The 144,179-nt window shown below is 40.3% G+C and overlaps 1 protein-coding gene across 1 annotated transcript; it reads right to left on the bottom strand.

Annotated features, from left to right (window-relative positions):
* Window positions 1-27,080: 27,080 nt before the first annotated feature.
* LOC122798741 (zinc finger protein 271-like) lies at window positions 27,081-140,178 on the bottom strand. The gene is made up of 4 exons (XM_044067842.1): window positions 140,002-140,178; window positions 81,650-81,776; window positions 56,134-56,256; window positions 27,081-29,866 (listed from the first exon to the last, which is right to left on the bottom strand). Exons 1-4 carry the CDS (start codon window positions 140,092-140,094, stop codon window positions 27,489-27,491), a joined length of 2,721 nt encoding a protein of 906 aa, XP_043923777.1. The 5' UTR covers window positions 140,095-140,178; the 3' UTR covers window positions 27,081-27,488.
* Window positions 140,179-144,179: the final 4,001 nt, after the last annotated feature.

Raw genomic sequence — 144,179 nt, 5'->3', positions numbered from 1 at the left:
CTAACCCTGTGGGTTCTGTCCTTTAGCCAGTTTGCAACCCATCTTGTGACATATGGGTTTACATTTAAGCTGGTAAGTTTCTCTATGATACCCGAGTGGGGTATTGTGTCGAAAGCTTTTGCAAGGTCAAGGTAGGCTGTATGGACTGCCTTTCCCTCATCAATGGCCTTGGTAACTGTTTCGAAGAAGTCGACCAAGTTCAAAAGGCAAGATCTGCCCTTGACAAAGCCAAACTGGGTTGGGTCCAAGGTCTGCAAGTCCCCTATGTCCTTGTTTATGAGTTCCATTATGATCCTTACCATAGCTTTGCAGACCAGGCTTGTTAAGCTTATGGGGCGGTAATTACCAGGGTCCGTAGAGGCACCACCTTTGTGGAGTGGGACCACAGTTGCCGTACGCCACTCCTTGGGCACATGTCCTGTGGTAAGGCTAAGATTAAACAGCTGCCTTATGTGCGGGTTTAGTTCTTCATTGAGTTCATGTAGCACACAGCCGGGGACACCATCCGGTCCCATTGATGCTGTGTTTTTAGCTTTAGAGAGAGCAGCTTTCACCTGCGCATTTGAGATGTCTGGGAGGCTACACTCTGTTGGGATAGTTATCTCTCCTTTTGAGGGGGAGAGGGGGGTGAAGTTTGCGCTGAACCTGTCTGCCAGTATGTTGGCAATGTCTGTGGGTTCAGTGATTTTTGTATCATTTTGGACTAATTCTGAGCATATCTGGGAGTTTCCACCCAGGTTTCTGACATAGCTGAAGAAGGCCTTATGATTGTCTTTTGAATCTATGGCAATTTTTTTCTCAAAGTTGGCCTTGGATGATTTTATGAGGGATTGTAGTTTCTTGCTAGTACTGATCAAAGATGCCTTCCCTTTTTGGAATTTTGCTCTATCATGTAATAGCTTTCTCCTCTTATTGTAAAGTTTGTTTATGGCTGGGGTCCACCAGACTGGACGTTTGCCCTTGGTGGAAAGAGTCTTGGTTTTATTTGGGATTGCCTGATCCATGCAGTCCTGAAGGTGTTCATAGAAGGCATTTGTAAGGGCTTCCGCATTGGGTTGTGGTTTCCATTAGCTCGGGGGCCTTGAAGGATACCACACCTGTCTTGAGTAGTGTGAAGTTTGCTTTAGAGAAGTTCTTCACTGTGGTCTTTTTTGTTTGGGGTGGGGGCGGGATGTGGATTTCTAGTGAGATTAGTTTATGATCTGATCTCACCAAAGAGGGATATACTTCCGGTGTGGAGCATTTTGTCCCCATGTTTGTGATGATGAGATCTAGTATATTTTCTCCTCTTGTGGGGACGGTGACTAGTTGTTCCATGGCATTTGAATTTATGAACTCCAGGAACCTTTGGGCTAGAAAGTTGGGGCTTGAGTAATGTTTCCAGTCTATATTCGGGTAGTTCAAATTACCCAATATGATGGTGTTTGTTGATACATTTATACCCTCCAGTGCCTTCAGGAAGGCTGTGTGGGTTTCCTGAGTTTGAGAGGGTGGCCTGTAGCATGCTACAAATTGTAGAGCAGTTTTGCCTATGGTTAATTGCACCTGGATGGTTTCCGATGCTTCGTGCATAGCCACCAACCTGGAGGTGTGGGTATCCTTGATGAATATGGATACACCCCCTCCTTTTGTGGTATGGTCTGGGTTTTGGGGCCGGAACGCATGATATGAGGTAAAACCTGATAGTGCCGGGGTGCTCTCAGGAGCCTTGAACCAGGTTTCAGTCACAGCACAGAAAAGAAAGTTCAAATGTATAAACAATTACAATGGCAGCGATTGAGTTTTTGTGCTTATTTGGAACTAGGCATAGTTCCGCGTGGTTTGCGCATACTAAAAATGCCTTCATATGGCAATACTTACATGGATTTGCTTGGACAGTGGCAAAAACTCAACTTAGAGTTAAGTGCCAGCTATATGAAACTAATGAACAATTTCTTCGAGCCTATTGAAAAAAATCTAATTGATGAAATTAATGGGCTCGAGAGCGATATCCTTGCTATGCCTTGTTTTGCGCAATGTAATGAACACTATAAAGCCTTCCTAGACAGCCTTCAGTCTTTGGATGTAAAATTAGAATTAAAGAAAAAATCCAAATTACAACGTGATTTAAATGATTATAGGAATGGTCATATTTTTTCCTGGCCGAGGAATGAAATTAAACGTGGACAATATATAACTTTGAATAAAACTGATAATAAAGTGCAAAACTTGCTCTCTGTCGGACTGGATCAATTGGATACTTTTGAACAATTACATGAATCTGCATCAGCCAATCAAGAGAACCATATTCAAATTCCTATACATGCAGCAACCAATCAACAGATCGCTTCTAAGGAAGGGGCGGAAATCGGTGAGGCTCCTATACGAGATGCAGGAAATGCTTCATCTACTGCAACGAGCTCATATAAATCCAACGATAAAACTGTATTGTATATTACAGAAAAAAGTAAACCAGCTGAAATCTCTTCTTTTTTGCCGTTTCAATTAAAGCAACCAGAGAAAGTTGCTGTTCAACAGACCACACAAAGGGGCCGTTTACAGCAAAGAGATTTGTCACAGCAGAAAACCATAAAAACGACACTGGCAACAAAAAGGAAAAACAGCAGTCCTGCTACGTACAGCAAAGCAGTCTGTCGATAAATGGAACAATAAAAATAATTAAAGGTACTGTAAACATATCTAAGCTCAGTTTAAGCAATGAGCAATTAGAACTGTTAAATAAATGTATGAGATTTATACATTATGCTCAAGATAGCATTGTGAAATCTGTTATTGATGTAAGAACTTTTGCAAGGAATGTGAATTTAAAATTGATGTCTAGACATACAGCTGCCATACCCAAACTGCACACATGCAACTTACAGAACTGAGTAATTGGACACTCCCACAGACACTATCTGTCACTACTCCACATGTGAGCCAATATCTTCCAGCCCCCTTTTTTCTATGATAACTGCTTTTCAAATAAAGCCCTTTCACACAAAATAGTGTCTCTCTCTCTCTCTTTCACACACACAGACACACTTTCCCAGGAAGTTTGGAAGAATGTTGCTATTCCCCACAGCTTGCTACCACTCTAGTAAAGTCACACAATTTCAGTTATCTTAAATCAAGCCAAATATTAAATATATTAATAGGGCTTAAGCAGTCTCATAGATGTATGTCATACACTCTTATGGCAACAGGTGTAAAGGTAGGGCTGCCATTCACATGGTCCTGGGTTCTAATACAGGACATTCCAGACATTTTGGCATTGGGTTTGGTATAATGGTTAAGGCCTTTACTTCTTAAGCAGAAAGTACAGGGTTTTGTTTTTTGAACCCTGTACACATATCAAGGGTATCAGAACTTGTCAGAGATTTGGGATGAATGGCTAAGCTTAAAAAGGCCCTTGTGGTCATTATAGCAATAACCCATGCCTGGGTGTGGGTAATGCTGGATTTTCCCACAGTTGGCGTGGTTTGGTCACGAGGGCGAACATAGCAAGACAGTGTTTTAAAAAAGACTTATACTAATGGAAAAAGTCCGTGCGACCGGACCTTTTTCCATTAGTATAAGTCGATTTACAAAGTGCACGCTGACCAATCAGCGTGCACGTTTTGGAATATTAATGGGGGTCATGGTATAATGGACTAGTAAACACCTATGAACATATATATATATATATATATATATATATATATATATATATATACAGCTTGCTAACCAATAATAATGATAACCCTCTTCTCTGATAAACAACAGTTTATAAGTATTATTATTAGTATTACTATAAATAAGTAAATACTAGCCACAAGAGTTTATAGATTACTAAATGAACTTTGTCTTTGTCAATGCAGACTAAAATATATGTAGGTTGACAACCACAGGTAAGTTAAATAAAAAGGCAATAAAAATAAACAGGATGAATATAGAAAAGACTAACCTCTAGATATCCAAGTTCCCTGGTTAGCTTACTACAGAAATACTGACCCTAAGTAAATTAATAACTAGTTCTCACAGACAGAATCAACATCTCTTTTTCTTCTTTTTTTTCTTCTTCATACACAATTATATAAAATGCCCTTTCCCCAGCCCCAATGTCCATGACATCATCATCAGCCTGCTGCAGGAAAAAACAATGGTAAAATCAGTTATTTTACTTATCATAGAAACAGTAGCTAATATACACTGCTTTATTTATATGCTGAGCCTTCCAGTGTCTTAATAGGTCATTACAGCTATTATATCTCACTGGTCTTAGGTCTTAGTCTGTTACATAAAGCTGTATGCGCTGGTTCCTCTTGTTTAACATATGTCAAAGATATTCCCTGTTCTTTGAAATTCAGACAGTCAAGGTCCCACATTCCTAGCAAAGAGAACATGCTGCAAATGAATGTGAGACCACAAGAAAAAAGAATAGAAGTAAATTCTAATTGTTTTGTTTAGCCTGGCTTCACAGAGACATTGGTTTCACATGTTTCTAATTGTTTTTTCCATGGATGTGATCTAATTCTTCCTTTATTTATTTATTTTTATTTATTTAACATTTGTTGACTGGGAAAGTCTTTCAGCGGAGGCTTGGGGAGAAACTCTCCAGATGCATGTCTTTGCAAAGTAGGAGGGAACTGGAGGACCTGGAGGAAACACATGCAAATGGAGGAAGGACATGCAGACTTAGCACAGAAGGCACCCTAGCCTAGAATCTAATCACAGATCCTTTTGCTGTGAGGCAACAGCGTTAACCGCTGCACCAATGTACCATCCTTTAATAATTTACAGGCTCTTAGTAATGCCTTATTATTAGTTGAAATGCACAGTAATGTATTCTGTTAATCTATTATAAACTGTGGATGTCTATAATTTCAAATACTGTACTTATTTATTTTTAACAGCCCATATTTTACTCAAATCTATCAAGTCATTTCTTATTTTCTTCATGGGTATTTCTTCCAGTCTGTGCATCCTGCTCTTTTTGCCTTTGCATAACCATATGCTGTTTTTTGGATGATCTTCCTACTAGAGTTCTTGGGATTTTGTTTTGTAAAATATCTTCATTAATAATATAATAAAAATCTAAACCAAGATAATGAAACAAAATGTAATGTTATTGCACACTTTCATCTTACTTCATGCAAAACTTCATCAGGTAGTTTTTAAATGTTGTTTCTTTTTCTTGGTTTAAATGGTTTAGATTTGTATTTTATTTCACATGCATTACTCTGTTTTGTTCTTGGCTTGTTTTTTATTTTTATTCATTATTAATTTCTAGCTTTAGTTCTACTACTCCAGCATTTATGATAAATCATTTTCATTGCTGATACACTTTACCTGTTTTAGAGAAGCATTATTCACATATGGGGTTCCTATTCAAAATGTTTCCTTTCTTAGCTGATTTATCATTTCATTTTCCTCTCTTTCTGAACTACTGGATGCTAAATAGATTAATGTTCCATGCTATTTTACTCAGTTTTATATATTCAACATGTCTGGATGTCTTTGTATGTATCTTCAAGTATTTTCCATTTAGCTGTAGACAGATTTCTTATCTGTATATAAGCTGCCCAATATAAGCCTACAAATTCCTGTAGTCTTTCTTTCACTCTTCTCTCTTAATACTTCATTTTCTGCATCTATTTCTAATTCACTCAGTGTTTCTTTCTCTACATAATCTTTTTTTATTTGCTCAAATTGTGATCTTAGGCTAGAGTTTACATTTTTTTCCATACCAATTGATTTTTCACTTTTATATGTTCTCTTTTTATTCATACAGTGTAACCCCTTTTGGTGAAACTCTCGGTTTATTTTACCATGAGTTACTAATCAATTAGCTAAAAGATCCGGAAAAGTGACCAGTTCAGACGTCCAGACTATTTCAGCTAATTTATTTTTTCTTTCACTTACACACTATTGAGTATACTGATACAAGCTGCACTGTTATGCAGCTGATTTTACTAAAGTGATTTTTTTTCTGGTGGCAGAAGAAAAAAAGCTACAGTAATTTCACATGTAAACTTGTACTGCAGTGGGCCTTTTCTTGTTGTTTTCCTAGTTATAAAAAGGGGCATTTTAGAGTGGCTTAGCTGAGTGCTATGTTTAGCACAGAGCTATCATAATGTGTACTACAGAAACACAGGCATCTAGACCATCATCTGTGCATATATCTCTTCTGTCCCCTGGACCCTCTTAATGCAATAGTGGAATTAACAAATTCTCACATTTGTATCAAGCTGCAGTGGGAACATGCATTAATGTATTGTCCTTGAAGTATCTTGTAGCTTCTCTATTTTCCTGGTAGGTCTTCCAGTCCCTGTTTAGTTGGGTACCTGTTATTTAATCGACTGTCCTAAATGTCGAGTATTGGAAGATCGAACGGGGAAGTTCAAAAAATAGAAATGTTGAAGCTGCGGAAATTCAAATTCTTTCCCAGAAAAAGAATTCGGTTAGCTGTTTCCGCAGCTTCGACATTTTCTGTACTGTGGTGCGAAAGTTATGGATTGGGTTAAGGTAAGTGTTTAAGTGTGATGGACGTTGGGGTTAGGGTGCGGGTAAGGTAAGTGTGAGAAAGTGACAGACATTAGGTTTGGGGCGAGGGTAATGTAAGTGTGTGATAGTGACGGACTTTAGGGTTAACCCGCGGGTAAGGTAAGTGTGCGATAGTGACGGACTTTAGGGTTAGGGTGCAGGTAAGGTAAGTGTGCGATAGCTTTAGGGTTAGGGCGCGGGTAAGGTAAATGTATGATAGTGACGGACTTTAGGGTTAGGATGCAGGTAAGGTAAGTGTGTAGTGAAGGACCTTAGGGTTAGTGCTTGGGTTAAGGTTAGTGCACAGATAGTTGTGTATGTAAGGTGTAGTGTAGGTTTATTAGCTTTTTGGTGTGCTTATGTTGTGTGTGTCTGTTTTTCGGAACAGTGAATTATTTCCCTGGGGAAAAATTTGCTGTTCTGAGGTTTCATTGTTGTCATATTTCGAACTTCCAAATTTGAACATATGGTGTTCGAAATTTTGGAAGTCCGATTATATGACATAGACCCATTTAGTCATTTTCACCATTAGAACTCGAGCAGTATCACATTCTGTAATTCTGTGATGACTTACAATGTATTCATGGACTAATGACTTGTCCTTGCAGCAGGCAGTAGCTGCTCTACACTGTTTATATGGTCACTGTTGCCATCTTAGCCTTGAAACATCTACACATGAACAGTGCAGCAGAAAACATAGCTGGCACAAAAACAATACTTTCCTATTAACAGTTTAGTATATGTTGTTGTCTTTCGGCTTTTCCCAGTTAGGGGTCGCCACAGCGGAACTCCAGTCCGCTAATGATTGGCAGTAGATTTTCACGAACGCCGAGGTGCAAGCTCGATGCTCAACCTTCAGCGAAGGCATGCCCATTTATACATGTCTTTCGAATGCCCACCCAACCGCGGGGAGGACATGCAGACTCCACACAGAAGGCAATCCCCGCACTCCAGCGGAGAATCAAACGGGAGAACCTCTTGCTGTGAGGCAACACTGCTACACCACCGCAGCTGTATTAATATTCCTCCTTAAATCAGTTTAGCTATAGTTAGAAAAAAGTCACAGAAAATACAAGGCAACTGGGCCATGTGGCCGTGTATGCCTTACCAGCACCCAACCTTAGGCCTTATCTCTTTTCTGTAGGATTGAGAGGACAGTCATGCTGAAATAAATTTTTATTTATTTATTTAACATTTGTTTACCTGGAAAGTCTGACTGGGACAAAACCCATTTCCAGCAGAGGCCCAGGGAGAAATGCTCTAGACAGATAGCTTTGGAATGTGGGAGGAAACCGAAGCACTCAGAGAAAACCCATGCAAATACAGGGGGCACATGCAGACTCTGCACAGAAGGCATCCCAGCCGAGAATCAAACTGGAAAACCTCCTGCTGTGAGGTGACAAGTGTAACCTCTGTACCACTGTACCACCCAACACCCAATTATCTTACTCCTTTTTAAAGGAAAATAGTTTAGTTTATGACATTATTTGATCTAGAGTGGAAGCTTGCTCCAGAGAAAGGGTAGTCATTTCATGATGAATTTGTCTTTCTGCCAGGATTTATTTGCTGAAATAAGTTCTGATTTCTGGTCCCAGTATTCTCTGAACAATTTGATTTGTTCAGATATAAGAAGTTATGGAGTGCTGGATATTTAATGGTCCAAAAAAAACAGAAGGCACAGAACATCTCCACGAACATATAAGACACAGAATGCAGGGACAGAGCCTGTAGCCTCTCCTGGTATTTCAGGCCTTTTACTCCTCCAGCTGTCTGACACAGTAAGACCGATGCCAAAGGAGGCATTGTATTCTATGACAGGCCTGGTCAGTGTAGAATACAGAATGGTAATATTTCTCTGAATCTAAAGGAGATACCTTTTGAAATCAGCGGCATCAGAAAGAAGGATTTCCATTGTTACAACATGATGATCAAAGGAGAAGGAATTATCTACCCATGTTCAAAGGTATCTCGCAACTTTTCAGTTTGGACTGGAGTCTTGTCTACACTATAAACTGGGCTGAAGGATTGTTTAGCAAATGTGACAACACTGCACTTATGGCATTTAGTTTTAACCCATATTCCTATGCAGCAGTTATTAATGTGCAAGTTTAAATTGCAGCTTCTGCGTGTTAGAAGGGGATACAAGGATGAGGCCCAGTTTACAATCATATGCAAACTTGATTAACCAGAGATCTCCATTTTTGATTTGGAGATAATAGAATTATATGCTAAATAGCAAATGTCCTAGTCCAGATCCCTGGGGATTCCACTGATTCCCTTCATGCTCTGTGAAGATGCACTTGCTGCCTTCATTCTGGGGGTTCCTGTCCCTCAAACAATTTCAGTTTGGTGCACATTTAGCTTGTTACTCATGTTAATATGTGGTATAAAATCAAACACTTTGGTGAGGTCAAGATATGCTATACTAATAATCTGATCAGTGTCCATGTCTTGTGTTATATTGTCAAAGAAGTTTACTAGAGTCATTAGAAAGGATCTATCTTTAAAGCCAGACTGCTTGGGGTCAAGGGTTATAATATTTTTAATAACATAGATTGTCACATCACTTATAAGCCATTGCATTGCTTTGCAGATGACAATGAGTAGGCTAATGGGTCTGTATTTTTGGGGGCCCATGGGGGGGGCCGCACTTGAGAAGTGGTGTCACAAGTGCTGTGCACCATACCTCAGGACATAGCCAGTAGTCAATCTCAGGCTAAACAGCTGTACGAGTGTGTTTACCACTGAATGTTTAGTGCACTTCAGCAGACAGTCAGGTAAGTTGCCAGGTCCCATGCAAAATGTAGTTTTTGTTTTGGAAAATGCCTTTTGCAAGTGTTCTTTTGTGATGACAAGTGATTTGAGACCCTTTGGAATATGTACGTTTTGTATACTTGTCTCAAGGATGGAATTTGCCCTGAATTTACTCACTAATATATGTGTCATATCTACTAGATCTGAATTGTCATTTTGAATAATTGTAGAGAAATGTTGGGTTTTATTTCATAATTTATTGACATAAGTAAAGAAAGATTTGTAATTACTCTTACCTTCTGACACTAGTCTAACTTCATACTTTCCTGATGGTATTTTTTTTTTCATTTTTCCTTTATTTATATTATTTACTTATATGTGCACCAGGCTCATTTGCTCTTGAAAATTTTATTTAGTTCTGGCAGGAACTGTCAAGTTAGTACATTTATTTATGAGTGTAAAATATATTTGCATACCTACTAGCCATGTCAACATTTTAGGAGTTACAGTTATACCTGAATTTTGATACTTTATCATAGAATTATATAAGGTTAGTGTGATTATGTGAGGTATTTCCAACTATGCCAGGAGAAGTAGGGCAGTGGATGTGTAACATATGCCAGCACAGCTAGTTGGAATTTTGTAAAGAATTATGTCATTGTATATCAAACTGATTGGTATAGATGCTTGTGTTGAAAAATGTATTTGTAAAGCTGCTGGTATTAAAAATGTATGAACATTGTACCTTGCTGGGCAGAAGAGAAATGTATATGCATTACTGTAACTGTTTAAACTTATATATTGTAATAGAAGATACTGGAAGAGAAGAGGTTAATCTCAATCCACATGACTTTGAGAAATAGTCATCTTCTTTTGCTTTCAGCTGCTCCCATTACGGGTCACCACAGTGGATCATCTGTTTCCATTTCTTCCTGTCCTCTTCATCTTGTTCTGCCACACCAGCCACCTGCATGTCCTCTCTCACCACATCCATAAACCTTATCTTAGGCCTTCCTCCTTTCCTCTTACCTAGAAGCTCCATCCTTAGTATCCTTCTCCCAATATATCTAGCATCCCTCCTCAGTACATGTCCAAACCAATGCAATCTTGCCTCTCTGGCTTTGTCTTCAAAACATCTAACCTGAGATCACCCTCTAATATACTAATTTCTAATCCTGTTCATCCTTGTCACACCCAGTGCATATCTTAATATCTTTAACTCTGCCACCTCCAGCTCTGATTCCAGTCTTTTCATCAGTGCCACCATCTCCAACATAACATAGCTGGTCTCACTACCATCTTGTAGATCTTCCCTTCCACTCTTACTGGTAGGCCATAAAAATGTTATCTCACAGTTTTGAGTGAACCCAGAGATGCAATGTCTGTTAAGAAACATAGTTTGCTAGTCTCTATAGGAGGAGTAAATGTTTGTAATTGTTTTATGGCTTCCAGAAGCTGCACTAGATCTGAGCAATGCTCTTGTGTGTGTATTACTGACATGTAGGTGCTAAATGCTGGCAGTTTCTAGTAATGGGGTTTGCATGGGAACCAGAAGTCAGATGACCAGATGTATGCGGTGATCTCATTCTGTACAGAAATAATGTTTTAATATTAGGTGAGACAAAAGTCTCAGAGCAGTCTGTTTCTTGGAACCTGACATAGAAGGAGCCCTCACCTATTTCATCTCATCTTGCTCTAGTAAGTGACCAGGGATAGTAATTATCTAAATGGGTTAGGGAAATCATTAAGTACTATTTTTCTGTAACTGTGTGAATCTATTCATCTGGGTTATTTTAGTATTTCCTGTGATGAAACTCTGGTGATATTTCATATATTCATGTTCTTTTATTATTTATTATTAAATATATTTAACCTTTTCATTGTGGCCAGTCCTTTAGAGTATATTTTAACTTTGAGAGTACTTATATCTATTAGTGACACTGTGGCCACCCCTGAAGCCTGGCTGTTTGGTCAACATTACCATTTGTATTAATATTAATTTCACTCAGTATAGTTAGGTACCCTTGCAAGAGCCTTGGGTAGCTGGCTTTGTAATGTCTGGTGGCAGTAACTACCTTATAGTCTGGGCAGAAGGTAGCATAGCTAGTAAATCCATGCCAGCCTTCCCAGGCATGTATGTAGATCAAATCTCAAACAGTGTGTGTTAGCTACTTGGAGCAGGGACATGAAGCACCGGTTTCACAGAGAGAGTGGTGGAGGACTTGGCCTGAACACTCTGCTGAGGACTTAACTCTGCAGCTGTGCCAATGGGGAGCATTACTGGGGACTTGGGAAGAGACAGATAGAGAAACTCAGACACTGGGTGTGTGGGTTCCTGTGTGCTCTTAAGGGAAATTGTTCTTGATGGAGGGAGAGAGCTGCATCTGGAAATAATGGGTGTATCCATTTGTATTGCAAGTGAATGTCCCTACCAGTGCCAGTGGTGAGGATTCAGGCTCCTTGATTACTGGCTCAGAATGGGATCACTGTTAGTACTTCTAAAATCTTTAAATAGTCTGATATTTATATCTGAGGTTGTTCTAATTTTGACTAGCTGAAAAGTGACTAAAACTAACAATTTGTCCTGTGCTAGTTAGTGTGCCTCTCCCAACATTATCTGCATTTTTTGTTTAATTAGTGGTTCTCTTCAATATCTTCTTATTTTCTTACTTATTAGCCTAGAATGTATTCTGGTAACTATTTGAAATGTTGGGACCCACTGCAGTGAATCCCAAAATGCAGAGACTGAATGTTTAAAAAAAGGACTTTTCTGTACTAAGTCTGAGATTCCATTTCTTGGAATATTCCCTTTTCAAAGAGGTATGAAGCTTTCAGAGTTGGTATGTATAAGTTTGGGGTGGGGAGGTATAGGTGGGACTTGCTTCCCTGGAAAAAGAAGTTTTAAGAAGAATCTCAGTTTTCAGATTCACTTTTCTCTGGGTTTTCAGCCTTAATTTTTTGGCTGATATAAAATGCCCTTTCACCAGTCGCAATGTCTGCTGACTGGCAACATTTCAATAGAGCGCCATGTATTTTGCTTCCCTAAATCATTTCATTCAGCTACATATATTTGTTCTTAATACTAGATTACAGTGTATTTTTTTCCTTAAATTATCTCACTTAGCTTTAGTTACAAGATTGCAATGAGATAACAGCCATCTACAGTTTATTTGATCTAGTTCAAATTACACTCTTCTATAAACCATCTCATATAGCCATATACAGTTTGCTCTGTCCATATGTAACTAAATTCTCCAAATCACTGATAAAAAATGAAATAACAATCTGTTAATTTTCCATTGCTAGCCTATTAGTACTGGTATCCTTAGACAGTGCAATCCTTAGTGTGGTCTCCTTAGCCGTATGCTCGCAGATAACAGTCTCTTTCTTTACATTAAAATTTCTGTCTGGGAGCAATTAAATATTTAATTAATTTGGAGGTTTCCCTCTCATGAAAAAAATGGACTGTGAGCAGGACAGACTTGCACCACAATCTAAACCAACCCTCATTAAAATGTCTTAAAATGAGGGTGAAAGAAAATCCTTACCAAAGCCTCCTGGATCCAGGAAGACTTTGTCATGGTGAATATGCAGCAGCACATCCCCTTCTGGCACGTCTACAGCAACCAGTCACCAAAAAGTGCAACCAATTCAAATCTACAGCAACACCAGTACAACTAATAAAAATATTTTAGCAATCAGGGATTCTATAGTTTGAAATAAAATCTTTCCACTAAATAGATTGGATAAAGACTGGGTGACAGAGGCTTTTCTTTTGAAGCCACGATCTTTAACATCTCAAGAGCTTTAAAGGCCTGTTCACATGACAGCTATGAGTAGCACATGGTGGTGATCACTGTGGGTATGAAAGGTTTTGGCCACAAAACCCTGTATGACATGAAAAGAGATTTTTGATCTCTCCATGCATGTGACAAATGCAGGCAATATACAGGTTCTGAGTGGATTTCCTCTTTCTCTATGAATGATTCTTAGGTTCACAGAAAAAAAAATAATTGGCTTCAACAATTGGTTAAATTGCTGGTATCATTCTAGGAGGATCCAGTATGTGTCAGCATTGGAAGAGATGCTTGACAGTCTAACCTGCTTCACAAAGGATGACCAGCACCTTTCCTTCCAATGCTTCTGAATACTGGACAGTGCCTTTGCTATCTTTATTGGGCTTTTTGGGAAGAGTCCAGATAATGGATATACCAACATAACTAACCTATGAAACCAAATAGTGGATAATGTTAAGGTGATTCTGCTTAATGGCATAAGTGTCAACACACTGCCTGACAGCAAGACCCTCCTGCATTTGGAACATATCCATATTTCATTTATAACTGAGACTTTGTTTAAATGTAAACAGAGCACTATGTCTGTAGCATGGTTTTATGTCTACCATGCATTCAGGCCTGATGACAATTGTGGTGGCATTTCCAATATTCATTAAGGACCATATTGCCACCAAGCAGATTTCCAGGGTCCCACAAACTGAAATCATAGGACTTTAAATCACTCCAAACAGAGATAAGTCATAACTTATAGCATGTTTTTATTTCTCCAAGTCTGTTGGGCTTCTATTACAATGACAGGAATGAACCCTATTCCCAAGTCAGGGGATAATTAGAGTTCACAAAATGAGTATTGTTTCAGTCTTTGATGTTAGCCAAGAGTGCTCTTCTTAGCACCTGCAATATACCCAGAATTGCTCCTTCTATAATTCATATGGAGTTGCACGTATCGTTATCATATTATACTACCGTTCTAAATTCTTTTTTTATTAGACTCATTGCTCCTATTACTGCTGAAACTGCCTGGGTATCTTTCTGCCACAATTGCTCTAATTTCTTCTTGCAAATCGTGAAATTTTTGACTTTGTGTCTCGCTGTACATAAAACAGTATAATCACTTGGTGTTACAATTTCAGTGATCAAAGCTACTTTTGTCTTTTTTCATGGACTACTACATTTGTTTTTTTGCATCTATTTTTTGAATTATTGGTTATCAGTGATCCCATGTAATGTACACTTACTTCATCATTCTCTATGATGCCTTGTGGTGTATATTTCCAATACTTCTCAGCTACTTTTATATTTTCATATTTAATCAATCCCCAGTGCAACAGTCTTGACACGTTATTGTGGTTTTCAGTGTACAGGCCCTCTGCCATGAATGTATCAGACCCAGCAACAAAATATACAACTGTTTCCAGTTCTTTTTTACAGCACCTGCATTTGGCTGTATCTCCAACATGTTCAATGGATTTTATAAACCAATGTGCACGTATCCTGGGCACCATTATTAACCTTTCACCTTTTGGGTTCAGTTTAACTCCCCTTAACAATTTATGCATCAAGTCTTGGTCAGCATGAGGTTGTTCTGGGAAATCTCTCTACTTGTCACTATATTTATGAATTTTCCATGACTTTCCTTCTTATCTGATCCTTTCTTGATATTGTTTATTTTTATTTTTTTTTGTCATATTTGGTTATCTGATTTCCATTCCCTCTTCACACAGAAATGCTTCTGCTAAACTAAGCAAAGATATCTCCTTAGATTTTTTTTCTCTTCATGTTTTAAATCTTTTACTATATTTGGATCTCATGAGTTCAGCAGATATGTGTATGGTGCCATGATTGCAGATCTATACAATACATGTAATCAGTTTTGAGGAGGTCCATATCTCCTTCAGTGTAAAAAATTCATACAATTAGTTTATTTTGATTTTTATATATCATTTAATAAGCACAAAGCATTTCTTTTTTTTCCAGTCCAACCCAACTGATCCAAAAATCTTGGGGCCAGATGATCATCTCAAAACTATAAGTCAGAACAGGAAGAACAAACTGATTTATAGCTTCGACTTTATTCCTAGATGTCAAGGCAGCTTTGAATATTAGTTTTAGTCTACTAAAGTATTCCTAACTGAACTTTTTTCACATTTTTTCATGTTTTACTGCTGACCCTTCATCTATTCCCAAATATTTATACACTTCCTCCTGCTCATCTTGCATTACATCACATTCCTATCCCAGGTTGATGTTTTCTTGGTACTGCATCCTTCTGGTTTTATATGTTGCTTTTACACATTTATCAAGACCAGATTTCATTCTTACATCATCTGAGACAGATTAACTATTTGTATTTGTGCTTTAACCTGTCAACCAATGAACTATACAGTTTTGAAAAATGTTGGAACTCTATAAACCAAATTCTGCACCCTGGTAACTCTTCCTCTCCCAACCTCGGCCCAAACAACTCACCAGAACATACAGCTACTTCATTCAATTCCTATTTCTTTGAATCCATATTTAAGCTGATAAATTCCTTCCTCTCTACTACCAACTCAACGTATGTTTCCAAATCCTCTCCTACTCTCAACTCCTCTACCACTTTCTCTCTTATAAATTGTACCCACTAACTATATAAAATCCTTTCTCTCTAAACTTAAACATTGCCTCCCTATTTCCCACAAATTGCTGCTGAATCCCTTGCCCTCACTGTATCAATCCTAATAAATCACTCCACCTCAGAAACTAAGGTCCCATCTATCTGGAAAGAATTATACACCATACCCATTCGCAAAGGAGGTAACTCTACTGACATTACAAACTTCAGACCCATCATGATCCTCTCACCCCTCTCAAAAATACTGGAAAAATGCATACACAAGCAAATCATGAAATACCTTCTACAAGAAAAACTTGCTTATACCTACACAGCATGGCTCTCTCCCTAAACATAGCACTACAACCGCCCTTATATCCTTCATTAATACTTTTGCTCTAGCCAGAGACAATAATAAGTTGACCTCCTGCCTATTCCTTGACCATTCAAAAGCCTTTAATACAGTCTCTCACCCTCTTCTGCTAAACAATCTGGCTAACTTAAACTTCTCTGCCCTACTACTACCTGGTTTTCCAGCTATTTCACTGACTGTCTACAATCAGTGAGATGCCTCTCACCTCTTTCCCCTCCTCTTCCTGTCAAAATGGGAGTGGCCCAATGATCTATCCTTAGCCCATTACTATTCAATATATTCACTAATCTACTCTACACCTCCTGTCCACAGTCATCCCTTGCACAATATGCAGATGACTCCACCGTCATCACCATCGCGGATACTCCCTGTCCACAGTCATCCCTTGTACAATATGCAGATGACTCCACCGTCATCCCCATCGCTGATACTCCCTGTCCACAGTCATCCCTTGTACAATATGCAGATGACTCCACCGTCATCACCATCACTGATACTCCCTGTCCACAGTCATCCCTTGTACAATACGCAGATGACTCCACCGTCATCACCATCACTGATACTCCCTGTCCACAGTCATCCCTTGTACAATACGCAGATGACTCCACTGTCATCACCATCGCTGATACTCCCTGTCCACAGTCATCCCTCGTACAATATGCAGATGACTCCACCATCATCACCATCGCTGATACTCCCTGTCCACAGTCATCCCTTGTACAATATGCAGATGACTACACCGTCATCACTATCGCTGATACTCCCTGTCCACAGTCATCCCTTGTACAATACGCAGATGACTCCACCATCGCCATCACGGATACTCCCTGTCCACAGTCATCACTTGTACAATATGCAGATGACTCCACCGTCATCACCATTGCTGATACTCCCTGTCCATAGTCATCCCTTGTACAATATGGAGATTACTCCACCGTCATCACCATCGCTGATACTCCCTGTCCACAGTCATCCCTTGTACAATACGCAGATGACTCCACCGTCATCACCATCACTGATACTCCCTGTCCACAGTCATCCCTTGTACAATACGCAGATGACTCCACCATCATCACCATCGCTGATACTCCCTGTCCACAGTCATACCTTGTACAATATGCAGATGACTCCACCATCATCACCATCGCTGATACTCCCTGTCTGCAGTCATCCCTTGTACAATATGCAGATGACTCCACCGTCATCACCATCGCTGATACTCCCTGTCCATAGTCATCCCTTGTACAATATGCAGATGACTCCACCGTCATCACCATCGCTGATACTCCCTGTCCACAGTCATCCCATTTACAATACGCAGATGACTCCACCATCATCACCATCACTGATACTCCCTGTCCACAGTCATCCCTTGTACAATACGCAGATGACTCCACCATCATAACCATCGCTGATACTCCCTGTCCACAGTCATCCCTTGTACAATATGCAGATGACTCCACCATCATCACCATCGCTGATACTCCCTGTCTGCAGTCATCCCTTGTACAATATGCAGATGACTCCACCGTCATCACCATCGCGGATACTCCCTGTCCAAAGTCATCCCTTGTACAATATGCAGATGACTCCACTGTCATCACCATCGCTGATACTCCCTGTCCACAGTCATCCCTTGTACAATATGCAGATGACTCCACCGTCATCACCATCACTGATACTCCCTGTCCACAGTCATCCCTTGTACAATACGCAGATGACTCCACAGTCATCACCATCACTGATACTCCCTGTCCACAGTCATCCCTTGTACAATATGCAGATGACTCCACCGTCATCACCATCACTGATACTCCCTGTCCACATTCATTCCTTGTACAATACGCAGATGACTCCACCGTCATCACCATCACTGATACTCCTTGTCCACAGTCATCCCTTGTGCAATACGCAGATGACTCCACCATCATAACCATCGCTGATACTCCCTGTCCACAGTCATCCCTTGTACAATATGCAGATGACTCCACCATCATCACCATCGCTGATACTCCCTGTCCACAGTCATCCCTTGTGCAATATGCAGATGACTCTACCATCATAACCATCGCTGATACTCCCTGTCCACAGTCATCCCTTGTACAATATGCAGATGACTCCACCGTCATCACCATCGCTGATACTCCCTGTCTGCAGTCATCCCTTGTACAATATGCAGATGACTCCATCGTCATCACCATCACTGATACTCCCTGTCCACAGTCATCCCTTGTACAATACACAGATGACTCTACCATCATAACCATCGCTGATACTCCCTGTCCACAGTCATCCCTTGTACAATATGCAGATGACTCCACCATCATCACCATCGCTGATACTCCCTGTCCACAGTCATCCCTTGTGCAATATGCAGATGACTCTACCATCATAACCATCGCTGATACTCCCTGTCCACAGTCATCCCTTGTGCAATATGCAGATGACTCCACCATCATCACCATCACTGATACTCCCTGTCCACATTCATCCCTTGTACAATACGCAGATGACTCCACCATCATAACCATCGCTGATACTCCCTGTCCACAGTCATCCCTTGTGCAATATGCAGATGACTCTACCATCATCACCATCGCTGATACTCCCTGTCCACAGTCATCCCTTGTGCAATATGCAGATGACTCTACCATCATAACCATCGCTGATACTCCCTGTCCACAGTCATCCCTTGTACAATATGCGGATGACTCCACCATCATCACCATCACTGATACTCCCTGTCCACATTCATCCCTTGTACAATACACAGATGACTCCACCATCATCACCATCGTTGATACTCCCTTTGACTTTATCTCTGCAACCCAAGCATCTTTTAACTCGGTCAAATAACGGCTCTGTGATAACCAGCTAATTCTTAACCCTAAAAGGACAAAACTCTTACTATTTCTCCCAAAGAACTTTACTCATCTTAGATCTACATTTTCTGTACTGTCCCTCAGTAACACTCCCATTAATGCTGAGCCTAGTACAAAACTACTAGCAGTAATGATAGATGACCAACTCAGGTTTGATCGACATGTAAACAATTGCATCAAAAAGATACACCAAAAACTTGGCCTTATCGAAACAAAACAATTTTAACTAGCAAAGCAAAAATAACCCTCTCTCATGCATGCCTCCTACTTAGCCTTCTATATAGCTGCCAAACTCTTACCAATCTTAACTCCACACTACTAACTAAACTAGAGTCTACCTACAACAAGGTTGCCAGATTTGCTGCTCACCAGATTTATAAATCACATCAGTGTCTTTCACTCAGATACCTAAACTGGCTGGAATTACCTCACCAGCTTCTACTCTCCCAACTACAAATAATTCACTCTATACTACACCTGAAATCCTTCTGCCCTAGCCTATCCCACCTCATGTCTCAATATTCCCCCACTAAGTCCCTACATAACTCTGACCTTACCCTACTACAAATATTCAAACCTAAGACTAAAATCAGCTACAATCCTACTATATCATGGAACAAATTACCCCAGAAATCAGGTCTCTCAAACATCCAAATCAATTCAAAACTGCCACTAGAGAGTACCTCCAAACTCACTGGCTCTGCCACTCCACTCATTCTCCCTGATTTAGCCCATTAATACATATGTAATCACCAAATCTTCAAACCTTTTTAGCTCGTAAACCTCTTCAAAGTATCACGCTTCTCCATCTCTTATCTCCATTTCTAATGTCACATAGCTCATGAAATAACTACATATAGTATGAACTCTCTTCATTGTTTATTGAAAATGTATCAAATCATTTCCCTTATGTATGCTTATTATGTTTTCTTTTCCCAAAATTATTTTTCTGATAAAATGCATTTCAATGTATGTATACATTGTAACCTGCTGACACTATTAACACTAAAATTGTAAAGCTATGGAGCTTTTCTCCCTGGGCCTCCACTGAAAAAGGGCTACTTAGCTCAGTCGGACTAACCCGGTCAATAAATGCAAAATAAAACAAATAAATAAATAATAATCGAGTCATCCAAAAAAAAAAAAAAAAAAAAACAGACAAGAAATCTTTAAACAAGGCTGTATTCTGGGAGTCACATTCTAACAATAATTTAATCTGTTATGCAGACAGCGTAATGGGTTAAGGGCAAGACAGAACAGCAGCAGTGACAAAGAGTTACCCTGGAATATCCCCCTTTGAATGTTTATCCCTGGGATAAACATTTGCCCCTTGTCATTGTTCAACTGCATAGTGGTTTGCCACTGTTTTTTCTTGAATGAAATGAAATGGTATTTAATGCATAAGCTGTAACCCTCACTCATACTGCTCATCTGCCTTTTTTCATACGAGGATACCTGAATAAAGGACTGCAACCTAAAAAGAGGCATACTCATTTCATTTTTATTGTACTTTATTTGATCTCTTTGCATTGTGATTGGACTTGGCATTTAGCCCAGCTCAGGTAAGTCATCATTATTCTCCCTGTTCTGTCTCATGGTCACCGTAACGTAACTAATCAATACAGGGTGTGTCTTATGCATATGTAAGCATTCCTTTATCCCTGAATACCAGATGCTATCAAATGCTTTTTTTTTTGTAATCTAGCCATGCCATACTTAGATTCTTCCCTTTTTACAATTCTCTATTACAAGCTTATTTAGCAGCAAATTATCCTTTGTTCAACAACTTTCTCTTTTACCCATTTGTTCTACTGCTATAACTGAGTTTTTGTTCGAACTGACTGTACACTGTCTGCATCAACTTCAGTATACAGTTTACATAGCATCAGGACACACTTTATTCACCTATAGTTTGCAGGATGGCTTGCAAGTTCATTCATAAGGAGGAGTAATGTTTTGCCCATCATTTACCAGGTTGGTTGGTGTCTGTAATGTGCATACAAGTAATTCTTACTCAGGGCTAAAACAATGTGTGAAGATGTTAATGCTTTTAGCTAGAAGTTTTCTTAATGTTGTCAGCTTCTGTGATTGCTACTTCATCCCATTTCATATCCTCTACATTAGAACTCCTTACTGTTTCTTTTCATTTTTCTATCCAATCAGCATCTTTGTTATTTTCCACATGGCCTTCATAAATATTTCTCCAAAATGTGTTTAATTCTTTTTTGTGATGTTTCTATTCTTTTTTGCTTCATTTCTCAGTTCTCTATAAAACTGTTTTGGGTCATCAATGAATTGCTTATTTTTTACATTTCCTATATTTTTTCCTGCCTGTGCTGATATTTTTAGTTTATTGTTGGCAACAGTGTATAATAGATCCTTGTTTGTTTTGATACTGTGTATTGATTTTAACATGTCTAAGAATTTTTGATAATATGCTCCTTCTATTAAATTCTAACAATGATGCTTGTTTTCTTAACTTCTTTATAATTTTCTCTGTTTGATGCTTCCAATGTGTTATTTTACTTCTTCTGTTCATTTCCATTATCACTGTATGTTTATGTGGTAAAACTATCGGTTATTAGTTTCGCTGCATAGTAGTAATGATTGCTGTGTTAATCTGTTTTATCAAACTTCTGGCATTTTGGGTCTTACTGACTTTCTCTAATTTATTTTTCATCTATCTTAATATGTCAATCCATCTCTATTAAATCAAGCAGACCTTCCCGGGTTATTAATATTTTTGTTAGTTTGTTTCAGAAGTAATTTATGTGCTAGTATATGCTTTATAGCCACAAGCTTAAAATTATTCCATGATGTCTTATGTGGTTCTAGCCAATTTGTGGCTATATAGAGTTTCATCAGCAAAAAAATATTCATACAAATAATAGTTTGCGATCTGGAAAGCTCTCTTGGAGGAATGTGTAGAATCATAATGGGAAAAGGTCTTCAATATTATATTAGCATGATACTGATTTTAGGAATATATTAAATATAGGAAGCATTTCATGTAGATATTGTATAAATGGTTTGTAGTAGTTATAGTGTATTATGTGTGTGATGTTTATTGTATTTTTGTAATGTTTTTGGAAAATATATTTCAATAAAAATTTATTATGGAAAAAAAAATCAAGCAGACCTTCCCTTAAATAATGTTCTTTTGGACTGAGAGCACCTTCTTTCCACTCAGTTTCCTGACAGAATTCTACAGAAAGTTCCAGAATATCATCCTGTGACATATTCACTTCAGATGTACCCTGTTTAATCTGCTGCTCTTCCATGTATGAAATCACTAGCCCATCACTTCTCAACATTATCTGCATCAAAGTTACCTCTGTTTCCTGCTGGACTTTCGTACCCGTTGCCTACAGAAGGCTCCGCAGCCTCTTCATGTGGCAAATCTTCACATGCCTCTTGCTCTACCTGTTCCTCCTTGATCTGGGGTCACACTGTTCCTTCATGCTGCATCACTGCCCATGTTGGAGTTTCTACACTAAATACTTCACTCTGCAGATAATCGATAACTTAAGTTTCTATTTGTTTAACATCTCCTTTACTAATCCTGTTTTTGACATTCTCCTTTGTTTTCTTGCTTTTTGTATTATGATTTTTTTCCATATCTGGATGCCTCTGCCATCATTCCTCTTCCAACATATTTGGTGCTGCTTCTGTAAACTGATTAGCTTTGCTTTCTCCTTTGCTTACACGATACTAGATCTATTTTTCCTTTCCATGTCTGTACTTCTTCTTCAGATGCCTCACACTCCACTCACTGCTCCTTAATCTGAGGAATTATTGTTCCATCATGCTGCAACATTACCTGTGGTGGGTTTTCTACACTAAATCCCTCATTTTGCAGACTATCCATAACTTCAGTTTCTATTGGGTTAACTTCTACCTTATGAATCCTCATTTCCACATTTCCTCTTTTTTCTTATTTTTTTTTTTTATATTGTGAAATTTTTCATATCCAGGTGCCTTTGCCCGTATTTCTCTTCAAATGCCTTTGCAGCTGCTTTTCTGTATTCGTTAGTTTGGCTTTCTCCTTGGCATAAAGATTGAATCATACCAGATTGCTAATTCTTTCCAATGTCCATGTTTCTTTTTTATACCTTTCAGAAATCTCTGTTTTTTGTTCTTTATATTCCACACGTCTTATGTCACTTGTTTTTCAAGGCAGCCCAAAAATTCTTTATCTGTGTCATGTTTTTCATGGATCTGTTTTATTAAAGAATACAAATTTTTACTTGAAGCTTTTTACATTTTTTGTTGTGCAAGTATTTTTCATTCCCCTAATTTCTTTCCTAATCTTTCTGAATATCTTCTATCTGGAAATTTGGGCCTTTTTCCATAATCGTAATAATACATCACTTCTTCCATATCCATCTTCTGTCATCTTTATGGCTCTTTTTGGCCTATCAGTTTTTGTGGATTCCTTCCTTCTACCAGAGGGGGGATGCTTTTTTAATTTCTCCAAGTTTTTTGGGTTTCTAATACCATGAAGGGAATGAACCCCATTCCTAAGTCAAAGTATGATTAAAGTTCATGAAATTAGTATTGTTTCAGTCTTTGACGTCAGCCAGAAGTACTCTTCACAGCACAACATATCTAAATACGAATGTAAATTATTTTTTTATAATACCTGTTGCTCCTATTACTATTGGAAGTGTCTGAGTATCTTTCTTCCACATTGCTCTAATTTCTGCCTCCAGATCCTGATATTTTATGACTTTGTATCTCTCTGTACGCAGGACATTGTAGTCACTAGATGCAGCAATTTCAATGATCAATGCTACTTTTGTCTTCTTTTCTTGGACCACTATATCCAGTTTTCTAGCATCTATCTTTTGAACTGTTGGTAATGAATGATCCCATGTGATGTAGACTTCTTCATTTTCTATGATGCTTTGTGGCTCATGTTTCCAGTATTTTTCAGCAACTTCAATACCATAATGTTTGCACAATCCCCAGAACAACAGTATCACCACATTATTATGCCTTTCAGTATACAGTCTTTCTGCCATTAGTATGTCGCAAGCAGCAATGAGGTGTGCAACTGTTTCCAATTTGGTTTTACAAAACCTACCTTTGTCTGTTTCTCCCACATGTTCAATGAATTTTATAAACCAATGTGTACGCAGCCGATTATCTTGGGCCGTCAATATTAACCTTTCATCTCTTGATTTGAATTCACCTCTCCTTAACCATTCATGTGTTCATTCCTGATCAACATGAGGTTCTTCCAGAAGTTTTCTATACTTGCAACTATATTTATGCTTTTTCCACATGTCCGGCCTTCTCATCTGACCCATCACCTTATATTGTTTCTTTTGTTTTTTGGCACATTCAGCTGCTGCCTGATTTTTATCTACTTCTGGTTTGATTTCCATTCCTGCTTGACGGCGATAAGCTTTTGCTAGATTAAGCAGAGAAGTCATCTTAGATTTATTCTCCTTGTGTTTCTAAACGTTCACGATATTTTGGTCTTGTGATGTCAGCAGATATGTGTGGAGTCCCACGATTGCAGATCTATACGTATAATCAATTTCAAGGAGGTCCATCCCTGCTTCGGAACACAGAATATATATCTTGGTATGCACTGATTTTTACAAATCATTTGGTGAGCATGAAGCATCCTTCTTGTTTTCCTATCTAATCTATCCAACACGTTTTGGGGCCAGTCAATCGCTCCAAAACTGTAAGTTAGGACAGGAAGAGCAAATTGGTTTATAGTTTGGATTTTGTTCCTAGATGTTAGTTCTGTTTTCAGGATCAATTTAAATCTTCTGAAGTATTCCTTACTAAGTTTTATTTGCATTTGTTCATATTTTATTGTTGATCCTTCGTCAATTCCCAAATATTTATACACTCCTCCTTGCTCAAGTTCTTTTATATCATATTTTGTCCCAAACTGATGTTTTCCTGATGTTGCAGTTTTCCTGCTTTAAAGGTTGCTTTGCACATTTATCAAGACCAAATAACATTCTTATATCATCAGAAAAAGTTTTGACAATTTGCAGTTGTGCTTTCAGTTCCTCATCTGATGAGCTATACAGTTGTAAATCATCAACAAAGAGAAGGTGAGACGTCTTTACACTTTTGTTGTTTTCTAGGAGCCAGATTACAGCTATGGCCTAAGCTGTTGAGTAAACAGCTTAATGGATTAAGGGCAAGGCAGAATAGTAATGGTGACAGAGGGTCACCCTGGAATCTTCCCCTTTGATTTTTTTATCCCAGGGATAACAATTTATCCTTTATCATGGCTTAATTGGAAAGTGGTCTGCCACTATTTCATGGTCACTGTAAGGCAACTGATCAGTGTGGGATGTATCTTACACATTTTTAAGCACTCTGTTATCCATGAATGAGGGATACTATCAAATGCTTTTTGGTAGTCAATCCATGCCATACTTAGATTCTTCCCTTTTTTACAGTTCTCCAATATGACTTTATTTAACAACAAATGATCCTTTGTTCCATATAACTTTCTTTTATTGCCCTTTTGTTCTACTGCCATAATTGAGTTTTCTTCTAAATGACTATAAACTCTGTTGGCATCAATTCCTGTGTATAGTTTATACATCATCGGAAGGCAAGTTATTGGTCTATAATTTTTAGTGTAGCTTGCAGGTTCACTCTTAAGTAGGAGCATTGTTTTTCCTGTTGTTAGCCAGGTTGGTGTCTGTTCTAGGTGTGCACATAAATAGTTCTTACTCATGGCTAAATTTTCATGCAAAGATGTTAATACTTTTAACCAAAAGTTAGGTACTGCATCTGGGCCTGCGGTTTTCAAATTAGAGGCTTTTCTTAACTTTGTTTCAATCTCTCTAGCTGTTACTTTATCTCATTTCATATCCTGTACCTTTAAACTTCTTATTCTTTCTTTTACTTCTTTTATCCATTTAACATCTTTGTTATGTTCCACAGGATCTCCATAGATACTTATTCAAAATGTATCTATTTCTTCTTTTTCTGGTGGTCTTTCAATTCCTTTTACCTTATTTCCCAGTTCTCTAGAAAACCTTTTTGGGTACTCAATAAATTGCTTATTTTGCACTTTTCTTTATATTTATCTTTGTATCTTTTAAGCTTTTCCACCTGTGCTGAAATTTTTAGTTTATTTGCAATAGTGCATGATAGATCCTTGTCTGTTCTAATATTGAGCATTGCTTTTATCACATCTATCTTTCTTAGTATTTCTGTTGATCTATTCTCTCTTCTATAGTCTTCTAACAGTGACACTTCTTGTCTTAGCTGCTTTATGTTTTCTCTATTTGATACTTCCATGATGGTATTTGATTTGTCCCCTTCTTTTCCCTCACTACCCTTTGTTCTTATGGTAGAACTTTATCAGTTATTAGTTTAGCTGCACAGTAATATATCCTGTTTACTTCTGTTATATTGCATGGATCTCCTTGGTCAGTCCTAATTACTGTGTTCATTTGTTTTATCAGACTTCTGACTTTTTGGGTTTTATAAACCTTCTGCAGTCTATTTCTTTTATTGATCTTGATATATCTGCCCATGTCTATTAAATCAAGCAATTCTTTGCTCAGCTCATTTTCTTCCAAACTGAGGGCCCATCTCTTGTTTTCCGTTTCCTGCAGGCATTTTATAGAAGGTTCTATAGCATCTTCCTGTGACACAGTCTCATCGATTTCACCCTGTACCATCCGTTGCTCTGTCATATGGGAACTCACTGGCCTATCACTCCTCAACATTGACTGCATCAGTTTCCACAGTTTCCTGTTCCTTCCCTTTCTGTCTAGCTTCAAATTAACGTTTATACTGGTTTCCTGTGGAAGGTTCCAAATTATCTTCATATGGCACCTGACCAATTGCTTCCTGTTCCACTAGTTTCCCCTTAACTTGGATATCCATTATTCTATCCTGTTGTGGTGCTTTCTGAATTAGATTTTCTACACTAAATCCTTCACTTAGCAGGTACTCCATAAACTCAGTTTCTATTTCTTTAACTTCTCCATTACTAATTTCCTTTTCTACTTTTCCTCTTTGTCTTATTTTTTTGTATTGTAAAGTTTCCCATGTCCATATTCCTTTATCTGCATTTCTCTTCAAATATCTTTGGTTCTGCTCTTTTTGTATTGGTTAGGTTTGCTTTCTCCTTTGTATAAATATTACACCATATTAAATCTCTTTTTCTTTCCCATGTCCATATTTCTTCTTTAGATGTTTCCTGATCTTCCTGTTTCTCCCTGCTTTGGGGACTCGCTCCATCCTGCTGTGATGTAAGCTGTTGTTTGCTTACACCATACTAGATCTCTTTTTCCTTTCATGTCTGTACTTCTTCTTCAGATGCCTCACACTCCACTCACTGCTCCTTAATCTGAGGAATCATTGTTCCATCATGCTGCGACATTACCTGTGGTGGGTTTTCTACACTAAATCCTTCATGTTGCAGACTATCCATAACTTCAGTTTCTATTGGGTTAACGTCTACCTTATGAATCCTCTTTTCCACCTTCCCTCTTTTTTCTTATTTTTTTGTATTCTGAAAATGTTCATATCCAGGTGCCTTTGCCAGTACTTCTCTTCAAATGTCTTTGGAGCTGCTTAACAGATCCTTAACAGTCAACTCTGTTATCTTTATTGCTCTTTTTTGGCCTGTCAGTTTTTGTGGACTCCTTCCTTCTACCAGAGGGGGGATGCTCAGTGTGAACACTCTGATGTACTGTCAGACTTTGCTTACTTGCAAGGCCCTTGCCACATGTGGCACATTTGTAGGGTTTCTGTCCAGTGTGAACATATTGATGCGTTGACAATTTTCCCTTAGTTGTAAAGGCCTTGCTACATGTGGCACATTTATAAGGTTTCTGCCCAGTGTGAATTTTCTGATGCACTGTCAAGGTGTGCTTGGTTGTAAAACCCTTTTCACATATGGCACATTTATAGGGTGACTGCCCAGTGTGAACATTCTGATGCATTGTCAGAGTCTCCTTACGTGTAAAACCCTTTCCACATATGTCACATTTATGGGGTTTCAGCCCAGTGTGAATATGCTCATGTCTTGCCAATTCTCCCTTGGTGGTAAAACTCTTATTGCAAGTGGAACATTTATAGGGTTTCTGCCCAAAGTGAATGTTCTGATGCATTGTCAGACTATGTTTACTTATAAGGCCTTTGTCACATATACTACATTTAAATGGTTTCTGCCCAACATGGGCAGTCTGATGTTTTGCCAGATATCCCTTACTGGTAAATCCTTTTCCACATGTGGAACATTTATAGGGCTTTTGCCCAGTGTGAACATGCTGATGCATCAACAATTTCCCCTTAGATGTAAAGCTCTTGTCACACGTGGCACATTTATAGGGTTTCTGCCCTGTGTGGATACTCTGATGTATTGTTAAACTCTGCTTACTTGTAAAACCCTTGTTACATGTGTCACATTTATAAGGTTTCTGACCGGTGTGAACATGCTGATGCATTGACAGTTTTCCCTTAGTTGTAAACCCTTTGTCACACATGGCACATTTAAAGGGCTTCTGTCCAGCATGAATACTTTGATGCATTGCCAGATTGTGCTTACTAATAAAGCCCTTGTCACATGTGGGGCATTTATAGGGTTTTTGTCCAGTATGAACGTGCTGGTGAATTGACAGTTTGCCCTTAGCTGTAAAACCCTTGCCACATGTGGCACATTTGTAAGGTCTCTGCCCAGCATGAACATTCTGATGCATTGTCAGATTCTGCTTACTTGTAAAAGACTTGTCACATGTGGCACATTTATAGGGCTTCTGGCCAGTATGAACAATCTGATGCACGGTCATATTTTGCTTACTTGTAAAACCCTTCTTACATATGGTGCATTTATAGGGTTTCTGCCCACTGTGACTATACTGATGCCTTGCCAGTTTTCCTTTAGATGTAAAACCCTTATCACACGTGTCACATTTATAGGGTTTCTGGCCAATGTGAATATTCTGATGCATTGTCAGATTCTGCTTACGTGTAAAACCTTTGCCACATGTGGCACATTTATAGGGCGTCTGCTCAGTGTAACTACTCTGATGGTTCTCAGTGTGAATATTCTGATGAATTATCATATGACTCTTTATTCTAAAACTCTTATCGCACATGTTGCATTTATAGGGTTTCTGCCCAGTGTGGACAATCTGATGCCTTACTAGAGATCCCCTCTGGGTAAAATCTTTGCCACATGTGGTGCATTTAAAAGGTCTCTGCCCAGTGTGGATACTCTCATGACATATCATATTGTATTTACGTTTAAAACTCTTCTCACATATTCTGCATTTATACGGTCTCTGCCCACTGTGGATAGTCTCATGATATATCATGTTGTATTTACATTTAAACCTCTTCTCGCATATACTGCATTTATAGGGTTTCTGTACAGTGTTTATGCTCTTATGTACTGATGAACCATTACGTGTAACATCTTTGTCATATCTGGTGTATTTATGTAGTACTCGCTCAATGTGGATCACATGATGTTTTTCCTTCCTTGACTTCTCTCTATATCCCTTGTCAGATGTAGTACATTTAAAGGGTTTCTGTCTGGTACGAGTATTTTTTTTTTGTACTTCTAAACTTCTTTTCCCTGTAAAATCTTTGTCATTTGGGGCACAGTTAAGTAATTTCTCTCTGTTGCATATTTGTTCTTTTGTTGTCAAGTTATTATTAGGTCTTTTTTCATTGTGAATTAATTTATCAGACTGGTTGCTACTATGAAACACCAAACTGCTGCTGTCAAGCCAGCTGCACAGTCTTTTCCCTCCAAGACCTTTCAGATGCATTTCAATTTTATTGAGAACGTCATCACTGCTTTCCTTATAGTTATCATTTCTGGTTTCAAACTTCATTTTGCCTTTTCTTGTCGTTGACATCTTATCTGGGAGAGCTTTGTCATGTTCAGCATCATGGTGTTTCCCATGAAATGGGTGCAGACTGTGTATCTCAGTGAAATCTGCATTCCTGTTGACTTGAAAGAAAATAAATTACAGTGTCAGAATATAAGAATACACAGATATACACAGAAGATCATACAGACTTTTTTAATTTGTAAATGTAGCAAACATGGACTGTTACAATTTCAGTAATGAATGTGTTTTCAACAAAAAAACAAGCCTGTTCAGCTGTCTCACTGTTGCTTCAAACTACATTTAACAAGGACAACTAGTAGCATTTAACAAGGATAACTAGTAGCATCTGTCTGTGCTTGCAGTGAATCGGTTACTGTTTACTAAATGACTGCCTCTGGCTGAAACACAGTCAGCTGCTTTACTTTGCTCAGTGTTTTACTTTTACCCACAATGTAGTGCAATGATTTCCCTACACAATTACTCAGAAATATAGATAGTTTATTTGTCACTCTGTGCAATACCCTGTGCAATTCCATGAAATGATTCCTCTCAACTTATAGCTGAGGAGCAAAAAAGGTCTTTACATTGAAACTGAATACAAAAAAAAGATCTTTAACTTTACAACCATTGCAAGCAGTTTTTTTTTAAATAAATGTTACTTGTTACACTTAAGTTACCACACGCTGATCACTTCAGTGCTTCAGACATTACCACAGACACAGTGGTGGCATTCATAAATGAATACAGATATTGCATTCCCTCCCATAACTCAGTTTTGTAAAATGCCCCTAATTTTACCTTGTCCCCAGTTTGGAAAGTCATTGTGGATTACAATCAAAAATGCCAGACATTAGACTCTCATACTTCTTATTGTTCAGAAAATGGATGCTGGGACAAAACTTGCTGTTCTGTCTCTTTTTTTACATGAATTAAAGTACTACATAAACATTGTCATTGATTTTTAACCCATTCTTCCCTATTATTTTATGGGTTTGTCCAGAATTTTTGAGCAAATAAGTTGAGGAATGTTTGCCTAACTCATAATCTAATACCTAGACTGCACTACCTATCTTACTGTTAACAGTAGCTTCTTGATTCCCCTCCTCCATATTTTCCCCTTTTACCTCCTCTGGTAAATAGCTGATGATTTCAGTGAGTCAATGATCCTATTCATCAATACTTTATACTTCTTATTGTTCAGAAAATGTGTGTTGATACAAAATCAGCTTCCCTGTTCTTCTATGCTCACAGACTCCCACAACCCCAACCACTTGATGATAAAAAAAGACCAAAAAGAAAAAAACTTTGACTTTGAAGCTACTGAAATAAGCTTCCTATAAATTTAAGCGATATATTGCTCATAATTAAAATGCCATGCACAGACAGCTTCTCCAAATACAGTAGTGGCATTCATTAACGAGTGCTCATGCTGCACTGCATACCGTTGACACCTGCAGATTGCACCCCTCTGACAGCTGCCCCCTTCTGCCCTACCTAGTTACAGTACAGAAATTACCTCTTTATGCATTAGGGTGCTTTATAATAATTCCTGGAACTGCAACCTGACATTAAATAATGATGTCTTTAGTACATTTGCATAATTATACTGAGTTTGTCATCCGGTATATATGCTCATGTCATTGTGTTCCCATCACAAATTAACTGAATTTATATCAGGCTGTTCTAGGAAAGGCTATACTGTAGATGGAGGATGATGTTCTTTTGAAGATTTTATGGTAACTTACAACCTCTCAAAGTGCCAATGGTCTAAATATTCTGTTGCTTCAGTCTGTTTTCAGCTTCAGCTTCCTAGGTGTTAGTCATTCACTGACTCCCAATACATCACAAAGGTACATTCACAGAATTTGAATATTTAAATGCCTGCTCACCATATTAGTAATAAGTGCTCTGACTGCTATTAACATAAGGCTTTTTGATGCAGATAACACTTATGTAGTGCATGGAAAACCACAATTATGCACTGAAATAAAAAGAAAGACAGATGATTATGATCTAGTCTGCAATTATAACCAGCTTATTATGTGTTTGAGACATGGTTGCAAAGAAAGTCACTTCAAGACTGAAACTCTAGAAATGAATCTTGGCATGCACGTCAAGAACACATAATAAAAGGTTATGATTGGTGGCCCAATCATAATTATTTGCAGTGCATGAAGCCTTATGTGCAGCCAATTACAAAAAAAGAACAAAAATAAAATGTTTTAATGTGTAGTTTATTATTAGCTCTGAAATCTGGTAAAGCACTTCATACTGTCAGCCAGACAGTGGGATCTCCCTCAACTTCTTTGTTTAAGAACTCTGGACAAATCCAAAAATAGTGGGGAGGGAGGCAAAAGATCAAACTTGGGGACAATTTTTAAATATTACTCTAATTCACATAAAATTTTAAAATAACAATGGGTTTTGCATCAACAAGCATTTTTTTGAACAAAAGCTTGAAATTCTAATGTCTGGCATTACTGACCAACTTTTATCCATAGTGATTTACCAGAAAACTGAAAAATTTTGAGGGGCATGACAAACTCAGGGGCATTCTACAAAATCAGGGACAGTTGACAGGCATGGAAAGTAAAGAGAAACAAAGTGGGTACCCGTAGAATGAGAGGTATGGCCAGCTCATCTAGTGCAGAGAGCCATTGTTAAATATGGCACCCCTCAACATAATTGAGAAGCAAAAAAAAGATCCACGACAGAAATGCAGGGGTTACCTACGGCCTATTTCTGCATCCTATCCTTGCCTCACCTCAGCTGAGCAGCAATTAAAACAAAGGCATGAGAGCAAGTACCTAGGGCTCCTGAAATGCAGGAGCCAGTCAGGTCCTGTTTCTGCACCCTGCCATCAACCATCCTGCCTCACACTTTAGATAAAAAAAAAAAAGAAAACTTTTTTTAAACTGCAGCAAACTGCTTGCTCTCAGTTGTTACAGCTTACACCAGGAGAAAGTGCTACAGGACTCGGTATTTAGTCAAAAAGGAAACAAATATGTTTTTCTTACAAACTGTAATAAACTGCTAGCTACAGTTTAGACCACACACACAAAGCTAAAGCACTCAGGTTTGATTTTTTTATAAACTGTAATAAACTTGCTTGCTACAGTATAGACCACACACAGAAAGCTAAACCACTCAGGTTTGACCGTAACTGCAACACCATTTTTTAAAAGCTGGGATGCACTACAAAGCAAACAGGACTGGATGTCAAATTGTGCCCCCCCCCACACACTTTGCACCTTGGGCAATTGCTCCACCCTAACTATGCTACTGTGTAGTATTAATGACTTTAAAAGCTGTTAGACTTTTTATTCTACTACATTTTCTGTTTTAAGTTGAACACAACAGCATCAAACAACTTATTATAGCTGATTTACCTTCTCCCACTGTTCTTTGCTAGTTAACATTGCCTGCTGTTTAGTCTTTAACACAAACCATGACTTTAAGCTCCCCTAAGCACTAAGATCAAGCCTCACATTAGGGAAGCACTTAAGTTTATATTTTCCCCAGTTTCAGAGCATAATCATGGCACTCCATGCCCTTCATCAGAAAGGCGCTTAAGCTTTTGTTAGGCAAGTTTGACAATTGTTAAGATCGTTTCTCATGGTAGAACTACCAAGGCCAGAGTTGGTCATGACATAACCATGGCTAAGCACTCCTTTCAAGATGGCCACTTTGTAGCATGTTCAGTTAACAGCGTCTCAAAAAGAAAATGACCTTCTATAAGTTTTAGCCTTACTGTGGTAACTGTAAAGTCATTCTGTACAACAAACTTCAAATTATATAAACATTAAATCTGAATCCATTAGCCTTTCAAATTTAAGCCCGTTTATCAAGGAGTTCACCTAAATCTAGTCATTCTTCAACAGAAATGTCAATTAAACAATCTTCAACAACATATGACTTCTCTGTAGGAGCTCACACTTAAAATTGATCAATTTCAAGGTAAAATGGACTTCATCCAAAATAATTGCTCTAAACAAACTGATCTTCTTAGAGCAATACTTGAGAGACAAGGAAAACAGATTTAAGATATGAAAGTTGCTTTAAATGAAATGGGTGAAAAGTTAAAATAAAATTAACTTCAAACTGCCTTTTTATTGGTACAAAACACATGGATCATACATAAAATTGAGAGTGAAGGAACAATATAAGGATATTTGGTGTTCCTGAAAAGTTAGAAGGATCTGATATGGTGTTTTTCTTGGCTACCTCAAGTTCTGAACTTGAAAAAAGAGCTGTCTTTTATCATTGACAGAGCACACAGATCAACAGGGAAACCTGTTTCTGTTGATGCATCTACTTCAGTTCCATTACTGTGAAGTTTCTCTCATACTTCGATAAAGAATTGGTATAAAAATCTGCTTGGACTAAAGATCCTATAAAAGTAGATCACAGTATATGATTTGATAATGACTTTGCAACTAAAATGTTAGAAAGAAGAAGACAATATTGGTCATAATTAAACAGTTGAAACAAAGCAACAATAAATCTCAGTTGTTATATTCATCTAGAGTTAAACTTTAGCATCTGGTTCTAGACTCTTCAACGCTTTAGAAGAAGCTGCAACTTACATCACAAGTAATAATTTTATCTCTATCACTGAGAAAATGGACTGGTCCTATGAATCGTTTAAGAGATTCTCTGGGGAAAATGACTGGTCTGAAGTTACTCATAAAAAAACCCCTGAAATTTGCAAGAATTATAAAGAAAAGAAGTAAATGTAAATGTTTACTAAGTAAACTAAAGTGAATTTGATGATTTCAGTGTTTTCCTATTCAGTCTTGATAAAAAGATAGATATTGGATACATTTAATTTCTATAAAAATACCTTTTACTAAATTAGAATAGAATACATGTTTTCAAATAATTTATTCTTATAACTATATCTCAGTTGATTATAGTGGCAGAAGTCTTTCATGGTATTATCTTGACTTAAATATATTTAACTGTGATATTTTTAATTATCAGTTTAAATTTCTGTTTTAATTTACTCATTGTTTCTGCTCATTTTCATGTTAATCAGCACATTAATATTCATAAGCTTATTTGTCTTGTTTAACCGATTTAGCATTAATATGCTAATTAATATCTGAATCTGTTGCTCTAACACTTTTTGATAATGTTTTTCTTCTCTTGCACATGCTTTTATACAACTTTAAAATAAGAAATTAAATTGTTCCTGCCTTTAGTGAATGCCAGTTAGTTGTGAACTTTCAATGGGCATTAGAAACTTTTTTAAAGTACTAACTGCACTAATATGAATTATGTTTATTGAAAGGAAATGTGTCATGGCAAATTACTCAACTTTGTGGTTTGACGGACTATCTGCTTTTGTGGTATTCGTTCCTTTATTCATGTGTTTTTTTTTTATTATATGTTAACTCCTTTGGGCTTTTAGTGTGATGACTTTAGACTGAGTGTGTATATAAGAATGATATCATTCTGTATATTACATATGCTTGTCTATTACTTCTGCATGTACTTGACTCGTACACAAAGTGATGAGTTGCTTCCATCTATTACAGTTTTACTTTCTGCTAGTTCATAAGGCTCTAATATAGTTAAAATGAAATCTAATATAGGGAACCATTATTTTTGGTCACTGCTAGCCTGTGGTGATCAGCTGTACCCGAAGGGTGAGTAGGGAAGCAGTTATCCAGTGTGCTGTTTTGAAATGAAGAACTTATCAGTTCGTTTGATGGGTGCTGAAGGTGTATTTAGTTCTTTGAGTGCTGTGGTGTCAAGGGCATCTGTGACTTTCTGAAAGAATTGCATTGTGCACAAAGATGATGTGAAGTATTGATGGTGTATTTTTGGGATGAAGGGCAGTGGATTGGTTATTGCTATCCTTTATTGGGTTGGGATTTATGAACGCTTCTTTTGATTTTGTTTTGTGCTGTTGGTTGGATCTAGTGATTCTGGTGTTTTACTGAACTGTGGGTTGAAGTGAGTTGGCAGTGATGGATATTCTACTACTGATAGCACTGTGTGTACATTGTTTTGGTGGCTGTGAGGGTCTGAGATGTCAAGCAATAGTGCTGTTTTTGATTTACTAGATTATCTTCAGCAGCTAAAATATTAAAAAGATGGAACTTTGGTTTTGCTGCTCTGAATGTTAGAAGCTGGAGATGATGTTTCAGTCTTGTAGGGTTTCTTTGAATATTCACAGACTGACATTATTCTGTAGGTCTGGGTGCATTATGTATGGGAGAATGAGCTGAACTTTGGGTATTAATGTTCACTATATGGTGTAGCAAGTATATTGAAGGGCTGGTACAGTATTTTGGAAATTTGTGTCATAAATGTGGTGTCCTGGATTTGATACTAACCTTTTAAAATGAAAATGAGCAGACCTGAAGTGATTTGTAGTGGCAGTTGAATACATGTCTATGATATTTTTATTACAATGAATGGGATGAATATAGACTTTGGCGAAAGCATGGGAGATTGACTTATAAACAGCTGTCTTTTTTGACTATACTAGTGAGATACTTGTTTTTACTTATTGTTTATCCAATTTAATTTATGACATTTGGGATTCAAGCATGGTAGTCATAAAGATTAGTTTCATAATATATGAAAAATTGTTGCTATTGGAACAAATTGAAATAACTGTGTATTTATATCTCTTCGGCTCATAATCTGGAGAGCTGAAGTCTGTTATTTAGCTTTATTTTTAAAAAGGATATACCTTGTACAATCATTAGTTATACTGGCAATGAATCTCTAAATGCATAATTAAATGGAAAATGTAATAAAATTTAAGCTAAAACTAAACATTAAATATTACATAAGTACTCATGTTAAATTCATATACTTGTTTGAATAACATTAGTTAATAGCAAATATTATTTTGTGCAGGTTATATAAATTGTGATTTTTTTATCACACCGTAATGCATACTGAAATTCAAGTACTGTTATGCCAGTTATACAAATGACTGCAGTGATTAACAGCTAATTTTGATGAAATGACTGCTGGTGTATGGTTGATACTTATCACACATTTATTTCAAATCTATTACATTTTTTGCTAAACTAAATGATTACGACAGGATCATTGTTATTAAGTGATGAACTGCTCATTTGACATGCACAGAAACTACATATTTTATTTGCATACACACTGCATTTGTACATGTTCTCATACTCTCATTCAAACTGAGTAAGACTTGTTGAGTTTTAACTGTTAAAATAAGAAATGTTCTATTTTTATGTATTTATAACAAAAATGGAACAATTTTAAATCCCATTTGAAATTTAGTTTAGATTACAGCCATCAGCATTTAGCAAATGATTTCATCTATTATTTTAACATAGTGACACTACTGATCACACATTATTTACTTAATATAATATCGTATTGTTATATCACTAGATTTTAAGTGATGTAATAACACATATTTAATTCTACCCTATTACAAAATTGGTGACTAAAGGGTAATAGAACTTTGTATTTTATCAACTGCTGCCTTAAGTTCTACAAGTCTGTATGTACTTTTAGCAACTTTAGTAAATACTTCATATGAAATCACTAAGATAAAACCTAATAGAAACAAATTTAGTAGATTTATTAATATAGATTTATTTTGGTACAAACAAATATAATGATACAGAAAGGTCGTCACTTTTTTACATAGAACTTTCTGAATTTGTTAGATCAAAATAGGAGGGTATGACATAAGTGAGATATTGTTAAAATATATCAAATAACTGCAAATAACACTATTTATTAAATAAATAATACATTATAATCTATACCCAATTTCCAAAGGATAATTAAATTAATAATTTGTATACAACAGAGTAATATATTTTAGTCACTTAACACATAATACAAAATAAAAAGTCTTTTTTTATCTTTCAGTTCCTTCTTTGAGACATTATTTTTGTTATAACACTGAATGAGTAGAACTTGTTTTCAATGGCATATTATTTTTTATTTTGATGAGTCTACTATTCAAACCCCTTTCAGGAGCTCACTGATTCGTTCTGTTAAATTCGCAAAAGCAGAAGCGTTTCATAGTCACGTTGTAGTCCATTTATTTTCTTGTTAGACTAGGAATTTTAATTCCAGTGTAGAGATTTTTTTTCTCGTTTCTCATTTGATTATTACCTGTTTAATTTTTTAAAAATAGATATTCTTTTTTAATTCTGTGCTCAAGATTCTTCTTCTTTTGCCATATTTTTACTCAGTCTCTGTTTCCTTAATGGTCATAATGAAATCTCACTGGTTAAAATAGTTAAAGAGGTTTCCTTCTTAATTCATTTAAAAAAGAATTGTGTTTATGTTTCCTATAATGTCAAATTTAAAAATATTATCACTTAATTAAAATAAACAAAAACACATTTGAGTGTCCAACATAACTCTAATTCAACTTTAATCAAAACAAAGCCAGCTACTAACAAGGTTTAGCACTTTCGTCAATGAAATGACATCATCAGAACCCTGTGCAGCCATTCATCATAAAATTTGAAACTCAAAAGTGTGCCAATACCAGTTTGTAGTTCTTTATTTATTAACACTTAATGCTAATGGCCTAAACAACAGTCACAAAAGAGGTGGTCTAATTAAATACTTCAAATTAAACAAAGCTGATATCCTTTTTCTTCAAGAAAGACACATTTATTACATAAGCTAGGTGTGATTAATGTGAGACAGTGCCAGCTGTGCCTGAGAGAATATGGCAGTGCATGTTTAACATATGCCAGCATAACTAGCTGGAGTTATGTAAAGAATTTTATGTCATCTGAATATCAAACTGATTTGTACAGATGTGTGTGTTAAAAATGTATTTGCAAAGTTGCTTGTGTAAAAAAATGTATCAACAGTGGTTCCTTCTGGACAGAAAAGAAATATACATGTACGTCAGACTGCATTGTAACTGACAAAATGCATATATGTTAACAGAGGATGCTGGAAAGGAAGGGGTTAAGCTCAACCCAGCTAACCTTAGGAAAAATAGCTTGTAATTAAAAGACTGGGTTTAGGTCATAAAAATTGTATCTCACGGGTCAGAATACAGCAGAGATGCAATGTCTGGGCTAGGATCCTGCTCTTATTGTCCTTAGTGGTGCACTAACTGCTACCCTGGGGTGCCAGAGAATGGCTTGGTAATCTCTGCAGTAAAAGCAAAGCTGTATGTGTAAATTGTGACACATCCGTGCCAGATCCTAGCTCAAGTTTGTAGTGAGAGGGTAATGTAGGAACCATAGAGTCAGGTGACCAGATGTGATGTCATTTTGTAGCCAACACTGAAATTGTATTTAGATACTAGTGAGAGATGTGACAAAGTCACTCAGCACTCTAAGAGTAATTGGGTACCCTGGTAAGAGCCTTAATATAGTTGGCTGGTGGCAGTGAATCTACCTTAGAGTCTGGGTTGAGGTGGCATCGGTTCTAAGACTACAGAATGTAAACTAAAAGATTTGCTAAACATTAGTAACAGGAACTGAGTTGTGGTAAACCAGACAAGGTAGATGTTCCAACCTTAAACGTAAGGGCATTTCCAAAAGGAAGTCTATGTATACAACAGACAGGATCAAAACCAGAAGGGGTCAGTGAATGCAATATCACAGTAGCTAGGGAATACTACATTTAAAGTACAAAAACATATAAATTGCTTCCTATGGAATGGGAAGGAACCTGTTATGTAGGTTATGTAATACCATCAATGAGATTAACTAAAAAAACTACCTGAAGGTAAAATAAGAAATGTCAGTAGAAAGACAGAATTAGAAAACAGTATTGGTACATTAAATCAATCATAGATCTACAGTCTCGGCATAATGCAGCAGAAGCAAAAGGGTCTTTGTGCTCTGATCAATGAAGAGTGCTGTACTTATATTCCAGACAAGACAGAATCCATAAAGCAACATAAGTAAAATACAACTAGTATCTGAAAAGGCTAGAAAGGGGTCCACTTTTTAATTCTGAAATGCCATAATGTTAAGATGCATAAAATCGAACCCATAATCTCAAGATCATGAAATTTCAAAATAAAAAAGTGAATAGAAAAAAAAATGTTAAAGAAGGCTTTTGCAGGGGGCAAGCCCCCTGCACCCCACACCCCCTGCACCTTAAATATACTTACTCCGAGATTGCGCTACAGTGAAGAGAACGGTAATGTTCCTGTCTAGTGATCCCCATTACCGTTCTCTTCGGTGTACAGCAATCTCGGAGTTAGTATATTTAAGGTGCAGGGGGTGTGGAGGGGTGCAGGGGGGCTTGCCCCCTTGCAAAAACATAGTTTTACATGTTTTTTTTTTTTTTTAGTAATTTTGAGATTACAAGATCTCAAGGTTCTCGGTTCAATTTATAGAACTTTGGGATTTTGTAATTTAGAAATTAAGAAGTGGACCTGGCTAGAAAGACATGGAACAGTGACTGGAACGATTGGTTAAATGGGTTATTTTTGGGATGGTGAAAAACTACTATCACAGTTTTAATTGATATAGTAGCCATTATTTTGTGGATTATAATAATGTACATGTGTGTAAAACTTCGTATTAAAAAGACTGTCCATTAGGTTATCTATTGTAACTAATGTAGGTGGTAAAAAAAGTAGCATAACGAATGGAGACATGATTTTTCCGTAAGATTCAAAGTGTGATTTAATTTTGATTGAAATTGTTTTGGTTTTCAAAATAAAAAGGGGGAATTAATAGAATTATACAAAGTAAAACTTGTTTTCCCTCATAGAAATGGCATGTATGTGATTTGGTAAAACTGCTTTTTGCACAGTAACAGTGTGTATTGGTAAAACTGCTGTCTTTCATAGTGACAGTGTGATATTTTTAGAAATAGCATAAAAAAATACAGTGCCTGCAAATGCAGGAAGAAATAACAAGAATGTGCTTGCATAACATATGTATTTCTAAATGATTAGCTCAACAGAATGTGCTTTGGTAAAACAAAAAATATTATACTTCTGAATGTTTTTGTTGTGGTGGTGCTGCAGTAGCGTTGTCGCCTCACAGTAAGACGTTGTCCTGTTCGATTCTCAGCTAGAGCGTCTTCTGTGTGGAGACATGCATGAATGGGCGTACCTTCACTGAAGGTTGTGCGTCAAGGCTGGCAACTCTCATGTAAAAGTCTACTGCCAATCATTAGCGGACCGGAGTTCCGCTGTGGCGACCCCTAACCGGGAACAGCCGAAAGACTCAACATCCTTCACAATAACAGAGGTTTGGTAATCACAATAACAGTTTGATATTATTAGAATAGCATGTGATGCATCGGCTTAACAGAATGTGCTTGTGTAAAACAAAACTATTATACTTCTGAATGTTTTTGTAATAAATGGCATTAACAATAAAGGCTTGTTGAAATATCCTAAACAGTTAAATGTACACAAATATTCAAGCTAAAGGGAAATGGCTAACAGCAGAAAAAAAGTTACAAACTATCCTATCAATGAAAGAACATTTCAGCATGCTGAGAACTGGTTTTCTCTGGATGAGCATGGCTGACACAGCAGAAAAGTTACAAACTATCCTATCAATGAAAGAACATTTCAGCATGCTGAGAACTGGTTTTCTCTGGATGAGCATGGCTAACACAGCAGAAAAGTTACAAACTATCCTATCAATGAAAAAACATTTCAGCATGCTGAGAACTGTTTTTCTCTGGATGAGCATGGCTAACACAGCAGAAAAGTTACAAACTATCCTATCAATGAAAGAACACTCTGAAAGAACATTTTGGCCTGCTGAAGAAACTGTTTTTCTCTGGATGAGATAAGAATGCAGAAAAAAAGGCTTCAATACAGGAAAATAATGTTTTCATCAAGTACAAAGTTTTGAAACTATAAAAGTGGTTGTAAAGGTGGATATTTTTGTAATCCAGGTCAGCTGAGGAAGTGCAGTGTGTCTGACAGTTATAGCTATGCTACAAAGAAAATGTAAATAATCTCACAGCATTGCTTGGTCGGCTTGTTTCAATAAATCTGTCAGCAATTACAAATATACAGCTGTACAGCTTGCCTATTGCTGTTAATTTCAATTTAACTTTGTTGACAGGAGATCTATGTATGGCATACAAGGCATGGTCAGACTTCACTCTGATGAACCTCCTGCATATCTGCAAAACAAACAGCACCAGAATCACCCATTCTAAAGAATTAAAGTTTGCCTGTGACATAAACAGGACCTGCTGGAGAAACAGGTATGCATCTCAGAGACTACCCGTTTTCAGGAATAGGCTCCCCATCCATGTGAAGTGTAACTTGGACAACTAGATGGAGAACAAGAAATTCATCCCTTGTTTGGCACCTATGTCTCTTAATGGACACAGGCAGCTTGTAAATGGTTCATCTCCTAGGCCATTGCTTGTAAATATTTCATCTCCCATGCCCCTGCTTACACTTATCAAGGGTACCAGAACTTATCAGAGATTTGGGATGCATGGCTAGGATTAAAAAGGTCCTTGTGGTCTTTAGCCTAGTACACATGTATGAACCTATAAGAAATGAGTAGAAGGGAATTAAGATTTTTTTTTGGATGTGGTCGAGATGCCTTTGGAAATTAGATGAGCCAGATAAAAGGCTTTTTGAACTAAATTGGAGACATGATGGTCAAATGATAAGGAATTATTAACAAGAGTACCTACATCTCTTGCGACAATGCCTAATGAGAGTTTGCATCTCCTATATGGTTAGTAAAACAGTTTTGTTTTCCAAAATGCACTACCCTACACATTTCAGAGTACTGTCCTTGCACCAACTGATAACATGGTCTACACTGCAGTGGAGCAATTGTAAAGACTGAATAACAACATCCAGTTTACAGTCCTCTGCAAACACCATTTGCCAAGATTACTTAACCATAGGCCAGGAGTCTGAGAAATATATACACCAAATAGGAGAGGACCCAAAACTTAGCCCTGTGGTACAACACTGGTAACCTTTTTGCTTTCAGAAGTGGCACCTGTGACTCTAACCATATGGGTTCTGTCATACAACCAGTTAGCTATCCAGTGCATGATATAAGGATTTATATTCAGATTTCAATCTGATTACAAGACACAACTTTGGATTATTAACAAAAAAGCATAAAGGTGATGCTCTAGGAATCCAAAAAGTAATTAATTAATTAATTAATTAATTAATTAATTAATTAATTCCTTAATTAATTAAATGTTTTCAGAAAATGAGAAACAAGAACTCAACTCTCATCATTTAATGCCAGGTTACAGCCATTTTAAACTGGTCATTGCATACGAAGACCTTGTTAGTTAAACAGTCTGTTAACTTGCAGCCAGTACCAATACAACATGCAGAATGTTTCATATCCATATTCTTAGGCTGAAATAGAATTAAGAGGGTCTGCTCCTGTCAGATAGACTAAGATATATAAAATTACAGAGGGTTGAAGTGCCAATAATGTCCTTATCCAGACTTTCCAATGCTGTCAATCTTTTACTAAGACTGAGGCTGTTGGAATATTTAAGGTCTTTCTACAATTGATGGACAAATAACTGAAATATTACAAGAACAATAACTTAAGGAAACACTTGAAATTTTAAATTAATGGTAAAAGACAGACAATGAGGTTACACATGACAGTAAGTGAGCCAAAGTATTAGAAGGATGTGAAAGGAGGTACGCAGAGTTGCCTGTAATAACTGTGAGAGTGTGAAGGGAGGTACACAGAGTTGTCTGTAATAACTGTGAGAGTGTGAAGGGAGGTACACAGAGTTGTCTGTAATAACTGTAAAAGTGTGAAGGGAAGTACACAGAGTTGTCTGTAATAACTGTGAGAGTGTGAAGGGAGGTACACAGAGTTGTCTGTAATAACTGTGAGAGTGTGAGTCACTTAGGAAAAGACTGTGTGAAGTTTAATGGCACTGAAGAATGTAGGAGACAGATTAACCAGTTGTGGGATAGAACTGAAGAGAAACAAAGTGTTTGATTTAAAGGATGGTAAAGACAGACAGATACTGCTGAGTAACATGGAACAAACAAAGTATAACATGTGGTTGCCAGTTGGGACACAGAAACTTAGCACATGGGGTAGTGGAAGAGGCTACTGCATCACAGTCTGAAAGGAAAAGGTTACCGTGACTGAGCCAGCTAGTTCTCCCAACTACAATGTTTTCTGAGACAGAAAAAAAAGATTAAAAGTTCTGACCGAAATACAAGACCAATGGTTGAAGGCATTAATAAAGAATGGGCTATTTCTTTCAAAGATCAAACAATTTTCATTGAGAGACAAGGGTTATCTGCAAATTCAAGGAATTATGGAACATAAAATTAATGTGATAAAAGCAACACTATAACTTTGACTCTTAGCACTGGTTCATGTAGGATACTGGGGCCTTTTGTGCAAACTCAATGCTCATGAGGGAACTCGTAAAAGGATACAATTTCCAAACAAGGACGGACTATAAACCAGAGTGATGATTCAGTGAGTAAGAGGGAAGTGAAAAGGAAAATACAAACTATCAAACCAACTGTTTGTTTTCCCCCCAAGTAAAGCACTGAAAGTATAAGGTTGGAGTGAAGCAAATGGGCATGTAAACATTTATGAGTTAATTCATGATTTCAAAACATAGGCATTTTAAGTTAGGAATATGAGACAGCAGTTGGGATAGAGTTAGTGGTCAACAGTCCTGACGCCCCAGGACAGAAAATATATATTTTTCCTAAGGAAGCTAGACATGAGCTGTAGCTGGTTATACAGTTTGAAAAATTATGTGCTTTTACTCAGAACCTGCTCCAAAATACATTCTCTTACCTGAACACTAAAAACTTTGAAAAGGACCTGCAGCCTGACTGCTGATTACTGGCTACTAAATCACTTAACTTCTGTACCATCTCATGCAGTCAGAGTTAGTATCCTTTGGGAGATTACTAAAGAGTTGCTAACAGTGGTTAATTTATTCTCAGTGCTACATCTGATCTCTCAAAGGGATTCTGGTCATCACTGTCCACAGAGATTTGCAGTATAAAAGTCTGCATTTACATTTGAAGAAAAGCAGTATAAATGAACATCAGGTTCATAGGTCGTTACTAAGTTTATGGTCAAAGTAGACCATCGAGAAGCTCAACCAGATCACCCAGCATGTTGGGAGACTAATGATGTCCACCATTAAGTACACTTTCCAGACATCTGTATCAAAATTTTCTGAGCACCTATCCAGTCATCCACACTGGACTTAAAGGTTGCCAGGAAGTATTCAGCTTGATAGATAAGGGTAGCCATCTCCAGCAATGTAGTATATGTTTGGGTAAAGTATGCATCACTCTGTCTGATGGTGTTGTAGTAACACAGATTTAGGTCACTAGAATGGTTGTTTGCTTTATCAATAGTTCTATTTAGGTGAACTAATTTAAAGAGTGTTGAGTCATTCATAACATGGAAGACTAAGCAGAGATCACTCCATAGTGGTCTGTATGACACAAGTAGAGGGACAGGGCCTTTATTCTACCAGAGTAGTCAGAGGGACAGGGCTTTTATTCTACCAGAGTAGTCAGACGGACAGGGCTTTTATTCTACCAGAGTAGTTAAAGGTACCAAGAAAGGAGATATTTTTGGTGTGGAAACACTGAGATCTCTCTAGGTGGTTTAGGTGCTTTGTGAGGTACATGCTGAAGTGTACATTATATTTGCACGCATACATGCATATATATTATGGATATATCTGTATATATATATTTATATATACACACACACACACACACACACACACATGTATGTGTGTGTGTATATATATATATACACACACACACACACACGATTAAGCAAATATTCATCTAATTTACAGGTTCATAGGTAGGTACTAGGCTATCTGTCCAAGGGGATAAGTAAGCCTAGCCAACAAGGTTCCCTGGCTTACGCCACCCAAGAAAGTTATTTTCCTGTGCCACTGTCGAGCAGAGCCACAGAAGTGATCCCTGGGGTGTATTTCCTACTTCCCATCCACTCAAGATTTTTCTTGAAGAGAGCTAATGAGGAACTTTGCTCGACATACATGGGTAGCTTGTTCCAGAGTATAGGAAGTCTCTGGGACAGGAATCTATCCCTCCAGCATGGCCTGTTTATTGTGGTGACAAGGTTTAGGTCCCTAGAGCGTATAGCTTGGAGGGATTGGGATTTCTTTAGGTGTAGCATATCCAACAGCTCTGGGTTTAACATAGCTTTATATGTTAGGCAGAGATCTCCTCGGAGTAGGCAATATGCTACAGAGTAAAGCTGGAGTTTTTTGAGACGGTCTGTGTAGGGCATCTGTTTGAGACCAGTAATCCTCTTTGTGAGGCACTTCTGTGGCCTTTCCAGCTGCTGCAGATGTCTTGTGAGGTACATTCCAAAAGGGGTATTGTACTCTATAATGGGTCTAATGAGTGCTTGTAGAGGGGAGCAATGACCTCTTTTTTCTGGATGAAAACCCTTTTGTGCCACACGTAAAATGTCACATAGAATGACTGTCAATTAAACAAGCATGAAGTATAAAAGAAATTCTACATGTAAGAAAACCACTCACCCACCTTAACTTATTCAATTAAAAAACAAAACTGAAATAGAAATAACCCAAATGGTAGAAAACTACTCATAATAGAAATAACCAGCTCTGCAGTAGTATGCCATGATCGTATAGTGGTTAGTACTCTGCATTATGGCCGCAGCAACCTTGATTCAAATCCGAGTCACGGTAGAATTGTAATTCCTGGCATGGTAAGAAGAGCCTGAATTTTTAGTGGGAGGTTGGCATAATGGTTAAGGTGTATACCTTACAAACACAAGGTACAGGGTTTGATTCTCATATGAGGTAATTGGCTAGGATTAAAATGGCCCACAAAGGCAGTTAGCCTAGTACTAATCTATGAACCTAATAACTCCCCACCATGCAAATAACTATGGAAGTTTCTAAAATAAACAAATACATTTCAATACTACAAAGAATCAAATTCCTTAAGTATAAAACATTGCAACAAAAGTGTACTAAAATCCATGAAGTCTTCTCCTACATGTAAGCATAGTATAAGAGCTGAAATCAGTAATTTATACCAATATCTCAAAAAGTTCCACATACCTGAAATATCCATCAGCATGTAGTATAAATTCCACATAATCTTTTAACTATCTCCTTCCAGATTGATGATGATGCTGCCAATGTCTTTTTGAAATGATCCCCTCAAAGACCTTCCCAATACACATGAAATAAAGTACAGCCATTTCCCCTAACACATGCTTCAATAGGAGCTAGACTAAAGCTTCCTCCTTTCACATAATACATTCTACCTATTCTTAAAAAATATAATACAAAAAGATTCCACTATACTTTACATCCATGTTTTCATGGTGCCAAGCATTCATGGAATATCACATGAGATCCAGGAGAAGTCTGATGTCTATCCCCAAACGTTTACCTGTGGATGATAGTTTACTCCACACAATGGAAATTATAGAACCCAATCTAGTTTTAAGAATGTATCCAAGGTGAAAATGAGACTGGGGGATTAAAACTAAATCCCTAAATATCCCATACTGCACATAAGGAAATTAAGCTAATTGGCATTGTAGAAAATAAACAAAGGCTTTATCCTGAAATAAACAGGGTAAAAATAATAATCTAGATGCCAGTTACCACAGAAAATTAACAGTCTGAGTTATTAGTAATTGATTTCTTTCATAACAACAGATGGCATTTTTCTATTTCATGACACCACGCAAGTCATTTAGATAGATACTGCTCATGGTATGAGTCTGAAGAAGATCCATCAGCTCAGTTAACAAATATAGACAAATAAATTAATTACTTTCATATCCATATATTAAAGATGTAACTTATCAAAAGGTGTTTTGCATATCTTTGTATACTGGTCACAATATAACGCTAGATATTCACTTACCTCACAGTTTACAACATGGACATTTTAATTTAAAACAGAGCCACTCGTGGGATAGGGCAAAAAAGATGGCTTCCCTAGGTGTAAGCTGTCAAAAGCTGCAACTGTCAGTTGCCTGTGGGGTATCAGTGCAGCACAGGTACTGATTTAATGCTTCAAGTGATGTGGATTTAATTTCACTTTTTTTGACTTGTTATCAAACCATACAAGATCAGAAAAGTTCATATTGTGTTGACATTTTCAAATAAGATGCTGACTTGCTAATTTTGATAACAGCTACTAATGCCAGTGTTTTAGGGCCATTCAGAACACTGCTGTAGTCGTTACCTTTTTCAAGATAAGGTAATATTGTATGCTTTTCTAGGTGTCCAATCACTGCTAACTTCATAATAAGCTGTTTTTGGATTGGCTACTTGATTTTTTTCTGTTTGCTCTATATTCCTACGCTTTGTGTGCCTCTGTGCTTTATTTGGCTGAGTGGTGAGGCAAAGAACACTCCACAGACACAAGTCAGTGAAACTGAACTCTGAATACATGCTTCTTTTCTCTATAGTATCCCCACACACATTAGAATCTTAACTTGGGACTGCAAAGCTACTTAACCAGTACCACAGTGCTGCTAAGGGGTAACATGCTGCATCAACAACCCACACACATTAGAATCTTAACTTGGGACTGCAAAGCTACTTAACCAGTACCACAGTGCTGCTAAGGGGTAACATGTTGCATCAACAACCAGTACCACAGTACTGCTAAGGGGTAATGTGCTGCATCAACACCCACTACCACAGTACTGCTAAGGGGTAACATACTGCATCAACAACCAGTACCACACCACATATTAATTAGTTGGCAAATACTAATTGGCTTGTAGTGGTGTGGGTAGAGTGAATTCCTGTAGCTTGTGTATAGTGAGCTCTGAAGGTGTTTTGTACTCTAAATCAGCCACGCAGTGAATACTCAGAGTTTAGATCACAATTGTTTTATTTCTTTTGTTAGTTTAGTCAGGGTGAGCAGGCAGCATGTCAGCAGAGGAGTATGGAAAGCTGACAAGGAGCCAGCTGGCGGAGATGTGCCAGGCTAGGGGACTGATGCCTGGAAACCTGACTAAGGCAGACCTGATTGCAGCCTTGGTTACAGCTGCATCAGAAAACAGCAACCAGGAGGACAATCAGACTGGCAGCGGAGATATAATACCCTCGGAGAATGGACAGCTCAACCTTTCTGCAGAGGACTTAAAAATCCAACTGGAGCTAAAGAGACTTGAGTTGGAGGCCAGGCGTTTGGAACTAGAAGCAGCTGAGACAGTAAGGCGTCTAGAGAGCAAGGACAAGGAGAAACTGCGATGTTTGCAAGCCGAGGAAAAGGAGAGGCAGAGACAGCATGAGAAGGAGATGCTGACTTTTCGCCAGAGTCATGGAGGTAATGGGGAAGGGACTAACTGGACCCCAGAAGCACAAAATGTCAGTAAATTTATTCCGCAGTTAAAAGAGGGGGATAATTCATTCATATGTTTTAGAGGGCATGCAAACAGTATGGTGTTGACCAAAGGCTCTGGGTATGGCTCCTGACCCCCTTACTCCATGGTAAAGCTGTAACTGTTTTGTCAAAAATGTCTGACGTTGCATGTTTTGATTATACTGCTATTAAAAATAACTTGCTAGAATTGTTTAAGCTAACACCTGAAATGTATAGGAAAATGTTTTGTGTGCATAGACACAAGGCAGACGAAAGTGTGTGTGAATATGTTGCTTAACTGAGCACTTATTTCCATAGGTGGGTGAGTGGATGTCAGGTCACCACTTCTGAAGGGCTTGCAGACCTTTTGGTGAGGGAACAAGCCCTTAGCACTTTGCCTGAGGACATGAGGTTCTGGTTAGCTGATAGACAATGTGCTACTTCAGATGAGTTGGGGAAGAAGGGAGACCTACACCTGGCAAGCAGGGCAGCTCTGCACAGGAAAGGGACCCTAGTACTGCTCATGGGTCTATAGGAACCCATGGTGGGCAGCACAGACTGCCCCAAAAGAATCTGCCAATAGCAGAGGAAGCCACTAGTCCAGGTACATGTCCAGGAGCTAAGGTTAAATGTTTTGAATGCAACCAGTGGAGCCATGCGGCATACAGGTGTCCACGGAGGCAAGGTGGGGAACAAAAGGTGAGGGAGCCAGGAAGTGGGAAAGACAAAATGCCAATAGTATGTTGTCTTGAAACAACAGGTGTACTGAACTACCATCCTACAGATGTCCTGATAAGGAAGGATTTGGATGAGGCAGTACCATGTGCTTATGCAGTTACACGCAGTCAGGCTTGGAGACAAGCAGGTAAGTCTGGTAGCCTGGGGGAGACCCAGACAGACTGCATGCTTGCAGCCAGGACTGGTGATGTGGTTACTTCAGGGAGAGAACTATCCTGTAGCAGTGAGACTGAAGGTGAGCTACAGCTGCATAGGGGTACTGATGGTCCCTTTGACAGAGTGACTGCAAAGGTAGAGGTGAGTTGTAGTACCCAGGCTGATAGTGAGGCACCACTATTAGAGGATGCCAGAGCTTGGAAGGGTTACAAGGAGAGAGTTGAGACAGACTCAGCTCTCAGACCCTACATTGCAAGGGCCTGAGGCAGGTAGCTAAGGAGGCACCTGATTCTCAAGGAAAGGAGGAATCTGTACACTGGGACAAAGGGTTACTATACAGAGAATGGACCCCTGAGGGAGGGCTAGAAAGGCTAGAAGGTGAGAGAGTGCAGCAGTTGGTAGTGCCTAGACCCTACCATCTGGCACTTCTAACCATAGCCCATGATATTCTCTTTGCAGGTCATATTGGCATAAAACGTACAAAGAGGCGTATTATGCAGAACTTCTATCGGCCTGGGTGAGAGCTCCTTTGATGTGGTGCTGGGTAGAGAAGGCCAGGTTGACCATTAAGCCGAGCAAATGTCAGGTGGGTATGGCAAAGGTCTCCTACCTAGGTCATATAGTGGGGAGTGGTAAGGGAAGGCCAGAACCTGCCAAAGTGGAAGCTATTCAGGTATGGCCTGCACCTGTTACTAAAAGGCAGGTGAGGGCATTTTTAGGGACAGCAGGGTACTATAGAAAGTTCATTCCCAGTTATAGTACCATAGCTGCTCCCCTCACAGACCTGACAAGGAAGAACAGGCCAAATAAGGTAGTGTGGACCCCAGCATGTGAGCAGGCATTCCAGAAGCTTAAAGAAACTTTATGAGGACCCCCTGTGTTAGCCAGTCCAGATTACAGCAAATAACTTGTTGTGCTGGTGGATGCTTTGAACCATGGGGTGGGGGCTGTACTTAGCCAGATTTATTCAGAGGGAGAAGAGCACCCCATGGTTTATCTCAGTCATAGGCTCCAAACCAGAGAGGAATGCTTTGCAGCTGTAGAAAATGAATGTTTAGCCATAGTGGGCACTGCAGAAACTTCAGCCTTACCTGTATGGAAGGAAATTCACTGTTATGACAGATCACAACCCCCTAACATGGTTAAACAGAGCCAGCCAGCAAAATGCCAAGTTGCTAAGATGGAGCCTGGAGTTTCAAGCATATGATATGTCTGTGCAGCACCACAGTGGGTTTAGCAATGCTAATGTAGATGGGCTCTCAAGACAGGGAATGGGGTAAGGTACACTCAGATAGACCTAACTCCCTCAAGCAACGTTTCTCAAGGGTCACTTGAAAAACTAGCTTGAGTTCTCCAGGAGGGGAGATATGTGAAGATAGGTGAAGGCTGCCAGCCTAGCCAGATAGAATTTTGGAGATAATTATGTCCTCTGTAAATATTAATGTAAACCACAGGCTTGTTGTCTTAAATGGTAAAAATAGTGTTACATGTGGAACTGAAAAAAAAAATCTAACAACAGTGCAATCTACTGACCAAATAAAGCATGTTGTGACCCTTTGATATTAAAACACAGAGTCAGCAAGTCTAGAGTAAGGCATCCTGCCTATTGTTTTAAGGCCAGAGTTAATGGCCATAATTTGCATGCATAAATGTCCTTTATTGCTCTGGTTTCTGCCAAAGGTGAAGAATGTAAATGTAGTTTCTGTTAGCCTGAGAATCCAGGGGAGTGTGAAGAATGATGTAATGTGAAGTCAGAAAAGTGTGAAGAATGATGTATTATGAACCAGGAATGTGATTTTAAAAACTGAGAGATCAGAGAACATTAAGCATTTTTGTCCTGACCATCCAACTGAACAGCACTGTCTTGCTCTATATGCAAGTTTATCTTAGACTTGTGTTTTCTCTTATAAATAGTTAGAAACTAGAAAGATTAGACTAAGTGTTTTTTCCGTGATGTCAGAACTGTACTACTGAATTATTTTAAGTATTTCCTCTGTGATCTCTGAACTCTTGACTAGCACTTTGTAGTAAAAAGTATTGTCTTGTGTTTTTATTATTTATTATTAAATAATTTGAAACCCTTTCAACTGTGGCTGTTTTTGTAGAGATAATTTAAGCTCTATAGAGTACTTACATGCCTTTGGTAAAATTGTATAGAACCAGTCTAATAGCTTTAGCCCTGGGCTATACTACCAATTGGATAATAATATTGCACAGTAATAACTGGACACCCTTTTAAGGGCCTTTGAGTAGCTGATAAATATTAGTGGGTGGTGGCAGCTGGTACTACCATATAGTCTGGGAAAAAGGGGCACAGCTGGAGAACCTGTGCCAGCCTTCCCCAGGAGTGTCTGTGTGGTTGTATAAACTCTTCTCAAAGTAAGTGTGTGTGCGTGTGTGTGTGTGTGTGTGTGTGTGTGTGTGTGTGTGTGTGTGTGTGTGTGTGAGCTACTTGGGCAGAAAGGGTGCTGGAGGTTTTAGCTTGCCCACTAAGCTGAGATCTGGATCCTATAGCTGTGCCAGTGGGGAGTCTTATTGGGGACCTGGAGAGCAAGGGAGCAACCAGCCCTGGACTGACTGTGATTTCTGTGTGCAATTAAGGGAAATTGCACTTTACTGTGTGTATCTGTTATCCTTTCCTCCAATATGAGACACCCCTCACTGGTGTTAGTGGTGAGGATTGAGGCTCCTGGATTGCTGGGCCAGGGCACGGGCATCACAAGTACCACAGTGCTGCTAAGACGTAATGTGCTGGATCAACAACCAGTACCACAGTGCTGCTAAGGGGTGATGTGTTGTATCAACAACCAGTGCAACAGTACTGCTAAGGGGTAACATGCTGCATCAACACCCAGTACCACAGTACTACTAAGGGGTAACATGCTGCATCAACAACCAGTAACACAGTGCCGCTAAGGGGTAACATGTTGCATCAACAACCAGTACCACACTGGTGCTAAGGAGTAATGTGCTGCATCAGCAACCAGTACTACAGTGTTACTAAAGGGTAACATGCTGCATCAACAACCTGTACCACAGTGCTGCTAAGGGGTAACATTGCTGCATTAAAACAACCAGCAACACAGTACTGCCAAGGGGTAAGGTGCTGCAGCATCATCAAGTACCACAGTGCTGTTAAGGGGTAATGTGCTGCATCAACACCCAGTACCACAGTGCTGCTAAGGGGTGACGTGCTGCATCAACAAGTACAACAATACTGCTAAGGGGTAACATGCTGCATCAACAACCAGTACCACAGTGCTGCTAAGGGGTAACATGCTGCATTAACAACCAGCACCACAGTGCTGCTAAGGGCTAATGTCCTGCATTAACAACCAGTACCACAGTGCTGCTAAAAGGGTAATGTGCTGCATCAACAACCAGCACCACAGTGCTGCTAAGGGGTAACGTGCTGCATCAACAACCAGCACCACAGTGCTGCTAAGTAATAACGTGCTGCATCAACAACCTGTACCACAGTGCTGCTAAGGGCTAACGTCCTGCATTAACAACCAGTACCACAGGGCTGCTAAGGGGTAATGTGCTGCATCAACAACCAGTACCACAATGCTGCTAAGGGGTAATGTGCTGCAGCAACAACCAGTACCACAGTACTGCTAAGGGGTAACGTGCTGCATCAACAACCAGCAACACAGTACTGCCAAGGGGTAACGTGCTGCAAAAAAACCCAGTACCACAGTGCTGCTAAGGTGTAATGTGCTGCATCAACACCCAGTACTACAGTGCTGCTACGGGGTGATGTGCTGCATCAACACCCAGTACCACAGTGCTGCTAAGGTGTAATGTGCTGCATCAACACCCAGTACTACAGTGCTGCTAAGGGGTGACGTGCTGCATCAACAACCAGTACAACAGTACTGCTAAGGGGTAACATGCTGTATCAACAACCAGTACCACAGTGCTGCTAACGGGTAAAGTGCTGCATCAACACCCAGTACCACAGTGCTGCTAAGGGGTAATGTGCTGCATCAACACACTACCACAGTGCTACTAAGGGGTAAAGTGCTGCATTAACACCCAGTACCACAGTGCTGCTAAGGGGTAATGTGCTGCATCAACACCCAGTACCACAGTGCTGCTGAGGGGTAATGTGCTGCATCAACAACCAGTACCGCAGTACTGCTAAGCGGTAACATGCTGCATCAACAACCAGTACTTCAGTGGTGCTAACTGGTAATGTACTGCATCAACAACCATTATCACAGTGCTGCTAAGGAGCAATGTGCTGCATCAACAAACAGTACCACAGTACTGCTAAGGGGTAATGTGCTGCATCAACAACCAGTACCACAGTGCTGCTAAGGGGTAATTTGCTACATCAACAACCATTAGCACAGTAATAAGGGGTAATGTACTGCATCAACAACCAGTACCACAGTGCTGTTAAGGGGTAACTTGCTGCATCAACACCCAGTACAACAGTGCTGCTAAGGGGAAACATGCTGCATCAACAACCAGTACCACAGTACTGCTAAAAGGTAACATGCTGCATCAACAACCAGTACCACAGTGCTGCTAAGGGGTAATGTGCTGCATCAATACCCAGTACCACAGTACTGCTAAGGGGTAACTTGCGCATTAACAACCAATACCACAGTGTTGCTAAGGGTAATGTGCTACATCAACACACAGTACTGCTAAGGGGTAACATGCTGCATTAACATCCAGTACCACAGTGCTGCTAAGGGGTAACGTGCTGCATCAACAACCATTACCACAGTGCTGCTAAGGGTTAACGTGCTGCGTCAACAACCAGTACAACAGTGCTGCTAAGGGGTAATGTGCTGCATTAATAACCAGTACCACAGTGCTGCTAAGGGGTAACATGCTACATCAACACCCAGTACCACAGTACTGCTAGCGGTAACATGCTGCGTTAACACCCAGTACCACAGTGCAGCCAAGGGGTAATGTGCTGCATCAACAACCATTCCCACAGTGCTGCTAAGGGTTAACGTGCTGCATCAACAACCAGTACAACAGTGCTACTAAGGGGTAACAGGCTGCATCAACAACCAGTACCACAGTGCTGCTAAGGGGAAACATGCTGCATCAAGCTACAAGTTTCTTCATTTAATTAAGTACCACTTCAGGGTATGAAACTGTACCCTAACATTCTCCAAGCTTGGACCACTGTGGCCATCACATAAAACAGGACAGCAGTATCATATAAGCTCTTCTTGTATACCAAGATTTCTGCTAGGCCCTAAATGCATGAGACTGCTGGAAAGCATGTGCATCAGTGTATGTAACACCAATTAGATCTGGTGCCCCATATGTCAGTTTCTACCCTATGATTACAATATTACTCTTTCAATCACTGGGGGAGTGCTAGATCACATGCAGAAACCCCAACCTTCCCCTGGAAATGGAACAGCTGAGGAGAACCACTCCTTTTTACTCCACCCTTTCTTGTTTCTCCAATGCCCAAACTGCTAATCAATCTTGGTTCATGTAGGTTATGGTCAGTGGTACAACCCTGTATGCCATAGAGCCATAGGTCAGTGCTACATCCCTGTATGCCACAGAGCCATAGGTCAGTGCTACATCTCTGTATGCCACAGAGCCATAGGTCAGTGCTACATCCGTGTATGCCACAGAGCCATAGGTCAGTGCTACATCCCTGTATGCCACAGAGCCATAGGTCAGTGCTACATCCCTGTATGCCACAGAGCCATAGGTCAGTGCTACATCCCTGTATGCCACAGAGCCATAGGTCAGTGCTACATCCCTGTATGCCACAGAGCCATAGGTCAGTGCTACATCCCTGTATGCCACAGAACCATAGGTCACTGCTATGCCCCTGTATGCCACACAGCCATAGGTCAGTGCTGCATTCCTGTATACCACAGAGCTATAGGTCAGCTCTACATCCCTGTATGCCACAGAGCCATAGATCAGTGCTACGTCCCTGTAGGCCACAGAGACATAGGTCAGTGCTATGTCCCTGTATGCCACAGAGGCATAGGTTAGTGCTACATCCCTGTATGCCACATAGTCATAGGTCAGTGCTATGTCCCTGTATGCCACAGAGCTATAGTGCTGTCAGACATTCAGAGGGTAGCTACACCTTTCCCTACTGGGCACATTCCATTCTAAAACTCACACGGAATTTAGTGAGAACAATGAAACATTTTGTCATGTACTTACTAACAATAATGTTACCAGGACGTGGTTTTTTCTTCACCATCAATCTTTCTTCAGTGTCATTAGGTAGAATGGTCTCATCTTTCCTAATAAACATCCAAAGGTGCTCCACTGGGATGTGACATCCTGCAAATAAAAATGGGAAGCAATTGTAGAGTTAAACTGCATTGCTAAATGATTTTTTTTAATCAAGTGCTTATCTGAGTATATTCAAACACAGCTGGTGAAAAATGACCCAAATACACAAGAAAAAAGCCACAATTCATCATGAACCACATATAAAGACTGGCCAGCTGTGGAGAAAAATGATAATTTTTCATATAGGTTCATAGATTAGTACTAAGTTAACTGCCTTTATGAGCCATTTTAAGCCTAGCCAATTATCCCTTGTGAGACTCAAACCCTGCACCTTGTGTTTGTAAGGCAAACATATTAACCATTAGGCCACCCTCCCAACAACTGTGTTGGTTTGTTCATATTGTATATTCTTATGTTATCTTACTACTGTATTTTCTTCTGACAAGTCCAATTATTTTTTTTCCAGCATATATGTAATTTCCACACCAGCTACTTTCTCAGCACTGAACTTCAGAAACATTTAGCTCCTCTGGTATTCATTACTCATTTTACTTACTAACCAGCTGAGTGAAATGATTCAAACACCACTTTCAGTCATAACCCATGCCAGTGGCAGAGAAAAATTAAATGTAGAAATGAGTTACAGTGAAAGACATAGGAGGAGAAAATCTGAGTATTATAAGAGAGCAGCGTGTTCATCAGACAGTACTAGTTAAGCAAGCACATGCAAAACTAAAATGGGTCTGCACTATAGTACCATTCAGGAAATGGTACTTTTCTTATGATTTAACACCTTAGAGTCAGGAATTCTGAAATCTGCAGTGATCCATGAATACACAACTGTTTCAGAGAGGAGCATGAGGTTCTTAACTAAATCTAGGTTCAGCATTTACATTTCACAAAAAGGTGTGCATAAAGTTGGTTCAGCATTTACATTTCACAGAAAGGTGTGCATACAGTTTGACAATGAAATAATTAACTTCTAGAACATTTACAGAAAATATATTCCAGACAAAGATGCCTGAGTGAAGAAAATGATGCAACTTAGGCTAGTTGAGTTTAAAGAACAACAGAATTGTGCATACCTAGAGAAGGAAGAGAGAGAAAGAGAGAGAGAGTCTTGTCCTTAAGATGCATTCTCTGCCAAAGTGGTGGGTATGTGTCACAAGTGACCAGTTTGTATAGTATTTATCAGATGGCATTGTCTTCCCACATTGTAAGCCAGGCAAACCCACTTTCCAGAAACACAGAATACCTTACTCACTTATTGAAGATAAGACAACAGATTGTGTAGTTTTAGTCTGCAAAGACAAATACTGGGCAGCTGAGCCAAACAGACACAAGCACCTGGCTCTACATCATAAAGGGATGAAGCCCTAACTGTGGCCAAGATGATCTGACTTTAACTAGTGGCTTAGGTACTGGAAAAGTTGGATGGGGAAGGGTAGAAGTGAATGGCAAATGCTAGCTCATCTGTCATGGAGGAAATGATTGGTTGCTCCAGTCAGCTAATCATCAACGTGCAGGTTATAAGTAAGGACAAAGAAAGGATACATGACCTTGGTCCAGCCAAGCTGGTGACATAGCCCTCTAACATGCGTGTAGAAGCATGCACATTGGGTGATCACATCACTCAACAGAGGATGGGGTAGGAAAAAAGTCCTGACGAATGCCAGATCAATAGTGTTTCAATTAGCCCTCTCCTCACAGGGAAGGACTAGGCCATCAGGAGCTCTCACTTAGAAAGGAAAGAATGGGCCAGTAGTGTGCAGGGAGCTGATGGCTGTCAGACAGCGAGGAACAAAAAAAACCTAAAAAACAAGGACTTAGGAAAATCTATATCATAAAGACACATTGTCAAGTGGATTTTCTGGCCTCAGGAATTCATTAGATTTCAGGATGGCAGCAAATCTTTGCTGAGTGATAATCCAAGTAGGACATAGCTGAATTAAGATTTAGATTAACACATCATCATCATAATCCCCCTTTTCCCCATTCTTCTATATGGGGTCAGGGTGTCATGTTAACTGCCGCCATCTCTCTCGATTCAATGCCACACCCCTGCCTTCCTTGACAGTCATGCCTGACTGTTGTAGATCTTCTCTCATGCAATCCATCCACCTCTTTACTAGACCCCTCATTTCCTCTTACCTTCCTCCTGTCTGTCCCAAATCTTCTTCACCAGATTGCTTTTCTGTACATTTGCCCAAACCACAGTAATCTGTTCTCTTTGATGTTTTCTGCAAATGGAGCTACTTTGGCATCTGCTTGTGCCCTCATTTCTTTGCCTGTCCCACAATGTGCATCCTACAACCCTTGTCACGGACTTAATTTCTATCACCTCTAGCTTTCTCATCTGCTCTGCCTTTACTGCTCAGGTTTCTTTACCATACAAATGCTTATATAGGCCCTAGGGCCAATAGCCTAGTACCTACCTATGAACCTATATGATTGGATGGGAGATAGGAAATTCACCCCAGGGATCACTTCTGTGGCTCTGCTTGACAGGGGCACAAAAAATAATTTTCTTGGGTGGCAAAAGCCAGGGTACCGCTTGGCTAGGCTTATATAGGCCCTAGGGTCAATAGCCTAGTACCTACCTATGAACCCACCTACCTATGAGGTAGTACTGGTCACACCACTATTTTGTACACCTTACTTTTCAGCTTCTTTGGCATTCTTCTGTCATACACTATACCCGATACTCTATGCCAGTTGGCTGCATTCCCTCTGATTTAGCTTTGACCACTTCATTCAGATTTCCCCTCTCTTCAGCCACCCCCCAGATACGTTTAGCTATTAACCACTGTCTTCCCCTCTACCTTTATTCTCATCTCCTTCTTCTGACTTCCCCAATTTGCTACCATTACTACTGTCTTTTCTGTAGTTAGTTTTATCTCCTGTGCCTTCAGTTTTGCATTCCATTCCCCTATCCTTTACTGAAGTTCTTGCTCAGAGTCTGCCTGTAATGCCACAATGTCTGCAAACTGCAACCTTGTTAATTTGTCCTTTCCAGTCTGTTTGCTAATGTAGTCCATCATTAGTATGAACAGCAGTAAGCTCAGAGATGAAACTTAATGCATACCCACACCCACTGGGAACCCCTCTTCAAGAGCGAACACTGTTCATACTTAAATCACTGGGTCTTTGTAGACAGCATATGACAAGGTCTCAAGAAAGCTGATGTGGGCAGTACTGCTGTGGTTTGATGTTCCAGAAACATTGGTAGAATTAGTGCAGGCTTTCTCCAAGACTAGGAATGTCCAGTTGGACTCCTTCCTCATCTCTAGCTTCTTCTCAACTATCTGTCTCACTGTAAACATTGGGTCAGTTGTACTGCATCCTGATATGAACCCAAACTGCACATCTCCTATCATTCTTTCTACTACTCTGCATATCTGTTTATCAATCACCCTGTACAGAACATTCATGCAATGTAACAGGAGTCTGATACCTCTATACTGCCCACAGTTGTGAATGTCCCTTTTACATTTGTACACTGGCACAAGTAAGCTTATTCTCCAGTCATCTGAGATACGCCTTTCTCTATACTCTATGAGTACCCTCAGGAGCCGTCTCTCCCCTATCTTATCTGGCATATTTATCATATCTGCTGTGACCTCATCAGAGCCTGCAGTTTTCCCTGATTTCATTTTCCTTAGTGCTATTCTTACTTCTAGAGTGGGGTCCTCCTCTTCTCTCATTGTAGGCTGTGTCTAGGGGAGTACAGCTTCTGTGGGGTTTTCCTCATTCAGAAGCTGCTGGAAGTACTCCTTCCATCTGACCTTGATGTCCTGTGGACTGGTGAATAGGTTGTTGCTGGCATCCCTAATGAAGGGTGTGTGACTGTCTTCTTTATTTTTCTGTCTTTGCTTTTCAACCTGACATAGTTTCTTTGTGCCACCTACTGAGTCAATTTCCAGAAGTTGGTACAGTGCTTCCAAGGCCCTATTCTTTGCTATTGCAACTTCTTTCTTAGCCTCTTTATTAGCCAACCAGTATTCCTTCCAAGCCAGGTATGTTTTTTTTATCGCCCACTTTTTCCTGCACTCTTTTTTCTTTTGATAACTTCCTGGATTTCTGCATTCCACGACCAGCTTTCCTTATGTACCTTATTTCCATACCTGGCTCAGCCACATATCTGTTCTGTAGTTCTCACACATGCCCTTTTGAGGTGCTACCATTTTGCTTCAACTCCACATATTTCCTCTTCTTCTTGGGGTGCTACAGCCCTGAGTAATTCTTTGAACAGTTGTACTTTCTCTCCAGTCAACTTTCAGGTCTTCAGCCTGGTCTCTGTTGATCTTATAGCCTTCTCTACTATTGCTTTCAGATGATTGTGGTATACCAGTGGTTAATGCTGTGGGCCAACTCTTTCACTGGGGTTGGCTTTGCAATCACTGATTCCATACCAGTGCTGTTTGCTTACTAACAGGAAGTCCACCCAGGTTCCATGTTGGCCACTCTTGTGTGTGATCTTGTGACAGGCTGTTATTCTTTTTTAATCAACTTTTTATTAATCTTAAAACAAGGATTGTAGAAAATTATAAATAGAACAAACATATAACTATTTACATATGTCCACTACAAAATCAAACATAGAAAAGTAAATAATTACAATTTATCAAGTTAATCACTTAATTTTAATCAAAATCGAAAATGGTGAGTAATATTCAAAGTTCTCAGTTTGGCAGTTAACGATTCTTTTTTTGCTAAATTAATGAATTCAGTGAAAGAAAGAGTAATTTTACATTTCCAATTCTTTGTGACTATTTTTCTTGCCATAGCTAAAATGGACCAAAGGAGAGGCACCTGCACCCTAGGAATGAAATTCAGAACTGGGGCATTAAATAAGATCAATGAGTTAAAAATGATGCAAACATCTGTCCACAAAGCTTGGGCAAAATTTCTAAATTCAACCCAAAAAGGAGTTACTATTTTACAATCCAATATCATGTGAAATCAATCTGTGTTAGAGACTTCATTACAACTCCCACAATTAATGTTCCCATAGTTATATATTAAAGCCACTTTATGTGGAGTTAAAAAAGCTCTGTGAAGAAATTGCCACATATATATTTTCCAATATAGAGAAGAAGATTTTCCTGCAGATTTAAGAATTAAGCATTTATCTTCATCAGGAAAAGGCCTTCTCATTAATCTTAGTTGCATAATTCCATAATAATGAATCTGTGGAACCAAATTATTCTCTTGTTATTTGATAAATTACTGATATATATGATTTATTCTTATTTGAGTTACTAATGATTCTGAAAAAAAAAAACCTCAAGTATGTTTGGAATATGTTTTGTTTGAAAATCCAGGGAGATTTTGATTTTATCACAAACATATTTTTATAAGATTGTACAGTCAACCAATTATTTTCTAAACAATGTCTTACAAGTAGATAATCCGTATTATGTGATTTATTTCTGATTAAGAATTGGTGCTAAAAGATTAAATTTTCTTCTCTAAGGTCTAGCATTTTGTTTATAAAAATGAACAAACAACCCTGTAGTATTTGATATAAGGAACAACAAAAACATTAAATCTTTATATAATTATAACTTATGATGCTTTTAAAATTTATAAAGGATGTAATCAGTGAAGGGAGAGGAATAGTACTTTTCTTTTCATTTCAACATAAGTCTTTCAAGATCCAGTAAAATGTATTAATTCCAAATTTAGAGAAAGATTCTGCAACATAGCTATTATTTATTAACCTTTTATGAATGGATTTCCAAGGGGATTGGTAACAGGAATTTAACCATAGAGATATTAAATTGAGAATTATGAATTTGGCATATAATTCAAGCATTTATTGGAAAACTTAATCCACCTTCTTGCCAACATTTAACATGCTAATCAAGGGATATTCTTGGTTTATTGGGGAACCAGACAAAATTAAGAAGAGTAGCATTTCATTTCTTAAAGATTTTTAGAAGGAAGAATAATGAGTACTTGTAGGTAATAATGACAATCCTACCAAAAAACGTTTCTATTAAAGTAAGTCTGTCTTCCACTGTAAAAATATTGTTCCAATTAATAATTACTTTAGTAACAGTGTCTATTAAATTACTATAATTTACTGCCATTGAGTCTTTTACAGTAGATGTAATTATAATTCCAAGACAATTAATATGTGAATTGTTCCAAATAGAATTTTTATAGTTTATTAAATAATTAACTTTTTATTAATAAGTGAAGTTTCTGTTTTATCAGGGTTATACATTACACCTGACTCTTTTTCAAAGTAATTAATAGACTTAGTTAAATTTTCTTTTGAAGCTCCAACAGTACCACTTGTAATTAAAATGTCATCTGCAAATAACTGACATTTACTTGAATAATGTTCATCTATCGAGAATCCCTGAATTTTGCTGTTAGATCTGATAAAGTTTGCAAAACGTTCAATTGCTAGAGCAAATAACAGAATTGACAAGGGACAACTCTGTTTTGTACCTTTTAATATTTTGAAAGAGCTAGAAAGAAAACAGCCAATTTTAATAAAATAACATTAATTACTATATAGATCAGTTATAAGATGTATAAAATCTAGGGAAATGTCATATTGCTTTGAACAAATAATTCCAAACAATAGAAACAAAAGCCTTATTTATATCTAGAATTATTATAGTTTTTTTTTTTTTGTTTTTATTAGCCAGATCTATTAAACTATTAAGCCTAATTATGTTATCCTGAACCTTTCTATGTAGTATAAAACCAATCTGATCCTCATTTATTAATCCTGGTGACTGTCTCTTTCTGAATCCTGTGTTGGCTGCTATCAAGCTATTTGCCAGACAGAAGTCTACAATGGCCTCTCCTTCTTTATTCCTGTTGCCCCCACCTATGTGGACCCAAGCAGTCCTCATATCCTTATCTGTCTGTCATGCTACATGCATTTACATCACCAATTATCAACACCAATTCCTATTGTCCTACTTTATCTAGTAGTTCCTGCAACTGCTGTCTGAATGCACTCTCTTCCTCACTATCATAACCCTGCTGTGGGGCATATAGTGAGATTATGAATACTACCCTATCATTACACTGGAGTCTGAGTGCCATGATTCTGCCATTAATTCTGATGATATCCCTCACTGTCTTCTGAAGCCTCTCTCTCACCACAATTCCTACACCATTTCTAGTCTGTCCTCCTCCTGAGTAGTAGACTCTGGATCCCAAGCCAAGTGACTTTGCTGCACTGCCCTTCCATCTGGTCTCTTGGATACATAGGATGTCTAGTCCTAAGGCAAATATCTATAAACTCAAAGTCAAAGTAAACTTTATTGTCATTTAGAACTACACACGTGTGGCCTAAATGAAATGTCATGCTTTAGCTCAATTCTTGAGATCACAAAGAAAAGTGAAACAACACATACAAGTAGAAGAATAAACATAACTAACAAATACAATACTACTTCCAATACATTCAAGAAAGAGCAGAGACATTTTCCAACACTCATATATGAAAAGAGTACCCTCCCCTGAGTTAAATTAACACCCTATTAAAAGTAAAACAAAACACACTATAGATTGAAATTCCTACGTTATTTGTCTAATATTGCACTTGAGTGAGTTAAATAATATCGACTATGGATATAATAAATAAATATTGCACTTACTTGGAATATATGTAAGTATATATTGCACAAATAAATAAAAACTGACTTATGTGTTCAGACCCCTGGATCTAGTGCCCAAGTTCAGAAGTCTAATCACTGTGGGGTAGAAACTGTTACTGAATCTTGTAGTCCATCAGCAGATACTGCAATATCTCCTGCCCAATGCCAGATGCTTAAACAGTCCATGCGCAGGATGCACGTTATCCTGTATTACTTTGGTGGCTTTTAGAAGCTTCTTGCAGAATAAAGATGTTGCATCAATGGAAGACTGCAAACTGTTACCTTCTCTACAACCCTCACCTCTCTTTGTAGTGCCTTCCTTTCTTCAACTGTGCAGCTTTCAAACCACACTGTGAAGTTGCAGGTGAAGATCATCTCTATTGCACCTCTATAAAAGGAGGAGGAAGCTTAGCTTTTTTTAGCATTCTTAAAAAGTGGAGGCATTGGAAAGCTTTCTTGACCAGTTGGCCGGTGTTTCCCAACCATGAGAGATCCTCTGATATGTGCATGTAAATGTCTATAAATTTAAAGGCCTGAACAATTTCAAGGCACATACAACTACAAGAAGAAACATCCCAAGTTTAAGAAACTGCAGTAAGCTTTGGTAAGATACCAAAGATTATGGACTTGATTTTTAGGACAGCTGATCCTAAAGTACTGCACAGCAAACCCTACAGTGACTTCTGCAAAGTTTCTGACTTAGAGGATCAAGATATTGATTGCAGGACAAGGCTGTCAGAAAGAAAAGTGCATTTAGATCCCCAACATGTCAGGTAAAATTGCTAATAAACAGTGAGTCAACTGAGATGGAACAGAAAATACCTAAACATTTCTTGGGAAAGTAGATGTTGGAAAAGACTGCACAGTGACTGCCTGCAAGTGTTATGAATAACTTGTTCATGATAGTAGATGATACATTTTCTAAATGCTTAGAGCATGTGTCTGGCTACCATTAGTGATTTAGAAAGAATTTCTGCTTATGTCTCATCTGAACATATTGTTAATGACAACAAAATAATTCGCATCAGAAAATCCAGATGTTTCATTAAGCAAAGAGGAATATTAAATTCTTAATTAAAGAACAACTATGTTATTTGGTTATGCAAATGGACTATTTCATTTATTAGTATAAAAGAGCATACAATCATGAATGGCTTAGGTGAAAGATTCATACACACTTTCAAAAGTGTCATGAAGAATTTTCAGTCTTGGGTAATGTACAAATAATTACATTTCATTTTTTCTGTACCACAACAAAACAACAGCATACTACAGTATGTCAAATGTTTGTGTGACTTTTTTTAGGGTACAGTGTACCCTGGAAGTTAGTTTCTACCTATGCCATCTACTCATCTTTAACAACACAGAACACCTGATAACAAATCTAAAATGTAATATCAGAAAAAAATCTCTGTTATTACAAGACTGTATGTCCCCCAGGTCAAAACATAAGTAATACACATGACCATCTGCACTGGCTATCTGACAATGTACCTCAGAGAACAATCACAATGAGTGACCCCACTATAAACTGGGATGAAAACAGCACAACCACCCAGCAATGAATGTATCTGGATTTTCATAATTGCTTAAAGCTACAACCAGAGTCCATAAGAATACAAATACATATAGTTTTGTCAGAATAAATCATATATAATACAGTATTGTCTTAGTACAGGCCTAGAAATACAGCCATAATAAAAGCAGGCCTTACTCTTCATTTTATATTTCAGATTTTACATCCAGTTTCAGTAAGTCCAGTTTTAACAGAAAGGAATGTGCCACAGAAGGGCAAAAATTAGCTGAGTGAAATAATCTGCAGGCCAAAGTACCGGTAAGGATGACATGTGCTAACAAGCTGTGTGGAATATTGTGTTACAAAAACACACAGGTATCTGCAATGATATATTATTTAGGTAGTACAAGACTTGGGAACCAAGGTTAAGGAACTGTGTAAAATTTTGAAGAAAATTTACAAGGATTTATTATCAAGAGAAAAACTTTCTTCAAGAGAGAAGTTGGTTCAAATGTTTAGAAGATCAGAGGAAAGGACAGATCTGAGTTCAGAGTTACAAAAGGACAGCCTAATTCAGTCTTCAGTGCAACAGAAATCCAAGTATGGTTCAGTACATTAGTACTGCCTTTGAGACAGTTTTAGTAATATAAGACTTGTTCAGATCTTATTGAGTTATTTAACAGTTCCAGTTACATAACTGCAACTACCTCCACCACCTCATTACCAAATAACTGCATTTACAAGACTTTCGGTAAAGTGAGTTTTATTCTGAAAAGTACAAAATGTTTTAGCACTTGTTCAGTACAGGTCCAGGCATTACAACTCCAAGACATATTTTTAACAAAGGAATCAATCTTGGACTGGACACTTACAAATAAGCCGAATACAATAAAGTCTTTTGGTTGCTTAACTGACTGTAACAGTGACCACCTGCCAACTTATGCTGTCAGAAGCCACCTCAACATATGCAAACATGCAATTTATAAACAGGTACACAATATAAAAAATGTTGATTTTAGCAAACATCGTCTCCACCCTTAACCTCTACAATTGGAATACTCAAAAAATCTTGCCAGTAGATGATACAGTATCCCATTTCAATAACACATTTCTAAAAATACTGAGCAGCTAAGACCTACTTAGAACAGAGTCAGGTCAAGCTATTCATCTTTGTTAACAAAAGAAACCAGGAAAGTATTCCTTTAAAGAGACAAAGCATGGAAACTACTATGGCCCAAAAACAGAATCAAAACCACCTATCAGTGTTTTAGATGCCCAAGAAATCTGGCAAAGAAATTAATAACAAATGACAAAAAATAATATTTCTCTGACCCCCAAATCACAAACCAAAACAACCCCAAGGTACTCAGGTCTTAGATAAGCAAATTACTTCATATCAGCAAAACATCAACTTCCTCACCAATAACCAATAACCATGCAGACAGCATAGCAACCCAGTTCAACACCTACTTTATAAACATAACTATCTGTCTTACAAAACAAAACAAAACATATCCACCAACTCTGTCTCAGTCCCATGTAACAATACAGCCTCATAGTTTCATAGTTTCATAGTATAGTACTAGGCTATCTGCCCTAGGGCATTTGTAAGCCTAGCCATAGTGATGTGGCTTTTGCCACCCCATGAAGTGGTACAAAAATGTACAAAATAAAATCAGAATACTGTGCCTCTGTCTAGTAGTGACACAATGAAGGTCCCCTTATATAACAGAATTAGTTTACTGTGCTCCTGTCTAGCAGTGACACAGATGTGACCCCTGGGGTAAACTTACGATCTCCCATCCACTCATCAAGATTTCTCTTGAAGAGAGTCAGTGAGGGGCTCTGCCTAATATGAACTGGGATCCTGTTCCAAAGCATGGGAAGCCTCTGGGTTATGAGTCTATCCCTCCAGCATGTCCTATTCATACTTGTGCCGAGGTTTAAGTCTTTAGCTCTCGTGGTCCTGATGGATTTGGATCTTTTGAGGTGGAGCATGTCCATCAGATCCTGATTGGACATGGCCTTGTATGTCAGGCAGAGATCACCTCTGAGCAGGCAGTATGCTACTGAATAGAGCTGAAGTTTCTTTAGTCTGGCAGAATAAGACATATGTTGGAGACCCTTGATCCTCTTGATGAGGTACTTTTGTGGTCTCTCCAGCTGTTGCAAATGCCGAGTGAGGTACATAACAAATGGGGCATTGTACTCAATCATGGGTCTGATGAGGGAGGAGTATAGGGGTACAATGACATCCCTGGATCTGGATGTGAATCCCTTCATGATGAGATGTGCAAGGTAGAATGTTTTTCTAACCACTTTGACAACATGGGTGTCAAATGAGAGGTCGCTGTCGACTTGGGTCCCTAGGTCTCTGATTACTTTTTCTGTACTCAGTGGGTTGCTGTCTATGTGATAATTTGTGGGTACTTTGTTTTTCCCAAAGGGGATGACTATACATTTTTTGGCATTTAGTTTAAGGCCGTGACTCCGGCACCAGTTGTCCGTTTCTGTGAGGCCTTTTTGTAGGATGTATGTATCCGCTGGTGTATCGACTATGGCGCCTAGTTTGCAGTCATCTGCGAACCTTGTCAGCCACAACCCTCCCATGTTTGCTTTAACATCTGAGAAATAAATGCCGAACAAGAGGGGTCCCAGGACAGATCCCTGTGGGACACCACTTGTGACTGGCTTTGAGTCTGACATTGCTCCAGCGATTTTAACTTTATGGGTTCTGTCCTTTAGCCAGTTTGCAACCCATCTAGTGACATAAGGGTTTACGTTTAAGCTGTTGAGCTTATCTATGATGCCTGAGTGGGGTATTATGTCAAAGGCCTTAGCCAAGTCCAGATAGGCTGTATGGACTGCTTTGCCCTCATCAATGGCTCTAGTGACTGTTTCAAAAAAGTCAACCAGGTTCAAAAGGCAGGATCTGCCTTTTACAAAGCCAAACTGGGTGGGGTCAAGTGTCTGTAGGTCCCCTATGTCTCTGTTTATGAGTTCCATAATGATTTTTTCCATAGCTTTTCAGACCAGGCTGGTTAAGCTTATGGGGCGGTAGTTTCCAGGGTCTGTAGAGGTACCCCCTTTGTGGAGTGGGACCACTGTTGCTGTACTCCACTGTTCAGGTACATATCCTGAAGTAAGGCTAAGGTTAAATAGCATTTTTATGTGTGGGTTTAGCTCCTCTTGGAGTTCACGTAACACGCAATCTGGGATACCGTCAGGTCCCATTGATGCTGTGTTTTTAGCTTTAATTAGGGCGGTTCTCACTTGGACATCTGAGATGACAGGGAGATTACATTCAGCTGGGATAAGTATTTCTTCTTTTGGGGGTGAGGGAGGGGAGAAATTTGCACTGAACCTGTCAGCCAGAATGTTGGCAATATCTGTGGGTTCAGTGTATTTTTTGTTGTTGTGAACTAACTCTGAGCATATCTGAGGGTTTCCGCCCAGGTTTCTAACATAGCTGAAGAAGGCTTTGTGGTTATCTTTAGTGTCCTTAGCGATTTTTCTCTCAAAGTTGGCCTTGGATGTTTTTATGAGAGAACGCAGTTTACTGCTAATGTTGATCAGAGATGCCTTCCCTTCATGGGATTTTACTCTGACGTGCAGTAGCTTCCTTCTTTTGTTATACAATTTGTTAATGGCTGAGGCCCACCAGACAGGACGCTTGCCTTTGGTGGAGAGTGACTTGGATTTATTTGGGATTGCATGATCCATGCATTCTTGGAGATGTCCATAGAAAGCATTTGTGAAGGATTCGGCATTGTGGGATGTGGTATCCACTGGCACAGTGGGCTTAAAGGATACCATCTCGGTCTTAGTAGTTGAAGTCTCCAAGTATGATGGTATTTTGTGATACATTCATATCCTCCAATGTCTTCAGGAAGGCTGAGTGGGGTTCCTGAGATTGGGAGGGTGGTATGTAACATGCTACCAGTTGTATAGCAGTTTTGCCTATGGTTAGTTGCACCTGTATGGTCTCTGATGCTTCATGTGTTGCTACTAACCTGGAGGTGTGGGTGTCCTTGATGAATATGGACACTCCCCCTCCCTTTGTGGTTCGGCCCGGGTTTTGGGGCCGAAAAGCATGATACGAGGTATAGCCTGGTAGCGCTGGGGTGCTCTCAGGAGCCTTGAACCAGGTTTCAGTTACTGCACAGACATCAATGTTCTCCATGCTGAGGAGTGCATCGAGTGCCTGCATCTTGAGATTTAGACTTCTGGCGTTGAGCAGCATTACCCTTAGTTTTTTCCATTTTTGTTTTCTAAGGAGGTGGGTTTGTCTTTTGAGCCATGCCTAAAAAAGGCACTATGGAGGTGGCAAGAGCCTTAGCCAACATCCGGAAGCCCAGTGGTGATAGGTGTAAGCCATCCCTTGCAAAGCAGCATGGCTTGTCCAACATGTCATCCCAGGCAGACAGACATTGGATCCCCTTAGAATGACACCAGTACTTGAGCCAATTATTAAAGCTTATCATCTTGTCTTTGTATTGTGGTATCATTCTTGGTGAGGGCAAGATGCTGCTCAGGGTCAGGGTCATACCAGCCTGGGCTACATAATCGGAGAGCTCCTCTATGTCTCTTTTCATGTAGTCCAGAGAGGTATGTCTCAAGTCATTCATGCCAGCATGGACAATGATGGAGTCATATATGTACTTGCTTTGGAGTGACTTGAGTGCGTGTGTTATGTGGCGGATCCTAGCTCCCAACAGACAGCTCACAGTCACCCTCTCCTTGTTCAGCCTGGTCAGCAGGACATCAGTGTGTCTGACTATAGAGTCACCTATTACTAGTGTATCAGGCATGGTGATTGGCCTTAAGGGCTGTGATTGGTTGACACACTGATTTATTGAAGTATGTGTTGCATGTGCTTTGTTTTGAGGTGGTGGATTTTTGGATGTCTGCTTTGGGAGCCTCTGTTGTTTTGGTAAGTTTTTTATTAGAGCCTCCAAGTATGTCTTTGTGTTTTTATGTGTTTGGTTTGCAGTTGTGGTAGGTCTATGTGGGACAGGGATTGTTGTGTGTGTGGTTTCCATCTCCTCCTGTCTGGTCATGCCAGCCCTGAGTTGAGAGAGTTCAGCCTCCAGTTTGGCTATATAGTTGCATCTCTCACGTGTATCTTTTTAATTCCAGCCAGTCCTAACTGCTGCCATAAGAAAATACTTACACAACCTCAAACCAACAACCTTAGCATATAAGAACCTGCCAACAGAGTACCTAAAACTTGCTGCCTATGCCCTGGCCTTCCCCGCCTCTTAACCAGACCATGGCAGAAAAACATGTACCATCTATTTGGAGGAAATCATTTACAATACTTCATAAAGGAGGAAACTCAACAGACCTATCCAACTATAGACTTATCACAATACTAATATCTAGCAAAAATACTGGAAAAATGTATACACTTCCAGGTCTTCAAAATATCTTAGGGATAACTTAATATTCATGACCCAACATGGCTTCCATCCCAGTCATAATGTTAGTAAAGCTAAGAAAAGGCCATTGTAGTACTATCAACCATAATAGAAATGAAGGCAACCTAGTCTCAGCTGTCTTCACAGATCCTTTCAAGGTCTTGATAGTTTCCTATCAAAGGCTTCTGACTGAACTCCATCATGAACGTCCATCATCATTTATTTGGTTTCATTGATCGATCTCTCAAATAAGCAACGATCAGTAAAATGGAAACAAGACCTTTTGTCCCTGTCTATAAGCTGATGGTCTAAATGTGTGGAACGCAGTGAAGCTTTGCACTGCCGGAGTACTTTCTGCCGATTTAAACCATGTCTTAGTATCAGCACAGATGTCAATATTCTCCACAGTGAGGAAAGCTCATAGGCTGTGAAGTTTCTTGTTTAGGCTCCTAGAATTGAACAGTAACACCTTTAGGTTTCTTTGGGTTTTATGTGCTCTATCAGTTGGCATTGCCTAAAAACTCTCAAAGTGAGTGGACATCCATTTCTGTATGTATACATATTCTTTCTTACTGTATCTTTGTAGAATCTCTATATGTATTAATGTGGAGCTTTTCTCCTTGGGCCTCCACTGAAAAAGGGCACCTTGTCCAGTTGGACTTTCCCAGTTAACAAATGTAAAAATAAATAAAATAAAAAAATAAAGTTTTATCCACCATTCAGAAGGCTAGGGGAGACAGGTACAGACCATCCTTTGCAAACCAGCTTGGTCTGTTAATGTCCTCAAATGCCAACAAGTATTGAATCCCCCTGGAAAGATACCAGAAACTAAGCCAATTATTGAACTCAATCAACTTTCATTCATACTGTGGCACCATCCTCAGTGAAGGTAAAATGCTGCTAAATGCAAGGCACACACGTGTCTGAGATACATATTTAGAGGGATGAACAATGTCTGTCTTCATACAGTCCAGAGGAGTATGTCTCAGGTCATTAACACCCACACGGATTATGATAGAATCATACTTGTACCTGTGGTGTAGTAACTTGGTGGATTCTGGCTCCAAATAAGTAACTACCCGCTATCTTCTCCTTGTTCAGTCTGGCGAGTGGGGCATCTGTATGTAGTACAATGGAGTCCCCTTTGACAACAGTCCTAGGTAATGTGTCGGTTTGCTTTATGGGCTTTGCTCTTGGGGCTCCACAGGGTGTAAGTGTATGTGTGGTGTTTGTTATTGCTTTTTGTGAGTGCTTTAGAGGTTGCTGAGAATAGGTATTGCTGTTTATAATCTTAGGAGGTCTTTGATGTTTGGGAAGATTGCTTTTTAGTGCCTCAGCATAGGTTGGTCTATGTGTATGGTGGACACTGTGTGGTGGATATAATGTGTATGTGTCCTTGACAATCTAGTTTGTTTGCAAGATATTTGCCTCCAGTGAAACTGTATATGTGCATCTCTTGCATATTGTGTTTCTTTCTTTAAGGATCAAATGATTGTCTGTGAACATCAAACAATTGCTACATTGTCTCAGGATGCCTTAAAGGTTGTCAGTGAACATCAGACAATTGCTACATTGTCTCAGGATGCCTTAAAGGATGTCAGTGAACATGAGACAATTGCTACATTTTCACAGGATGCCCATATCTACCAAACTGGCTATGGATATGCACTGTGTACTGATTTGGACTCATCCATTCCTTTAGTAACTTTCTTGAAGAAGTCAGACAGGTTAAGTGGGCAGGATCTGGCTTTAACAAATCCAAATTGGCTTTGATTGAGAGTTTGTAGGTTACCCATATCCTTATTTATTATCCACAAGGATTCTTTCCATAGCCTTACAGATGAGGCTGGTCAGGCTTATGGAGTTATACTTTATCAGGTTTGCTGACACCCCAACCTTTGTGCAAGGCATACCTCTCAACTTCTGAATGCAAAAAATCTGGGCAAAGCCAGAAAGAATGGGGGGACAAAGGCCCAAAAATAGGGACATAATTTAAATATTGCTCCTATAAACTTAGAAACTTGCTAGAGTAACAGGTTTTGCACAATTTTGTATTTTTTGAGGGATTTAAAGACTTTAACTCAAATATCTGTCATTATTTAGTATTATTTAGTATTATTTAGAAAAACAACTTTCTTGGGTGGCATAAGCCAGGGAACCTTGTTGGCTAGGCTTACGTAGGCCTTTGGGCCGATAGCCTAGTACCTACCTATGAACCTATGAATACATATAGTTGATGCTTTCCAGGGTAAGGAGGGCTTGTAGGGAGTGGAGTTTTTTAAGGCTCCTTGAGCAATGACACCTTTATGTTATTCAGATTCTGTTTAGTTATGTTGGGAGTTTTTGAGGACTGATGTTGCCTAAAAAAGGGCACTGTTGATGGTAAACAAAGTTTAAGCCAATATATGAAATCCATGAGAGGATAGGTGCAGGCCAGATATGATTTTTATATTTAGCTAAGTAAAGTGTGCAGGTTACTGGTGTGCGTGGCTCCTTGGCATATCTTAGTATCTTAGGTGGTGACACTAGTACTATGTCAGGATGAAAACTGTGGAGAATCGCAGGAGTGTGTATGTGTGTGTATATTCAGCTAAGTAAAGTGTGCAGGTAACTAGTGTGCTTGGCTCCTTGGCATATCTTAGGTGGTGACACTAGTACTATGTCAGGATGAAAACTGTGGAGAATCGCAGGAGTGTATGTCGGTGTGTGTGCATGTGTGTGTTTGTATGTAAATCATTTGTTATAAATGTAGTTACCAGGGAAAGGGGGCAGTGAAGACACTGCAGTTCACAGACACAGTGCTGATTAAAGAGGCCTGCAGTGTCAGGCTAAAGACTCAGCAATGCATGTAGGCAGTATGTAGTCCTAGTTTGAGTGTGGCTGTTGGGAAGCCATACCCCAGGCAACAGTGCATATTCCCTTTTTTGCCCTTGAGTCCAGGTTGCATTTGGTGAATTGGTTATTAAATCAGACTTGTGGACACTTTTTCTTTTTTACTTTAGTCTGCTAGGTACAAGTGGTGTGATTTGGATTTGAGAAGCCATTCTGCTGACAGTCATCAGACCCTTCTGGGCAGTTAAGCAGATCCAAGAACTGTAGCACATGCCTGAGTGGTACACTGGCTTGCAGTGGTGGGATTCAAGTCGCTCCAGTGCCAGCCTGGCCCTTCACATTTTTTGACAATGGTACCATCCATGAAACTGGTAACAGTGGTGAGATTCAAACCCATCCAGTGCTAGTCTAGGATGTCGCTTATTTGTTGCAAGTGGTATCATCCATCATAGGGGGTGCTCAGGTCTGTATGCTGCTACAACATCACTGTCCCAACCCTGTGCTACGATGGGGCAGTGCTGGCTATGTTAGCTTTACTCAATATCCTTTGGAGCTGTGCAGACACCATAGGTTCATAGGTTCATAGGTTCATACTAGGCTATCTGCCCGAGGGCATTTACAAGCCTAGCCCATCGTTTTGTGGCTTACGCCACCCCTTTAGTATGGGGAACTATACCCATTATTTTGCTGTGCCTCTGTCGAGCAGTGACACTGAGGTAATCCCTGGGGTATATCTGCGATCTCCCATCCATTGGTCAAGATTTCTCTTGAACAAGGCCAGCGAGGTGCTCTGCCTCACATGTACCGGGATTTTGTTTCACAGCATAGGGAGTCTTTGGGTGATGAATCTATCCCTCCAGCACGTCCTATTAATAGCCGTGTCAAGGTTTAAGTCTCCCGCCCTTGTGGCTCTGATGGATCTAGATTTTTGAGGTGAAGCATATTCATCAAATCTGGGTTTGACATGGCCTTGTATGTTAGGCAAAGGTCACCTCTGAGCAAGCGGTGGCGACTGAATAGAGCTGGAGTTCTTTCAGTCGGGCAGCATAGGACAGATTTTGAGACCCTTTATCCTTTTGGTGAGGAACTTTTGTGGCCTCTCCAGCTGCTGCAAGTGTCGGGTCAGATACATTCGAATGGGGCATTGTACTCAATCATTGGTCTGATGAGTGATGAGTAAAGGGAGACTATGACCTCCTTTGATCTAGATGAGAATCCCTTCATGATAAGGTGGGCAATGTAGAAGGTCTTCCTAACTACTTTAGCTACATGGGTGTCGAATGACAGACTACTATCAACCTGGGTCCCCAGGTCCCTGATAACTTCTTCTGTGCTCAGTGGATTGCCACCTATTTGGTAGCTAGGGGTAACCTTGTTTTTCCCGAAGGGTATGACTATGCATTTTTGGCATTTAACTTTAGGCCGTGGCTCTGGCACCAGTTATCCGTTTCTGTGAGACCCTTCTGAAGGATATCTGTGTCAGATGTGTTTTCTACTATGGCCCAGTTTGCAGTCATCTGCAAACTTTGTCAGCCATAACCCTCCTGTGTTTGCTTGTACTTGGAAAAGTAGATGCCAAACAAGAGTGGGCCCAGGACTGAGCCCTGTGGGACACCACTTGTGACAGGCTTTGAGTCTGACATGGCGCCAGCAGCTCTGACCCTGTGGGTTCTGTCACTCAGCCAGTTTGCAACCCATCTTGTGATGTATGGGTTGACATTTAAGCTGATGAGTTTTTCAATGATACCCGAATGGGGTATTGTATCAAGGCCTTAGCCAGATCGAGGTAGGCTGTATGGACTGCCTTTCCCTCATCAATGGCTTTGGTGACTGTTTCGAAAAAGTCAACCAAGTTTAAAAGGCATGATCTGCCTTTGACAAAGCCAAACTGGGTTGGATCCAAAGTCTGCAAATTCCCTATGTCTTTATTTATGAGGTCCATTATGATCCTCTCCATGGCTTTGCAGATAAGGCTTGTCAAGCTAATGGGCCGGTAATTTCCAGGGTCGGTGGAGGCACCACCTTTGTGAAGTGGTACCACAGTTGCAGTGCGCCACTCCCTGGGTACGTATCCAGAGGTAAGACTTTGATTAAACAGCTGTCCTAGCTGTGGGTTTAATTCCTCATTGAGTTCATGGAGCACACAGCCGGGGACACCATCAGGTCCCATGGATGCTGTGTTTTTAGCTTTGGAGAGAGCAGTTCTCACTTGGGCGCTGGAGATGTTTGGGGGGCTGCAATCGTTTGGTATAGATATCTCTCCTTTTGGGGGGGAGAAGTTTGCACTGAACCTGTCAGCCAGTATGTTGGCAATGTCTGTAGGATCAGTAATCTTCACATCATTTTGAACTAGCTCTGAGCATATCTGGGAGTTTCCTCCCAGGTTTCTAACATAGCTAAAGAAGGCCTTATGATTGTCTTTTGAGTCTTTAGCTATTTTTCTCTCGAAATTTGCTTTGGATGATTTTATGAGAGCTCTTAGTTTTTTACTTATAGTGATCAAGGGTGTCTTACCTTTTAAGGATTTTGCTCTATCTTGTAGTAGCTTCCTCCTTTTGTTGTAGAGTTTGTTTATGGCTGGGGTCCACCAGACTGGACGCTTGCCTTTGGTACAAAGAGTCTTTGTTTTGCTTGGGATTGCCTTATCCATGCAGTCCTGCAGGTGCTGGTAGAAGGCATTTGTAAGTGATTCAGTGGCTTGAGTACTGTTTTCCGCTCGGGGCCTTAAAGGAGACCACACTAGTCTTTAGAAGTGTGAAGTCGGCTTTTGAGAAGTTCTTTACTGTGGTCTTTTTATTTCAGGTGGGGGTGGGATGAGGACCTCCAGCGAGATTAGTTTGTGGTCTGATCTCACCAGTGAGGGGTACACCTCCGGTGTTGAACATTGTGCTCCCATGTTCGTGATGATGAGATCAAGTATGTTATCTCCTCTTGTGGGGATGGTGACTAGTTGTTCCATGGCATTTGAGTTTATGAATTCCAGGAACTTTTGGGCTAGGGTGTTTGGGCTTGAGTAGTGTTCCCAGTCTATATTAGGGTAATTGAAGTCACCTAGTATGATGGTGTTTGGTGATTCATTTATCCCTCTAGTGTTTTCAGGAAGGCCATGTGAGGTTCCTGAGTTTGTGAGGGTGACCTGTAACATGCTACAATTTGCAGAGCAGTCTTGCCTATGGTTAATTGCACCTGGATGGTCTCAGATGCATCGTGCGTTGCCACCAGTCTTGAGGTGTGGGTGTCCTTGATGAATATGGATACCCTCCTTTCTTGGAATAGTCCAGATTGTGGGACCGGAACGGATGATATGAGGAAAAACCTGATAGCTGGGGTGCTCTCAGGAGCCTTGAACCAGGTTTCTGTCACAGCACAGACATCGATGTTCTCCATACTGAGAAGGGCCTCGAGTGCGTGCATTTTGAGCTTTAGACTTCTGGCATTGAGCAGCATTACCCTTAGTTTTTTTCCTTTTTTGTGTTCTAGGGTGGTAGGTTTAGAATTTGAGCCTTGCCTAAAAAAGGTACTATGGGGGTGGCAAGAGCCTTTGCCAATATCCGGAATCCCAGGGGTGACAGGTGCAAGCCGTCTTTTGCGAAGCAGCGTGGCTTGTCCAGCATGTCATCCCAGGCAGACAGACACTGGATCCCCTTTGAATGACACCAGTGTTTAAGCCAATTTTTAAAGCTGATCATCTTATCTCTGTATTGTGGCATCATTCTTGGTGAAGGTAGGATACTGCTCAAGGTCAGGGTCATACCTGTCTGGGCTACATAATCAGAGAGCTCCTCAATGTCTCTTTTCATGTAGTCCAAGGAGGTACGTCTCAGGTCGTTTACACCAGCGTGGACAATGACTGAATCATATTTGTACCTGCTGTTGAGAGACCTGAGTGCTTGCGTTATGTGGCGGATTCTAGCGCCCGACAGGCAGCTTACTGTGACCTTCTCCTTACTCAGTCTGGTGAGCGGGACGTCAGTGTGTCTGACTATGGAGTCACCAATGACTAGTGTGTCTGGCATTGTGTTTGGCCTTAAGGGCTGTGACTGTTTGACACTCTGACTGTGAGGTCTATGTGTTGCAGGTGTTGTGTTCTGAGGTGGTGGTTGTTTGGGTGTCTGCTTTGGTGGCCTCTGCTGTTTTGGTAGATTTTTGATCAGAGCCTCCGAGTATGTCTTTGTGTGTTTATGTGTATGATTTGAGGTTGTAATGGTAATATGTGAGACTGGGTCTATAGTGTGTGTGGTAACCTCCTCCTCCTGACTGGTCTTGCCATCCATGGCTGATGTTATCAAGACCTCATATCCTCTTTGACATGTCACACAGCTCATGTGCTTATAGAAGGGTGTACGACTACTCATTGAACATAGTAAATATCAAATGGCTAAAAATCAAATGGAAGTCACTGAAAGTTCATTCACTGAACTTGTGAGATGGGGAAGTAACTAGTTGGCCATCATCAACTGGCTAGCTCCTTTCCCCACTGTAGTGCAATCTCAGTACTCATATAATAGATAGGGGGGTTGTGAAGCCCCCCCACTTGGGTGGGTTTGAAATCCTCAGGTGTGTGAAACGGGGAAGTGTTGGCCAGCTAGTTACTTTCCCTATCTCATATGTTCAATCAAGTCAACGTTCGTTGAATCTTCAATGATTTTCATTCAATAATTAGCTGTTCCATTCAATGAATAAACATAGACCTCATAATTAATAGTGTTGCAACACTTCCACAACAAGAAAGTGAGCTGACTTGACCATGTTTCATATGCCCTGTCTTGTTCAGCCTGCCAACAAGACTGAAGTATCTTATGCCTTGTCCATGTGCCCTGTCAGGTTGATCCCCAAGCAAAATTACAACCAATCCTTGGTTTACCTACAAAAGTTCAGCAACACTTTTTTCAGCTCACCATTTAACAAAAAGTATGATTTCAAAAATAGTGAGTTGAAAAAACTATAAAACAGGAAACATTCCAACTCCATGGTTGCACCACATTGGAGAAAAGGGGAAAAAGGGGAAACACCTAAAAACAGTACCTTTAGCTTGCGCAATACATTACACAGTGATGAAACTCACCATGACAAAACATCCTCGCACTAAAGATGCATGATGATAAGTGCATACCTATGAGTAATAACTGACTCTGTCCTTCCCTGTCCCCTCTGCCCTATCAGCAGACCTCCCAGCAGAACTACAGCCTATCATTCCCAATCTCCTGTGCTCTGTCAGGTTGCACCCCATCAGCAGAATATAACAGAATATAACCTATTCTGCCTGCCTCCTGCCAGACTGCCCCCCCCCCGCAGAACTGCAACCTATGCTGTCCTGTCCCCTGTGCTCTGTTAAGTTGAATTCCCATCAAAACTGCAACCTGTCCTACCCTATTCCCTGTGTCTTGTCAAGCCGAGTCCCCCAGCAGGACAGCAATTTATTCTGTCTTTTCTCTATACCCTGTTATGTTGGCCCCGGGTTTAAGTTCCTTATCAAGCTCCCTTTAATGCTACCCAAACACTAAACTTTTTTGCCTCAATGTCTATTACTTCTAGGCACCATTCTGCAGTCACTGCAATCCCAAGGTCCATTATTTCTGTCTGCTCCCTCTTTTTTCCCATATAGCAGTGCACTCTAATATTCACTTATATTCAGATTCCCCAAGCTGCTCATGATAAGGGGGTCTACCTAAATATAGGGACCACTATTTTTATCATGCTAAACTGTTCATTGTACAGTAATTTGGTTAATTGGGTGATTTTCATGGCTGTCCTTGAGTCATTCCTATAATGTTATGGTTATCACCCCCTTACTCTAGGCTACATTACCCACGTCCGAATGCTTCTAGGCTGTGCAATCATGTATGGTATGAGAATGTACAGCCAATGAGAAAACTGGCCATGGTGCTGTGAATTTGCATCATTCTAATGACCATTTGCATTGCCTTACTATTAATATGCATCATGCTTCACCGCTGCCTACTGATGCACATCATATGGTGTCCACTATGAGTGGCCATGTACACCAGGTTACTATTTTTACCTGAATAAGACCTAGAGAGTGGACTTGCCTGAATACGCACAAACACTGGCAGGGATCCTGCCTGGTGCAACATGGAGAGTAAACTGTTCATTCACCTTCTGCATAGGGTCCACAAGGATAACATGCTGGGATACAATGAGGGTCCCCTTTACAAAGCTGATGTCTGGCATCTTCTTACAAAGGCAATGAGCGATGCCATTGATATCACCCATCCTGACAAACAGTACACAAAGGCAGAGACACCAAACAGAGCTTCCTTGTTTTGGGGGAAGAAGAGGTTAGGGAGAGGGAGCTACCTTTTATGGTAAGCATTCTGGCCTTGGTTTGGTAGTACATTAACTCCTGGACCTGAAGCTGTAATTGCCTTCTGTTGTCAGGGATCTTCTGTGCTGAATGCTGTGTGTTTTATGTTCTCCAGCACCTCAACAGATAGGATAAATGGGATGGCAGGTCAGAGGAGCAGAGACTAGCTATCCAGGCAGTAGGATAAGTGTGATGTACTGTTGACAGTAATGTTCTACTTTAATAAACTCTAACACACATTAATTATTTGGTTTGTGTCCTTTCTCCTTTTGTCTCACTCCATTTATTTTACTACAGCATCAGTCATGGTGCAGTTAGTGGTGGGGTAGAGACTACTGTACCTACCACTGTGTCCTCTGTAGTCCCCAGGTCTGTGTTTCTGCAGCCTTACTGAGGTCACCAGGGGAAGGCTTGCAGATGGCTGAAAGTGGTGCCAGTAACTACATTTCAATAGGGGAAGATGGCTCCTTTATTGACAGTGATATTGAGGAGTCTTCTTGGGTTAAACAGAGTCATACAGCTGGCTGCCCCATCCATCAGTCCACTAAAGGTACAGTCCACTCATGATATGAACCACAGAGATGACTAACTTTTACAGGGTTCCACTCTGGGCTGCTTTGGCAGGCCCTCCTTACTTCTCCACCATTGTTGTGTTTCCCATCCCTTTGTTTCACTTGCCATCCTCTGTAAATAGTTCACTCCTCTTCATCACCAAGTTGCCCAGCTTATTTTAGTCCATGTCTCCCCACTGCTGCACCCCAATGTGTCACTACCTTCACTGTCACTCTTTGTATACACTATATGTTTGTGTCTCCCCCACTTCCTTCCCCTTCCCCTCCATATCACCTACGCATTCCTCTTGCTGACTTCCCTCTCTAATCATATCCTTGTACCTGTACCCAAAATAACAAGTAATCTCTTCTTCCCCACATCAGTCTTTGACTCTTGTTGTCCTTGGGTGTGTTCCTCTGCTTCTTCTTGCCCATCTCTGATGGCCCTATTATCCCATTTCCTCCTTATTTATATGACAACATGACATATTTGCTTTGATTGCCTTGTGCAGGCTGCCTCCGGTGGCAATTTTTGTAACTATGAGGTCCTTCAATGTGCATGTGAGTGTGCACAGCACAGGGCATTTCCCCTGCCTGATGCTTTTTAAGGTTATTCAAGCAGCATGGTTTCCATGACTATTGAGGCTGCAAATATTCGCTATGCAGCACTGGCTGTTGTGTGAAAACTCTCTTGCAGCACTCATGCATGCCTTCTCTTTTTTGTTCTCTGTTTCACTACATTCATCCAACTATTTATCCATGTGCCATCGTGTTATTTTTCCTGAATTCTCACATCTACCTCTCTCTCTCTCTCTCTTTTCTTGCTTGTAAAATTATTTATAAAATACATTTAGGTATTTGTCCTTTGTTGGCCAGATTATTCCCATTAGGCTAGTGGCCTCTTATCAGGGGACACCCACGGTGGCATTTATGCTGACTAGGGAAATCTGGTCCAGGTACTGCTGAAATTCGTGTTCTTTTCAATAAAAACATGGGATCTTTTACATCCACCTGTGCTACCCATGGCAGTTTAATTTTCCAAAAGAAGCTAGCAATAATAACAACAAAATCTCCTTAAAAATCATTCATAATTTCCTTTCACATAACACCATTCAGAGAATTAACTGCATGCCCCAAATATGAATGACAACTCTGAGATCACTCCTTACCTATGGAAATCATGTGTTCAAAGTTCTGTACCATCACTTCTGTGTGTAGTTCTTTCTCCTGTTTACTAAGCATTGTCCACTCTTCTTCTGAAAACTCAACAGCGACATCTTCAAAGTTTTCTGGTACCTGGTAGCAGACAGAATTTCTTTGCTTATAAAATAACAAGTATGTAAATAATATAACATGTGCAAACCAGTACAGAGTATAAAATTAATGAATCTTCCATTTTACTAATCCAACTATATTCTTCTGAAAGTGCAACAGTTCAAGAAGTGGGTTACCAACCATGGTAAACAATGCTGACAAGTTATATTTACTCAGTCCCACTATAACTTTGGCTCTAGATGTCACCGTTGAAGTGACATCCTGACCCCGTGTGCAAAAATGGGGAAAGGGGTTGTGAATAGATTATACAGAAAAAAATAAATTATGCAAGCAGCAGAAATGCCCACAGGGTGGACATTACATGGAAACTACAGAGCACTCTGGAGTGTTATGAAGACTGATGCTGAAGGGGAAGGGCCACACCACTCCTGGAAGGTTCATTATTTCCCTGTAACATCCCAGATACACTAAATGCACCCACAATATTACTGAATGTGCACACCTCAGATGTCCTATTATGATAAAAAAATACATAACGGCCATAGTAATTTACTTGAAACCATTGTTGCCATCCATATACAATGCAAAGAATTAAAAGTCTCCCCAACAGGCACTGATGTATTCAGTTCTAACACACATACATACATACATACATACATACATGTTCTTATAATTGCTACTGCAGTCACTTTTCATTTCCATTTATTTTTCCAGTTTTCTAAAAGTCTCAGTTAACAAGGGGAAAGGAAAAGGCATGTCTTTGTAGCTGCTGCTGCAGTTACTTGCATTATATCACTTTATTTACTTCTCTATTCCTCTCTTGCTAGATATGGCTTTCTGAGGGCCTTCTTCAGTGATGGGAAAGGAACATGTTGATTCTAACTGCTGCTATTCATTTAATTTACTGCTATTTGTTTGCTAAAGAAGTGGGTTGGTGTATTGATCATTTTTAGCCATGACCCATTATCAACAGCAGTAAAGGCAATGATTTATACTAGTACAAGTAAGACAAATTAAATGCATGTTCATACTTCTCTCAATCATACAATAACTTGAGAACATCACCTACAGCAATGACTAAATAGAAAGAACTGATATGAAACAGAAAGAACATTGTTGTATACAATTGGTATATACAGGAATACAAGGTGGTAATGGCTGAAATTGTCCACAGATGATAAAAGCCATATCAAATTTTATCAAGAAGTAACATAAGTGAAAATGGGAGACATTCATTGTCATAGTAGGAGTTGCACGCCTTGTCTGACATGATGTGATCTTTAAGCTTGGCTTTAAACTTCTTAGCAGTTTTTTGGCTTCAGATTTCAGTAGGCAGACTTTATTTATTATTTTATATTTGTTTACCAGGAAAGTCCAACTGGACACAGGTCCTTTTTCAGCAGAGGCCCAGGGAGAAAAGCTCCAAAATTAGCAGAAGTACAAAAGAGACAAAAGTACATTGTTAACAAAGGTACACAATTGACAAAAGTCCCAAATTGACAAAGTCCAAATTTAACAAAAGAACAGTATTGACTACAGTGTATGCATTATAAAGATATTAAATAGTGGTTTTGATTGTATTTTATGCTGATAGATACATTTCACCATAGTTTTGACAGTGACCCTGCTGTATACCAGACATATACATAAATTCCTTAAAGTTGGTTAAGGAGATTCACACTGTGGAGTCCCAGGAGATTCACAGTATGCAGTCCCAGAAATACACATCTGTATTGGTTTGAGAATAAAATAACTAGCTAGGACAAGTGCAGGGACAGAGGCAAGAGTTACTTAATTGTGACTTTAGATATCTAAATTGTACTATGGATCAGTTAGATGATATTTGGATGGGTTGTGTGTTCCATATTTTTGGAATGTAGTATGAGAAGAGGGATTCTCCATCTGAGTTGTTAGCTTTGGTGATGTCCAGTTTATTACTAGAATGGAGAAATCTACTACTAGAGTATGGTTGCAGAAGATTCTGGAGAGCAGGGTTTTTATTGGTGATGCAAAATTCTGTGGGCAAAGGTTATTTGAGTAAAGAGTAGTTGATGAAGGAGTTCAAGCCACTTCAGTTGGCTAAGAGCTAAGCAGTGATGTGACCTGTACAAGGAGTCTGTGCACATTTGGCAAACTTGTTACAGCAGGATTCAAGTTTGCTTAGATCAGTTTTTCTGAGGTTGGTTAGAACTGGTGATGCATAAAGGAGAGTTGGCAAGAGGTGTGTGCAGGTGATGGAAGCTTTTGTGTTTCTTGTAAGAAATTGTTTGTTTCTGTATAAGATACCTAGTTTTTTGTGCACCTTCTATATCATATTTCAAGTTATTATCAATTTCTACATCTAGAAGTTTAGAATGGGTTACTGGAGTGATTACAGTTTTATATTTGGACATAATATTGAATGAGGCATTGACGTGGTTGATCTTGCAGGGTTGAAGAGTTAAGGTCTTGTAGGGAAGGGGTTGCGCATATTAGGGTGGAGTCATCTGCATATTGGATCACTGAAGTGTGTAAAGTAGAGGTATGGAGGTTGTTGGTAAAAAGAGAGAACAATAAGGGTCCTAGTATCAAGCCTTGGGGAACTCCTATATTAACTGGAAGAACAGGTGAGAGCTCATATTGCCACTGAATGGCCTGCTGACATCCTCATAAGTAGATTTTGAACCACGTAATAGAGGACTAAGATTTAGGTCCAAGAGAACATTGGCAAGTCTATTATGGTTTATCACATCAAATGCCTTAGAAAGGTCAAGAAAGATGGCAGATACAAACTGGCTGTTGTTCCTATGCTGGTTTACAGTATTAGTAAAGGACAGAAGGCCATGTTGTGTTTTTGACATATGTTTGTGTATATGCAGGTCGTCCATCAGTTGTGTGTGAATGCATCTCTCTGGGATTTTGGATAAGGTTCATAGGTGTGTACTAGGCTAATGGCCCTGGAGACTTTACAAGCCTAGCCCATAGGATTACCATGGCATCATGCCACCTGACCTTAGTTCCCAGTGCTTCTGTTGAGTAGAGCCACTGGAGTGATCCCTGGGGTGAATTTTCTATTTCCCATCCACTCATAAAGGTTTCTCTTGAAGAGGGCCAGTGAGATGATCTGCTTGACATGTATACGAAGTCTATTCCATAGCATGGACAGTCTCTGGGTTATGAAGCTGTCCTTCCAGCATGTCCTGTTGATTGTGGTAATGAGGTTGAGGTCTCTGGAGCGTGTGGTGCGGAAGGATTGGGATTTCTATAGATGCAGCATTTCTAACAGAGCTGCTTCAGACATGGCTTTGTAAGTCAAGCAGAGATCGCCTCTAAGTAGGCAATATGAAACAGAGAATTGTTGGAGTTTTTTGAGTCTGTCCATATAGGACAAGTGTTTAAGGCCTAGGATCCACTTTGTGAGGTACATTTGCGACCTCTCCAGTTGTTGCAGGTGTCTAGTGAGGTACATGCCAAATGGGGCATTGTACTCGATGATTGGCCTAATGAGGGAAGAGTAGAGGGAGACAATGACCTCTTTCTTCCTGATTGCAAAACCCTTAGTAATCCGATGTGCCACATAGGACTTTCTGACCACAGTGGCAATGTAGTGGTCAAAAGAGAGGCTGCTGTCAACCTGTGTTCCCAGATCTCTTATAATGCTTTCTGTGTTCTGTGGACTACCATCGATGTGATAACTCAAGGGAATTGGGTTTTTCCCAAGGGGGATGATGGCACATTCTTTGGCATTGAGCTTAAGGCCATGGTTCTGACACCAGACGTTGGTCTCAGTGAGGCATTTCTGTAGGATGTCAACATCACTTGGGGAGTTAATAATAGCTCCCAACTTGCAATTGTCTGTGAACTTTGTCAGCCAGAGTCCCTATGTGTTGGTCTGGACTTCAGAGAAGTAGATACCAAACAGGAGAGGACCCAGGACCGAATCCTGTGGGACTCCACTCATAACTGGTCAGCAGTCTGACTTGGAATCAGCTAGTTTCACACTGTGGGTTTTATCTGTGAGACAGTTTGCAACCCACCTAGTGATATAGGGGTTGATGCCTAGCTTAGTGAGTTTTTCTATGATTCCTGAGTGGGAAATGTATCAAAGGCCTTGGCCAGATCAAGGTAGGTTGTATGAAGCACCTTATCTTCATCCACAGCTCTGGTGACTGACTCAAAGAAGTCGACCAAGTTGAGCAGGCATGCTCTACCCTTCACAAAACCAAACTGTGTAGGAGCCAGAGTTTGGAGATTTCCTATATCCTTGTTTATTAGGTCCATAATGATGCGTTCCATAGATTTGCATATCAGACTCATCAGGCTAATGGGGCGATAATTCCCAGGGTCTGTAGTCACTCCCCCTTTGTGGAGAGGGATGACTGTAGCACTGTGCCATTCGGTAGGGAAAAAGCCTGAGGTGAGGCTGTGATTGAACAGGGCACATAGGTGAGGTGCCAGTTCACTCTGTAGTTCATGTAGAACACAGCAAGGGATATTGTCAGGTCCCATAGAAGCTGTATTCTTGGCCTTGGACAGTGCTGTTTTAACCTGTGCAGCAGTAATACTTGGTACCTGGCAATCTACTGGTATTGTGATTGGTCCTTTGGGGAGAGAGGGGTAAAGTTGGCACTGAATCTGCCGGCCAGTATATTGGCAATATCTGTTGCCTCAGTATAGGAGGTACCATTGTGCAGTACCTTAGAGTAAATCTGGGTATTCCCGTGGAGATTCTTTACATAACTATAGAAGGCCTTGTGGTTGTCTTTACTATCTGCTGCAATTCTGTTTTCATAGCTAGCTTTAGAGGATTTGATGAGGGAATCTCAACTTTTTGTTGAGGCTAATAAGGAAGTATTTCCAGTCTTGGGACTTCACTTTATTCCACATCAGTTTCCTCCTTCTGTTGTAGAGTTTGTTTATGGCAGGGGACCACCAGATTGGGTTCCTTTTTTGGAGGAGAGTATCTTGGTTCTATTGGGTATGGCGAGATCCATGCATTTGTGTATGTGTTTGTACAGTGCATTGGTGTATGATTTGGCAGTCATGCAACTATTCTCCATTTGCATGGGTGAAGTTAGCCACCTCTGTTTTTAGGAGCCCAAAGTTAGCTTTGGAGAAGTTTTTCATGGTGGTTACCTTTGCGGGGGGGGGGGGGGGGGGGAATTTCCAACGTGATTAGTTTGTGGTCGGATCTAACCAGGGAGGAGTTGACTATTGGTGTAGAGCAATGGTTGCACATGCTACTAATGGCCAGGTCAAGGATGTTGCTACCTCTAGTGGGGGTAAGAAAGTACAGTTTTGTACCTACCATAAATGTAGATGTTCGAGTGCTAATACAGCTGCAGTAATCACATATGGGTTTTCAGCCGTCAGGCGGTCCCTCGGTCGGCCGAATTCCAAAGTCTTGGTCCGGCGTCGGTTGTCGTCGCTTTCTCTTCTGACGTCAGAGAGGCCAGAGTATATAAGACACAGCCGACGCCATGTTCTTCAGTCTTTCTTGCCCCAGATGTCAGGTGCCCCCCGAAAGAAGGCAATACACAAATTATACTTATATGCGTATGCATGTAATGCAATAAAATCCAAAAACAGTGGTTGCAAGCAAATAAACCTTAGAAGGATAACCCAGTCAGGCTGTATGAAGAGGTTGTTAGGCCCCATGCCTTTACCAAGTGGGGAAGGAGGGAGGGAAACCTGTACTGCAGCTGTATTAGCACTCGAACATCTATATTTATGGTAGGTACAAAACTGTACTATGTTCATCGTGCATACAGCTGCAGTAATCACAGATGGGTAGAATCCCAAAGCTACGCACAGGGTGGTAGGTACTAGGAGGAACTGGGTTGAGCCAGAATGCCCTGCAAAACAGCAGTGGCAAAGCCTGCTCTTGTTCTGGAATATAAAGGCAGGTGATAGTGTTTTGTGAAGGTATGTACAGAACTCCAAGTGGCTGCCTCTAGAATATCTTTGGTAGGAACTCCTCTGAGGAAGGCTGTAGAGGTAGCTGTGGCCCTGGTGGAGTGTGATCTGATACCTGTAGGAACAGATTTCCCATGATAGGAATAACAAAACCGTATGCAGTGGCCTATCCACTTTGAAATAGTCTGCTTGGAAACTGGCTTCCCTTGAGCCCCTACAGCATAAGACACAAAAAGTTGTTCTGATTTCCTGAAGGACTTTGTTCTGTCCAAATAGTAACGTAGCTGCCTATGGATGTCTAAGGAATGTAGCAGCCTTTCCCCTTTGTTTTGAGGATTGGGGTAAAAGGTAGGAAGGTGTATGGCTTGATTTAAAGCTACCCTAGATACCACTTTAGGTATAAATGATGGGTTGGTATGAAGGGAGACCCTGTCCTGATGGAAAATGAGAAAGGGCTGCACCGCAATGAGGGCCTGTAATTCCGAAACTCTACGAGCTGAAGTGATAGCCAGAAGGAAGGCAGTTTTCCAGGACAAATATTGCAAATCTGTTGAGGCAGCTGGTTCAAAAGGAGGCAATGTTAATTTTTCTAGTATATAGTTAAGATCCCAGGCTGGTATTGGTTGTTTCCTTGGTGGTCTAATATTCTTAGCCCCTCTGAGGAACTGTCATAAGAGTGGGTGAGAAAATAAAGGAGGATCCGTGTTGTATTCTGCAGAAATAGCTGAGGCATGGATTTTTATGGAGGAAAATGAAAGTCCACTGTTCAGCAGCTCAGCTAGATACTGTAATACCTGAGGCAAGTTCAGTTTTCTAGGGTCCTGGCCTTTTTTCGCATTCCAAGAACAAAACCGCTTCCATTTTATGGAGTAAGCCTTTCTAGTAGATGGTCTTCTGGCCTCCAAAATGACATCCTGCACCTCCTTGGAGAGTAGGGTCTGTTGTGGTGTTAAGGAATTTTCCATGCAGCGAGACTGAGTGTTTTCAGCTGGCTGTGGAGAGTTTTGTAACTGTGCTGAGTCAGCAGAAGTGGCATTAGAGGCAGGGACCAGGGAGGAGTATGTGTTAGGCTCCTCAGCAATGGGTACCAGTGTTGCCTTGGCCAATCTGGAGCAATCAGTATCATCTTCGGTCTGTCTGTTCTTGCTTTCAAAAGTACCTTGGGCAAAAGAGGCAGAGGGGGGAATGCGTAAACTGTCCATGCTGTCCAACTGAATGAAAGGGTGTCCACTCTCCAGGCCTTTGGATGAAAGGTCCTCAAACAAAACTTTTCCAATTGATGATTCCTGTGGGAGGCAAAAAGATCTATGTCTGGCCTCCCCCACACTTGGGTTATTTCTGCAAACATCTGCGGATGTAACTTCCATTCGTGTGGATCTGTCATATTTCTGCTTAATTTGTCTGCCAGCGTGTTTTCCAATCCTGGCAGGTACTGTGCTTGAAGTTCGATTTGCCATTCCAGAGCCAAGTTCCAAAGGGTCATGGCTAGTCTGCACAAGGGGTATGAATGTGTTCCTCCTTGTTTGTTTATGTACCACATTACTGTGGTGTTGTCTGTTCTTATGAGTAATTGTCCTGGATGCAGGAAGTCCTTGAAAGCTGTAATTGCATTTATTACTGCTAGCATTTCTTTTTGATTGATGTGGAGGTGCTTTTCTTTTTGGGACCATTTGCCCTGGATGCACCTTTCCGTCATGTGTGCCCCCCAAGCGTAATCTGAGGCATCTGTGGTGATAACTTGCTCTGCTTGAGGCTTGCAAAATGGGAGGCCTGTGTTTGCTTGACATGCTTGGGCCCACCATAGAAATTCCTTTTGCAAACATGGAATTATTGGTAGTATTGTTTCCAAACTGTGACTGTGTTGAGACCATAGGTTTTTTAGGTACCATTGAAGTTTCCTCATATGCAGCTTTGCACATGGGATTAAAAGAATGCAAGATGCCATGAATCCCAGAGCCTGCAGGATTTTCCTTGCAGTAAGCCTGGTACTTTTTGCTAGTATTCTGAAGTACTGAGATAGTTGCCCTTGTTTTTCTGGCGTAAGATAGGCCATCTGGGTGTTTGTGTCCAAGTTGGCACCCAGGAAGGTTATTTTCTGAGATGGTGCTAGCCTTGATTTCTCTTTGTTGATTGTGTATCCCAGAGCATGCAATAGCCGTGTCACATATGTCAGATGTTCCAGAAGTATGTGCTTGCTGTCCACTTGGATCAGGCAGTCGTCCAAATAAGGGTAAATTTGTATCCCTTGAAGTCTGCAGTAGGCAATTACTGATGCCAGGCACTTTGTGAATACTCTGGGTGCAGTAGATAAGCCAAAGGGCAATGCAGAGAATTGATAGTGGATTGAACCTGCAAGAAATCTGAGGTATCTTCTGCAGCTTTGTCTGATTGGGACATGCAGGTATGCCTCCTTGAGGTCCAATGTTACCAGCCAAAACTCCTTGCCCAGCATGGGAAGAAGTTGCTGTAATGTGAGCATCTTGAATTTTGGTACGAGTAGAAATGTGTTTAGGATGGATAAGTCCAAAATGGGTCTCCAGTCGGTTCCTTTCCTTGGTACCAGAAAAAGCCTTGAATAAAAACCTTGACCTTGCTCGTGAGAAGGTACCTCTTGAATAGCTCTCATGCTGAAGAGCTTTGAAATTTGCAGTTGTGCCTCTGCCCTTTGATTCTGTGGCAGGTTTGGCATGCCTCTCATTTTTGGAAGAGTGTGGAAATGAAATTTGTAGCCTCTGTTTATAATGTCCAGGATCCATTTGTCTGTTGTGACAATATGCCAATTGTTTGCAAATAATGCTAGCTTTCCTCCCAAAGGTGCTGCCAGCTGAGCTGTGCTTGGCATGGAAATGAGGGAGTCATTGGTTTGCTTCCTGTATTGTTGTGCACTGTCCTCGCCACCTCTTGGCGCTGGAGTTTGCCATTGTCGTCCTCTATATGATCCTTGTGATTGCCCTCTGCCCCTTGTGCGTCTGTATCTACCTCTTTGGGGCTTGTCAGTGGCTGGAAAGGACCAGTTCTTTGAAGGCCAATTTCTGCTAAAACGTGGTGGTTGGACCTGGAAAAAGGTTTTGACAGTTTGCATGGATTTGGCTTTTTCTTCCATTTTCCGTAATATCTCCTCAGCATTAGTACCAAACAGCACATCCTTTTGTAAAGGAGCATCTAGAAGTTTAGCTTTCACATGATCCGGCAAGTTTTGTTCTCTAAGCCAAGCATGTCTGCGAATGACTGATCCCGTAGCAGCTGCTCTACTAGAAGCCTCTAGGGCATCATAACCACATTGTAAAGTGTGTTTACCCACTTGCTCTGCACTATGCATCATATCCTGTAACTCCTTTAAATCTGGTTGTTCAGGTTGAGACATTTTGTTCCTTAATTGTGATAGTAGGAACTGCTGATATTTAAGCATATGAAACTGACAATTTAAGGCCCTCATGGCTAGGGTGGCCGAGGTATATACCTTTTTACCCCACCTTTCTAAAGATCTTGATTCCCTTTCTGCAGGAAGTGGATTCTTGGCAGTGGAGGCCTTCAATCCCTTGGGCCCTTGTGAAATGGTTTCAGGGTCAGCATTATGGCTTTTGAAGAGAAATTGGTGAGAGCTGGGTACTCTGTAATACCTATCAGGTTTGACTGGTGCAGGAGGCAGAGAATCCGGGTTAAGGCAAGCCTCCGAATAGACATCATCCAGTATGTCCAAAACAGGGGGTATAGCCAGAGGTCTGTGTTGAGGTAACAAAAGAAATTCCCTAAGTCTTTTCTTGGAATCTGAAAAGTCTTGGCTTTCCCAATGGAAGTGTTCCCTCAAGGTGTGCAAGGTTTCCCCAAAGGAAAAATCCTCAGGAGGGGATACAGAAGGAATGGACTGTTCTGCATCCGAATCCTCAAAAGGAGAGTAAGAGTGTTCCTCTGCATCAGAATGTTCTGATAAAATGGATCCCTGATCAGAAGAGGGGGAATCTTCCTCCACTCTGGGTCTCTTGTCTGGAGGGGGTTGAGAACCTCTGATAAGAGTTATTAAATCCTCAGCCATTTTAAGCATCTGTTTTTTAGGCATGGGACCTGGAGATGGGCCCTGTGCAACAGGCCTCGTGGGATGCCTGGCTGCTTTGGATTTAGTAAAGGCCTTAATTGAAAAAGAAGATGAGGGCCTAAAGACACCATGGGTGGAGGTGGACCTGTCCACATTAGTAGGCTCAACATTAGCAAAGGCTTTGGTTGTAGTCTGGGAAAGGGCCGAGGTCCCAGCGGTCTCGGGTACAGAGGACACCGCCAAAGGAGTGTCGTCGGTAGTCAGGGACTGCAAAGGCGTCTCGCTGAGAACCGGACCACGTGTAGCCTGTTTTGGCATGGTGTCGGCGGGGACCGTGGGCCTCGCATGTCGGTCCTTTTCCTTGCGTTTTTTGGACAAAACGGTAGTCGGAGTGTCCGACGACATTTTATAATCAAAAGCTTTACCAAAGTAGTGTTGGGCGAACTCCGCCCGACGCTTAATAGTGCATTTATTGAAGGTAGCGCAAAAGCGGCAGCCCGAGACATCGTGGTCTGGGCCCAAACAAGGTATGCAGAGGGAATGGAAATCCTTATGCAGTATTTGCTTCCCACAAGAAATACAATTATTAACTTTTTCTGACATCGGTCTGAGGCAAGAAAATTTTCCCCAACGGGGTACTTAGCTTTAATGAAGACTTCGGTTTCCAAAATTTTCGTAATTCAGGAGCTGGCCGACCGGCACTTGCGAACTGCTTCTGCTTCGGGCACCGCGCGGCAAAAAAGACTGGAGAACATGGCGTCGGCTGTGTCTTATATACTCTGGCCTCTCTGACGTCAGAAGAGAAAGCGACGACAACCGACGCCGGACCAAGACTTTGGAATTCGGCCGACCGAGGGACCGCCTGACGGCTGAAAACCCATATGTGATTACTGCAGCTGTATGCACGATGAACATCGAGCTGGTCCAGGGCATTGGAATTAATGAATTCCAGGAAACGTTGGGCAAGTGTATTGGTGCATGAGTAGTTTTCCCAGTTAATGGAGGGGTAGTTGAAGTCCCCCAGTATGACAGTATTAGGTTGGACCCTAATATTCTCCGAGGTGATTAGGAATATGGAGTGTGAGTCTTGGGACATGGTCGGGGACCTCTAGCAGGCTACGACCTGAATCGCTGTCTTACCCAATGTTAGCTGCACCTGAAGTATCTCAGATGCATTATGTTGGGCTACCAGTCTGAAGGTGTGTGCATCTTTTACGGATATGGAAACATCACCGCCTTTGGAGCTTTGGTCCAAGTGCTGGGGCCGAAAGGTGTGGAATGAGTTACAGCCTGGTAGTGCAGGGGTGCTTTCTGCTGCCTTGAACCAGGTCTCTGTTACAGCACAAATGTCGATGTTCTCCATTTTAAGTGAGTGCATTTTGAGATTTAGACTTCTAGCATTGAGCAGCATGACTCTCAGATTGCATTTGATTGTAGCTGTTATGGTGGTAATTTGGTCTTTGGAACACCACCTAAAAAAGGCACTAAAGTGGTGGCAAGAACCTTGACCAGTATCCAGAAGCCCAGGGGTGACAGATGCAGGCCATCTCTGGCAAAGCATTGAGGTCTGTCAGTCATGTTATCCCAGGTAGATAGATACTTTATCCCCTTAGAATGACACCAGAAACTTAGCTAATTGTTGAAATCAATCATTTTCTGCTTGTACTGTGGTATCATTCTGGGTGATGGTAGGATGCTGCTCAGGGTTAGGGTCATACCCACCTGGGCTACATACTCCGAGAGCATCTCCATGTCTCTTTTCATGTAGTCTGGGGAGGTACATCTCAGGTTATTCACACCCACATGTACAATGACAGAGTCATATTTGTACCTGTTGTTGAGGGACCTGAGTGGGTGAGTTATGTGGTGGATCCTGGTGCCTGACAGCCAGCTGACTGTTACTTTGTCCTTATTCTATCTAGTGAGTGGAACAGCAGTGTGCCTCACTAGCAAGTCACCTATGACTAGTGTGTTGAGCATGCTGTTTTGCTTTTGGTTGAGTGGCACACTGTTTAGGAGAGTTATGTGTCTCGTGATTAGTGTTGTGTTGTGGTGGTCGAGTGCGTTTCTGTCTTGGAGGTCTCTGCTGTTTGGGTAGATTTTTATTGAGAGCTTCCATAAAGGTGCATGTGTGGTTTGTATTTTTATGTGAAGGCATTGCTGGTGTGTGTTCTGGAGGGCTGTGTGTTCCATGTGGTGTGGTGCAAGTGTTGACCTTCTCCTCTTGACCAGTTATTCTGGTCTTGGCTGGAGAGTGTGTGGCTTCCAATTTGGATACATAAGTGCATCTCTCACAAGTCTGAGTGTTGGAGGTAAGAGGAGAGGGTTGTCTGTGTACATAAGGCAGTTGCTACATTGCCTCAAGATGCCCAAGTTCACCAAGTTAATAGGAGAAAGCACAGGAAACGGACCTTTACACATGCCTGGAGGGGTGGGCATTAATAATAAGTACTGGAGCTGTTTCCTTGTAGAATGTTTAGTGCTGGTAGCACTTTTGTGTGCTACAATAATTGCTACAAGAATTCTGGTAAAGTGCTAAACTAATAAGCCAGTAAAAGTGCAGGAGAGGAGAAAACTAGCAGATCTAAGGGAAAAATTGAAGATCAGACTTTGGCACCATTCAGAAGCTTACAAACAGTCCTGGATACAGCAAATCTGTATCTGGACTAGACTAGTTACAGGAAAGGCGGGAAACAAGCGCAAATGCTGGCTTTTAAACCAGAAAGTTGAAAGAGATGGAAAAACTGCCCAAACGGCCAATAAGCTACAATTTCTGGGCCAGAAACCACTCCTCTTGTGGTATATAGATTACCTAGTGCTTACCACTCCCACTGATCAGCTAGAAGGCTTCCCTCCAACACAGAAAGGCTTGGGGGCTCAGAAGCTCACATACAGTCCTGGATACAGCAAATCTGTATCTGGACTAGACTAGTTACAGGAAAGGTGGGAAAACTGCAAACGTGGGGTTTTAAACCTGGGAGGGTAGAGCAGTGATTGGACGATAATTGGTCAGTTCTGTAGAATTACCACCTTTATGTAAAGGTAGGATGTGGGCGATTTTCCAAATATCAGGGGCAAGATTTTCTGATATTGATCTGTGTATAAGTATGGCTACTAGGTATTCTAATGCATCTGCTGCAATTTGTTGGTAGTCAGCTGGAAGTCTATCTGCAGGTAGTGTGGTTGGTTTTAGTTTTTTAGCAATCTTTTTATGGTGTTTACAGAAACTGGTTGTAATGAAAAGGGGTTGGGGTTATTCTATGCTATGGAAGGATTCGCAGTTGTGGGGGACTTCTGAGAATTAGAAAGGGCAAGAATGGTTTCTATGAAGTATTTACTGAATTGGGTTGTTATGTTGTCAGAGCTACTGGTTGACATTGGAGAAGGTGTACTGGATTTACCTGGGAGAAGTATGTTATTTATGGCAGTCCAAAATTTTTGTGGGTTATTTTGGTATTTATTGTTTTTTTTAATATTATGGCAGAAGTTGATTTTGTCAAGTTTAACTAATTTATTTGCTTTCTTTCTAAATTCTCAGAATGTTTGTTTTGAGGGTTTGGATCTGTTTTTAAGAAATAGTTCTCAAGCTTTATCTCTTGCTTTCAGCAAAGATCTACATTCTTTACTTAACCAGGGTGAATAATTAGCTTTGACTCTAACAGCTCTGGGGGGGTGCATGACAGTTTAGTATACCTAGGAAGTTGGTGATAGAGAATTTAACAGATTATTCTAGGGCGATCTGTCTGACGGGTTCACTTTTTAGCGAGGATATGAAGCTATCTGGGTTGAATCTTTTTCTATTCCCTTATTAAACGGAAGGTGGTCTGGTTGCTGAGATGGATATGGTGTCTTACAAGGAAAGTTGGCTGATGGTCACTCAGGCCATTTGGCAGACAAGCCAGATTGTGAAGGATGGGTAGGTCTGTCAGTCATAATCCAGTCAAGGATAGACTGATGTTTGGAAGTCCTGTCAGTCCTTGTTGCAGTGATAATCTGGATAAACACATGCAGGTTGATATAAGTTGATTTAGTTTGGAAGGAAGAGGCAAGTCAGTCAATGTTAAAGTCTCCCATCAGGACTGTTTCTTGTGGGAGGGCAATGAAGGTCCAGTGTAGTATATTCTCTAGTGTGGATGTATTGTTCCCAGGTGGGATGTATCCACCAATAATGTTAATGTGTTTCATGTGGCTGTGTGTAGGTTTAGTAGGTTAAAGTGTTTGCTGTTAAGGATTGGCATTTTGGTGAGGAAGATGTTAATTAGCATGAGGAGAAAATACAATGGTGTAGATTGATATAAGTTTATTATGGATACTGTAGCTTGTGTGGATGAAGCTTTGGATTCTTGTAAGTGAAGTGACTGGAGGTTTGGGTTTTAATCTTAGTGCAGTGGGAGAGGAGTGGTGAGGAGTTATACGGAGTAGGAGTTTTATGGGGTGAGGATATAGATTGGGATAGAGCCAGTATAATATTGGTGGAAGGCTAAATTGGTAATGTGAGGACAGGATATGAGAGGAGGGTAATGGTGTGAGTAGTTATGTTGGAGGAGGAGGAGTTGATTTATTGTTGGGTGTAATTAGTAGATAATTTTGTGGGTTGTGCTGTATTGCATGACTAGTCAATAGTTTGTGGGTGTGGCAAGCAGACTATACGTTTAGGGAGGGTGGGAATGGGGGTGGGGTAGGAGATCAAAGTGAGCCTGAGTGGAGCAAAGGCAAACAGAGCGGGTTAACCCACATGGCAGACCAGCCAAAAAAACTGTTAAGCCTGTACAATGCAGCAGGTCAGTAGCAGAGAAAGTGAAAAGTAAGCAGAGTATGCGGGTAGACAGGAAAATACAGAAATATTGCTGTTTGAGGGGTATGGAGTGGAAGGGGACTTGGTAACTATAGCGTTCTCTGTTAGTGTGCGCACCATGTATCACAATGTGAAATAGGCTTTAAGTTACACTCTGCAGCACTTAAAGGTTGGAATATATAACATACTGTGTTTTAAATTACTTTGATTTTATCATATGGTGTGAATTGCTTGAGCCACGATCCTACTTGGTGAAGTAGTATGCACAGGCAAGTCAGTTAGTGGTATCGCTTGTATCTTGGGGGGGGGGCAGTACACTGCACCTTAGCAATTAATTTGTTTTAAACTACTTTGCTTTTATCATATGGTTTGAATTGCTTGAGTCACGATCCTGCTTGGTGAAGTAGTATGCACAGGCAAGTCAGTTAGCAGTTTTGCTTGTATCGTGGAGGGGGGACAATCACACTGCACCGTAACAGTTAATCAGAGCCAAAGAGAAGATGATTCCAAGTTGAAGGGTCCAGCCTTGACAAAGCTCATTCTCTTGCTGATATTTTGAATCTTTCACATGAAACATAAAAATAACTGTCTCCTGTGCTATGAAGGTTGGAGGAGTTATCTTGAAATGCTAGCTTGATTTTCAGAGATGGGCATTAGTCTTGCTTAAAGACCTTGCTGATGCCATTAAGTTCTTATTTTTTTTCTTTTTTTCTTCTCACTTACTACCTGCAGCTAGGAAAAGGAACCTTCAAAGAAAATTTCTGTCTCAGCAGTGGGATTTGGAGCTGAATTACTATAGATCATAGGAGGTTACTATGCTAATGGCCCTAGGGCCCTTACAAGCCTAGCCAATAGTTTATGCCCAAATAAGAACCTCAGTCAGTACCTGTCGCCCCTGCCAATGAGGGACAAAGGTGGAACCCCCTGGGACAAATTTGTGGTTTCCCATCCATTTATCAAGGCTGTGCTTGAACAGGGTCAGCGAGGTACTCTGTTTGATATATATATATGGGAAGTCTGTTCCAGAGACGGGGCAGCCTCTGGGAGACAAACCTGTCTCTCCAGCAGGTTTTGTTGATGTCACATATTAGATTTAGGCCTATCAAGCTGGTAATGTGCTAGGAGTTAGACTTATGGATATGGAGCATCTCTAGTAGAAACAGTACAAACAGCCGTAAAAAGGGTCTTCTTAAAAGCATATTTACCTAAAATTGTATATTGAAAGCAAAAAAGAACAAGTTACTACTTTAAAATAAAAATCCTTTTGTACTGACATAGCTCACACAGGCTCTACAAATCTTGTGGTCAGGTTAAGTTCCGCTCTGTTCGCCCTTGCTGAGCTAGAGCTTGCTCTGCACCCCACCATGCCCCCAAATTGCACCCACCCCCTAATAGGCCTAAACGTATAGCTCTATATACATTCCTCCTCTTTCCAGAACCAATCAGCAATTCTTGAGTCAATATAAGGACACTCCCTATTTTTTCAACCAATCTGACAAACTCTAATCATACAATGCCTCAGTTACAAGCAGATAAACCGCTCAAAATTATACTATTCTACAACGTACTACCCTTGCTGACTATCCCATATCTTCTCACCGCCTATGAACATCAGGTCTACTTAGGTTTCCACTACCCAATACGCCAAACCACCACTCCAATAATTCCAAATAAATTAGAATACTTAAGCACCCCCCATACCCAACTCCGTGAACACAGAATTCCACCTCCCCACTAGACAGAGATATATCAGCCCCAAAACCAAAAGTTATCTAAGACTAATAATAAAATTCCTGAAGCTCACAAATAGATCTCAATGCAATCTCACAAGAGATGGGGACATCCATCCAAATCCAGGGTCAACCACACTAGTCAGCTCAACCCCCAATACTACTATACCTAGTAACATACAAACTCTAAACAGACCCCTGAACTCAGTCCTGGTCAGTCACCTCAATATTAGAAGTATAAATAGTAAGGTCCACCACCTGAATGCCCTCTTAGACACACATTCCCCAGATATACTATGTCTCACCGAAACCTGGCTAAAACCACCAGTGTCAGATAATTAGGTTATACCACCAGGTTATAACATACTAAGGCTAGACTACACCAGTAGAAAGGATGGAGGGGTAGCGGTACTATACAAATCCACCCTAGATCTGACCTCTGTTTCCCCACCACCACCCCATGTTGATAATGTTGAAATCCTCATTTCTAAACTTCAAATTAACAAAAATAAAAGTATATATATTGTATGTGTCTATATTCCCCCAGCCAATAATGTATGTAAACTAGAAAACATCCTCTCTTGGCTATCTAGTAACTACTCCCAAGAAACCATTGTTCTAGGAGACATTAATATCGACTGGACTACTTGTTCCTCAGAACCTCCTACCAGCCATGTAGGTTTACAAGGATTAACACAAATCATATCCTCCCCCACTAGGATCAGCAAATCTACCAATATAGATAGTACCCTAAATATGTAAACTCAATCTCCTGGACAGGAACTGGAACGGCAGTTTACAAGATTCAACAACGAATAGAAAGTAATTCCATATAACACTGTATTGTAAAACAAAGCTTCTTTTATTCGAATACAGAGTAAGCGCTTTCACCATCAGGCTTCTTCAGACTACTATACTTACACAATTCATTGGCTTTATATAATAATATAAATTAATAAAAACAATTGACATCTGTGTTCCCTATTAACTTTTAAAGTAATGGAACACAGAAAATAGCTCAGTAAAAAACGAGCATTTCCAAATAAGTTAAACCTAGTCTCATTCATCATAAAAATAATACATGATAGTTTTACACGAAGACATTGGTTAAATACTTCCTTATGTTTCTTTATAGTGCGACTACCATCTGTTTATTATATTCTAACTCTATAAAAAATCTCTGTTATATCCTATAACTCACTAAAATGTCTGTTAAAAGAACAGTAACGGATTTCCCCAAATGTTAATCAATTAGTTTAAAATCAAATTTTTGTGTATATTTATGGAGTCAAGGACAGTATTTAGTTGCATTATTAACCAATGTGTTTAGATTTTTATGTATATTTCTGTCTGTTATCAAGTTATTTTCTGTGTTACTGTTCTTTTAACAGACATTTTAGTGAGTTATAGGATATATCAGAGATTTTTTATAGAGTTAGAATATAATAAACAGATGGTAGTCGCACTATAAAGAAACATAAGGAAGTATTTAACCAATGTCTTCGTGTAAAACTATCATGTATTATTTTTATGATGAATGAGACTAGGTTTAACTTATTTGGAAATGCTCATTTTTTTACTGAGCTATTTTCTGTGTTCCGTTACTTTAAAAGTTAATAGGGAACACAGATGTCAATTGTTTTTATTAATTTATATTATTATATAAAGCCAATGAATTGTGTAAGTATAGTAGTCTGAAGAAGCCTGATGGTGAAAGAGCTTACTCTGTATTCGAATAAAAGAAGCTTTATTTTACAATACAGTGTTATATGGAATTACTTTCTATTCGTTGTTGAATCTTGTAAACTGCCGTTCCAGTTCCTGTCCAGGAGATTGAGTTTACATATTTTTGTTGTTTATTGACAGGAAGGAGTCTCCCGTTGTGGCTATCTACTTTCTATTATTGCTGTGGCTTATTTTTATAGATAGTACCCTAGACTGGATACTCATTAATAGTCATCCCCACATGTACAGGTCTGGGACCCTTCCTGAGGATATAAGTGATCACTTACTTACCTTTATAATTAGGCATAAGACTGACATCCCCTGCCAACTGGCTTATAAAATAATTAGAAATAATAAAAACTTCAACCCCAATAACTTCCAAAACAAACTTAAGGCATGTAATTGGACAGTACTAAAACATCTTCCACTCGAAGAAGCTGTATTATACTTTAAAACCAAACTCCTAGCCATCCTTGACACCCATGCACCTGCATGCTCAATTAGGACCAAAACTAAAGTCGCACCATGGCTTTCAAAAGAAACCAGACAGAAGATCTCACTAAGAAACAAAGCCTGGGCCACATGATGTACAACAAAATCCCCCTCAGATCAACTCAGATATAGATAAATAAGAAATGACACAAAAAAATCTACAATGCTAGATAAAAAATACTTTTACTGTCATCTACAACAGAAGCCATCAAAACAATCCGCACAAGTTTTGGGCAGGCATAAACAAGCACCTACACCCAGGACAATCCACTACTCTTACCCCCTCGGCCACCATGCAAAAACCTTCAGAGGAAATCGCCAATACCTTTAACAGTTTTTTTACAGAAACTATCCAGTCACTAGCTAGCCAACTACCTCCCGGTTACCCCAATCTAAACAACACCATGCCTAATTCTGAACTTTCCTTTAACTTTCAACCAGTCCCCACATCACTTATCTGAGACCTAATTAAAAAATTAAAACCGACCACCCTTACAGCTGACCTCCACCCTGCAGAATATCTACAAAAAGCTGCAGATGCCATAGCTTACCCCATTGCAATCCTGGTCAACAGAACCATGTCAGAAGCCTCCATCCCCTCCATCTGGAAGATATTCCATCTTATTCCTCTCCATAAAGGTGGCAGCTCCACTGAACTATCAAATTACAGACCTATAGCTATACTGTCACCCCTGGCTAAAATTATGGAAAAGTGCATCTATAAACAACCATTGGGCTTTCTTATCCAGAATAATATCCTAGCTGATTCGCAGCATGGATTTAGACCATTCCACAGTACAAACAGCACCCTCCTCTTCTTCTCAAATGTTATTAATCAAAACTGAAATAACAATAAACTTTCTTTGGCTGTCTTTCTCGATCTCTCCAAAGTGTTCAACATGGTTAACCACCAACTTCTCATATACACATTAGAAACTATCCCACTAGATGCCCAGGCTAGCCAGTGGTTCCAATCTTACCTGAGTGGTAGGCAGCAGGCTGTTCTATGGCAGAACAAGCTTTTTTCACTCCTGCCTATCACCCTTGGTGTTCCCCAGGGCTCCATATTAGGACCCCTTCTATTTCCCATCTTTATTAATGATCTACATGCAGTCATCCCATCAGCAACCTGCATTCAATATGCGGATGACTCCACATTGATTTGCTCAGCCACATCCCCAATGAACTGCAAACACTATCCCAAAATGTCTTTAACACTGTTGAAAATTGGCTGTTAAATCAATGTCTCATATTAAAACCTAAAAAAAACCCCAAGCTGCTGCTTTTCTCCCCTCTCATAAAACTTCCCCACCTACCTTCATCATAACATCCAATGATGTCACTACTAATGCCCCAGATACCTCTACCAAACTCCTAGGTGTTACAGTTGATAATAACCTCAAGTTCCATGTCCATATTAATCAGACTATTAAAAAAGGCAACAAAAAACTTGGCTCTCTATACAAAATTAAACACTTCCTCACTCCACAAGATAGTTCAATTTTGGCCCACACACACACCTACTTTCCACCCTCCTATATGCCTCCCCACTTTTTACGACCCTGAGTAAGACTGTCCTTAACAAGCTCTCATGCTGCTACAATCATATAGCCAGATTTTCCACAGGATCAGCATACATAACACACCACTGTCTGAACTTAAACCTTCTAGATTGGCTTAGGTTCATAGGTTCATAGGTTCATACTAGGCTATCTGCCCGAGGGCATTTATAAGCCTAGCCCATTGTTTTGTGGCTTACGCCACCCCTTTAGTATGGGGAACTATACCCATTATTTTGCTGTGCCTCTGTCGAGCAGTGACACTGAGGTAATTCCTGGGGTATATCTGCGATCTCCCATCCATTGGTCAAGATTTCTCTTGAACAAGGCCAGCGAGGTGCTCTGCCTCACATGTACCGGGATTTTGTTCCACAGCATAGGGAGTCTTTGGGTGATGAATCTATCCCTCCAGCACGTCCTATTAATAGCCGTGTCGAGGTTTAAGTCTCCGGCCTTGTGGCTCTGATGGATCTAGATTTTTGAGGTGAAGCATATTCATCAAATCTGGGTTAGACATGGCCATGTATGTTAGGCAAAGGTCACGTCTGAGCAAGCGTGGCGACTGAATAGAGCTGGAGTTCTTTCAGTCGGGCAGCATAGGACAGATTTTTGAGACCCTTTATCCTTTTGGTGAGGAACTTTTGTGGCCTCTCCAGCTGCTGCAAGTGTCGGGTCAGATACATTCCGAATGGGGCATTGTACTCAATCATTGGTCTGATGAGTGATGAGTAAAGGGAGACTATGACCTCCCTTGATCTAGATGAGAATCCCTTCATGATAAGGTGGGCAATGTAGAAGGACTTCCTAACTACTTTAGCTACATGGGTGTCGAATGACAGACTACTATCAACCTGGGTCCCCAGGTCCCTGATAACTTCTTCTGTGCTCAGTGGATTGCCACCTATTTGGTAGCTAGGGGTAACCTTGTTTTTCCCGAAGGGTATGACTATGCATTTTTTGGCATTTAACTTTAGGTCGTGGCTCTGGCACCAGTTATCCGTTTCTGTGAGACCCTTCTGAAGGATATCTGTGTCAGATGTGTTTTCTACTATGGCGCCCAGTTTGCAGTCATCTGCAAACTTTGTCAGCCATAACCCTCCTGTGTTTGCTTGTACTTGGAAAAGTAGATGCCAAACAAGAGTGGGCCCAGGACTGAGCCCTGTGGGACACCACTTGTGACAGGCTTTGAGTCTGACATGGCGCCAGCAACTCTGACCCTGTGGGTTCTGTCACTCAGCCAGTTTGCAACCCATCTTGTGATGTATGGGTTAACATTTAAGCTGATGAGTTTTTCAATGATACCCGAGTGGGGTATTGTATCGAAGGCCTTAGCCAGATCGAGGTAGGCTGTATGGACTGCCTTTCCTCATCAATGGCTTTGGTGACTGTTTCAAAAAGTCAACCAAGTTTAAAAGGCATGATCTGCCTTTGACAAAGCCAAACTGGGTTGGATCCAAAGTCTGCAAATTCCCTATGTCTTTATTTATGAGGTCCATTATGATCCTCTCCATGGCTTTGCAGATAAGGCTTGTCAAGCTAATGGGCGGTAATTTCCAGGGTCTGTGGAGGCACCGCCTTTGTGAAGTGGGACCACAGTTGCAGTGCGCCACTCCTGGGTGCGTATCCAGAGGTAAGACTTTGATTAAACAGCTGTCCTAGCTGTGGGTTTAATTCCTCATTGAGTTCGTGGAGCACACAGCCGGGGACACCATCGGGTCCCATGGATGCTGTGTTTTTGCTTTGGAGGGAGCAGTTCTCAGTTGGGAGCTGGAGATATTTGGGGGCTGCACTCATTTGGTATAGATATCTCTCCTTTTGGGGAGGGGAGAAGTTTGCACTGAACCTGTCAGCCAGTATGTTGGCAATGTCTGTAGGATCAGTAATCTTCACATCATTTTGAACTAGTTCTGAGCATATCTGGGAGTTTCCTCCTAGGTTTCTAACATAGCTAAAGAAGGCCTTATGATTGTCTTTTGAGTCTTTAGCTATTTTTCTCTCGAAATTTGCTTTGGATGATTTTATGAGAGCTCTTAGTTTTTACTTATAGTGATCAAGGGTGTCTTACCTTTTAAGGATTTTGCTCTATCTTGTAGTAGCTTCCTCCTTTTGTTGTAGAGTTTGTTTATGGCTGGGGTCCACCAGACTGGACGCTTGCCTTTGGTACAAAGAGTCTTTGTTTTGCTTGGGATTGCCTTATCCATGCAGTCCTGCAGGTGCTGGTAGAAGGCGTTTGTAAGTGATTCAGCGGCTTGAGTATTGTTTTCCGCGCTCGGGGCCTGAAAGGAGACCACACTAGTCTTTAGAAGTGTGAAGTCGGCTTTTGAGAAGTTCTTTACTGTGGTCTTTTTATTTCGGGTGGAGGTGGGATGAGGACCTCCAGTGAGATTAGTTTGTGATCTGATCTCACCAGTGAGGGGTATACTTCGGTGTTGAACATTGTGCTCCCATGTTCGTGATGATGAGATCAAGTATGTTATCTCCTCTTGTGGGGATGGTGACTAGTTGTTCCATGGCATTTGAGTTTATGAATTCCAGGAACTTTTGGGCTAGGGTGTTTGGGCTTGAGTAGTGTTCCCAGTCTATATTAGGGTAATTGAAGTCACCTAGTATGATGGTGTTTGGTGATACATTTATCCCTCTAGTGTTTTCAGGAAGGCCATGTGAGTTTCCTGAGTTTGTGAGGGTGGCCTGTAACATGCTACAATTTGCAGAACAGTCTTGCCTATGGTTAATTGCACCTGGATGGTCTCCGATGCATCGTGCGTTGCCACCAGTCTTGAGGTGTGGGTGTCCTTGATGAATATGGATACCCCCCCCTCCTTTCTTGGTATTGTCCGGATTTTGGGGCGGAACGCATGATATGAGGTAAAACCTGATAGCTGGGGTGCTCTCAGGAGCCTTGAACCAGGTTTCTGTCACAGCACAGACATCGATGTTCTCCATACTGAGAAGGGCCTCGAGTGCGTGCATTTTGAGATTTAGACTTCTGGCATTGAGCAGCATTACCCTTAGTTTTTTCCTTTTTGTGTTCTAGGGTGGTAGGTTTAGAATTTGAGCCTTGCCTAAAAAGGCACTATGGGGTGGCAAGAGCCTTTGCCAATATCCGGAATCCCAGGGTGACAGGTGCAAGCCGTCCCTTGAAGCAGCGTGGCTTGTCCAGCATGTCATCCCAGGCAGACAGATACTGGATCCCCTTTGAATGACACCAGTGTTTAAGCCAATTGTTAAAGCTGATCATCTTATCTCTGTATTGTGGCATCATTCTTGGTGAAGGTAGGATACTGCTCAAGGTCAGGGTCATACCTGCCTGGGCTACATAATCAGAGAGCTCCTCAATGTCTCTTTTCATGTAGTCCAAGGAGGTACGTCTCAGGTCGTTTACACCAGCGTGGACAATGACTGAGTCATATTTGTACCTGCTGTTGAGAGACCTGAGTGCTTGCGTTATGTGGCGGATTCTAGCGCCCGACAGGCAGCTTACTGTGACCTTCTCCTTACTCAGTCTGGTGAGCGGGACATCAGTGTGTCTGACTATGGAGTCACCAATGACTAGTGTGTCTGGCATTGTGTTTGGCCTTAAGGGCTGTGACTGTTTGACACTCTGACTGTGAGGTCTATGTGTTGCGGGTGTTGTGTTCTGAGGTGGTGGTTGTTTGGGTGTCTGCTTTGGTGGCCTCTGCTGTTTTGGTAGATTTTTGATCAGAGCCTCCAGTATGTCTTTGTGTGTTTATGTGTATGATTTGAGGTTGTAATGGTACTATGTGAGACTGGGTCTATAGTGTGTGTGGTAACCTTCTCCTCCTGACTGGTCTTGCCAGTCCTATGTTGAGAGAGCTCAGCCTCCAGTTTGGCCGTATAGTTGCATCTCTCGCATGTATTTGTGTTTTGTGGGAGGAGGAAAGGGTTGTCTGTGTACATGAGGCAATTGAAACATTGCCTCAATATTCCCAGGTTCACCAGCTGAGCAGGAGAGGACACTAGCAACTGATCCCTCGACATGCTAGAAGGGTAGACGAAAAACTTTAAAAAGATTCCGGGGACGTGGGTGACCGAGAAATGGGGGTTGCCTTTTGGGGTACTATCTATGACAAGAGTGCCGTATCAAGGTAATAAGTACTGTAGGAGCAAGTGCTAGGTTTAATAGATAGAGAATAGTCTACTTGGAGTCAAGTAGAGTTGATCTTTTAGTTATAGGATACGCTGATTTGATCAGTAGTATAGTTCGAGGCAGGTAGTTTTAAGCGAAAATTTGAAGAGTGGACTTTAGGTAGCTCGGATAGTTTAAACCTGCTTAACCGGCACTGCCCTAGTGTGCAACAGTAGCAGCTCGCTAAATCGCTCTAAATCAGCTTAACGCGTTTAAGCTGCTTTATACCAGGGGGCTGGAAAAAGTAGAAACTGGCCCAAAACGACCAATAAACTACTAGTTACTGGCTGAAACCTCACAAAACTGGACAAAAGGCAGCTTAATGCTTCCCACTCCCACTGGTAAGCAAGGTAGCTTCCCTTCCCCCAAATAAGGCAAGGAAACAGTACACAGGAACTACAACCAAAGCCCAGGAATCAGCAACTCTGAAACTGGACTAAACTAGTAAAGCAGGAAAGCAAGGTAGCTTCCCTTCTCCCAAATAAGGCAAGGAAACAGTACACAGGAACTACAACCAAAGCCCAGGAATCAGCAACTCTGAAACTGGACTAAACTAGTAAACTTGAACTGCCTAGTCAACTTCAATACAATCAACTAATAGTTGCATGTAAAATCAACCTGAAAACACGCTTGTACTTACAAACATTATCACCCCTTACAGTAACCTCAAGACACTGTGCTCATCCAACAAATTACTTATTCAAACTTGCAAATCAAACAACTCAGCTGGAGACTCTCTGTATGCCAACTCTGTTGTCAAAGCATGGAACTCCTTGCCTGCGGAGCTTACTTCAGAATCCTCTCTATCACAGTTCAAAAAAACCTAAAGCAGTACCTTAAAAGGGGAAGGCTGTGTCCTTGCTCTTATCCTGATTAACTCTCACAATATAAACAAGTGCTAAAGAGGACTTTTGGCTACATCAAGAATGCTTTCTATTAGAGGGACTATAACATATCAAATTTAATATGTTAAATTCTGTCTTATATCCTGTGAAATATATTTGTAACAGTGCTTTGTTTGTTTAATACATGTTTTTGTTTAATACATGTTTTTTTTCTGTTTGTATGTCTGGAGCTTTTCTCCCTGGGCCTCCGCTTAAAATGGACATGTATCTAGTTGACTATCTCAGTCAACAAATGTAAAATAAATAAATAAAATAAATAGTAGGGCAGGGTCCAATATTGCCTTGTAGGCAAAACACAGGTCACTTCTGAGCAATCTGTATGATACCGAGTAGAGTGATAGTGATTTCAGCCTGTCTGCATAGGACAGGTTTTGGAGGCCATATATTCTCTTTGTGAGGTATTTCTGTGGTCTCTCCAGTTGGTGCAGGTGTTTGGAGAGGTACATACCAAATAAGGCCTTATAATCAATTATAGGACTAATGAGGGAGGAGTACAGAGAAGTAATAACCTCTTTTTTTCTAAAAACAATCCCTTTACTTATGAGATGAACCAAGTAAAAGTCTTTTCTGACCACTGCTACCACATGATGGTCGAATGTGAAATTGTTGTCAACCTGAGTGCCCAGGTCACTCTTTACAGGTTGAGTGCTTAGGGGGTTGCCATTGATGTGGCAATCAGCAGAGGCTGTGTTTTTGATGAATGGTATGATAATATTTTTTTTGCATTTAACTTATGGTCATGACTTTGGCACCAGTTATTTGTAGTTGTGAGACCCTCTTGCAGTATATTAACATCATTTGGGTAGTCAATGACAGCAGCCAACTTACAGTCATCCGCTAACTTGGTCAGCTACAAGCCCTTTGTCTTTACCCGGATCTCTGAGAAGTAGATGCCAAACGATATGGGTCCCAGGACAGATCCCTGGGGAACACCACTAGTGACAGGTCTGCTGTTGGAGGTGGTGGCACCTAGTTTGACTTGTGGGTCCTATCTGTCAGCCAGTTGGCCACCCATCTGATGAGAAAGTGATTAACACCAAGTTGTGTTAGCTTTTCGATCCCGAGTGGGGGATTGTATCAAACGCCTTGGCCAGGTCAAGGTAAGCTGTATGTACTGATTTTCCCTCATCTAGGGCCTTAGTGAAAGTCTCAAAGAAGTCAACTAGGTTCAGTAGACAAGATCTGCCCCCGATAAATCTGAACTGGGTGAGGTCAAGTGTTTGGAGATTGTCTATGTCCTTGTTTATGACATCCATAACAATACGCTCCATGGCTTTACAAATCAGACTTGTCAGGCTAATGGGGCAATAGTTTCCTGGGCCAGTGGTGGTACTACCTTTGTGCAAGGGGAATGACAATGGCAGTTCTCCACTCTGCTGGAATGAAGCCTGTAATTGGGCTGTGATTAACAGGGTGCTCAATGGTAAAGCTAGTTCTTGCTGGAGATGCAGAATACAGCCTGGGATACTATCAGGTCCCATGGAAACTGTGTTTTTTGCCTTGGATAAGGCCTTTATCACTTGATCTATGGAGATGTCAGGTATGGGACAAGTATCGGGGGTGCTGACTGGGCCTTTGGGGGGCAATAGCAGGGTGAAGTTTGCGCTGAACCTATCAGCTAGCAGGTTGGCTAAGTCAACAGGATCAGTGTAAGTGGTACCATTAAGTACTAATTCAGAACAAACTTGGACTTTGCCATGGAGGTTCCTAACATAACTGAATAAGGACTTGTGGTTTCTTTTTGTTTCAGAGGCTAGTTTCAACTCATAATTGGCTTTGGAGGTTTTCACTAGTGATCTAATTTGTTGTTGAGGCAGAGGAGGGAGTTTTTCCAATTTGGAATTTGTTCCTTTTTACCCTTAGACAACAGTTTCTTCCTTTTATTGTAAAGCCTGTTGATACAGGATGTCCACCAGACAGGTTTGTGTTGACTTGAGGATCAGGTTTTAGTTCTGTTGGAGTCCATGCAGTTGTACAGGTGCTTGTATACTGCACTGGCACACTGTTCAGCATAGTTGTCTGCATCCTCTGAGGGGAGCAGTGGTGTGAAGCTGTTGATATCCTCTCTTAGCAGGTTGTCGTCAGCTTTTGAGAAGTTTTTTAGTGCGATTATGGCTAGGGAGGGGTTGGATGGAATAGAAACTTTGAATGAGACAGACTGATGATCTGATCTCAACAGGGAAGAACATACTATGGGAGTGGAGCAGCGGTCACCCGTGTTGGTGAGAACCAAGTCCAGTACGTTATCTCCCCTTGTGGGGAATGAGACCAGCTGGTCTAGTGCATTAGAACTGATGAAGGCAAGGAATCGTTGGGTGAGTGCATTAGTGCAGGAATGGTTCACCCAGTCTGTGGTGGGATTGTTGAAGTCACCACGGATCAGGGTGTGCTACTTTTTGACAGGGTTTTACCTCTACATTAATACCTTGTTCTGGAACATTGAGTGTTCAAAGGAGACCACTTTTTGTCCAAGCCCATTATCTAAGTAGATTTAATACCTTGTTCTGGAACACTGAGTGTTCAAAGGAGATCACTTTTTGTCCAAGCCCATTATCTAAGTAGATTTAATACCTTGTTCTGGAACATTGAGTGTTCAAAGGAGATCACTTTTTGTCCAAGCCCATTATCTAAGTAGATTTAATACCTTGTTCTGGAACATTGAGTGTTCAAAGGAGATCACTTTTTGTCCAAGCCCATTATCTAAGTAGATTTAATACCTTGTTCTGGAACATTGAGTGTTCAAAGGAGATCACTTTTTGTCCAAGCCCATTATCTAAGTAGATTTAATACCTTGTTCTGGAACACTGAGTGTTCAAAGGAGATCACTTTTTGTCCAAGCCCATTATCTAAGTAGATTTAATACCTTGTTCTGGAACACTGAGTGTTCAAAGGAGATCACTTTTTGTCCAAGCCCATTATCTAAGTAGATTTAATACCTTGTTCTGGAACATTGAGTGTTCAAAGGAGATCACTTTTTGTCCAAGCCCATTATCTAAGTAGATTTAATACCTTGTTCTGGAACATTGAGTGTTCAAAGGAGATCACTTTTTGTCCAAGCCCATTATCTAAGTAGATTCATAACATGCATGGTTAATGTAATGCATTCAGATTAACAAAGAACATTCTCTGCTTGGGTAGAGTAGATTCATAACATGCACGGTTAATGTAATGCATTCAGATTAACAAAGAACATTCTCTGCTTGGGTAGTGAACATATACTAACTCCAGAAATTCTTTAGGCAATCAGATCACAGTTTGTTGATATAGGTATATCAGTTAAATTATATGGAAACAATTCTACCATCTACCTCCTCCCCCATCTGTACCTGTGCTCTGTAATTCATTTCTTTCCCTTTTATACATATTATGCCCTCACTGTTCCATGATTTATCTGATTCTATCACCACCTCCTCCCCCATCAGTACCTGTGCTCTGCAATTACTCTCAACTATATGATGAGAGATACGATGGCCCTCTCTGAATACATGTTGCAGGTGGATATGAGCCTCACACTAAGCAACATTCTACCCTCACCAAGAATAATAAAAATACAAACAGAAAATGATTGACTTCAATAATTGGCTTTGCTACAGTTGTCATTCCAAGGGGTTCCAGTATCTGTCTGCCTGGGACGACATGATCAATAGACTACAATGCTTTGCCAGAGATGGTCTGCACTTGTTGCCGCTAAACTTTCAAATACTGGCCAAGCCATGGGCCTCCTCATAGTAAATTTTTAGGTAGTGCCAAACCAACAGACCTACCAGTGTAACAAATTCTTTTAATGCCAAGGTAAAGGTGCTACTGCTCAATGCCAGGAGTCTTAACAAGAAACTGCACTCCCTGGAAGCTCTCCGCACCCTGGAGAATGCTGACACCTGTGCAGTTACAGAGGTTTAGTTCAAGGATGCAGAAAGAAGCCCAGCAGTGCAAGGCTACAATGGCTCTCACACATTCATAGCACCCACTGAAAAGGAAAAAAAAACTAAAGGAGGAAGTTTTTCCATTTGCATAAAAAACAATCACCCTCAAGACTGGTCAAGCAGGATGATTTACTTGAGTTACTCCATGTCCAGCTCGTCACAGGCAAAATTCCCTACCATATCATCGCTAGTTACAGGTACCCAAGCATGAACCATGAACCACTCCACATATCTGAAGTTACTAGAATCATTTACCATTCAGCCTAACAGACTAATAATGGGTGATTTTAACTACCTGCCAATAAACTGGGAAAAGTACACAACCACTAACATGCAGGTTCAAAGATTCCTGGACTTTGTCAATACAAGTGTTCTGTTAAAGCTGGTCTGCACTCCCATGAGGAGCTCAAATATCTTTGACATAGTACTCACAAACATGGGGGAGCACTGCACCCCACAGCATATTTTCCTCATTGGTAAGAGTGGATCACGAATTGGTTTTCTTTGAAATAAATGTAACGGTAGTATCCCCATCAAATTCTTAAACCCTACAGAATTTTTTCCAAGGCAAATTGCCTTCTGTTAAGTGACAGCATAGGTAATTTTAAAGCTCCCCCAACCCCAAAAACAAGGAGACCTATGCAGAAGTATACACAAATGCCATGTACAACCACTTAAACACTGCATAGAAGTGACAGTACCTGACTGAACTAAACCCAGGTCTACCTGAAAAAACAAGTCACCCTGCTGGACTCCTGGCATAAATAGACTACACAACAGAAGGAAGAAAATCCTGTCTGGATGTAAGAGGGAGTGCACAATACAGAAAAAAGATCCTACATTACTCTCAACAGACAAATCAGAGAACTAGTCAAGTCTTCAAAAGCTAAATATGAGACTAAAATAGCTTCCCAAGCAAAGGATAACCACAAAGCATTTTTTTAGTCATGTCCGAAATCTTAAGAGAAATGCTCATCAATGTGCTGAGCTGGCTGTAGATGGCACTACCTGTACTATATAGCAAACCTGCTGGCTGATAAATTCAGCTCAAATTTCACCCCCTCATTACCTCTGGTCACTCCCCATAAAATTCTCCCTACAATTCCTTTGCCTGTTATCACACAGGTCATCACTGCGCTCTCCAAAGCTAGAAACATGGCACTAATGGTCCCAGATGGAATCCCTGGGTGTCTTACTAAATAGCTTGAAACATGACCTAGCTGACCCACTCAGACCAATATTTAACCACAGTCTGCAGACCCATAAGTCTGACTAGCCTCATATCCAAGGCTATGGAAAGGATAATCTTAGACCTGATTAATAACGACATAAGAAATTTCCAGACTCTAGACCTGTTTATGTATGTTATGCTCTCCCTGGTTCATGATTTGACTAATTCTATCCCCTCCCACATCTGTACCTGTGCTCTGCAATTCATTTCTATCCAGTTTATGTATATTATTCTCTCCCTGGTTCATGATTTGACTAATTCTATCCCCTCCCACATCTATACCTGTGCTCTGCAATTCATTTCTATCCAGTTTATGTACATTATGCTCTCTCTGGTCCATTATTTGACTAATTTTAACCCCTCCCACATCTGTACCTGTGTTCTGTAATTAATTTCTATCCAGTTTATGTATATTATGCTCTCCCTGGTCCATGATTTGTCTCTTTGATTCTATCCACACTTCCTCCCCCATCTGTACCTGGGCTCTGTAATTTATTTTTCTCTCTTTTCATAAAGAAATAATGGGAGGACATGTGTATGGCTCCCAAATGTGCAATAAAATCTAAAAGATTTAGGATTTTTACTTAGAAATGTTTGCATAGGTATTTTTTATACCCCAAGCAGACTCCAAAGAATTTTTCCTCAGGTAGATGGCAATTATTGGGAGGTATGAAGGGGAAGAAAGAGGTGACTGGGAACATATGTTTTGGGAGTATAATTAGTTGGCAGACTTTAAAAATTCCCTACAGAGTAATGGCAGGAAAACCAGGCGAGCAAATTAATGTAACTAAGGAAATTATTTTTGGACTGGGATGCAGGATCTGAATCGTCCAGACAGATAAGGTTTTGCTAAGTTTAATTCTGGCGGTTGCCAAAAAAACAATTACTACTAAATGGAAATCAAAATCTAAACCAGACATACTTGAAGTGTACTGAATATTGTAACAAAGTTAAAGAACAGGAAGTGGGATCTTTAGAAAAGGGTAGAAGTAAATTACATACAAAAAATGGAAATTGTGGGAACAATACACGCAGAAAAATGTTTTGGAGGAGGAATGAAGTTTAAGAGAAGCAGGAATTGAATAATTTATGTAATGTTGTTTACATTGTGTGATATATGTGATCTATAATGTTTGTAAAATTGAACTTGTTAATATGGTTTGATTACTTTTTTATAAATGTAAGTATGCTTATGTCATAAGTGATAATTCAATAGAGGTTTATAGGTTCATAGGATGATACCAGGCCGCTATTGGCCTGGAGGCCCTTATAAACCTAGCCAAGAATTTCACCCATGTTCCCTCAAAGTCTTTGATTCCAATATAATAAAACCTTTTTGGAAAGAAAATAGGTGCATAGGTTCATAAGTGTTTACTTGGCTAATGACCACAAAGACCTTTTTAAGCCTAGCCATGCATCCCAAATCTCTGACAAGTTCTGATACCCTTGATAAGTGTAAGCATGGGCCTGGGAGATGAACCACTTACAGGTTGCCTGTGTTCGTTAGAGACATAGGTGCCAAACCAGGGATGAATTTCCAGTTTCCCATCCAATTGTCCAAGTTGCACTTGAATTGGGTTAAGGAGGAACTCTGCTTCACATGGCTGAGGAGCCTATTCCATAGATGGGGAAGTCTCTGGAATACATACCTGTCTCTCCAGCAGGTCATATTTATATCACAGGCAAGGTTTAAGTCTTTAGAAGGGGTAATTCTGGTGCTGTTTGTTTTGTGGATATGCAGGAGATCCATCAGAGTGGGGTCTGACAATTCCCTGTATGCCAGGCATAGATCTTCCTTCAAAAGCCTGTAGGAGACAGAATACAGGGATAGGGCCTTGAGGCAGTCTGCATACGACATTTTACTTATGCCCTGTATTCTTTTAGTGAGGAACCTCTGTGGACATTCCACTTGTTGGATATGCCTAGTTAGGTACACACCAAAGGGGCCATTGTACTCAAGGATAGGTCTGATAAATGTTGAATACAGTGGAAAAATGACTTCCTTGGATTTAGATGCCATATTTTTGTTTATATGTTGCGCATCACCAAATTATTTCCTCACCACTGTAGACATGTGATGGTCAAAGGCTATATTACTATCAATATGTGTCTCTAAGTCCCTGACTACTGGTTCAGCTCTAAGGAGTGTGTTGTCAATATGATAGTTACCAGGGATGGATGACTTCCCAAAGGACACTATTATGTATTTCTTAGCATTTAGTTTTAGTCCATGGCTCTGACACTGATTGTTTGTCTGTGTCAGCTCCTCCTGGAGAACATTTGTGTCAGTGTGGGATTTAATGACAGCTCCTAATTTGCAATCATCTGCAAATTTAGTCAACCAGAGACCACTGACATTGGCCTTGACTTCCGAGAAGTAAATGGCAAAAAGGAGCAGTCCAAGGACTCATCCCTGAGGGACTTCACTTATGACTGGCCTCTTTGTAGAGGCAGCCTTTTCAATTCTAACTTCCTGGGTCCTGTCTGTGAGCCAGTTGGCTATCCACTGGGTGACATACAGGTTTGGAGGTTACAGTTAAATAGCAATTCCAGGGGCCCAGGTCATGTTTCATGCTATTTAGAAGGCATCCTGGAATATTGTCTGGGCCTATTGATCAGTGTTCTTGGTCTTAAAGAGAGCATTAAGGTGATGGTAGGGGGAGTTAAATTTGATATTTCCTGAGGGAAGGTTGAGGGGGAGAGAGGAGTAAAAGTTGGAGCTGAATTTATCAGCCAGGAGGTTTGCTATATCTTCTGGTTCAGTATAGGTGGCTCCATTAACCACAAACTCAGTGTGCCACTCAACCACAGCCCATAAGGCATAACAATGTACCCAACACTCTAGTCATAGGTGACTCTATAGTCAGGCACACTGATGTTCCACTCACCAGGCTAAACAAGGAGAAAGTTACTGTTAGCTGCCTGTCAGGTGCCAGGATCTGCCACATAACGCATGCACTCAGGTCACTCCACAAGTACAAATAAGACTCTGTCATTGTCCATGTTGGTGTGAATGACCTGAGACGTACCTCCCTGGACTACGTAAAAAGACACATGGAGGAGCTCTCTGATCTTGTAGCCCAAGCAGTTATGACCTTAGCCCTGAGTAGTAGCCTGCCATCACCCAGAATAATACCACAGTCCAAGGACAAAATGATTGACTTCAACAATTTTCTATGCTTCTGGTGTTATTCTAAGGGGATCCAGTATCTGCCTGGGATGACATGATTGACAGACAATGCTGCTTTGCCAGAGATGGCCTGCACCTGTCGCCCTTGCCACCCCTATAGTGCCTTTTTTAGGCAAAGTTCAAATGACAAATTCACCACCATAGCAGGTACAATCAAGCAAAATCTGAGGGTAATGCTACTCAATGCTAGAAGTCTAAACCTCAAAATGCATTCACTCAAGGCACTCCTTAAAATGGAGAACATCGACATCTGTGCAGTGACAGAGACCTGGTTCAAGGCTCCAGAGAGCACCCTTGCATTACCAGGCTATAATTCATACCACACCTTTCGACCACCTAACCTGGACCGAAACACTAAAGGTGGAGGCATGCCCATATTCATGAAGGATATCCACACCTCCAGGCTAGTTGCTCAGCATAATGCATCTGAGATTATCCAAGTGCAGATAACTCTGGGCAAGACAGCAATCCAAATTGTAACTTGCTAAAGATCCCACACCATGCCCCAGGATTCCCACTCCTCATTTCTTGATACACTGGAAAATATTAAGGTATAACCCAACACCCTAATAAAGGGTGATTTCAACTACCCCACCATTAACTGGGAATACTACTCATATACCAACTCTTTTGCTAAATGTTTTCTGGAAATCATAAATTCCAATGCCTTGAATCAACTTATCCACACCCTCACTAGGGGCAGCAACATCCTAGACCTGGTCATTACCAACAAGGGTGACCGGTGTTCTACAATTCCTCATTGGTCAGATCTGACCACAAGCTAATCAGCTTAGATATCCACATCCCGCCCCCACCCCCATTAGGGAAACCACTGTAAAAAATTACTCCAAAGACAACTTCACGCTTCTTAAGACAGAAGTGGCAAACATCACGGCACCCATGCAGATGGACAATAGAGGTACAACTGCTGAATCCTACACAAATGCACTTTATACGCACTTACACGAGTGCATGGATCATGCTATCCCTAACAGAACCAAGATGCTACCCTCCAAAAACAGGAAGCCAATCTGGTTGTGCCCAGCCATAAACAAACTCTACAACAGAAGAAAGAGAGTGTTGCAAAAAAGAGTAAAATACCATGACTGCAAGAACTCCCTGGTCAGCCTCAGTAAGAAGCTGAGATCTCCTCATAAAATCCTCCAAAGCTAGTTATGAAAACAAAATTTCCACTGATTCTAAAGACAACCACAAATCATTCTATAGCTATGTCAAGAATCTCAATGGCAACACTCAGACCTGCACTGAGTTACAGCACAATGGCACTAAATATACAGAACCAACTGATATTGCCAACATCCTGGCAAATAGGTTCAGTGCTAACTTTACCCCCCTCACCCCTAAAGGGCCCCTCTCTATACCGGAAGAATGCAACATTCCTGTAATCATGGCTGCACAGGTAAAAACCACACTCTCCAAAGCCAAGAACACAGCATCCATGGGACCTGACAACATCCCAGGCTGCGTTCTACATGAACTACAGAATGACCAGGCACCCCACCTAAGCACCATGTTCAATCATAGCCTCACCTCAGGGTTTGTGCCCACTGAATGGTGCACAGCGATGGTTATCCAACTCCACAAAGGGGGAATCACCAGGGACCCCTGGAACTACCGCCCCATTAGCCTAACGCGCCTGGTCTGCAAGGCCATGGAATGTATCATCATGGAACTTATAAACAAAGACATTGGTAATCTCCAAACTCTGGACCCCACCCAGTTCAGGTTTGTAAAAGGAAGATCATGTCTCCTAAACCTGATTGACTTCTTTGAGGCAGTCACCAAAGCCGTAGACGAGGGTAAGGTGGTTCACACAGCCTATCTAGATCTCGCCAAGGCTTTTAACACCATCTCCCACTCTGGAATTATAGATAAACTCACTAAATTAGGTAAAATTCCCTATGTCAGAAGATGGGTTCTCAACTGGCTCACTGACAGAACCCACAATGTGAAAGTAGCAGACTCCAAATCCAACTTCAGACCAGTGACAAGTGGAGTACCACAGGGTTCAGTCCTGGGTCCTCTCCTGTTTGGTATCTACTTTTCTGAAGTACAGGCTAACACAGAAGGTCTTTGGCTAACAAAGTCTGCAGATGACTGCAAACTAGGAGCCATAACTGAAACTCCTAACGATATGGACATCCTACAAAAGAGCCTCACTGAGACAGATGCCCGGTGTCAAAGCCATGGCCTCAAGCTCAATGCCAAAAAGTGCATTGTCATCCCCTTTGGTAAAAACTCTGTACCCATGAGCTACCACATAGATGGTAGTCTACTAAACATTGAAAGTGTGATAAGAGATCTTGGGACACAGGTGGACAGTAGTCTCTCCTTTGCCAATCACATCACCATAGTAGTCAGGAAAGCCTTCTATGTGGCACACCTCATCACAAAAGGTTTCTCATCCAGGAAAAAAGAGGTCATTGTTCCCCTCTACTCAACACTCATTAGACCCATTATAGAGGACAACGCCTCTTTTGGTATGTACCTCACAAGACATCTACAACAACTGGGAAAGGCTGCAGAAATACCTCACAAAGAGGATTACCGGCCTCAAACAGATGCCCTACACAGACTGTCTCAAAAAACTCCAGCTTTACTCTGTCGCATATTGCCTACTCAGAGGCAGTCTCTGCCTAACATACAAAGCTATGTCAAACCCAGAGCTGTTGGACATGCTCCACTTAAAGAAATCCCATTCCCTCTGAGCTACATGCTCTAGGGACCTAAACCTTGTCACCACAATAAACAGAACATGCTGGATGGATAGATTCCTGTCCCAGAGACTTCCCATACTCTGGAACAAACTACATATCTATATCAAATAAAGCTCATTAGCACTCTTCAAGAAAAATCTTGATGATTGGATGGGAAATAGGAAATTCATCCTGGGGATCACCTCTGTGGCTCTGCTCAACAGGGGCACAGGAAAATAATTTTCTTGGGTGGTGAAAGCCAGGGTACCTTTTTGGATTGGCTTGTATAGTTAGCAGCTACCTATGAACATATGAACCTATGAGCTCTGCACACAATTGTGTATTGCCTTTGAGGTTGTGGAGATAGCTAAAAAATGCTTTGTGGTTGTTCTTGGCCTGGGAGGCCAAACGTACCTCAAATTTGGCTTTGGTAGACATTATTTGTCCTCCGAGTTGTTTGTTTAGTTTGATGAGAGTGCTTTTATCCTGCTGGATGCTGCACCTCCTAAGTTTTGCCATGATTTTCTTCCTTTTGTTATACAGCTGATTGATTTTGTTATTCCACCAGGGTGGCTTGTTTTTTTGACTTAGTTCTGTACCTCTCCCTGGTGGGTACAGCTGATCTACGCAGCTTTTAACAAGCTTGTACTGGGTTTATGTGAACAGTTCTGCATAGTAATATTTTTTTACAAACTCTAGAGAGAGAGAGGCACATTTAATTTATCACTAGTTTTAAGTGCTCTAATTGGCCAGCTGTGGTGCAGTGGTTAGCATTGTCGCCTCAAAGTAAGAGGTTCTCCTGTTCGATTCTCAGCTGGAGTGCCTTCTGTGTGTAGTCTGCATGTCCTCCTCGTGGTCGAGTGATGTTTAAAGACATGCAGGTAGGTGTGTGCATGAATGGGTGTGCCTTCTTTGAAAGATGGGTGTCAGGCTGGCAACTTGGCACCATAAAAATCCACTGCCAATCATTAGCTGACCGGGATTCCATTGTGGCGACCCCTAACCGGGAAAAGCCAAAAGACTTTTTTGTTAAGTGCTCTAATTCCTGGAAGTGTTCCTAGAATATAATACCCTTTTCTTTGGAGACTGTTGACTATTGCTTGAAAAGTTATTAAAATCAAATGGAAAAAATATATTTTACTCCCTCTTTTAAGGAATGTATAAATATCACTAATACTGCATTTCAAAACAAGAAACAAGTTAGTCACTATTATAATGAGAACAGATAAAATTATATATTACTAGAATAACTAGTTAAAATTAAGTGTTTTATTAGAAAATTATTGATTAAAGATTGGTATGCTACTATAGCTTTATTTACTCAAATCGTATTTCTTTATGTTTATTAATTGATGCAGACACTATTGTAAATGTTTTTATCTGTTGATTACTATGGATGATAATATATTGTTTCAATGAGTTTTAAAATTTAATTAAAAAAATTGAAAGAACCATACATAAAACAAAAAAGAGCACATGCTCATCAGACATTGAACATATTAACAACATTTTGGCATAGGCAAGTAATCTAGGTGATATCTCACACTTCCATTCTAAGGTCAGCTAAGGCTACCTGGCAACTCATCTTATAATTTAGGTTGTGATTACACAAAATCATGACTAACAATCTACTGCTGGTTTAAAGGCCTTCCAACCCATCTATGGCCGGTTCTACCTCACATAAACGAAACACCACAACACCGACAACGCAATCACCGACACCACATAACCGACAGTACAAAAACACGAAATCCCACATGCCCGACAACGAAATAACCGACGGTACACAAACACGAAACCTCATACACTTCACACACCACAATCAACAACCAAAACACATTCCCCGTCCAAAAACCACATACACAACACAAGCACACCAAAATCCCTACAAACCCACACTAAACCACACATACACAACTACCTACAACCCTGACCCAAACCCTAACCCTAAGGTCCGTCACTACCGCACACTTACCTGACCCGCTCCTAACCCTAACTCACTTATCCCCCTAACCCAAACACAATCACTACCGCACACTTACCTGACCCGCTCCTAACCCTAACTCACTTATCCCGCCCCTAACCCAAACACAATCACTACCGACACTTACCTGACCCGCTCCTAACCCTAACTCACTTATCCCGCCCCTAACCCAAACACAATCACTACCGCACACTTACCTGACCCGCTCCCTAACCCACCCCTATCCCCACTTACCTTACTTGCACCCTAACGTCCGTCACTACCGCATACTTACACAGCCTTTTCCCATTTCGGCATCCTCGGCGTCGGTGCTTTCATCCGTCGGGTCGGTCTTCTGCTTGTCGATCTTCTTGGTCCCATCGCGTCGGTCTTCTGCGCTGTCGATCTTCTGGGGCTCGCGATTTCCCTGTCGATGTTCCGGCGTGTCGTTGAAGTGAGGTAGAACCCTATGGCCGATTTCCAGGCCTTGCAACAACTGGATAAGTTTCTTTAATGACTTTCTTTGTTTTTCTACCAGGTTTAAGTTATTTTTAGCAGTTCACATCTGAATGATGTTATATTTGTTATCAGTTTAAGTTATTTTCCCACACTGAACTGCTATATTAAAACACAGTTTTCCAACATTCTGTGTAGTCCTTATGCATGGAACACATACTTTTACCTTGGTGACTGGTCCTTTTTTCTCTAGTTTGTCAGTTTAAAATATTTTTTTATCATTTTAAGTTATTTTGTTTATCACTGTCTTCATTTTGTATCCCATAAGAAGTGACTTAAGTGTTTAAACTCTTCGAAGCTCTTACTTTGAATAATTCTAGTTAAAATTAAGGGATTGGGAGGATGGCCTAATGGTTAAGGTGCTTGCCTTGCAAACAATAAGTACAAGGTTTGAGTCTCACAAAGGATAATTGGCTAGGCTTAAAATGGCTCACAAGGACAGTAAGCTTAGTATGAACCTATGTCTACACTGTATTGTTGAAATTAGACGGCTGTTAGAATTAAACCCATTTTTTTTTGGATGACAGAAAAGACGGCAAGGCTAGTTCAAGAGTCTGGACTTTTGGGGGTGGGTAGTTTATAAGTATAATTTATATGGGGTGTGGAGTTTCAGAGAAGCAAAACCCTGAGGGACATGCAGAAAAATATGTCAGAACTTCGCATGTATGTGTCAAAAGCAGGTACGTAAAATCCTTCCTCCATGAAGAAGGATGCCCAAGTACAATGAAAAGATAATTTGGCTTCAACAGCTGGCTGAATAATTTTTGTCATTCGAGAAGGCGCCAATGTGTGTCATTAGCAAACAAGATGATTGATGGTCCCACTTGCTTGACAAGGATGGCCTGCACCTCTAGCTCAAAGGCTTCTGCATGCTAACTAAAGCCTTTGAGTCCCATTGTGCTTTTTTCTAAGCAAAGTCAAGCTTGTAAATATTCTGACACAGCAAACTAAACAAATACAATCTGGGCCATATTAAGTTGGCCCTTCCCAATACCAGAAATCTTAGCAATGTGCCTGGTCCTGAGGGTCTCCTGCATATAGAACATATCCATATTTGTGTAATTACTATTTTTTGATTTAATGAAAGCACTTACTACATACCTAGTTTTTGTGCCTACCATGTCCTTAAGTATAACGATAGCACTGCAACTACCTCCATATCTGTCAAGGATCATATCAGTTTTAGATCGATTACTAGAAACACAAAATCAAAACTCAAAGAAATCCAGATCATCATCAGTAATGCAAACTATGAGTTTACAGTGTGCTACAGAGCATTCTTCATGTCCCCCCATGACAGATTCCTGAAATAATTTGAAAAAAATCTCTGCTAACAAGAATTCCATTACCCTGGAGGACTTTACCTACTCTCTAAATAATTGCAGCAAGTATATTTCCAATGATGGATAATCCAGAAGTTCTTGGACTTAAGAAAAAAAATCATTAGAACAGATAATTAATAAACCCACCAGAGCATATAGTATTGTAAACCTGGTCCTCATAAATATTTTCCCAGTTAAGTCAGACCATAACTTTTTGACATTTACCTGCAAAAGCCCCTGAACCAGCATTTTTATTTATTATTTATTTGCAGTTTGTTTGCCAGGATAGTCCATTGGGCCACAAGGAGCCTGTTTTCAATGGAGTCCTGGGGAGAAAAGTGCCAGAAAAATATATGGTACACATTGCACATATACATTGCAGATTATCTCACAGGAATACAAAGTAAATATGATAAGAAAAGGTTAATAATGATAGAATACATCAGTGTAGTTCATTAAACAGCAATAAAAACACATTTATTTATTTATTTTTACAAAAGTAGCAGCATAGGGTAACTGTTAAGTAGTTGGTCAAATAGTTCAATAGAGCTGTGGAATTATAGGAGGTAGTGATGGTGTATTAAGTTCTAGGAGAGTAGGAAGTGGTATTAGAAGGATTAGGTAGGATGGGAACAAGAGCACTCCCACTGTGAAGTTAGGTGCGAGTGTAGCAAGGTTTTAAATGAGGAGAGACTGTTGCTGATATGGATAGGAGATAGTAGAGAATTTCAGAGGCATGCTAGAGAGAAGGACATTAGGTGATTCCCAGCTGGACGTGTTGGGTTTGTGCAATTTAATTAGTTTTTGGGAATTAGATCTTAGAAGACCTTCTGATTCATGCATTTCAAAGGTAGCGGCTAGGGAGGGACAAAAAGAGGTTTTGTAAATGAGTTTGTTGGCTTGGATGAGTTGGGTATAAGTGAGAAGGTTAGGTAGCTCAAGCCAGTTTAGTTGGTAAAGAAAATTGCAATGGTGAGAAATGGCTCTGTGACCTGCTGCAAATTTTGATATCTTGTGATAGCAAGAGCAGAGTTTTGTTTTGAGGGTGGATTGCAGGTTGGTGAGGATAGATGCACCATACAAGAGGGATGGGATGAGATAAGTATTCGCTGGTATGAGCCTGGTGGAAGGAGAGATATAATGATTATGGTGGCATAGCAAACCAAGTTTTTTGTGGGGGTTTTTATATTTACTTGTAAATGTTTCTCAAATTTTAGTTGATCATCTATGAGTACTCGTAGTAGTTTAGTGTCAGAGACTATTTCTAGAGGAGTATTGTCTTTGCTGGTGATTATGAATGAGTGTTTATCTAGGCAGGTGTTTTTGGAGGCTGTGGATAACATAAGTTTAGTTTTGGTTGCATTAACAGCCAGGTGGATGTCTAGCATCCACTGCTCAGTAGAGGAGAAGGTGCTTTGGGTAAGCTTATTTAGAGTGGGGGTAGAAGTGGGGAGGAGCAGATAATGGTAGAATCGTCGGCATATTGCATGAGGCTGAAGTTTGGAATGGCTAGGTAGAAGTTGTTAATGAATATATTGAATAGTAGGGGGTCTAAAATGGAATCTTGGGGGACACCTGTGGGATTATTAAGGAAGGGTGAAGTGGCTTTATTCCATTTGACTGCTTGTTGTCTGGTTGTGAAGTAGCTGGAGAACCACTTGGTACAGGAAGTGGATAGGTTTAGTTTGGAGAGTTTATTAAGAAACAGGTTGTGGGAAAAAATAGTGTCAAACACCTTGGAGAGGTCGAGGAGATGGGTGGACACAAAATGGCTGGAATCGCGGTCTTTGTTAATGGTTTCAAGGAAGGAGTGGAGGGCAGTGGAGATGCCATGACTGGGTCTAAATCCATGCTGTGTGGGGGTAAGAAGCTGGCTGTTGATGACACAGGGTAAGAGATGTTGGTGGATACATTTTTCAACAAGCTTAGAAATAGGTGATAAGATAGCAATAGGGCTGAAGTTTGGAATGTCATTATTATTGCCTCCTTTATGTAGAGGAATAATAAAGGCTTTCTTCCAGAGCTGGGGACCTGGTTTTCTGAGACAGACCGATTAATTAGTACGCTGATATGGAGAGCAATGGCTTCTGCGGCTACTTTTAGGAAGTAGGAGGGAATTTCATCAGGGGCATTGGAACCAGGTTTTAATTTTAGGAGAAGATTTTATGGTGGATATAGTGATGGGATTTATAGAGAAGGGTGGAGGTTGGGGGCAAAAGATGTTAGGGGAGGAAGGGATGGGCGCAGGCTGAGGAGGGATCGCAGAGGTGTTGGTGAAGGACGATGTTAGCTTGCTTATGGACTCTATGAAGAAAGAGTTAAATTGGGTGACTAAGTCCATGTCAGAGGCATCTGGGTTAAGGCAAGGATTTTCTTTTTTTCCCGGGTTGAAGAGAGATGAGATTCCTTTTCAAAACTGTTTAGGATTGGTGTTGTAGTAGGTTTGGAGAGTGAAGAAATAGGCTTTGCAGTCTGAGGTAATACATTTTTTGACTTTATTTCATAGTGTTTTATATTCATTAAGGGTGACAGAGGTTTTATTTTTATGGTAACATGTCCAGGCTTTGTCACGGAGTCGCATAGTACCTAAGGTGTTTTTGATTAACCAAGTTACAGGGTTACTTTTTGTATGTTTTGTTTTTAGAGAGGCAAAGGAATTAAGCAGGTTTGTGAAAGTAAAGTTAAAGTAGGAGAGCATTATCTAGGGGAAGAGTCTTTAATGGGTTTCAGTTTGTGCTTTTTAGTGCATTTGAGAAGGTTTCAGAATTGAAGTTTTTTAGGCAGCAAGTGGAAATAAAAGTGTGAGTTAGTTGTATGGAAGAGGGGGAACGACGGACAAAAGTGGGGAAGTGGAGAGCTAGTGGGTCTGGGAGAATACCACTATCAGAGATATAGTGAGAATGGGATACTAGAATCCAGTCTACTGTACTTCCAGTAATGGAGTTCTTGGAAGGCCTGGTAGTGGAATTGATTAGTTGTGTAAAGGTATATAAGTTAATATTGAGTGAGTTAGTGGGAGATTGGATTGTGGCCCAATTTATGCTCACATCCCCCAGGATTATGGTTTCATGAGTAATGTTGGCGGAGACCCAGGAGAGAATATCTTCAAGGAATGAGACATTGTCTCCAGGGGGAATATAGAGGGAGAGAACAAATATGATTTTATGCTTGTTTAGGCGGAGTAGGGCTGGTATCATTTCTGCCTTGCCAAATTTGGGAAAGGGTTTGGTATAGGTATATTTTTGAATTTATGGATTTTGAGTGGGCAAACCCCATACAATTGTATCTGAAAATAGAAGGTCAAGAATGCTGCACCTCCTTAGACAAATCAAATACCAAACTAAAAGGGACATTCAAGTCAAATAACTGAAGAAAACCAGACCAACAAATGAAGTTTGTTGTGAAGACCACACTTTAATAAAATCCAAAATGCGTATATCTACTGATATCCAATAAGGTCCAGAAACAGTGATAAAATAGATCATTGTTCTGTCTATAAAACAATCTATAAGGAGTGAAACTTCAACAAAGAATGTAAATGTAAAAAGTGGTGTTAAAATAATTTCACCAAGTTACATGATTTACATCACAATTGAATTTCTTGATTTTTTTTAAATAAAAAAACAAGTACACTGAATTATTCAAACAACACCCTCTATATAGGTTTATAGGTACATACTAGGCTAATGGCCCTGGAGCCTTTACAAGCCTAACCCATAGACATGCCCTGGCATCGTGCTGCCCGACGTTAGTTCCCAGTGCCTCTAGCAAGTAGAGCCACTGGAGTGATCTCTGGGATGAACTTTCTATTTCCCATCCACTCATCAAGATTTCTCTTAAAGAGGTCCAGTGAAGTGCTCTGCTTGGCATGTATGGGAAGTCTATTCCAGAGCATGGGCAGTCTCTGAGTTATGAACCTGTCCCTCCAGCATGTTCTGTTGATTGTGGTAATGAGGTTAAGGTCTCTGGAGCGTGTGGTGCGGAAGGATTCGGATTTCTTTAGATGCAGAATTTCTAACAGAGCTGGGTCAGACATGGCTTTGTAAGTCAAGAAGAGATCACCTCTTAGTAGATGATATGAGACAGAGAATAGCTGGAGTTTTTTTTGAGTCTGTCCATGTAGGACATGTGTTTAAGCCTAGGATCCTCTTCATGAGGTACTTTTGTGGCCTTTCCAGCTGTTGCATGTGTCTATTGAGGCACATATCAAATGGAGCATTATACTCAATGATTGGTTTAATGAGGGGAAGAGTACAGAGAGATGATGATCTTTTTCTTCCTGGATGCAAAACCCTTGGTAATGAGGTGTGCCACATAGAAGGACTTTCTGACCACAGTGGCAATGTGGTGGTCAAAGTTTGCTGTCAACCTGTGTCCCCAGATCTCTTATAACGACTTCACTGTTCAGTGGGCTTCCATTAATGTGGTAATTAGTGGGAACTGAGATTTTCCCAAAGGGGATGACGATGCATTTTTTGGTATTAAGCTTAAGGCCATGGTTTCGACTCCAGTCAATGGTCTCAGTGGGGCCTTTCTGTAGGATGTCTACATTACTTGGGGAGTTAATAATGGCTCCCAGCTTGCAGTTATCTGCAAACTTAGTCAGTCAGAGTCCCTTCGTGTTGGCCTGGATTTCTGAGAAGTAGATGCCAAACAGGAGAGGACCCAGGACGATCCCTGTGGAACTCCACTCATGACTGGTCGGCAGTTTGACTTAGAGTCCGCTACTTTCACACTGTGGGTTCTGTGAGCCAATTTGCAACTCACCTAGTGATATAGGGGTTGATGCCTAGTTTGGTGAATTTATCAATAATTCCTATGTGGGGAATGGTATCAAAAGTCTTGGCCAAATTGAGGTAGGTCGTATAAAATGCCATGCCCACTTCCACAGCTCTGGTGCCTGACTCAAAGAAGTCCGCCAGGGTGAGCAGCCATGATCTACCTTTCACAAAACCAAACTGAGTGAGATCTAGAGTTTGGAGATTCCCTATATCCTTGTTAATTAGGTCCATGATGATGTTCTCCACAGCGTTACATATCAGACTTGTCAGGCTAATGGGGCAATAATTCCCAGGGTCTGTAGTTGCTCCTCCTTTATGGAGAGGGATGACTGTAGCAGTATGCCATTTGGTAGGGACAAAGCCTGAGGTGAGGCTGTGATTGAACAGGGCACACAGATGTGGTGCCAGTTCACTTTGTAGTTCATATAGAACACATCCAAGGATATTTTTGGGTCCCATGGAAGCTGTATTCTTGGCCTTGGACAATGCAGCTCTAACCTGTGCTGCAGTAATGCTGGGTGCCTGGCATTCCTCCGGTATTGTGATTGGTCCTTTAGGGGGTTAGAGAGGTAAAGTTAGCACTGAATCTTTCAGCCAGTATGTTGGCAATATCTGTTGGCTCAGTATAGGAGGTACCATTGTGCAGTAACTCAGAGCAAACCTGGGTATTGCCGTGGAGATTCTTGATAAAACTATAGAAGGCTTTGTGGTTGTTTTTAGTATCTGCCGCAATTCTGCCTTCATAACTGGCTTTAGAGGTTTTGATGAGGGATCTCAACTTTTTGTTGAGGCTAATAAGGGAGTTTTTCCAGTCTTGGGACTTCCCCTTTTTTCTGAAACAGTTTCTTCCTTCTATTGTAGAGTTTATTTTTTTTTCCAATTAAAATAACATTTACATAATATTTTTAAATATTGTAGAATTTATTAATGGCAGGGGACCACCAGATTGGCTTCCTTTTTTTGGAGGAGAGCATCTTGGTTCTGTTGGTTATGGCTAGTTCCATGCATTTATGTACGTGTTCATATAGTGCATCGGTGTATGATTCGGCAGTCATGCATCTATTTTCTATTGACATGGGTGCCATGAAGTTAGCCACCTCTGTTTTTAGGAGCCCAAAGTCAGCTTTGGAGAAGGTTTTCATGGTGGTTACCTTTGCAGGGGATGTGGGTAAGATGTGGATTTCCATGGTGATTAGTTTGTGGTCGGATCTAACCAGGGAGGAATTGACTATTGGTGTAGAGCAATGGTTGCCTATGTTAGTAATAACCAGGTCAAGGATGTTGCTTCCTCTAGTGGGGGTAAGAATGAGCTGGTCCAAGGCATTGGATTTGAATTCCAGGAAATGTTGGGCCAGTGTATTGGTGCATGAGTAGTTTTCCCAGTTGATGGAGGGGTAGTTGAAGTCACTTAGTATGAGAGTGCTGGGTTGGACCATAATAGTTTCCAGGGTGCTTAGGAACATGGAGTGAGAGTCTTGGGACATGGTTCGGGACCTATAGCAGGCTGCGACCTGAATCGCCATCTTAACCAGTGTTAGTTGTAGTATCTCAGATGCATTATGCTGGGGTACTAGTCTGGAAATGTGCATATCCTTTATGAATATGGAGACACCACCGCCTTTGGAGTTTCGGTCCATGTTCTGGGGCCGAAAGGTGTGGAATGAATTATACCCTGGTAGTGCAGTGGTGCTTTCTGCTGCTTTAACCAGGGTCTCTATTACAGCACAGATGTCGATGTTCTCCATTTTGAGGAGTGCTTTGAACAAGTACATCTTGAGATTTAGACTTCTAGCGTTGAGCAGCATGACCCTCAGATTGCAATTATGTATATCAGATATGGTAGTAATTTGGTCTTTGGAACATCACCTAAAAAAGGCACTATAGGGGTGGCAAGAGCCTTAGCCAGTATCCGAAAACCCTGGGGGTGACAAGATTCCGGCCATCTCTGGCAAAGCATCGAGGTCTGTCAATCATGCCATCCCAAGCACATAGATACTGGATCCCCTTAGAATGACACCAGAAACTTAGCCAATTGTTAAAGTCAATCATTTTCTGCTTGTACTGCGGTATCATTGTGGGCAATGGTAGGATGCTGCTCGGGGCCAGGGTCATACCTGCCTAGGCCACATAATCCGAGAGCTCCTCCATGTCTCTTTTCATGTAGTCCAGGGAAGTGCATCTCAGGTCATTCACACCCACATGGACAGTGACAGAGTCATACTTGTACTTGTGGAGTGACCTGAGTGTGTGCGTTATGTGTCAGATTCTGGCACCTGATAGACAGCTGACCGTTACCTTCTCCTTATTCAACCTAGTGAGTAGGACATCAGTATGCCTCACTATCGAGTCACCTAGGATTAGTGTATTGGGCAAGCCATGCACCCAAAGTACATACATCTAAAGTTAATAATCATTCATATTCAAAGTACTCTTAAAAACTCATCTCAGTTATCACCCATAATATTGAAAGAGGAAAAATCAAGTACAAAGAACAGTTTTTGTTTTAAAACCCACACATCATGTTGAATGTTTACATACTACATTTAACACATTGTTAATTTTTAAGGCATACTGCTGCTCATACATTCTTTCCTTTAAAATATGACTATTTTTCCTATGTAAAAAGGTGACATATGGAACAGAAAGCAATGTAAACCACAAACTGTTACTGACCAAACATTTGTGCTGTCGTGGATGATACTGCAATCATGACATTGTCAGGTACCTTTCTGCTGGTACCCGTCATTTTCTGTTGATTAGTTTGTTTGTTTGTTTGTTTGTTTGTGTCTTTCGGCTTTTCCCAGTTAGGGGTCGCCACAGCGGAACTCCGGTCCGCTAATGATTGGTAGTTGATTTTTACGTGCCGAGGTACCAGCCCTGATGCACAACCTTCAACGAAGATACGCCCATTCACACGTCTCCACGCAGAAGACGCTCTAGCTGAGAATCGAACCGGACAGCGTCTTACTGTGAGGCGACAACGCTACCGCAGCACAACCACCGCGGATATTTTCTGTTGATTAGTATTATTTTTAAAATAACTTTACAGATTACGACCCCTCTTGGGATCTGACCCACATATTTGTAAACCTCACTGTTTCCAGTCAAAATCTCTCAGTTGTGAATGGCTGCATTGTTTATAACCAAACTGCCTTTACTGTAAGTAAAGCCCATCACTCTGGTATAATACTCTTGTATCTTTCCTGGGAGTAACAGGGGAACCTCCACTTGCCTGGTATATTCCTTTTCACGTAGGATATCCTCAAATTAAAAATCTCTCGGTTAATAAAATAACCAACAAGGTCTTTATGGTTGACTTCTGTAGTTAAATGATTAACTCTGAGAAACATGCTTTTCTTTGGTGCGCACTATTGTGACGGAGTAAAGAACTGCTAACAGCATTTTTGCACTATACTTCTGTGTTGGTGAATTCCAAAACCTCAGTGTCATGATTCAAACTTTCTAGAAGCATGTCCAACTCTTCATTTGAACCCCCATATTAAAAAAAAAAGATCAATAAATCTCACGTGGAAATTTCTCCTGGTATACCACAATTTCGCTTGCAAAACTGCGGGCTACTGTGGCACCATGGCAGTTCCAGTATATGGTTGTAATGTAAATCCTTAAATGCAATCTTACACTTAAGAATTTTAACTTCATTAACAGAATAAAATCCATCACTGAGTAACATAATGAGCACATTCATTTTTCAAATTTTGAGGGATGGCATTTTGCAATGATTTTAACAGAATGGCTTTAAATGGGGAAGACAAAGAGTTGATAATTGGGGATTGCTGGATAACTTTATAAAAATATTAGTCATCTATTGACAGAGCAGGTATAGTGTTATTTGATGTAAAAAAGGACTTATGATATGGTGAACTTAAATTTTTTTTAACTGTAGTTTTAATTAAGAGGTGCTTTGGCGAGTAAGCTGGACATCAGCTATGTATTTTGCACTTTCCTTTGAAATATGCATTAATGAAGCTAGTCCAGATTGGGGAGAGATTAAAAGGAGTACCAGGCAAAGGTCCCCACTCTATCCAGGTCTCTTCTTTCTGGTTATAGAAGAACTTAGGCACTTAAGGAAGCACTGAGGTTAGTATTGGTAGAAAGGAAGAACAGGCATGGTTGAAACTATTTGTAGATGACTATATACTATTAGCAGTAGAAGTGGATAAGGCCTTGCCACCAGTCCTGAAATGTTTCCAAGAATTTGCAAATGCATTAGGGTGGAACTTAATTACTTTTTTATTTTTTTATTTATTTATTTTACATTTGTTGACCGGGATAGTCCGACTGGATGCATGTCCATTTTCAGCGGAGGCCCGGGGAGAAAAGCTCCAAGGGTAAGCAGATACAGCATTACATAATACCAGCATTACATATTACAAACAGACTATTTACAGAGATTACATAAGTAAGCAAGTTAAACAAGTTCCACAGGTTACAGTTAATCCTGAGCGCAAGTCAGGATTAAATTAAATTACACAGTAAATTGGTTAACAGATTTCTACACATTCTAGAGAGAGTTAGCCAGGCTTGATACATTGACATAGCCAGTTAAGTGACAAATGTTGTTTGAGTCTAGTTTTATATTGACCTAAGGTGGAAAGTAAGGTAATATCAGCTGGAAGAGAGTTCCAGGATCTACTTACAGAGTTTGCAAAGAGAGAGAATCACCGGCTTTGTTATTAATTTTGCTAGTCTGAATTAGTAGCTTGTTAGAGGATCGAAGCGGTCCAGGACTGTTATAGGGGGTGATAATATTTTTAAGTGCAGGAGTATTGTCCGGATTATAGAGGATTTTATAGGCCATAATCAGTTGTTTATACTGGATTAGGCTGGGTAGTTCAAGCCACCCAAGCTGATTTAGATTGATGCAATGATGTGTCCTAAAAGGCAGCCCAGTGGCAAACCTGGCAATGTGGTTGTAGCAAATTGAGAGTTTGTTAAGGACAGTCTTGTTTAAATTCAAGAGTAGAGGGGATGCATACAGAAGGGTTGAAAGAAGGTGAGAGCGAGCTATGGCAATTTTAGCTGGAGGGGTTAGGAAGGCTTTTATTCTGTAAAGTGATCCTAGTTTTTTATTGATGATTTTGATAGTTTGGTTAACATGTAGGTCAAATTTTAGATTATTGTCTATGATGGCACTTAATAGTTGTGTAGAGGGGTCAGGGGAGATTATTGTGCTATCATTTGATTTTATGGTAAAGGTGAAAGCGGTAGACCTACGTGTTGGTGAAAATAACAGCATTTTAGTTTTTTGGGATTTAGGATCAGACGATGTTCAGAAAGCCAGTTTTCTATTGTATTAAAGGTGGTCTGGGTAGCTGACCATAACTCTACTGGACATGTGGCTGACCAAATCAGAGCAGAGTCATCAGCATATTGGATACTGCTGACTTTTGGGATGACAGTATAAAGGTTGTTAATGAAGATGGAGAACAGCAAGGGCCCTAGTATAGAGCCTTGTGGTACTCCAAGGGTGTTAGGTAGAAGGTTAGAGAGTTTGTTCTGCCAGAGGACAGCCTGCTGTCGACCATTCAGGTAGGATTGAAACCATTGAAGGGCTCCAGTATCTAGACAGAATGTTTGCAGGGTGTGGATTAAAAGTTGGTGATCAACCATATCGAATGCCTTGGAAAGATCCAAGAAGAGGGCTGAGGATATATAATTATTGTTGCGATTATGGTTTATGGTGTTGGTAAAGGCTAGGAGGGCTGAAGTAGTGCTGTGATGAGGACGGAAGCCATGCTGAGTGTCTGCCATAAGGTGATTCTGGATTAGGTGGTACATGAGTTGTCTATGAATACATTTTTCCATAATCTTTGCAAGTGGCGAGAGTATAGCTATTGGCCTATAACTGGAGAATTCCGTAGAGCTGCCTCCTTTGTGAAGTGGGATTACATAGGATATTTTCCAGATGGTGGGAATTTTAGCTTCTACCATGGTTCGATTGATTAGTATGGAGATGGGGTAAGCAATAGCATCAGCTGATTTTTGTAGGTACTCGGCAGGGAGTTGATCAGCAGAAAGTGTAGTGGGTTTTAATTTTTTGATCAAGGTACGGATAAGTGAAGTGGCGACTGGTTGGAAGCTGAACATGAGTAGATTTCTAGGGGTGCTACTTTCAGGACCAGGGGAGCTAGGAGGTAGTTGGATAGCTAGGGCTTGAATTGTCTCAGTAAAGAATTGGTTAAAACTATCAGAAATATCTTCAGGGGTTTTATCAATAGTAGCAGCAGGGATTGGGGTTGAAGTTTGTCCAAGATGTAGTAGATTATTTAAACCTGCCCAAAACTTCTGAGGGTTATTTTGATTTACTGTCTGTAAATTACAGTAGTATTGTTTTTTGTCTTGTAAAATTGATTTTTTGGTTTCATTCCTGGATTGCCTGTATTTAATGTGATCTTGAGGGTCTTTAGAAGAACGCCATAAAGCTCATGCTTTGTTTCTAAGGGTAATTTTGAGTTTAGACTCTAGAAAGCCATGGCACAGTTTTTGCCTTGGTTCTCTTTGAATGAAGGTGCATGCAAAACAAGGATCTCAAGGAATTTGTTGTTAAAGTCTGCTACTGCTTCCTCTAAGAGGAGGTGTTTTAGAATAGACCAATTACATGAGTTTAGTTATTGTTGGAATTTGGCAGGGTCAAAGTTTTTATTGTTTGTAACCTGAGTAAGGGTTGTTGGGAATTAATGGTTTTGTGCTTAATTACATATGTGAGAAGGTGATCGCTTAAGCCATCAAGGAGGGTACCAGAGGTGTACAGTTGGGGGTGACTATTTATGAGTACCCAGTCAAGTATACTTTCTTTTTGGTTGGGTTTACCTATCCTGGTAGGGGTGGATATAATTTGTGTAAATGCATGCAGGTTAATATGGGTGGTTGGGGATTCTGAGGAACAGGTGCCCCAGTCTATGTTAAAGTCTCCAAGTAGTAGGGTCTCTTGGGGGTAGTGACATGATAGCCAGTGCAGGATATCTTCAAATGTAGATATATTGTTACCTGGGGGAATGTACATACAGATGATATTAATGATATTAAGTACTTAGATTGGACAAAGGTCAAGGAAAAGTTCAATGTGAAAAAATTCAGGAAGTTCCAATGCCAAATCATTAAGGATTGTTAGTTGGGATATGCTAGAAGAAACTATCATCCAGAATGTTAAGAGGATTAATGACAGGTTAGACAAATTTGCCTACATACTTAAAACTATCTTTCCCACATTAACAGGGAAAACATTGTTCGGTATATGGTTTTATCGCAGGTAAGCTTTCTCATAAGAAAAACTCCAATCACCCAAGTCTGCTAGATTTGCAATGATGGATAAAAAGCTACATCCTAGATAGGGAGATGCACTGAATTGCTAAACAGAAATTATTGGCTTTCAGAAATAATGAGGGATGCGGCCTTTGCCATATACTGAGTAATGCTCAAGCTTTCAATTTGTCACAGTACATCAAGCCATGGTTAGTAAAGAGTTCTAATCAGGAGCCATATGCTGAAAGACAACTTAATTTTTTACAGGAAGTAAAAAGATAGTTTGGCATCTTTGCAACTTAGTGGCTCACATATGACAAGCTGATAACCTCTTTTCAAAGCCAGAAAGAAGTAGAGCAGGGTAAAAAGGATAGATATGCACCATGGTCTAACTGGGAGAGGTCCATGAAAAGTAGGTGAGGAGTTATTTATATGGACATCTGCCAAAGAAAGGCTGAAAGAGCAATATTTGAGCTTCAGATAAAATAGACTAAAGAGTAGGGGGTGTAGTTGACAGCAGAACAATGAAGTAAGTTTGGAAGAGCTCAGAACTCCTAAAATATTGGCCAAGCTTATGGGACCAGCATATCAGACTCCTTAATTTTTGGTATGTTACACCATGAAGTCCCTTTAAGTCACGGGATAGTTGAAGGCAAATGTTGGACATGTGGAGTGGAAGATGTGGGATGAAGCACATGTTTTAGGAATGCAACAAGATACAACATAGGTGGAGATAACTTGACGATATTTTAGCACAAAGTTGTGTCCCACTGACTGGTCCTAGAAATGCCTGGGAATAGGGATTTCACATGATGGGGGATGCTCACAAGAAATGTGACACACAGGTCCTACTGTTTCTGTCAGTGGTAATTAAAAGGTTGTTAGTAAAGGAATGAAAACTGAAGGTAGTTACGCTCATGACTAATTTGAAGATAATTCTATACGAAATTTTAAAGAAAGTACTAAGGTTTTTAAGTTGTACCCTGAAAGAAAAATCTCAGTAAGTTGAGCTCCTGAGGGGAGAGATCAAACATACGTTAAAGAGCGTCGATGGCCCATCAGAGAGGATTGCTGTGCTCAACAGGGCATGATTCAGACTTTAAAACTAAAATACTGTGTGATGGTTGAGTTTTTAGAAGTGTAAAGTATAATGTTTAATAGTGTCTTTTCGGTATACTGTGGTGCTGAGGGACAGAATGATAGTGTTATTCTACATGCAAATCCACACGCTGTTTGATGTAAATGTTTGTATATGCAAGTCCACATGCTGTTGGTGTAAATGTTTCATTGTTGTATCTCTTTTTTGTGGTTTGTGGTGAAGGTTTATTAAACAAAATTATAATGTAATCCTGTTAGGACATTATGTAAGTTATCTGCCGGAAGAAAAGCAGACAAACCATTGTTCACATATATTTGCTACTTACTGATAATAAAAACGCAGTCATTAAAAAAAAAAAATAAAAAAAAAATAAAAAAAAAAAACCCTCATTTGGTTAGACCCTGAACAGGTCAGCTAATTTGGGCAGTCCTGCAAAAGTTCAGTGTCCTGGAAATATTTAGTTGAATTAGTGCAGGACATTTGCAAGGACCCAATGACACATGTTTGAACTGTGTTTGGGCTGACAGAAGGGTTTCCATTGGGAGTGGTTATAAATCAGGGTTTTAATTCTGAGCCCACTACACTAGCAAAATAGGTTAGAGGGGACAGATCAACAAAGCTAATGTATGCAAATGATGTAATATTACAATCAGACTCTGAACAAGAACTTCAGCACAAGATAAGGGAATGGAAAGCAAAACCGAAAGCACATGGGATGGGTCAGAGTACAGAGAAGACAGCTGTGGAGATGAAGTGCCTGAGATGAGTGTAGAATGCACACTGTGGGGCAGACAACGAAATGAGGGCATCAGAGCAGAAGTCAAAACAGTGTCAGTTGTACAGAAGGTTAGAGAGCAGATTATGGTGGTTTGAGCACATGTGCAGGACAGCAGAAGACAATCTGGTGATAATGATTTGGGAGAATGTAAGAATGCAAAAGGAAACAAGGGTGTCTGGCAAAGAGATGGATTGCATGAGAGAAGACTTGCAAAAGTCAGGCTTGGCCATCGAAGAGGGTAGAAGAGTATCACTGAATCACGAAAAATGGTGACTGTTGATAAGACACCCCAACCCCATGCAGAAAATGGGAAAAAGAAGATGCTGGATAACCTGACAAAGTTTATTCGTGCATCTGCTAAGTCACTTTCAAGAAGCCGATGGCAGCACCTCTGATGCTTTGTTCTTTGCAATCACTACTGCCCTCTTAGCTTCTTTGTTATCTAATCAGTATTTCTTCTTAGCCTGGTTGATCTTAACTCCCACTTTTTCCTGTTCTCCTTCTTTCTTTTGATAATTTCTTCAACTTCTGCATTCTACCACCAGCTTATATACAGACCGGGATCAGCTGCATATCTGTTCTATAGTCCATACACATGCTGTTTTGAGATGCAGCCATTCTAGTTATCTCCACCTACTTCCTCTTCTTCCTCAGGTACCAGAGTCCTGACTGTTTCCTTGAACTCTTATGGTTTTACTCCAGTCAACTTCCAGGTCTTCAGCCTAGTCTCTGTTGACCTTAGAGCCTTCTGACCACTGCCTGCAGCTGACTTTGGCCAACAGTGGTTTAAGCTACTGACCGTTTCACTGGGGATATCTTTGCAATTTCTGATTCTGTCCCCTTTCTTTACTATGAGGAAGTCTACAGGAGTTGCATGTTGACCATACTTGGATACGATCTTGTGCCTGTCAGATTCCCTGAGCCATAAGCTGACCATCATCAATCCATTTGCCAGAAAGAAGTCCAGAATGACCTCTTCTGCTTTATTCCCATTGCCTTATCAATGTAGACACAGGCAGCCCTCAAATCCTGTTCTGTCTGTCCCGATATGAGCATTTGGGTCCCCTAGTATCAACACCAACTCATGTTGTCCTGCTACATCCAGTTAGTCCTGCAACTGTGGTCTGAATGTACTCTTTTGCTTCACTATCACAACCATGCTGTGAAGCACAGGCTGAAATTATGAATACTGCCCTATCATTATACTGGTATCTGATTGCCATATGTCTATCACTAACTCTGACGACATCCCCTCACTGTCTTCTGAAGAATCTCCCTCACTATCCTTATCAGAGTAATAGACTCTAGATCCCAATCCAAGTGGCTTTGCTGCATTGCCCTTCCATCTTGTCTCCTGGATAGACAGAATGTACAACCTTCTCTTAACCATCATATCATCAACTTCTAAGATGGGTCCTTTTAGTACTAGCAATCTTTAGATCATGTATAGCAGGTTAATTCATTTTACATCCAGTTTTTACTCAACAGAGTTATGTCAGGTAACCCAAGCTGGGAAGGAGGACACCAGCTGGCCAGTAGATTAATGACCTAGAACTGCTGGGCTTTATGGCAGACAGACATTGGCCAAAAGAGGCTCACAGACTCCTTTCATAATTAGCATGGGTCCCTGGTGTAAGTCAGAACAGGCTGGGTCCTCAACTTATTGACCATTAGCAAACAGCCACTCCCATAGCTGGTAACATTAGTCAACATGACCAGATCATCTAAAACCAGTTTTTACCCCTCTGAGTGACTAGCCCCAACATGGCACTAAATCCGTGATCCATGCTGTCCTGTCAGTTAAGTCAATCATCACTTAACTGAACAGTCTTATGCTAAATATTAAACTGATACTTTTTGTTTGACCTTACAGTGCCTCACTTGTTCTATATTTGTTTTATGCTAAATGAATTTCTTACTTTCTCTGTACAGTGGTTCCTGCTACAGTTTCTTTTACAGTTCCTAACTAAGCATTTCAGAACTAAAAACCCTATGCTACCAAGAGAGACTATACTCAGAATATTACAGACTCTTGAGGGGTGATCTGTGCCTCACCTACCATGCCATTAGAGACCCCGTTGTCCTTGCTCTACTGTATCTCTGCAAACCTAAAAGTTTAACCAACACCAGAAGCTGTTGGCATAATGGTTAAAGTCTTTACTTCACAGGTACAAGGTAAAGGGCTTGATTCTGACCTCTTGTTATTGGCAAGCCTTGTAATAATCCACAAAGTGATAGCTTAGTATTTGCCTATGAACTACAACTAGGAACCTAAAGAGTAAAGAGCAGTTAAATACAATGTGGTGGACAGAGAGACTTAAACTACAGTGTGTCCTTCATCTCTGAAATAAGCTGCCCCTACACGTAAGGCATGATAATAAACCATCATCCTCCTACCAATACCTGAATGACTGAAACTCTCAAATTTACCCTGGGATTAACTGACTTAATTCTTAGAAAAGGGTGTACAGCCTGAGGCTTGACACTGGCAAAGCACTGATAGCTTTGAGACTAAATTGCACTGAAACTCCTGTGAATTCTACAAGTCCTATTCCCATATTAAGGTTCCATTTGTATCTCCTACCCTCAGTTATGTTTTGTGTACCATAGTCTGTTCAAAGGAAGAATCCAGAAAGGAACTACATATGAATGGTACCAAAGTTTGGGTTTAAATAAGCCTGATTTTGTATTTTCATTTATTTACTTGTTAACTGTGTAAATGAGCTGGCCAAAGGACCACTTTCATGCATTAACAGGACACAGGCACTGCAGAAACAAACAAAAGTACAGGCATTCCAGATATTGCATCTCAGCATGTTTACAAAATGCATGCACTACATTTTAGCAAGTAAAATATCACAGTTGCTTGTATACTAGCCTCTTAATTATGAAGAGTTAGATGGGTACTGTTATAAGAGAGGCACTAATTAATCATTATATAATTTAATAAACAAGCAGACCCATAATATGTTGTCATCTAATAATGTCATCTCACAGCAAGAGGTTCTCTGGTTTGATTCTCAGCTGGGGTACCTTCTGTTCAGCGTCTGCATGTCTTCCCTACGTTTTCGTGGGTTTCCTCCGGGTACTCCGGTTTCTTCCCACATTCCAAAGAGATGCGTTTGGAGCAATTCCCCCCAGGCCTCCGCTGAAAACAGGCTCTGTTCTAGTTGGACTTTCCTGGTCAACAAATGCTAAATAAATAAAAATAAATAAAAAATGACATTACAGTGACAATAGGCTTTCTGGATCTGCAGCTGACATATATGACATATATTAATGACTTATATTTCTACATTTTCTTGATAGCATCACTCCTGGTTTCCTTGACCCACACCTTTAAGGAGCAAATGGGTTAGAGGGCTCTCACCTGGAGGAAACACATTTTTAGTCTATATTACACAAACACACAAAGCTTTCAGGTACCTCCCTAACACAAATTCAGCTAGACAATGCATGGGAAATTCTGCTTGCCTTTAGAGATTTCCAGCAATACTGAATATGGCTGCTTTCATGACTGATGCATTTATTTATATAACATTTTTATTTCACTACAAAAGCGCATACTATTATAATAATAGACAGAAAACTGCAAATGATTACAGAATAACATATAAATATTCACAGAACATCTCATATGACACTTACGTAATTTCTGCATTTTATGTAAAGTTTTCTATATTACTTTTAAAATGGAGCCTTGTAATTTCTGTGGTGTATATAAAGTTTTTGTATTATAATTAATGTGGATTTTTCTCCCCAGGCTTCCATTGAAAATGGGGTATTGTCCAGTCAGACATTCCTGGTCAACAAATGTCAATCAATCAATCAGTAACTTATTTCTCACTGCCAGTGCAGCATTTACCTCTGACTTTAACATCCTTATTATGTCCCCACCCACATAAGCTATTGAATTCAGAAATGCAAAAACATGCTGCATTTTAGGAGTCAGAAACATTATCACAAATGACGCCCATGTGTCACTTTACACAAACTGGTTTCCTCTGCAGCTCCTGGTAGCTCAGAGTTCCTCACATGCAGCTTTGTACCCTCCTGTTCCTGTCCCTCCCCCTGTAACACAAACTACACTGCTCAAGTCAAATGTACAACTGCAGCCTTAGGTTAGAACAAAGACCATTTGTTACAGGAAGCAGGTTTTCCCATCAGCTCAGACATTCTTACCTCCAACTTCATGATTTCCTGTTTCAGCCTCCAGTCCCACAAGTCACACTGTCCAGGGGTGTGTTGAAAGGCTAAAAAACAGATGAATAACATAAACAATCACACAAAAATGAAGAACTTCTTTCTGTGAACCTCAGCAAAGCAACCAAACTCTCCTTAGTTTACTGTACTATATCCCTGACTTCTTGTTCATCTGTGAAATGTGTCCTACCCTGTGCTGGAAACCTGATTAATATTCATAAGAGTAAACTGGGTGGAAAGTGCAGGAGGGAGAGGCATAACTCTCAGCCGCCCAGAATTTCACAGAACGTCCAGATTTTTGTCTCATGCATTTTGGTCTGTTTCTGCTAAAATATGTGGCTTTTGGACAAATCCTTGAAAAATAAGGTCACTAAATACTGACAGACATTTGAGTTTTAGACTTCATATTCTTCGTGAAATGCATGCTAATATAAAATCCGTTATTCAAAGAACATTCTAAGTTTATATGAGCAATATTTTAAATCTGCTCTATCTGTAATCATTTGTTGCTCATCCCCATTATTTTTTGGATTGTACAGATTTCCTGCACTATTAGGTTAAGAGGTACGGGGAGGGAGTTTGTATGCATTTTAATAAGATAGTCTTAAGGCTGGCAAGCCCATCTGACACTGTTAATAGGGACAGTTTTATTGCATGAATTTGCTGCAAGCAATGCAGACCAAACCAAGTTTTATGCATTTCCATTTTTCTTCATTCTTCTGAGTGGTGTGTGTGGATGTGTGTATCTTAGCACATACACTGCCTTGAAATTACATTTGCATTTTCCTTCATTCTCTTGATTATATTTCCCTACAGTCTCATGTCCTGTGTGTTTTTTACAGACTGTATACATTGCCTTCCTTTTAATAGCTCTCAGTCACTTTTCATCTGCTGTCAGATGAGGTTCAATCTGTTACACAGCACAATACCATATTGAAGGTCGGGAATCAATAAGCAATCTGGTTTAATTTGAATATTGCATTGTAAATAAATACATGAATGAATGAATGAAGGAAGGAATGGTGAAAGGTAAATCTCCACAGATACTGTCTATTTGTTTCTTTATTCACTGTTAATCACAGAAACATACATTTTGATGACAGATAACAACTGTCTGACTACTGTAATTTCCCCATTGCCCTACCTTCTGGTTACGCATATTCTACTTAACAAATAAGTTCTTTATTTCTTCCACCTAGCATAACAAGTTATTTATTTCTTCCACCTAGCATATGAATTTCCTTACCTCATGGCACTGCATTTTTTAAATTTGCCTTTATTTTAATACTGCAGCCTTTTCAGCAAGGCTAATAAAATGATGCACCACCCTTTCAGTCAAGAATTTTTCCTCATATTTTCCTTGAAGCTTTGCATTTTGACGTTTTATTCTATTATATCATTTTTGTGCCTTTTGTGGAAGGTTGGGTGCTGGGCTGGCAACTCAACACCGTAAAACTCCACTGGCAATCATGAGCGGACAGGTGATCCGCTGTGCCGACCCCTAACCGGGAAAAGCCAAAAAAAGAAGAAGATTCTCTTTAATCATTTTTATAAAGCACATACTCTGCAGATTCTCTTGTGCATAGATGCTGTTATAGCTCCCTGCTTTTTTAATGACCATAGATTTTAAACCACTGTAGTGTTTCTTTGGTTTGTGGTGAAGACTACATTGCTTCCATTACCCTCTCTGTACTACCTCTATCTTGTCTATGTTCTGATAAAAGTGAGATCTTAAGAGCAGCACATAGTACTATGAATAGTGTGTTACCAGCTGTTGTTGTTTTACTTTATTTTATGATTTATTGTGTGTTAACCAGGTAAGTCAGCTGGCCTATAAACCCTTTACAGTTATGACCTGAGCCATAACTGCAAGACACACATAGTCTGAATGAAAAACAACAACAGAGTATGTAAGTAGCAGCCAAATCAAAAAATAAAAGTCAAGCCTAAGCTCAGAAAGCAATAACAAACAGTTGGAAGATTGGCATAATGGATAAGGTGTTTGCCTTACAAACACAAGGTGCAGGGTTTGATTCTCACATGAGGTAATTGGCTAGGATTAAAATGGCCCACAAGGGCAGTTAACCTAGTACTAACCTACGAACCTGTAAGACACATGAGTGCCTGATGGACTACAGTCATAGAAACAATATAAGGAGGGAGGGTTAGCATAACGGTTAAGGTCTAAACTTCAAAGACACAAGGTAAAGGATTTAATTCTGACCTCTGGTTATTGGCTAGGCTTGTAATAGTCTGTAGACTGGTACCCTAGTATATAAATATGAACCTAATCAAAGTATGTGCCTAGAAAATACAAAAGGAGCAGCACATGACCAGAGTGTATTTCAGAAGAACATAAGAAAATGTCCCTATGTGCAATGAGAATTCAACACTACATCTCATGAAGAAAAAGAACCAGATTATGTACTTACACTAAATGGTGGCAGCCTGTAGACATAATGCAAATATCTATATCTATATATATCTGTGTGTATGTATGTATATATATATATATATATATATATATATATATATATATACACACACACACACACACACACACACACACACACGTCTGTACAAGTTTAAAGCAAGTTTGTATTCAACGGCTGGCACTTGAAGTTACAAATTATGTTTTAGTGGTTTCTTTTGTATGATTGTTACTACTGTTTCACCTCCTGACCTCCAGTTGTAGACTCATTTGTAGATACTGTCTCCAAGATTTTTTTTTTCTTTTTCTTTTACTTTTTTCTTTTTACTGAATTTAATGCAAAATGATTTGGACTATTTTTCCAGTATTGGCAAATGCCTTTGCAAGTTTGTGTGAAGACTTTGTTGCATATTTTTATATTATCAGCAACATTTTTTTAAACCTTCTGATCTGAAGTATTTTATACAGACTGAAAAGAAACCAGACCAGCACTGCCTCACTGTGGTACTCTGCTGATGCATGGACTCTGTTTATTATAACACTTTGTTACCTTTTGTGTAGAAACTGTCTTATCGATTCTATCACCCTCAGATGTATCCAAAGGCTGTCTAATTTAATCAGGAACTCTCGTTTTAAGTAGTGTGTCAAATGTTTTCTTCAGTTCCAACTAGACTATACCTACACCCCCTTTTTCATCATGTACTTCTGATTTATCCAATAAAATCTCTATTACAACCTCCTGGCATGCCCTTACTGATATTTTATTTATTTTACATTTGTTTACTGGGAAAGTCTGAATGGACAAGTCCTTTTTCAGCAGAGGCCTGGAGAGAAAAGTTCCATATTGAACATACATAGGTAACAATACAAAAAATGCAGTGGCCTAGTATAACAGACTTTACAATGTTATAGGACAATGTACATTCCAAATTTTCAAATGAATATTCAATATTTACAAAGTATATAAAAGAATACATTGTGAAGACAGAGATATTTCTTTCTGACATCAGAGTTAATACTAAGAGAGTTAATGGTATGCAAGTAGCAGGTGTAGTCGCTGTAGACAGTGGAAGATATGGAGCCAGAAAGACACTTAGTTTATACTGAGGTAGTGGCAAGTCCAGAGACTGAGAGAGAGCTGTTAGAGCTTGAGATGTAGCTGTTGGCCAGGGGTAGAGCAGGGACACAGCCATTTGGTTAAGAAGTGGCTTTTTAAAGTTGTTTTAAATTGAGCTAGGGATGCAGTGCTAGTAATGTTTTCTGGCAGTTTATTCCAGATTTTTCCTATGTAGATTGCGAAGAGGGAATCACCTGTTTGATTTTTGGATATGTAGATTTTTATATGGTGTTTGTTGGTGTAGCGTAATGATCTGTTAGCGGCATATGGTTGGACTAGTATTTGTAGGCTGGGTGTTTTCTTGGGATCAAACAGGATTTTATGGGCCATGACTAGTTATGTGTAGTGAAGGAGTTGGGTGAACTCTAACCAAATAAGTTGCTTGAGTGCAAGGCGATAGTGGGATCTAGCTGGTAAGTTTGCAGCATATCTGGCAATTTTGTTGTTACAGGATTCGGGTTTTTGTATTTCAGTTCTCTTTAGGTTAGTGAGTATGTGGGCCGCATACAATAGTGCTGAGATTAAGTGGGTTTGGGCAGTGGCAATTCTGGTATTCTTAGTGAAGTAGTGTTTGTTCCTGTATAATGTACCAAGTTTTTTTTTTATGCA

The sequence above is a fragment of the Protopterus annectens genome, chromosome 3.part1 (assembly GCF_019279795.1).
Source record: "Protopterus annectens isolate FY-2018-M chromosome 3.part1, PAN1.0, whole genome shotgun sequence".
NCBI lineage: Eukaryota > Metazoa > Chordata > Ceratodontiformes > Protopteridae > Protopterus > Protopterus annectens.
Note: the sequence above shows the minus strand (reverse complement) of the source record. Positions and strands in the feature narration are given on the sequence as shown.

Excerpts from the sequence above, each read along its gene's own strand:
- LOC122798741 (XM_044067842.1), bottom strand. The coding sequence starts at position 140,094 with ATGTTATTCATCTGTTTTTTAGCCTTTCAACACACCCCTGGACAGTGT. Across the intron at positions 56,257-81,649 it reads TGAACACATGATTTCCATAG|GATGTCACATCCCAGTGGAG; the intron begins GTAAGGAGTGAT and ends TTTTATTTGCAG. Across the intron at positions 29,867-56,133 it reads TCCTGGTAACATTATTGTTA|TCAACAGGAATGCAGATTTC; the intron begins GTAAGTACATGA and ends TTTTCTTTCAAG.